General features: G+C 45.0%; 1 protein-coding gene across 2 annotated transcripts; it reads right to left on the bottom strand.

Annotated features, from left to right (window-relative positions):
- Positions 1 to 10813: 10813 nt before the first annotated feature.
- On the bottom strand, positions 10814 to 113072 carry syt9b (synaptotagmin IXb). Of its 2 annotated transcripts, XM_078220920.1 has the most exons (7): positions 113058 to 113072; positions 110327 to 110456; positions 65422 to 65773; positions 62528 to 63071; positions 15587 to 15707; positions 14286 to 14457; positions 10814 to 10958 (listed from the first exon to the last, which is right to left on the bottom strand). In XM_078220920.1, exons 1-7 carry the CDS (start codon positions 113070 to 113072, stop codon positions 10814 to 10816), a joined length of 1479 nt encoding a protein of 492 aa, XP_078077046.1. The 2 variants fall into 2 exon arrangements, with proteins under 2 accessions (XP_078077046.1, XP_078077045.1); XM_078220919.1 differs by lacking the exon at positions 113058 to 113072 and having other exon boundaries at positions 110327 to 110474.
- Positions 113073 to 144179: the final 31107 nt, after the last annotated feature.

The raw sequence follows: 144179 nt of genomic DNA on the forward strand, positions 1-144179 counted from the left end.
TAGTCTCAAACTTGGTGAACTCTGTCCTTTCTGTCTATATTTGCCGATATTGAAATCCATTTGCCAGAGTTTTGTCCATTCACTTAATCTATCAATTTTCCTTTGTAATTTTACATTTCCCTCTTCTCTGTCGACAATGCTACCTACTGTTGTGTTGTCAGCTAATTTGAATAAGTGGCTTTTGTCTAGGTCATTAACAAACACAATGAATGGTTGAGGCCCCAACTATAGTACCCTTAGCCATATCCTGCCAATTAGAATACCTGTCCATTATCACCATTCTCTGTCATAGAATCCCTACAGTACAGAAGGAGGCCATTTGGCCCATTGAGTCTGTACCAATCATAATCCCACCCAGGCCCTATTCCTGTAATACTCATTTACCCTGCTAATCCCCCTGACACTAGGGTCAATTTAGCATGGCCAATCAACCTAACCCACACATCTTTGGACTGTGGGAGGAAACCGGAGCACCCGGAGGAAACCCACACAGACATGGGGAGAATGTGCAAACTCCACACAGACAGTGACCTGAGGCTGGGATTGAACCCAGTTCCTGGCGCTGTGAGGCAGCAGTGCTCACCACTGTGCCACCGTGCCACCCCAGCGACTTCTGTCTTCTGCCATTCAGCCAATTTCCTAACCAGGTTGAAGATTTCACTTCAATTCCATCGGTTTCATCTTTAGCTAACAGTCACTTATGAGGGACTTGGTCAATGTGTGTAACGTCCAATCTAAATCGGAAAGAACAGAAACAAGAAACACAAATCCTTCAAAAGTTACAAATGGCCTCATTTCTGGAGAAATAGGTCAGTGCTAAACAGACAACTACAAGTCAAATCAGATTCATTGCCAATACATTAAATTAAATTAAAGAGTTGACAAATGAATAAATTCCTGGCTGTTATGCATTCCTTTTTACACATCAGGAGTCTGTGAAGTGGAAGCGTAAAACTTCTGTCACGTAATTCCCAATAGGACACCACATATTCACAGGGAGAAGAACTGAGGAGGAGGAAGAGGAAACGGGAAAAAAAAAGTGTCCCATTACTCATTTGCGACACTTTCTGTATGTGGAACATGGAAAAGAGAGGTTATGTGGAATTACAGAGAGTTTACTGCATAGTGTCAGGCCATTCAGCCCATCCAGTTTATGTTGGTGCTCATGCATCACACAATCAGCCAATCATTCTATTCCCTTTGCTCTTGGGCGTTTATTTTGTTTCTCTTAAAGGCATCTATTCCATTTGCCTCAACTACTCCCTGTCATAACAAATTCTACATCCTTCCGCTGATATGTACATGATGCATCAACACATCTCTGTGCCGAGTAAGTTGTTGAATCTGTTATTCTATTGATAGTAGATGGTATCACCTGGGTTTGTTCAAGAGCAGCAACCAGTTGTATTTGTAAAGCGCCTTTACCACAGTAAGAGGATTCAAAGGAGCAGTATCAGCAGCCACATCAGAAATATTCAAACTGTAAGGGATTGGTTAGCTCAGTTGCCTGGCTGGCTGGTTTGTGGTGCTGAGTGATGCCAACAGTGCGGGTTCAATTCCTGTACCAGCCAAGGTTGTTCATGATGGCTTGTCCTCTCAACCTTGCCCCTCGCTGGAGGAGTGTGATCCTCAAGTTAAATCACCACCAGTCAGCTCCCCCCCTCAAAGGTGAGAACAGCCTTTGGCCATCTGGGGCTAGGCAACTTTACCTTTGTTAGAGCAGATGACCAAAATCTTGGTCAAAGATATAATTTTCAAGGAATGTCTTATATGAGGTGGGACAATGAGAGGCCAATAATGTGACGAGCTGCATTTTCTGAGAGGCCTGTGGCCAATTTGCCTAGTTCTGTTGACACTGAGCAGATTTCATGAAGCCAAAGACATGGGAGGCACCTGACTGAACACATTACACATTCGAACCTTCACAGCTACCAATATATTCATGCCATCTGGGTTGGATCTGACCCCAGACTCAATGAGCGTTGTTTACTCACTGAGGAATCAATCAGCTTTACTGAAAATCATTTGTAATTGTCATCATTATTGAAGTAATTGAAAATATGTTTATATTTTATGACATTCATCAGTGCTTAATATTCAAATTTTACACTATTCAAGTTTCCACTGTAGCGCACAAATAACCAAAGGACGCAGAACAACATAATTGCCTAATGAATCAGATGCAAGGTAAGGAGATTTTGTTTATACCGTGAGTTGTTATGATCTGGAATGCACTGTCTGAAAGGGTGGTATGGAAGCAAAATCATTAACAGCTTTCAAAAACAAATTGGATAAGTCCTTGAAAAGTAAAAAACTTGCAGGACTATGGAAAAAGCGCAGGGCAATGGGACTAATTGGACAGTTCCTAAGGAACTGTCCAATTAGTCCCATTGCCCTGTGCTGTAAGGTGCTATGATTCTAAACTGGTCGCCATATAACACATCACAATTTGTGGAGAGCATTATTTGGCACCCAGTAAAATGATCAGAGGAGTTACCTCTTAGTCCTTCAATCCTTTGATTAGGATTGACCAACCTGGTGGAGATGGGGCTCGACAGGAATATGGAGATCAAATTATTTTGTTCAATACTTGAACTCCTGACAGACTGGACTGTCTTTGCCCAGTTGTTCGTTAAATTTAGGTGCTCAGAAAGTAGGCACACAGATGGTCAAAAACACAGGAACACAACAGGGGACTCCTAATGGATAATCAATGTTCAACACATGTGCCTGATGTTTGTCTGTCTGCCATTTTAAAGCAGCTGTCAACTTGGTAATTGGTTGACACTTCCATTAAAACAGGAGGAATCATAGAAATTATAGCACAGGAGGAGGCCATGCTGTCCATCATCTCTGTGCTGCTACTAGCCCCTCGGATTGAATTATCTACTCCAATCCTACTTAGAATCATAGAATCGCTGCAGTGCAGAAGGAGGCCACTTGGCCCATTGAGCCTGCACCAACAACAACCTGGTCCTATCCTTGTAACCCCACATAGCACCCCCCCCCTCCTAATCCTTTGACACTAAGGGATAATTTAGCATGGCCAATCAACCTAATCCGCACATCTTAGGACTGTGGGAGGAAACTGGAGCACCCAGAGGAAACCCACGCAGACACGGGGAGAATGTGCAGACTCCACACAGACAGTCACTCGGGGCCAGAATTGAACCCGGGCCCCTTGCGCTTTGAGGCAGCAGTACTAACCACATTGTCACCGTGCCGCTCCAGTCAGTGTAAGTCTTTACCAGTCTTTTCCCAGTCACCTTTTATATTCCTTTTCAAATATTATACAATTCCTTTTTAATTTAGTTAATGGCATGAAATTTGTTATTGTGGGGCATCTCGCAGCGTTCCCAGTCAGTTAGACATTTTCAGCTCAAAATTCCTTTGCCCTGTAACATGCTGAGAGTGTGAGCTGACAGAGCAGTGAGTGCAACGGGGAATTCGAGACCTCAGTGAGTGACAGGACCAGACGTCTATCCTCTTAACAAATAAGATTTAAAGACTGAGAAAGGAATTGAGCAATGAAATCATAGAAACCCTACAGTACAGAAAGAGGCCATTCGGCCCATCGAGTCTGCACCGGCCACAATCCCACCCAGGCCCTACCCCCATATCCACCCACTAATCCCTCCAACCTATGCATCTCAGGACACTAAGGGCAATTTTTTAGCATGGCTAATCAACCTAACCCGCACATCTTTGGACTGTGGGAGGAAACCGGAGCACCCGGAGGAAACCCACGCAGACACGAGGAGAATGTGCAAACTCCACACAGACAGTGACCCAAGCCGGGAATCGAACCCAGGTCCCTGGAGCTGTGAAGCAGCAGTGCTAACCACTGTGCTACCGTGCCGATACAGAAAGAAATAGACAAATGCATGAATAGGATGAGAATGGAAGGATACGGACTCTGTAAGTGTATATGGTTTTAGTTAAGTCAGGCAACATAGTTGGTGCAGGTTTGGAGGGCCGAAGGGCCTGTCCCTGTGCTGTACATTTCTTTGTTCTTTGAAATGGACGAATTAGAATCAAATCCTTTCCAGAAGGAGTATTAAAGAGAGGGCAAAAAAAGAGAGGGAGGGAGAAAAAAAAGAAACAGATAGGAAAAAAGAAGAAAATCATTTAATAAATGTGAGTTTTAAATTTTAAAAACGCCAACAATTCATTACCTGTGGGAAAAACTCCACAGTTTACACTGTCCTGTTACTACACTAGGGAACATAAATCTCCTCATTAAAAGGGTCTTTACACTGTGAAGTGCCAACCTTAACTCTCTGTGGTGAGTTCAATGAACAAGGACAAATGCATCCATTTTTTGAAATTGGTAGGGAGGTTGAGGGAGGGTGGTTGTTTCTGCAAGGGTAATGGCAGAGTCACACACATTGTAGCTTGGTGGTTCGCAATGCAGGGTCTATTCCTTCTCCTTACAAACTGCTGGACAATTCACCCATTAATAACACCAAATGTCTTTAAACACCGTTATTTTCCCAGCTAATTCAGGCCTGTTAACTCTTCCTTAACTGGCACCAGCAGTAAAGCATTCCATGTGAAACAAAGAGTATTCTAACTTCTTTCTTTATTATACAAGTGATATTAGTAAATCTTAGTCCCATCTCCTTCCATTTTTTAAAATTAGTTGTTTGAATGTGGGCATTATTGGCAAGGCTAGTGCCCAGGTCTAATTACCCCGAGAAGGTGGTGGTGAGCCACTTCCTTGAACTGCTATGGTCCATGTGGTATAGGTACATCCACAGTGCTGTTAGGGAGAGAGTTCCAGGATTCTGACCCAGGGACAGTGAATCGTAGAATCCCTACAGTGCAGAAGGAGGCCATTCGGCCCAGCAAGTCCGCACTGACTCCCCCCCCCCCCCACGCTATCCATGTAACCCTACGTATTTGCCCCACTAATGCCCCTAACTTACATGTTTTGCGACACTAAGGGACAATTTAGCATGGCCAATCCACAGAATCTGCACATCTTTGGACTGTGGGAGGAAACCGGAGCACCCAGAGGAAACACACGCAGACACGGGGAGAATGTGCAAACACCACACAGACAGTCACCCAAGGCTGGAATCGAACCCGGGTCCTTGGTGCTGTGAGGCAGCAGTGCTGACCCCTGTGCCACTGTGTCGCCCAGGTGAAGGAATGACGATATAATTCCAAGTTAGGATGGTGAGTGGCTTGGAGGACAACTTGCAGATGGTGCTATTCCCATGTATCTTCTCTCCTTTTTCCTCCAGTTAGTAGAGTTTACAGACTTGGAAGGCGTTGCTGAAGGAGTCTTAGCGAGATGCTGTTACTACATCGTCCAAACTATTACTAATCCAACAAACAACGAGACTAATAATTGACCAGTTACCCTCTCAAAACCGTCATAACTTCTCCATTAAAAGAAAAACAAAGAAAGGCTTGTATTCGTACAGCACTTTCAATGACAATTGGACATCTTAAAACATTTTACAGTCAGTTAATTATTTTTAAAGGGTAGTTACTATTGTAATGTCGGAAACACGGCATCCAATTTGCACTTAACAAACTCCACAAGCAGGAGTGAGATTATGGCCAGATCTGTTTTAGTCATGTTGACTGAAGGACAAATATTGGCCAGGAGACATGGGAAAACCCCCATGCTATTATTCAAAATAGATCTCTGGAATCTTTTACACCCATCTGAGAGGATGCCTCAGTTGAATGGCTCATTTAAAACAGCGCCTCCAATTGTGCAGCACTCCCTCAGTACTGCACTGGAGTGTCAGAGTTGATTTTTGTGCTCAAGTCCTGGAGTAGGACTTGAATCCACAACTTGTAACTCAGAGGGGAGAGTAACTGAGCCATGGTTCACACATTAGATCACTACTGAATGAAGCGACAACATCCACCCTTCTCTTCACAAGTTCTCAATTGTGCTGACATCCTAGTGACTTATTACTGTCCCCCTGACCATAGCCCAAATATCCATCTTGGAATTAGATGCCCAGAGCCATTCACATTATTCTGTCACCTAATCAAAGTCTGATACAAGTTCAACATCACTTCTCATTTCATATTCAATACATTTGGGGATCTTCAGCCCACGCTCCCTTTTTATGGTGGGGCCCAATATCTGGCAAAACCTGGAAGTCGCAAATCTTGCTGGCCAGATCATGACTTCACCATGATTTGCATGCATTACCATATGATTAACATACATTAGCATATGATTAAAGATCCTACCCGCCAGATATTGAGCCCCTGCCATACTTTCAACATGATGTCATGTTGATGCAGTTTACTGGGGATCCCCCGTGGGACGAAGGTGAGTATAGTTCCCGGGGGAGAGGGACATGGTCAGCAATTGGCCTGGCAATGCCTCTGGCACTGCTTGGCACCATGCCACCCCAGCAGTGCCAACCTGGCAGTGCCAACATGACAGTGCCAACCTATAGCAGGGGCAATGCCAGGGGCAGACCCCAGTTGGACCCTCGAGGGGCGGGCGGGATTCATTTATATGTGGTGGCGGTCAGGAGCGGGCGTGGGTGCAGGTAATGCTGGTGATGGCTGTGTGGATGGGGGTTTGGGGGGAAGAGGTCCGATGTTCGTGGGGAAGGGAGGAGGGAAGTGCCGGCATTGGCTGCCGGAGGTGGGGGGGGGGGGTGGGGGTGGGGGGAGGATTGGCGGGGGAAGAAGTGCCGGGTCTGATTGGTGGGGGGAGGTGAATGTCGCCTCCGATTGGGGGAAGGGGATGAATGTCGACTCTGATTGGGGGGTTGGATGGGGGAGGGAGGAGGGAGGGGGGGGGTGACTGCTGGCTCCGATCACAAGGTTGGGGGTAGGTGGGAGCCCCTGAGACCTCTGTGGTGGGGTTGGGGGGGGTTACTCTTTGCTTGGATTAGGGCACCCTTTAAACATAGCGCTTTGATCTCAGTGCTGCTGGGCTCTGCCAGCATGTTGAGGCCCCACCCCCTCTACATGACAGCGTGAAACACACCCAGCTGTTTTTCTGTGACAGTGTGTGGTAAGATTTGGAGAGAAACACACCATCTTCTCGCCATAACTAACACTCTGCCATTTGGTAAGATTCTCCTCATTGTTCTGCCTTCCAATGACCTCTTCTACATATCAAAGATTTAACTTTCACAATCCATGGATCTCTCTGCAAACTCACAAAAACACATCCCATCTTCATTTCTGTTGCCTGCAATAATTTAGTTGCCCGTATAAGAAAAGCTGCATGAGAGAACAACTAACAGTTGCAAATATTAGCAAGTCAGACAGAACATTTTACAACACAGAAATGGACCATTCAGACCACTGGTCCGTTCTGATGTTTATGCTCCACATAAGTCTCCTTCCACCCCTCTTCCTCTCACCCCATCAACATAAGCCTCTATCCATTTTCCTCCTCATGTCAATATCCAGCTTCCTCTTAAATTCATCCGTGGCGATCGTTGGCTGTAACTGCTCGCAAGTTCCACATTCTCCCCAATCTCTGTGTAAAGAAGTTTCTCCTGAATTCTCTATTGGATTTAGTAATGACGCTCTTCTGCATGTTGCTACTTGTTTTTTTGTCTCCCTACAAGTGGAAGCATATTCTCGATATCTACCCTGTCAAAGCCTTTCATAAAACTCTATCAGGTCACCCTCTTGATAAAGCTCTCAGGTGCAGAGGGATCTGGGTGTCCTAGTTCATGAACCACAAAAGACTAGTATGCAGCATGTAATTAGGACAGTTAATAGAATGTTATTGTTTATTGTGAGGAGTATTTATTACAAAAGTAGGGAGGTTATGCTTGAACTGTGCAGTGCATTGGTGAGACCTCATCTCCTTATCTATGGAAATATGTAAATGTGATGGAAATAGTTCAAAGAAGGTTTACTAGACTAGTACCAAGAATGAACGGTGCTTTATGAGGAAACATTGGCGAGGTTAGGTTTACTTGGTGAGATCAAGTAAGAAGTGACTTGATCAAAATCTTTAAGATCCTGAGGGGTATCGACAATGTGGATGTGGAGCAGATGTTTTTTCTTGTCAGAGAATCTAGAATGAGGGATCATTGTTTAAAAGTAAGGGACTTAAGGAAAACAATTTTCTCTCAAAGGGTCATGGGTTTCTGAAACTCTCTTCCTCCAAAGGCAGTGGAAGCAGCGTCTTTGAACATTTTTAAGGCAAAGCTAGATAGATTCTTGATTAACAAGGGAGTGAAAGGTTATCGGGGGTAGACAGGAACGTGCGGTTGAGGTTACAATCAGATCAGCTATGATCTTAATGAATGGCAGAGCAGGCTTGAGGGGCCGAGTGGCCTATTCCTGTTCCTAATTCGTATGTTCATATGTCCAGTCTTCTCTTTTCTGGAGAAAAGAGCTCCAACCTGATCAATCTTTCCTTATAGATTCTGGTATCTTCCTTGTAAATCTCTTACGCACCTTCTTCAGTATCTCCATATTCTTTTCATAACATGGAGACCAGAACTGTGCAGTAGAACTCTAGTTATTTGCTTATCTTACAACAAGTTCCATAACAAGTTGAGTGTCAGTGACGAATTGTCAATGATGTGAACTTGCTCATGCCCCTGAAGGATTGATGGGCATTTAAAACAAGTTAAAGTCACTTCGGGAAAGCTATTTGCAGTGAAAATGTAGAAAATATAAAAGCTATGGCCTGCCACCTGAAACAGAAAGCATGCGATTATTCAATCTCAATAACTTGCTAATTCCCACACAATAAAGTCGCGATCAACGTTATTACATCTCTTATTTCAATAATGCATGGGATTTGGTCTTCTGGAATAAAATTAATTTAGCTCAAATTACTTCAGTTATTGCTTCATTAGATATTGCCTGGCTAATTCGCTACTTTACAAACCAGTTAGGGTGGTTTAATATAGGTGTGAATAATGCATTCCTTTTGTTCAAAGTGATCACTCATCAGCACACTAAAATTAGGAAGTAAAGACGATAATCATGGAGCATGAAATTGATGCAAAGGCTCAAATTAATGCAGAAATGTAGCACAGCAAGATTCCATCATAACCAGGGAAGATCCCATTCCTCTTTATTCTGGTTTCAGTTAGGTGCTGACTCCAGATTCAAGACAAGGTTTATAACGGCACGGTGGCATAGCAGTTAGCACTGCTGCCTCACAGCGCCAGGGACCCGGGTTCAATTCCCAGCTTGGGTCACTGTCTGTGTGGGGTTTTCACATTCTCCCCGTGTCTGCGTGGGTTTCCTCTGAGTGCTCCGGTTTCCTCCCACAGTCCAAAGATTAGGTGGGTTAGGTGGATTGGCCAAGCTCAATTGCCCCTGAGTGTCAGAGGGACTAGCTGGGGTAAATGCATGGGGGTTATGGGGATAGGGCCTGGGGGGATTGTGGTCAGTGCAGACTCGATGGGCTGAATGGCCTCCTTCTGCCCTGTTGGATTCAATGACTCTAACTGCAGCATCACTGGGAAATTAAGAGATTAAGATACAAAAGGTAGAGAAGGAGGAAAGGCCAGCTCCATTCTACTTAGCAGAAGTTTAAGAATCATCCCAAATCAATTGCATTGAATTGAAATTCACAGAAGAAAAGTCTCATAGAATCCCTACAGTGCAGAAGAGGCCATTTGGCCCATCGAGTCTGATGGAGCATCCTACCGAGGCCATCTCCCCCATCCTGTCCTTGTAACCCCACACGTTTGCCATGGCTAATCCACCTAACCTGCACATCTAAAGGAACATAGAATCCCTACAGTACAGAAGGAGGCCATTTGGCCCATCAAGTCTGTACCGACCACAATCCCATCCAGGCCCTATTCCCCAAACAATTAACCCTGTTAAACCCCCCATAACACGAAGGTCAATTTAGCATGACCAATCAACCTAGCCCTCACGCACATCTTTGGACTGTGGGAGGAAACCAGAGCACCCAGAGGAAATTCACGCAGACTTGGGGAGAATGTGCAAACTCCACACAGACAGTGACCCGAGGCCAGAATTGAAACCAGGGTCCCTGGAGCTGTGAGGCAGCAGTGCTAACCACGGTGCCAAACTCCTGGTTTCCTATCTCTAAATTCAAGCTGGACGTGAGGGAATGAGCAAAGTGACTCTCAAATATTCCCCTATTTTTTGGAGAGGGTGCAGAGGGCAGTTACATGGATGGTGCTGGGAATGAGGGACTTCAGTTATGTGGAGAGACTGAAGGTGTTGGAATTGTTTTCAAGAGGAGAGAAGGTGAAGAGGAGATTTAATGGAGCTGATTTTGGGCAGGCACCTGAAAAATAGCCTGACTCAACTTTGGGTGAGATATTTATTAGGTGTGGCACGGTGGCACAGTGGTTAGCACTGCTGCCTCACAGCGCCAGGGACCGGGGTTCGATTCCCGGCTTGGGTCTCTGTGGAGTTTGCATGTTCTGTGTGGGTTCCCTCCGGGGCACCAGTTTCCTCCAAAAATGTGCAGATTAGGTGGATTGGCCATGTTAAATTGTCCCTAGTGTGTAGGTTAGGTGGATTAGCTGTGGTGGATGTGCTGGGTTGTGGGATGGAGCACAGGGAGCAGGCCTTGGAGGGATATTCTCCGAGGGTGGGTGTAGACTTGATGGGCTGAATGGTCTCCTTCTGCACTACAGAGATTCTATGATTCTAGGTGTGATTGGGGTGCAGAGCGGAGTTCCCCTTAGATTGTACCCATTTTTATAACCAAACAAGTGCAATGAAGTCTAATTTACACCCTAATCCATCTCAGCCCTGGAAGCTGTGCAGAACAATCCAGTCTGTCCCACATATGCGGATAGTTGCCTTGAACGATTCTGTCACATCAATATAAACTCTTTTCAGGTTAGTGAATGCATCAGGACTTGCTTACCTCTGCCAGCTGATGCCAATGTGCGATCGGCTTGCGTGGATAGCTGAGCATCTCATTCCAATGATCACGCCCCAGCCTCTCTGCATCATTCCCCACACGACACACACCGATGACCTCGTTGTGACCTACACTGTGAAAAATTTGCCATAATAATTTTCCTTAAAAAAGTTAAAACAACGATCACATCTCGAACGAACAGATCAGAATGACTGGGAGACATGAGGAACTGGAGAGGTCACTAAAGTTACATTTACACACCAGTATGAAGATGAAATGTTTTCTGATTTACACCAACAGGAAACTTGCTCTTTCTTCCTATTTTGTCCGGAGAGGTAGGGATGAGCTCATCATTGGGAGGCCCAAGATGATTGAGAGTCCAATGACACATTCAAACTTCATAGAATCATCATAGAAGCCCTGCAATGCGGAAGGAGGCCATTCAGCCCATCGAGTCTGCACTGACAACAATCCCACCCAGGCCCTATCCCCGTAACCCCATGTATTTACCCAGCTACTTCCCCTGACACTAAGGGGCAATTTAGCATGGCCAATCAACTTAACCTGCACATCTTTGGCGTGTGGGAGGAAACCGGAGCACCTGGAGGAAACCCACGCAGATACAAGGAGAATGTGCAAACTCCACACAGACAGTCACCCGAGGCTGGAATTGAACCCAGGTCCCTGGCACTGTGAGGCAGCAGTGCTAACCACTTGTTTCAGAAACATTTTGGCTCTCTCAGCTCTCTGTGAATCTATTGCTCAGGAGACCTCACTGGCACTATAGTTATTCTATGGAATATATACATCCTCAAAAGCTAGAAAATACTTCTAGGCTTATACCAGAAGGTTGAAAGTGGCAAGCAGGGCTTATAGTTTGGACTTGCACCATTCTTCAGTGACATTCCGTGTGAAGGTAAAAACTCAGGGTCCCACCCACAGGTTTGCTACCCATTGGTGGTATAATATGTGCCTGAATTTCTATTAAATGATTGACATTTGTCTTTTGTAGCAGGATCTGGACTGCATTCAGGTTTGGGCTGGTAAGTGGCAAGTAATATGCTAGGTAGTGACCATCTTCAACAGGAGAGAATCTAACCATCTCCCCTTGACATTCGATGGCATTCTCATCCATGAATCCCCTACTATCAACATCCAAGGGGTTATAGAGGATAGGTGCAAGCGTAGGCCATTTGGCCCTTTGAGGCTGTACCACCATTCAATATGATCAAGGCTGATCATGCACTTTCAGTATCCCACTCCTGCTTTCTCTCCATACCCCTTGATCCCTTTAGTCACAAGGGCCACATCCAGTTTCCTCTTGAACATATCTAACGAACTGGCCCCAACGGCTTTCTGTGGTAGAGAATTCCACAGGTTCACATGAGGAAGTTCTTCCTCATCTCAGTCCTGAATGGCTTACACCTTATTCCTAGACTGTGACCCCTAGTTCTACATTTCCCCAACATTGGGAACATTTTTCCCACATCTAGCCTGTCCCATCAGGATCTCATATGTTTCTGTGAGATTCCTTCCCATTCTTCTAAATTCCAGGTTACCATTGACTAGAAACTGAACTGGACCAGGAATATAAAAACTGTAGCTACATGAACAGGTCAGAAGCTCGCAGTCTTGCAGAGAGTAACTCACCTCCAGTCGCCTCAAAGCCTCCCAACATCTACAAGAACAAGTAGGGAGTGTGATAGAACACTCATCATTTGCCTGGATGAGTGCAACTAGAATCCCTACATTGCAGAAGGAGGGCATTCGACCCATGGAGCCTGCACCGACAACAATCCCTCCCAGGCTCTATCCCCGTAATCCCACATATTTATCCTGCTAATCCCCCTGATTCTGAGGGCAATTTACCATGGCCAATCAACCTAACCTGCACATCTTTGGAGTGTGGGAGGAAACCGGAACACCCGGAGGAAACCCACGCAGATACAGGAGAACATGCAAACTCCACACAGTCACCCAAGGCCGGAATTGAACTTGAGTCCTTAGTGCTGTGAGGCAGCAGTGCTAACCACTGTGCCACCAAGAACATTCAAGAATCTTGATACTACCCAGGACAAAGCAGCCCGCTTGATTGGCACCCAACCTACCACCTCAAACATTCACCCTCTCCACCACTGATGCACACTGGCTGTTGTGTTTACCACCTACAAGATGCACTGCATCAACTCACCAAGATGCCTTCGATAGCACCTTTTAAACTTGTAACTTCTACTAGAAGAACAAGGGCAGTAGATGCATGTGAACACCACCATGTGCAAGTTCCCCTCCAAGCCACACATTGTCCTTGTCAAATTGTTAAGGTTCAATGATAATTACACTATTAAACAGGTGACGTGTACCTCTAAATGGGGATAGCTGGGACACTGGAGTAGTGTTGGAGTAGTGTCGACTGTGAACTAAATCAATAAACTCTCTCCAGCAAAGAAAGCTGCTGTGCCATAATTTTAACTTCATCAACTGGCATTAACACTCCTGACTTGGAACTATATCGCCATTCCTGCACCGTTACTGGTTCAAAATCCTGCCACTCCCTTTCTAGCAGCACCGTGGATGCACCACACCACATGGACAGCAAGGGTCCAAGAATGAGGCTCATTACTACATTTTCAAGGGCAAATATGGGCAATCAAAACTCGCCTGGCCAGTGACGTCCACATCCCATGAAAGAATAAAAATTAAAGCTTTTAGCTTTTAGGGAAATTGTAAGAACATCAGAAATAAGTGCAGGAGGAAATCATACAGCCCTTTGAACCCATTCTTCCATTCCATAAGATCATGGTCAATCCAACTCACCTGATCCCCATATCTCTCAATTTCCTTAAGAGTCCAAATATCTATTAGTTTCATTCTTGAATATATTCGATGACTAACCATCTACAGCTGTCTGAGGTAAAGAATTCCAAAGACTCACAACCATCTGGTGAAGAAATCTATCCTCACCTCAGTCCTAAATGGCCAACCTTTATCCAGGTTTCCGGTTGGATTGGGTGGTTAAGAATGGACCACTTGGGGGATACTCTAACAGAAGAAGAATCTGTATGCAGAATGGATAGGCCTAACTTCTTTTATTTTTTAAATTTTCTGATCCTTCATTGATTCCCCAAATGTAGATTTGTTCCTTTCTTATTTGCATGATTGGACAAGAAGAAAACATGAAATCTTATGTCTTTCTTTGTTGATTTGCATCCGTAATTAATTGACAATAAAACATGCTGGAAATAATGAGAAAGAAGTGGAGGTTCTTCATCAGAATGAAGAACTGGAAAACAAAATATTATTTTGTGTACAGCTTTGCTTTTCAGTTCTGACAAAGGATTCACATCCTGGACCTTATCCTGTTTGTTTTCTCCTTTCAGACGCTGACTGACCTTGTGCATTTTCTATTTGGTAGTTTGTAATAATCAGCTATTGATACAATATTTTTAAACAGGTATCTCACCGATCGTAATCCATGACAGCTATTAACAAGCTCACTTGGTCAATATTTTCAGGGGGAACATCAAAGACTATGGCTTCATTGTACACAGGGTTTAATGTGTTTCTTTTTGTTGATGTTTTCCTCTTCTTCAACCTCCTTCCATCACACATCAGAGAGATCTTCACATATGGATCTGTTGGAGCAACAAGATAGTCAAACAGCATTGTCCATCTCTACCTTAGCTCATCAGCTGCTAAACTTCTCATTCATGTCTTTGTTACCTCTGCACTTGACTACTCCAATGCACGTGGTTGGCCCCCCATCTACCATCCACCATAAACATGGGGAGGATTCTTTGGCCTCCCTGCCAAGTGTTGCCCGCGGCGTTGGCGGGACCAGAAGATCCTGCCAGTGTGAGCAGCTGGAGAATTCCAGCCATACACTCACCCAAAACTTTGCTGCCAATGGTCTGAACTGGCCCAAGTCCCACATGCCCATCACATTTAGGTTTGCTGGCTGGCTTTGGCTAACAGTCCAGTTCACCTCAATTTTAAAGTGTTCACCAATGCTTTCAAATGCCTCCATGGCCTTGCTCCTCCCTATCTCCTCCAGCTCTTTTAAATTTTTTAGTTCATTCATGGGACATGGGCGTCGCTGGCTGGCCAGCATTTATTGCCCATCCATTGTTGCCCTTGGAGGACAGTTGAGAGTCAACCACATTGCTGTGGGTCCGGAGTCACATGTAGGCCAGACCACGTAAGAAGGGCAGATTTCCTTCCCTAAAGGACATTAGTGGACCAGATGGGTTTTTCTGACAATCGACAATGGTTTCATGGGTCATCAGTAGATTCTTAATTCCAGACTTTCTTTTTATTGAATTCAAATTTCACCATCTGCCATGGTGGGATTTGAACCCTGGTCCCCAGAACATTAGCTGAGTTTCTGGGCTAATAGTCTAGTGATAAAACCACTAGGCCATCACCTCCCCTACAACCCTCTGATATCCCTGGATCTCCTCAAAGCATCCCCAATTTGAATTGCTCCACCAGTGGGCGACCAAGCCTTCAGCTGTCTGGATCCCAAGCTGCAGAATTCTCCCCATAAACCTCAATGGCTCTCCGTTATCCTTTCAGGCACTATTTAAAATCTACCTTCTTTATCTCCTTGTATGGCACAAAGTCAACTTTTTCCTGATAATTCTCCTGCGTGGAGCGCCCTAGGACCATTTTATAATGTTAAAGGTGCTGTTAAAGACAAGCTGCTGTGTTAATGGCCTGTCGCTCTTTTCAACATTCACCGCTCTGCAATGGTGGTATTCTTACCCGAAGCTCCGGTTATATCCATGGCCTTAAGATTGCGAGCCTTGATGACAGTGATAGTGAGCCGGCCAGCAGTGGGGAGATAACACAGTGAAAACATCAGGTCTCCGAGGTCCACGTTATCCTAAAATATTAAAAACAAAATTGAACAGAGCTGGATTGCATTTACTGGATAATTAGAAATGCACATCTAACTCCTGTGAAGTACACAGTTTTTTTTGCATCACGTCGCCACACATTTTTATCTGATCTCAGGAATCACATCTTCCTCTATTTACATGCATTTTCATTGGTCTTTATCTAATCATTGACAGGAAAGTATATAAATGGGCCACAGGAATCACATCAATCAAGTTACAGTGGAAGCAATAAGCTACAATATGGCAGGCAGAAAATTGAAGCAGTCTATCTACCTCATACAATTATCTGCCTAGGACCTCTAATGAAAACAATCTTGCCTCATTCACGACATTTTGAACTGATGCTGTGGCATCTGATGTTATTTCTCCCAAACTGATTATATTTCAGCACACGCTGAATTTTATTTTTGACTTGGGAAGGTTACAAACTCTCCTGATTCTTCGTACATTATAGCTTTGTCCTTCTTCCCCCACCATACCATTGACAGCTTTTTAGCTGAAGTTGTAGGAGGCCAGAAAAGTTGAATTGCAGTTGGACTAATTATTTCCTTGTGATTCTCAATGAACACTATGGAAATTAGATTGACAGTTCATTGCAAAAGACAAATATTTCCTGCCATTTATGGACAATAAAATAGGGTGGAGTGTGAAACTGTATCAATTTGCGATTGTCCATTTTGCATTACCACCCAAGTTAAAATTCAGTCTCGCGTCTCGGATAAGGCATTGAATTGAGCCCACGTCTGCCTTTTCGGTGGATGTCAAAGATCCCAAAGCACTATTGCCAAGAATAGCAGGAGGGTCCTGGTATCCTGGCCAATATCTTTCATTCATTTAACATCACAAAGCATGCTAATCTGGTCATTTTTCCTCACTGCAGTTTGTGGGACCTTGCTGTGCGTAAATCAGCAGCTGTGTTTTCCTTACGTTACAACAAAGTAAATCTCAAAACAACAGCAATTAACATCCCATTACTTCAGAAAATGTTGCATTATACGAGCATTGTTTAATGACATTTGATACTAGACCACATAATTGATATCAAGCAAAGTGATCAAAAGCTTGGTCAAGGAGATAATTTTTAAGGAGCATTTGAAAGGAAGAGAAAGGGGATTAGGGGGGGAATTCCAGAGCTTAGTGTCTGGACAGTTGAAGGCATAGTCGCCAATGGTGGGGTGATGAGAATCCGGGATGAATAAGAGGCCAGAATTCAAAGAGTGCAGAGATCTTAGTAGGTTGTGGTGCTGGAGAACATTAGAGAGATAGGAAGGCATGAGGTGTGGAGGGATTTGAAAACAAGAGTGAGAATTGTATAATTAAAACATTGCTTGACTGAGGGCCAGTGTAGATCAGTGAGTACAGGGGAAAGGAGTGAACAGGACTTGGTGTGAGTTAAAATATAGAAACATCCAAGTTTGAAGAGCGTAATCAGCAAGAGTGCATTGGAACTGTCAAGTGTAGAGGTAACAAAGAGCAAACCATTGGCTAAACGGTGGCACATAGTGGTTAGCACTGCTGCCTCACAGGGCCAGGGACCCAGGTTCGATTCTCAGCTTGGGTCACTGTCTGTGCGGAGTCTGCACATTCTCCCCGTGTCTGCGTGGATTTCCTTTGGGTGCTCCAGTTTCCTCCCACAGCCCGAGAGATGTGCTGGTTAGGTGCACTGGCCATGCTAAATTCTCCCTCAGTGTACCTGAACAGGCGCTGAGTGTGTCGACTAGGGGATTTTTACAGTAATTTCATTGCAGTGTTAATGTAAGCCTACTTATGACACTAATGAATAAACTTCAAAAGCTTTAAAACAATAGCAATGCAAGTTCTTTATTTTACATCCTTTAAAAACAATTTATTATCCATAAGAGATGGTTGATCATTTATTCAGTTCATTTCTGGGCTCTCCTTATCCCAAAGCAGTAAGCCCATCTCGGGAGGTGAATACTATGATTTTATTGATGTTTTAAAAAAATGGTTATTCATTCATTGTTGGATGTGGGCATTGCTGGTAAGGCCAGCATTTACTGCCCATCTTTAACTGTCCTTGGGAAAGTGGTCATGTTGAAATGCTTGGACCTTCTTGCACTGCTGAAATAGGTACCCCCACAGTGCTGTTAGGTAGGCGGTTCCAGAATTTTGACCCAGTCCTCAAGAAGGAGCAGCAATTTAATTCTAAATTGGGATGGCATGGGCCACAAATTCGAGAGCTCACATTTGTTTTAGCTTTTCTAATTCCTGGACCAATCTGTATGAAAGCACATGAACTCAATACTGCTATCGACTACCCTGAGTAAATAAGCTGTGAAAGATTCTCATACCTACATCATTTCAACACATTTCCTCTCGCAAACTGACTGCTCAATTAAACTCCCAGGATAGAATCTTACCTAAACTGATCTAATTATGTGGAACATCTGGTTTGATACCTTTTCATTACTAAGTTTGATGGAATGCAGATTACAAGTGAGTAAAATAAAATTAGTTTGCTGAGACAAAGATGGTAACGGCAGGTCACATGATACAAATTCAGAGATGTCACATAATTAGATTGGTTTGGAAGAGGGAAAGGTTGCATGGCGCATGAGCATGTTCTCTGCACAAACTTTAAACGCTCTACCTGTTACAAATATAATTCACCCATTTAATCTCCGAATGTGGGCAAGGTATAATTGGTGAGGTATAATTGCTTCCTGATCCACAAAAGCAACCAAACAAATGCCAGAACATTCATCCCTCTTTTAAAAATGTATTCATGGAATGTGGGCATCACTGCTTGGGCCAGTATTTATTGTCCTTGAACTGAGTGGCCTGCAAGGCCATTTCAGTTTAAGTTTAAGTTTATTTATTAGTGTCACAAGTAGCTTACATTAACACCGCAATGAAGTTATTGTGCAAATTCCCTGGTCGCCACACTCCAGCTCCTGTTCGGGTACGCTGAGGGAGAATCTAGCATGGCCAATGCATCTAATCAGCACGTCTTTCAGACTCAGGGGGCATTTAAGAGTCAATCACATTGCTTTGGATCTAGGGACACATGTAGGCCACACCCAAAAAAACCCAACAAATAACAGTACAGCATAGGAACAGGCCCTTCGGCCCTCCAAGCCTGTGCCAATCATGTTGTCCTACCTAGACCAACCACTTGTATCCCTCTATTCCCCATCTGTTCATGTGTCTATCCAGGTAAGTCTTAAATGTCACGAACGTATTTGCCTCAACCACCTCATTTGGCAGTGCATTCCAGGCCACCACCACCCTCTGTGTAAAAAACTTCCCCGCACATCTCCACTGAACCTTTCCCCCATTACGTTGAACTTTTGCCCTCTTGTAATTGTCATTTCTGCCCTGGGAAAAAACTTCCAGCTGTTCACCTTATCTGTACCCCTCATAATTTTATCAACTTCTATCAGGTCTCCTCTCAGCCTCCGTCTTTCCAGGGAAAACAATCCCAGTTTATTCAATCTCCAGATAAGACAAGATAAGGATGGCAGATTCCTTCCTTAAGGGACAATAGTGTACCAGATGGATTTTTGTGACAATTGACAGCAGTTCAAGGTCACCTTTAATTTCAGGTTTTTAATTGAATTTAAATATCACCATCGGCTGTGATGGGATTTGAATCCAGGTCCTCAGAGCATTACGTTGGGTCTCTGGATTACTAGTCCAGTGACAATACCACTAAGTCACTGCCTTCTCTTACATCACGTTACACCACTGCTACTTAGCGGAGACTTACTGCCACCCACAGCATTTTTCCAATGGTCTCAGTAATAGGGAATTGCAACCACCTGTCGGGCTGTCGACCATCACATCCTATCCCTGTTACCATGCTGTGGGACGAAGCCACATAGCCTTTTCAAAGAGCGTGATGGGCTGAATAGCCTTCCTCTGTGCTGCAAGATTGCGCGATTCTAAGATCTCTGACCCCTCCCAAGCATTCCCTGCATGACTCAGTTAATTGATTCAATCACTGTAATTAGTGCAAATCCAAGGCCCATAACATGGGGCAACATCAAGACTGAAAAGATTCAACAAGCAAATGAGAAATGAACAGTCTGGGCATCCAAACTTTGGTTCCAAAAGCAAGAAGCAGGCAAAAATTGGCAAGGAATGGGTTACACTTTTTTTCATATATTGAAAATGAATGAGTTACAGTGCAAACCATTGAGGGAAATCTTAACTTTGCCCGATGAGGCATGTAAGGGGAAGCTGAATAAGCTTGAGGGAGAAATAAATAGAAGATAGGGTGAGAAAAGAGGTTCATCCGAAGCATCAACACCAGCGCGGACCAACTGCTCCAAATGGCCAGTTCTGTACATTTTATGTAAAAATTGGTGTTGTTGGCCAGATTGTTCCAGCTGTTTACACTTGTGGGATCTTCTGGTCCCTCCACTAGTGCACCCCTGGCCCAAGTTTCCTGGCAGCGTGAGGTGCAGTGAATGGGAAATTCCATTGAAAGGGAGAGGGGGAGGGAGGGAAAAAGAGGGGGGGAGAGGGAAAGAATGAGGGAGAGAGGGAAAGTGAGAGGGTGAGAGGGCAAGTGAGAGGGAGAAAGAGGGAGGGAAAGTGAGAGGGAGGGAGGGAGGGAGGCAAAGTGAGAGGGAGGGAGGCAAAATGAGAGGGAGGGAGGGAATGTGAGGTGGGAGGGAAAGTCAGGGGGGAAGGGAAAGTGAGCGGGAGGGAGGGAAAGTGAGGGGGAGGGAGGGAAAGTGAGGGGGAGGGAGGGAAAGTGAGGGGGGAAGGGAAAGTGAGGGGAGGGAGGGAAAGTCAGGGGGAGGGAGGGAAAGTGAGGGGAGGGAAAGTGAGAGGGAGGGAAAGTGGGAGGAAGGGAAAGTGAGAGGGAGGGATGGAAAGTGAGAAGGAGGGATGGAAAGTGAGAGAGAGGAAAATTGAGAGGGAGGGAGGGAAAGTGAAGGGAGGGAGAGGGAGGGAGGGAAAGTGAGAAGGAGGGAGGGAGGGAAAGTGAAAGGGAGGGAGGGAAAGTGAGCGAGGGAGGGAAAGTGAGAGAGAGAGAAGGAGAAAGGGAGCGACATGCGTAAGAAAGAGGAAGGGAAAGAAAATTAGAAAATATCTCAACTGATGCCAAACTTTTTTCTGCATCCTGTCCAGATCTTTGAAGGAAGTGCCAGAAGATTCTGCCCAGAGTCTTGGATTCAGTGTTCAAGTCTTGGATAGACCTGGAACTTTACAGTGTCTCGGCAGTTGTTGAAGGGGAAAAGAAATGTTTGATATGTAGTACTGCCTGACATGATTTCCATGCTGGATGAATTATTTCTGGGAATATTGGAGCAGATGGTGCACAGAATGCAAAGGATCATCTGCATTCATTAAATAGCCAAACGTTAGTGATTATGTTTTTAAGCAGCTGGGTGATTCAGTGGATTTCTTGTGCCTGGGACCAGGGGTTCAGTACATTGAAAGGGGAATAGTTTCCAGGGCCATGCCAGTGCTGTGGAAGCTTATCAGTCATCAACATTCTGTGTATGGAAGACTGAAGTCTCCAGGCCCGCTAGCATCTCCACCCCCCCCCCCCCCCCCCCCCGCCCCCCTCCCCCCACACCAGAGTGGTTCACTACAGCGGTGTTTAGAATAGCTGCCCACTAATAGGGAACTAGCGGCCCAACCCCGCTGGAGTAAAGGGGCCTCTCAGAGGGATGGGCATTGGCACCCTGGCAGTGCCAGCCTGTGCCCCCTGATGCTGCCCAAGGGGCAAAGTGCCAATGCCGAGAGGGCACCGTGGCACTGCCCATCGGGCATGGGGCAGTGCCAAGGGGGCAGTGCATATGGTGGGGTGGGGCCTGATAGGGGCGGGGACTAGGGGGCAATCGGTGGAGGTGGGAGTTCCTGCTGACACTCTGCATAGGGATCGGTAGGGGGAGGAGGGAGGGCAGCAACCAGGATGCGCTGCGGGCGTGGGGTGGGGGGTGGGGGGGGGGGGGGGGGTGGGGGGGGGGTGGTGTCAGCCCGTTGGTGGAATCGGCACTGCGGGGTGAGTGGGGGTCAGGACTATGGGGGGCGGTAACTGTCGGGGATGGATTGGTGGGAGGAGGGTGGAGATCAGGCAGGCAGGGAGGGTGAGGGTCAGGACAGGAATGGCCGGGGGCCAGTGATCAGGTTGCGGGGGGGTGGGGGGGAATGGAGAGCCAGCACTGCGGGGGTCGTGTGGCTGGCCAATGATCGAGCTGGTCAGCAAATGGGAGACCTTCAGTGCAGGGCTATGGCACATGTACCGCTGATCTCGGCACTGAAAGATTGGCGCATGCGCAGTGATCCGCTCAGAGCATGCGCAGTGATCCGCACAGAGCATGCGCAGTGATCCATTCAGCGCATGCGCAGTGATCCATTCAGCGCATGCGCAGTGATCCGCTCAGAGCATGCGCAGTGATCCGCTCAGCCCATGCGCAGTGATCCGCTCAGAGCATGCGCAGTGATCCGCTCAGCCCATGCGCAGTGATCCGCTCAGAGCATGCGCAGTGATCCGCTCAGCCCATGCGCAGTGATCCGCTCAGCCCATGCGCAGTCATCCGCTCAGCCCATGCGCAGTGATTCGCTCAGCCCATGCGCAGTGATCCGCTCAGCCCATGCGCAGTGATCCGCTCAGCCCATGCGCAGTGATCCGCTCAGCCCATGCGCAGTGATCCGCTCAGCCCATGCGCAGTGATCCGCTCAGCCCATGCGCAGTGATCCGCTCAGCCCATGTGCAGTGATCCGCTCAGCCCATGCGCAGTGATCCGCTCAGCCCATGCGCAGTGATCCGCTCAGAGCATGCACAGTGATCCGCTCAGCCCATGCGCAGTGATCCGCTCAGAGCATGCACAGTGATCCGCTCAGCCCATGCGCAGTGATCCGCTCAGAGCATGCGCAGTGATCCGCTCAGCGCATGCGCAGTGATCCGCTCAGAGCATGCGCAGTGATCCGGTCAGCCCATGCGCAGTGATCCGCTCAGAGCATGCACAGTGATCCGCTCAGCCCATGCGCAGTGATCCGCTCAGAGCATGCGCAGTGATCCGCTCAGCGCATGCGCAGTGATCCGCTTAGCCCATGCGCAGTGATCCGCTCAGAGCATGCGCAGTGATCCACTCAGCCCATGCGCAGTGATCCGCTCAGTGCGCTGATTTCAGCCTCTCCAGCAGGAATCGGCCTCACCCCCTGAAATTTAATGATATTCACACTGGTGGCCTCTGAACAAAGAACAAAGAACAAAGAACAGTACAGCACAGGAAACAGGCCCTTCGGCCCTCCAAACCTGTGCCGCTCCTTGGTCCAACTAGACCAATCGTTTGTATCCCTCCATTCCCAGGCTGCTCATGTGACTATCCAGGTAAGTCTTAAACGATGTCAGCGTGCCTGCCTCCACCACCCTACTTGGCAGCACATTCCAGGCCCCCACCACCCTCTGTGTAAAAAACGTCCCTCTGATGTCTGAGTTATACTTCGCCCCTCTCAGCTTGAGCCCGTGACCCCTCGTGATCGTCACCTCCGACCTGGGAAAAAGCTTCCCACTGTTCACCCTATCTATCCCCTTCATAATCTTGTATACCTCTATTAGATCTCCCCTCATTCTCCGTCTTTCCAAGGAGAACAACCCCAGTCTACCCAATCTCTCCTCATAGCTAAGACCCTCCATACCAGGCAACATCCTGGTAAACCTTCTCTGCACTCTCTCCAATGCCTCCACGTCCTTCTGGTAGTGCGGCGACCAGAACTGGACGCAGTACTCCAAATGCGGCCTAACCAGCGTTCTATACAGCTGCATCATCAGACTCCAGCTTTTATACTCTATACCCCGTCCTATAAAGGCAAGCATACCATATGCCTTCTTCACCACCTTCTCCACCTGTGTTGCCACCTTCAAGGATTTGTGGACTTGCACACCTAGGTCCTTCTGTGTTTCTATACTCCTGATGACTCTGCCATTTATTGCATAACTCCTCCCTACATTATTTCTTCCAAAATGCATCACTTCGCATTTATCCGGATTAAATTCCATCTGCCACCTCTCCGCCCAATTTTCCAGCCTATCTATATCCTGCTGTATTGCCCGACAATGCTCTTCGCTATCCGCAATTCCAGCCATCTTTGTGTCATCCGCAAACTTGCTGATTACACCAGTTACACCTTCTTCCAAATCATTTATATATATCACAAATAGCAGAGGTCCCAGTACAGAGCCCTGCGGAACACCACTGGTCACAGACCTCCAGCCGGAAAAAGACCCTTCGACCACTACCCTCTGTCTCCTATGGCCAAGCCAGTTCTCCACCCATCGAGCCACTTCTCCTTGTATCCCATGAGCCTTAACCTTCTTAACCAACCTGCCATGTGGGACTTTGTCAAATGTCTTACTGAAATCCATATAGACGACATCCACGGCCCTTCCTTCATCAACCGTTTTTGTCACTTCCTCAAAAAACTCCACCAAATTTGTAAGGCACGACCTCCCTCTTACAAAACCATGCTGTCTGTCACTAATGAGATTGTTCCGTTCTAAATGCACATACATCCTGTCTCTAAGAATCCTCTCCAACAACTTCCCTACCACGGACGTCAAGCTCACCGGCCTATAATTTCCTGGGTTATCCCTGCTACCCTTCTTAAACAACGGGACCACATTCGCTATCCTCCAATCCTCAGGGACCTCACCCGTGTCCAAAGAAGCGACAAAGATTTCCGTCAGAGGCCCAGCAATTTCCTCTCTCGTCTCCCTGAGCAGTCGAGGATAGATGCCATCAGGCCCTGGGGCTTTGTCAGTTTTAATGTTCCCTAAAAAACCTAACACTTCCTCTCTCGTAATGGAGATTTTCTCTAACGGGTCAACACCTCCCTCCGAGACACTCCCGGTTAACACGCCCCTCTCCTTCGTGAATACCGATGCAAAGTATTCATTTAGGATCTCCCCTATTCCCTTGGGTTCTAAGCATAATTCCCCTCCTTTGTCCCTGAGAGGTCCGATTTTCTCCCTGACAACTCTTTTGTTCCTAACGTATGAATAGAATGCCTTAGGATTCTCCTTAATCCTGCCTGCCAAGAACATCTCGTGCCCTCTTTTTGCCCTTCTAACTCCCCGTTTGAGATCTTTCCTACTCTCTCTGTATTCCTCCAGAGCTCCATCTGTTTTCAGTTGCCTGGACTTAACGTACGCCTCCCTTTTCATTTTAATCAGATCCTCAATTTCCCTGGTTATCCACGGCTCTCGAATCCTACCTTTCCTATCTTTCCTTTTTACAGGCACATGCCTATCCTGCAGCCTTATCAATAGTTCCTTAAAAGACTCCCACATGCCAGACGCGGACTTACCCTCGAACATCCTCTCCCAATCAACATCAACCAATTCCTGCCTAATCCGGCTATAGTCAGCCTTCCCCCAATTTAGCACCCTGCCCGTAGGACAGCACTCATCCTTGTCCATTACTATCCTAAAGTTAACAGAGTTGTGGTCACTATTTGCCACATGTTCCCCTACCGAAACTTTGACGACCTGACCGGGCTCATTTCCCAGAACTAGGTCCAGTATAGCCCCCTCTCTAGTCGGGCTATCTACATACTGTTCCAAAGAACCTTCCAGTACGCATTTTACAAATTCCTCCCCGTCCGGTCCCCCAGCTCTAAGCACTTTCCAGTCTGTGCCAGGGAAATTAAAGTCCCCCACTACAACAACCCTATTTTTTCTGCACCTATCCAGAATCTCCTGACATATCCTTTCCTCCACTTCCCGTGGGCTGTTGGGTGGTCTGTAGTACACCCCCAGCATAGTGACTGCACCCTTCCTGTTTCTGAGTTCCACCCACAGCGACTCAGTACATGACCCCTCTAAGTTGTCTACCCTCTGCACCGCGGTAATATGCTCCTTAACTAATATCGCTACTCCCCCACCTTTTTTAGCCCCTCCTCTGTCTCGCCTAAAACACTGATACCCCGGAATATTCAGCTGCCAGTCCTGTCCTTCTTTTAACCAAGTTTCCGTCACCGCAACCACATCCAAATTCCGCACAAGCATTAAGGCCCTAAGTTCGTCTGTTTTACCCGTTACGCTCCTCGCATTGAAGCAGATGCACTCCAGACCTCCAGGCCCAGTCAGCTCCTCCTCCTCCAGAGTGCTCCTCTTCTTAGCTAGCCTTGCCCTGGCCCCCAGCTCGACCCCAGCCTCAGTATTTACTGACCTCTTGTTTTGTTCCCCACTCTGCAGAGCACAGAGTGTGGGAGATTCTTCTCTGAACTCCCATTGAAAAAAGCAGCATGAATTACTCTAGTTTTCAAGCAAAATCGACACTGAATTCCGGCCCACTTGGTGAAAATTCTATGCTGGCAATAACTGAGAGATTTTAACTGCCCTCTTCCCCTGGAAAACATACTTGCAGAAAGAGCTAAGATTGCCAAACGTCTGCCAACTCTTTATGCTCACCCGTCTTTAGGAATGGGAATGTCACCTGCTTCAGGAGGCAAGGAGGCCTCATTTATATAAGGCAGTCTCACATCCCGACAACATCACACCCCCACTGACCCCCAACGGTGATATAAATCCCATCAGTTTATTGAAAGAATTAGAATCATAGACTCCCTACAGTGCAGGAGGAGGCCATTCCGCTGATCCAGCCTGCACTAATAACAATTCCGCCCAGACCTTATCCCCACGTACTTACCCTTCTAATCCCCCGACACTAAGGAGCAATTTAGCATGGCCAATCAACCTAACCCACATGTCTTTGGACTGTGGGAGGAAACCGGAGCACCGGGAGGAAACCCACACAGATATGGGGAGAATGTGCAAATTCCACACAGATAGTCACCCGAGGTTGGAATTGAACCTGGTTCCCTGGCTCTGTGATGCAGCATTGGTTACCACTGTGCCGCCCTATGCAAATGAGGTGCTGGTGGTAACCTCCCCCTCGCTCCCTGGCCTCAGGCTACCAGGGGGTCCAGACGGTTCACTTTGGTTCCCCCCTCCCACCTCCAATTCTAATCCAACGCCTTCACAATAGTTTACCCATCTGGGCAGCTGCTGCAGAGAGAAAGGGAAATGTCTGGGGTTGGATGTGCAACTTTGGAAACAGGAACTCACTGGGGACTGGGTTAAGTAGGGCAGCGTTGAATGCAGACTGATCTTTGATAATGGATCTTTCTATTTCTGTAAAAGGAAAAGAACAAAGGCAGACAAGTATGTCTCCAACATCGTGAGCAACCTCAGGATGTCTCAAAGCACCATACAGCCAATGAAGTACTTTTGAAGTCTAATCGTTATTGTAATGTAGGAAATGTGATGGCTAATTCCTTGATCATATTTAACCATTTACTGATCAAATCGTTATTGCAATAATCTCTAAAGCCTTCAATAGCACAGTTTAGCTTTTTGCTAATAGAGGAATCATGTTTCACGACAATTTTATAATATGGTTTGGCTGTTACACCCTCTTTGCACAGATCTCCAAGACCTAGTTTATACAAACTGTCAGCGATTTACACGATTGAAAAGGTTCAATTTGTATTAGACTCTCTGGGACCTCCCTTGAAGACAGTGAACAGTGCTCAAGCAAACCCATACGGAGCAGGCATGATGCATCCAACCGTTCCACAAGTGGAATAAGAAGTACGCCTCATAATATGAATGTGGTTCTCGGTCCCAGACCATGGAACCCATCCCATCAACCTGCCTACTTGTGGGAGGTGCTTAATTTCTCTACAACAATCTCAGGAGACTATCACATGATTGCCAATTTGTGGCGGCATGGCGGCACAATGGTTAGCATAGCTGCCTCACAGCGCCAGGGACTCCGGTTTGATTCCTGGCTTGGGTCACTGTGTGGATTTTGCACATTCTCCCCATGTCTGCGTGGGTTTCCTCCGGGCGCACCGGTTTCCTCCCACAGTCCAAAGATGTGCAGGTTGGATGGATTGGCCATGCTAAAATTGTCTCTTAGCGTCAGGGGGACTAGCTAGGGTAAACGCATGGGATAATGGGGATAGGGCCTGGGTGGGATTGCGGTCGGTGCAGACTCGATGGGCCGAATGGCCTCCTTCTGCACTGTAAGATTCTATGACACCAATTCTCTGCACTTCTTCAAGCTAACGCCATGGGATTGTTGACAACACAATTGTCTCTCACCATTGCATTGGGAGCGTTGGCCTGGATTATATGCTTGTCTCTTTGGAGTGGGACTGATGGAGGAAATCTACTTATATTACTGCTTCGGCGAGTGGTGGGTTATGAACACAGACTAACGTAACGAAGACTATTTTCCTTTGCAATATGAAAGGGAGATATAATTTAGCTCTTTCTCAGAAATGAGTCAGGACCGTGTCAGAAGAGGAATATGTTTTCTAAGCGAGGCAGTCAGTAACAGGAGACCAGTTGGTTTGTAAGCAAGGGGTGATTCAATTTTGCTGGCAACGGCCTCGTCAGTACCGGAATGAGAGGCCTGAATTCAGCTTCGCACATTCACCCAGTCCCACACTCCCTCGAAACTGCACTAGAGTGTCAAACCACAATTTGTGCTCAAGGATTTTGTTCTCACGACCTTCTGACTCACAAGGTGAGAGCGTCACCCACTGAGCCACAGCTGACACAGTGATCTCAATGTTAATAAGCAAGAGGGAAAACTGAAATTCTCTCACATTCAGCTGTCCTTTGAACTAAAAGCAGCAAGTATTTGAAATACATCGCGAATCAGTCAGAATTTGGTGGGGTGAAAAATGGTAAGTGTTTCAGTAGAGCTGGTGTCAGAAGTGACTTATTCTGCAACCAAAGCATTCTCTTTCCAGATTGAGCTTCTGTGTAATTCTCAAATTTTCTGTTTCCATTTCACATTTAAAACATTTTCAGCTTTTTTCCATCTTATATTAATCGGCATTTGACAAGATGCTTTTTAAAAAACAAGAATCCCACCAATTGCACAGAGCCTTATTCAAATGCCACCTGGTGAACCAGTTCTGTGCACTTCCCCTTGGGTAGGAAAGCCTGGTCTTGGAGGGAGGGTAATGCAGATTCATTAAAATGACGCCGGGATTTAATGGGTTAAGCTATGAGGACAGGTTTCCTAAACTTGACTTTCATTCCTTTGAGTTTAGAGCAGTGATGGACAACTTAGGCTGGTGAGTGGGCTGCTTGAGTGGCCCTCCTTCAACTCATTGGGCCGCAAGATCGAAATCAGGCCTGTTCACTAACCATGACCTCATGAATAAAATTAAATACATTGAGTGCATGTCAAATATTTCATAGCTACCACAGTGGTTAGCACTGCTGCCTCACAGCAGCAAGGACCCGGGTTCAATTCCTGGCTTGGGTCACTGTCTCTGTGGAGTTTGTGTGGGTTTCCTCTGGGTGCTCCAGTTTCCTCCAAAAGACGTGCTGGTTAGGTGCGTTGGCCATGCTAAATTCTCCCTCAGTGTACCCGAACAGGCACCAGAGGGTGGCGACTAGGGGATTTTCACAGGAACTTCATTGCCGTGTTAATTTAAGCCTACTTGCGGCACTAATAAATAAACTTAAAAACTTTAGCTAGTTACATCTTTTTCTCAGTAAAAAACCCATTTATCCACACTCTGCTTTCTGTTGGTTAACCAATCCTCCATCCAAGCTAATATCTTTCCCCAAAACCTGTGGGATCTTACCTTGTCTTTTAACCTTTTGTGCGACACCATGTCCTGGTGATTGGGTGGGCTCAGGCTGGGGGCAAGGGATTAACCTCACCACTCTCTCCCAGGATGGGGGTGTTGTGGCTGAACTGTCGCTTCTACCCCTGGCAGACCTGAAGATCGCCCCCAGCATGGTGATTTCATGCAGCCGTGATCAATATCTGCATTGCTGCCTGTCAGCTGTGAGCATTTTGAAGTGGCCAAGTCATTAAAACCTCCATGCCCCCCGGTCACCTGGCGGGGTTGTAAATCATTGCATCTCTCAATTCTGCAGCAGAGATTTTCCCTTCTCCCTGTCAAAAGCTGCAGGTGAGAGCAGACCCCTTTGAAGTCCCCTGACAGTAAGGAGGTGTCACTTTCACCTGAGGAGGGGGTTGGGGGGGGCGGGGGTTGGGGAGGGTGGTTCCAGTCTCCCCAGCTGTGCACTCAGCCCTACTGTATGCACACAGCTTTGATTTGAAGATTCTGAAACTTCTTACCAGTTGAATTGTTTGAAACCTTCTGCATTCCAATGCAACCCTTTGATCTCTAACACATTCAACGTGCAATGCCTTGAAAATTACTTCCATTAACAACTCAATGGCTTTCTATCATCCTCCAGCCACCTGTGTTTATTGTAATTTCCCATCACAGTTGAATGCACCTCATGTACCCCATTGATCCTAACCGCAAAGCCTGATGGATAGCCTGTGATTTCACTTTCTCACTTGCAAACCACAATCCTTTTGACAAAATGAGTTGGGGGGGTGGGGAGGGGGGAGGGTGGGGTAGAGTGGGTGGGTTTGGGTCACCTTCATGCCTGCCTGCTCTGTGGGGGAGGGGCTCACACTATTTGTGGATGGGGTGATGTCCCTCTTTGGTGAGGGATTGGTGGTGCTCCCCTGGTCAGTGGTGGGGTGGGGTGGAGGGGTGGTGGGGGCACCATTTCATTTTTTGTTGGGGGGAGCCTGTCTCTCAACGTGGAGATCAGACAGACATTGCCCCACCCCCACAAAATTACTGACCCCCTTATCCCTCACCTCACCCGCCACCCAGACCGATTGTGGGGCCCCCCCCTCCCCCTTCCCTCCCCCTCCCCCCCCTCCCCCTTCCCTCCCCCCCCCTCCCCCCCCCCCCCCCCCCACTGATCTCAGGCAGAGTGGCAGCGGACCCCCCCTTTCCCCCCCCACCGATCTCAGGCAGAGTGGCAGCGGACCCCCTTCCCACTCACTGATCACAGGCAGAGTGGCAGTGGACCCCCCCTCCCCTCCTCCCCACTGATGTCAAGCAGAGAGCCGTCGGACCCACCTCCCCCCCTACCGATCTCAAGCAGAGAGCCGTCAGATGCTTGGCACCTACCTCCTCTCTAACCGGAGCGCCCAAGTCGGACTTTTGTGGAGCATGTCTGTTTCGCGCCGATTCCGGATGGGCGAACGTGGTGGTAAAGGGGGAAGTGTCGCTAAGGTTGGGCATGCAGCCCATAAGTCAATTTAAATGCATTTTAATGGACGTCGCACCCGTTTCGGGCGCCGTCCTGATCGTGGCCATTTGCGGGCCTTGGTAAAGGGGGAACCGGCGCAGAGGCAGGCATGGATTGTGCTACCCGTCTCACACCCGATTTTACCAAGTTTTCACGCCCGAAAACGGGCGCAATTTGATGGCAAAATCGGGCCCATAGACTATAAATAGATCATTGGTCATTGATATAGAATATAAATAGTTGTGGCAGCAGCACTGATCCCTGTGGTACTTCACTAGTTACAGCTTGTAAACCTCGAAAAATGTCATTTTACCTCCACTCTGCTTCCTGCTAGCTAACCAAGCTTTTATCCAATATGTTACCCCCTACACCAGTGATGGGTAACCTGGGCTGCGTGAGTGACCCTCCTTCATCACAGAGGGCTGTAAGATTGAAATTGGTTTTGTTCACTAATCATTACCCCATTAGTAAGATTAACTATATTTAATAAATGCTCAATATTTCACAATGAGTTAGAAAAAATGCATAATCATTTATATATTAGTAGGATTATCAACTTCAAATAGTGAAAGCAAAATAAATACTTACATTTGGACACAGAGGGAGCACGTGGCTCTCACCATCAATATTGTGTGCAATCAGCATGCGACTCACAAGTTTTCAAAGTCAGACACAGTGAAGAGGGCAAAGCATTTGTTCAATGCCTCTGCCATTTCCTTGCTTCCCATTACCAATTCCCCAGATCCATTCTCTAGTGGACAAACACTAGCTATAGTTACTTTTTTTCCTATTTAAATACCCGCAGCAACCCTTACCATCTGTTTTATTTTAGGTAAAGACCATCGCAATGGTACAGTTCCCACTTTCTGTACTGGGACTAGTGACGCACAAATTGAACTCCATCCTCCTGCACCAGTCTTTCAGCAATGCATTAATTCCTCTAATCTTATTTACCCTATGCCAATTCTCTCATGGCTCAGGTAATAATCCAAAGTTTATTACCTCTGAGGATCTTTTTAATTTCACTGCTCACACTGCCTATGCAGAATCTCTTTCCTAGTCCTATCTTTGCCACTGGTACCCACATGGACAATGAGAGTTGAAACATTCCCTCTCCCACTTTAAGCTCATTTCCAGCTCTGAGCAGATGTTATGATCCCTGGCAACATAGCCTCCTGGACTTCCATCCTTGGCTGCAGAGAACCGTGTCTATCCCCCCGATTATATTCTCTCCTACTCCCATTATGCTCATATTTACTCCATCCACATGAATGGCTTCCTATAGCACAGTGCTCTGGTTAGTTTGCTCACCTGCATTGTAACCCTTATTCTTATACATACAGGCTACGAGAACCTCCAACAAGTTGGACAATTGCGAGGGCTGAGATCCTGCACTTCTACCTTCTTGATCCACCTGCCTGCCTCACTCTGCCACACCCAGCTGACCCTGAGCATGGACCAGATTAGGTGGTCCTATCCTCAGGGGTGTGACTGCCTTCTGGAACAAAGTGTCCAGGTAAGTTTCTCCTTCCCTGATGCATCATTGTGGCTGTAGCTCAGCACCAGTTCATTGGTTCCGAGCCCACTCTCCTCAAATTGCAGACACTTACTGCAGATGTGGTTGATCTGGACCATGCACGTGTCCACACTACCTACATACTACAGCCGTGACACATCACCCTTCCAGCATTTGGCATTGTGCTTTGATTAACTAATTAATTATATACTGAATTAATTTTTAATTAATGCCTCACAGCACCACACAGTATACTAATTTAAACCCCAATAATACAATGAACTCTCACACTTGAATAAAACAGTAGACGCACCAGCTTCCTACTTCCCTTTTGCTCATGTCTCTTAATTTTAAGATAGCTACTCAAGAGTTACTTAAAAATTTAAGATTTTCTAATTCCTCATTTAACACATACATTAAGTGAGAACTTGAGATCACCATCCACCAGATACACGGTACATACTCTTGCGACTCGGTCAACATTGTCTACCCGATACGCTGCAGGAAAGGATGTCCCGAGGCATGGTACATTGGTGAGACCATTCAGACGCTATGACAATGGATGAATGGACATTGCTCGACAATCACCAGGCAGGAGTGTTCCCTTCCTGTCGGGGAACACGTCAGCAGTCAAGGACATTCTTCGAGTAAGCGTTCTCCAAGGCGGGCTTCACAACACACGACAACGCAGAATCGCCGAGCAAAAACTGATAGCCAAGTTTCGCACACATGAGGACGGCCTCAACCGGGATCTTAGGTTCATGTCACATTATCTGTAACCCCCACAACATGCCTGGGCTTGCAAAATCTCACTAACTGTCCTGGCTTGAGACAATTTACACCTCTTTAACTTGTGCTTAACCCTCTCTCCACATGCATTATCTGTACCTGTAAAGACCTGATTACCAGTTAAGGCTCACATTCCAGCCATTATCTTGTAAATTGAGTTTGTGTCTATATATGCCCTGTTTGTGAACCCAACTCTTCACTCACCTGATGAAGGAACAGCGCTGCGAAAGCTTGTGCTACCAAATAAACCTGTTGGACTTTAACCTGGTGTGGTGAGATTTCTTACTGTCCATATGTTAAGGGTAGTTACTTACCAACCAATCAACCTTACAGTTTTCCTGTGATTTATTGTTCACATTTTTTCCAATCTCAGGGTGTACCTGAATTCCTTTCTGTTCCTCTTCCTGAAGGTTCTGCTCATGGAATTGTATTTACTTGCTCCCTGGTCAATGTTGCTCACGCTTGTTCACTTCTCTCTGTCTTTCTTTCCCTAAAGGCAAGCCCACTTTCTTAGGAGTGGTTAAAAGCTATCAAGATTCCCATCGACATTACGGATCCCAATGTACATTCACCTGTAAGGTCCATGCTGCAGTATACTGGGAGTCCCATATAACCCCTAAATCAGAGAATCCTTACAGTGCAGAATGAGGCCATTCGGTGCATTAGGTCTGCACTGGCCACAGTGCCACCCAGGCCCTATCCCACAAATTTTCCCTAGCTACTCCCCCTGACACTAAGGGGAAATTTAGCACGACCAATCAGCCTCACCCATACATCTTTTGACTGTGGGAGGAAACCGGAGCATTCAGAGGAAATAAACATAGATATGGGGAGAATGTGCAAACTCTGCATCTTATGAATGATGTAACCTTAATCAATAACTGTGAGTGGATAGAGAAAACTCCTATACTTTGATTGGTATATGCTAATTACTTGTAATCGAATCGATGTGGAGATACTGGCGTTGGACTGGGGTAGGCACAGTAAGAAGTCTCACAACACCAGGTTAAAGTCCAACAGATTTATTTGGTAGCACGAGCTTTCGGAGCGTTGCTCCTTCATCAGGTGAGTCAAATATGTCATCAAATTTGAACTATAATTACTTGTGTATTTTTGAATTCTGCACACTGACTGGTCTTAAAGAGTGGATCAGGATCCTGTAGCTGCAGTTATCAATGAATCATCTTAAACCACTCTGCGACTTTGTCTGGCTACTTGAGGGGAACGATAGTTTGAACTACAACGACAAGAAAAACTTTGTACGAGTCCATTCATCACTGACTTCATCTCACAATGCCTGTCTTAGACCTCTGTCCTGAAACTATTTGCTGTGGGGTTGAATGGCTGGTACCAGCTGTTATTGGTGTTGTCAACATTAGATTATGCCAATTATGTTGGAACACTAGCTGACCAAACCCTGGCACTGGTACCAGCATCATTGTACTGGCATCAGATCAAAGTCAGGATGTTGGCATCAATTTGTAACAACTGTGTAATTAGATTGTAACACCTACAGGAAGCCAGTATTTGATCATTGTATTACATTGGCATCAGTTATACAAGAGAGAATGTCCAACAGGGCCCTCCTCAAACAAGTCAAGAAATGCATAGGAGCAGGAATAGTTCATTCAGCCTCTTGAGCCTGTTTCACCATTCAGTTAAATCTTGACTGATATATAAACACCATCTACCCACTTTGGTTCTGTAATCCTTAACACATTTGCCTGGCAAAAATCTGTTTTGACCCAAACCCACGACAGCTTTTTGGGGGAGAGGGTTTCAGATTTCTGTGTGAAGGAGTATTTTCAGATACTAGCCCCGACTGACTTGGCTCTGATTGTAATGTTACGCTCGCTTGTTCTGGGATCTCCCAATGTTATTAGGAACAGAAATTGGACAGGAGGATACTAACTATGCAACCAAAACATGCCAGTTAAGAATTCAAGCAGAAAATTATATTTTATGGGGATTTTGCAGCCACAGGTGAGAAATTCTGCTACATGTTCATTTAGTTCATTTGTCATAGCACCACACCAAGGGAAGCCATTCAGCCCATTGAACCTGTGCCAGCTCTTTGAAAGAGCTATTCAATCAGTCCCACTCCCCTTGCTCTCTGCCAACACCACTGTAATCTTTTCCCTTTCAAGTTGTTTTCAATGTTCCAGAATCCTGTCAGGAAGTGCATTCCAGATCACAACAATTCGCAGAGTTAAAAATGTTTCTCATATTTTCTCTCTGACTCTTTTGCCAATTGTTTTAAATACGCGAACCTTGGTTACTAACCCTTCTGCCATTGGAAACAGATTCTCCTTATTTACTCCATCAAAACCCTTCATAATTTTGAACACAGTATTTGAGCTTATGCACCTCAAAAAATAAAAAAATACGGAATTATACATTGACAAAGTAATTATGCATTGAAAAAAATAGATTATCTGGTCATTATAAGACCAGAGGATGTAGGAGCAGGATTAGACAATTTGGCCCCGCCATTCGATCATGGATGATATGTTTCTCAACCCCATTCTCCTGCCTTTTCCCCATAACCTTTGATCCCCTTACCATTCATTCAAGAACCTATCTATCTCTGTCTTAAATGCACTGAATGACTTGGCCTCCACAGCCTTCTGTGGCAATGAATTCCATAGGTTCACATTGCTGTTTGTAGCTTGTCTGCTGTGTTTCTTGCATTACAACAGTAACTGCTCTCCAAAGGCACTTAATTGGCTGTAAAGCACTTTGGAAGATCCTAAGGTTATGAAAGGCACTATAGAAATGCAAGTCTTTCAATTGACAGGATAGCAGATGGTAGGGCAGCATGGTGAAACAGTGGTTAGCACCACTGTCTCACAGTGCCAAGGACTTGGGTTTGATTCCCGGCTTAGTTCACATGTTCTTCCTGTGTCTGTGTAGATTTGATCCAGGTGCCATGGTTTCCACCCAGAGTCTGAAAAGATCATAGAACCATAGAAACCCTAGAGTGCAGAAGGAGGCCATTCGGCCCATTGGGTCTGCACTGACAACAATCCCACCTCACCCCACATATTTACCCCACTAATCCCTTTAATTTATGCATCCCGGGGCAATTTAACATGGCTAATCAACCTAACCCGCACATCTTTGGAGTGTGGGAGTAAACCTGAGCACACAAAGGAAACACACGCAGATATGGGGAGAATGTGCAAATTCCACACAAACAGTGACCCAAGCTGGGAATCGAACCCAGGTCCCTAGAGCTGTGATGCAGCAGTGCTAATAACCACTGTGCCAGCATGACGTCCCAAGGTGTGCTGGTTAGGTGCATTGGCCATGCTAAATTCTCCCTCCGTGTACCCAAACAGGCGCCGGAGTGTGGTGACTAGGGGATTTTCACAGTGACGTCACTTCAGTGTTAACGTAAGACTACTTGTGACACTAATAAAATAAACTTTAGAAAGATTGGATTCCAATTATATTCAAAATTATCATGCTTAATTTATTGCTGAGCTTGTGGAGTGAGTTCACCGGGGAGAAGTTTGAAATGTTCCTCAGAGCTCGGAATTTTGAAAAGGGCAGTGATGAAATATGATGAGCGCTGTTGTATGCATTATTAAAATTCAGGAAAGGACTTTAATTACTTTAAACATTACTTAAACCCTTCATTAAATATTGGATGTGGTATGGGGCCCCTCTCTGAAGTTCAGGGATTATAAAATAGAACAGGAAAAGTTGGAAATACTCATTAGGTCAGACAATACGTTTGGAGGCAAGGAAAACAGTCACAACGCCATGGCCAAAATGTTAATCCAAGTTTCTCTCCACAGATGCAACTTGACCTGCTTGAGTGTTTGCAGTGTCTTTTGCCTTTGTTTAAGATTTCCTGGTGAGGGCAGAGATTGCGGAGGATAAGTGTCTTCATTGATAATACTTGGCCTCTGATCTTCCGAACCGTGTCAATTGATTGAAGGGGTCGGAGTGGAATCCTCCAGAACTTATTCCCCTTTCACTTCTCAGCTGCTGGGCACAGTGGCACAGTGGTTAGCACTGCTGCCTCACAGCGCCAGGGACCCGGGTTCAATTCCGGCCTCGTGTCACTATCTGTGTGGAGTTTGCACTTTCTCCCCGTGTCTGTGTGGGTTTCCTCCAGCTGCTCCGGTTTCCTCCCAAGCTCCAAAGATGTGCGGGTAAGGTTAATTGGTCATGCTAAATTGCCCCTTGGCGTCCCAGGATGCGTAGGTTAGAAGGATTAGGGGATGTCAGGGGGATTAGCAGGGTAAATATGAGAGGTTATGGGAATAGGGCCTGGGTGTGATTGTGGTCATTGCAGACTCGATGGGCTGAATGGCCTTCTTCTGTTCTGTAGGGATTCTATGATGATATGAAGTTCCTGGTGTTCCCTCTCATAACCTATTCACCACCTCTCCTCCTTTAAGATGCTCCTCAAAATACCTCTCTCACCAAGCTTCTGATCACATGTCATAGCATCCCCTAATGTGACTCAGTATCAAATAAGATATGATTATACTCAATACTTGTTTATTTATTAGTCACAAATAGGCTTACATTAACACTGCAATGAAGTTACTGTGAAAATCCCCTAGTCGCCACACTCGCCTGTTCAGGTACACCGAGGAGGAATTTAACATGGCCAATGCACATCTTTGGACTGTGGGAGGAAACCCACGCAGACACAAGGAGAATGTGCAAACTCCACATAGACAGTGACCCAAGCTGGGAATCGAACCCGGGTCCCTGGTGCTGTGAGGCAGCAGTGCTAACCACTGTGCCACCGTGCCGCACCTGTGGCATGGTTGACACAGAGGTTGTTTTTCCCAACTGGGCAATCTAGAACCCAAGGTTCTTAGGATAAAGGGCTGATCAAATTAGGACTGAGGTGAGGAGATGTTTCTTCAGAGGGTTGAGAAGCTTTGAATTCTCTACTCCAGGGGATTGGGGGGTGCAGCACCTTTGAGTATACTTAAGGTTGAGAAAAGCAGGTGTTTTGTCTCTCAGAGAAACAAGGGACATAGGGGGTGGGTAGGAAAGTGGAGCTGAGGCAGAAGATCAGCCATGTTTGTATTAAATGGCAGAGCAGGCTCAAAGGGCTGAAAGGACTACTCCTGCTCCTTTTTCATATCTTCTTATGTGAAGCACCTTGAGAAAATTTACTGTTAGTAAAGGTCCTGGATAAATACAAGTTATTGTTGATGAAGATGTGTTGGTCGGAATCTTACCAACAAATGGCAAAGTGTCAGGCTCTCTGACTGAAAACCGGTGTGCTTCTCTCCAGAGAAACTGGCCAGTTTTCTAGCCAGGTCGCACAGCACTTAGTCAAAACAAAACAGGCGGCGTATTTCACACCATCACATTGAGGTGTGGGGCCTAAAAACACCAGGAAAGCTGGTTCCGCTAAGATCAGGGTGTTGTCTTTAAAGGACGCCCCAATCAGAGCAAAAGATAACCTTCCACTGGTGGTCTTAGGGGCTCTCTCTCCTCCCTCCGAACATCGCCGGCATCGGACCCCTTTGCCCTCCCCCACTAAACAGCCAATGTCAGCACCCCTGCCATCACCGCCCCCCCCACCCCGTACATTGGCAGCATTCCAACCTCCCAACGGCAGCGATTGCTGGCATCCTCAGCTCCCATGTCCACCACGGCACTGGCCAGTTAAGTGCCTGACCGACACTTTATTCCATCAGACTTTCCCCAATGGAGGCAACACCGGATTTTCCAACTAATGAATAAGCCCCTTGTCGCCAAGACTGAATTCCCTCTCTGGTGTCAGCTGTTCTTTGATTCCTTTCTCAATGTCCATTCATTCCCTGTTAACCTCAGGGGGACTGACGCTTGTAAGAGGAATGTCGTCACCCAATATTCAGGTGCGGGCTACATGACAGCTGGATGGAGATCAGGAACAGCCAGCTGTCCTCTCTACCTGAACCCAAAAATACTGATGCAAAATATCATGGTTCCCCACTGCTGCTCTTGATAATCAGCCAGCTCAACATTGTTTCAAAAGCTTAGTACCAGGCTGGCAGTCTGTTTACCAGCTTAAGGCAAGCCCTTTCAGGTGAGCCTTTAACATGTGGTTAATTGGCCATGCTAAGTTGACCCTTGGTGTCCCGGGATGCGGAGGTTAATATGTGGGCTTACGGGGATAGGACCTGTTGTTGGTGCAGACTCGATGGGCCAAATGGCCTCCTTCTGTACTGTAGGGATTCTATGATTTATGATGCTTCTATGTGATTGAAAGTTCTTTTCTCACCTATACACTAAGCATCTTTCCCCCTCTCTCTCTCTCTCCCCTCTCCTTTCATACTTCAGCAGATGATCTGCTCATTAATTTTGCAGTTTGTGAGATCATACTGTGCAGAGATTGACTGATACATTTCCCAATTCATCATAGTGACTACCGTATGCTTCTAAACTGGTTGCGATATAATCTGGGACACTCCAAGGGTGCAAAAGATGTTAGGTAAGTGCAAGGCGTTTCATTAAGAATCCCAGTTTCCAGTGATTAGTCCACAGCTGCAACTTCTGAAGCAGACAGGCCACGGTACTGTTCTTTCATTAAATGTGCTATGTAAATGCAGGTTGTTGTTGGTGTTGCTGCCTGGTTCAGTTGCTGCCTTAGTGAGTCTGCCATGATTCCATCAGCAGGCACGTCTTAGTGCTGCCTCAATTCCAAGAAAAACCCCCCACCTTCCTCCGCTCACAGCCTCCCGCGTCCATCTGCCTCCCCTCATCCTCCCAACCGTTCACCCCTCTACCCTCTACATTCTCACTCTCCTCCCCCTTCTCCCATCTCCGTACTCTCACCCCCTCCACCCGGCTTCTACTTCCCTCTTTACCGACCCCCTTTCTCCCTCTTAGACAACCTACCGACTTCCCTTCTCTCTCCCTACTCACCCAGCCAACCAATTGTGAGTTAGCAGAAACGCGGTGGCACAGTGGTTAGCATTGCTGCCTCACAGAGCCAGGGACCCGGGTTCACTTCTGGCCTCGGGTTGCCGTCTGCATGGAGTTTGCACATTTGCCCCATGTCTGCATGAGTTTCCTCCGGGTGCTCAGGTTTCCTCCCACAGCCCAGAGATGTGCAGGTTAAGTTGATTGGCCTCCAAAAGAGAAAATGCTGGAAAGCTTTGACAAACGATCATCTGGACTCGAAATGTCAGCTCCTTTCTCTCACTACAGATGCTGCCAGACCTGCTGAGATTTTCCAGCATTTTCTCTTTTGGATTCAGATTCCAGCATCCGCAGTAATTTGCTTTTATTAAGTTGATTGGCCATGCTTATTTGCCCCTTAGTGTCAGGGGGACCAGCACGGTAAATACATGGTGTGAAGGGGACAGGGCCTGGGTGGGATTGTTGTCATTGTAGGCTTGATGGACTGAATAGCCTCCTTCTGCACTGTAGGGATTCTAAAATAATCGACACACAACAGTACTGGCTAGAGTGTCACACATTTGTAGAAAACACAGAAGAAACACATTATAACAGGCAGCAGCTCCCTCAGATAAATAGCAGGCCATGCAGAGATAAATATCAAGAGTTACCAACAGGCTGCACATAAAAGCAAACTGATAGATCATCAGTCGCAGGCAGAATAAACATTGATTGTAACAGGTAAAGTTGAATAAAATGGGAGATTAATGATGAGGATGCAATAAAATGATCTTGAATTGATTGTTGTGGGACTAAAGCTCATAACATTCTCTGCTATGTGAATAGATGCTTTTACTGAGGAAGCTGACAATAAATGCAATGGTGAATCGAGCTGAATCCAAAGTGCGGAAAAACGATCAAGCAGGGAAAAGGGAAAAGGTTAGCAGGTAGCATTAAAGGGGGCATTAATGTCTCTTGTAAACATACAAGGAGTAAAAAGGTAGTCAAAGGAAATGTAGAAATGTGGAAATGTGTTTTGACAAGGGAACATCTGGACTCGAAACGTCAGGTCTTTTCTCTCCTTACAGATGCTGCCAGACCTGCCGAGATTTTCCAGCGTTTTCTCTTTTGGTTTCAGACTCCAGCATTCGCAGTAACTTACTTTTATAAAGGAAATGTAGAGTTGATTAAAAACCCAATGAAAATATTCAATGGAGGGTGAGGTACATAATGAAGACTTGCAGTCATCTTCACTAAAGACAACTTTGTTGTTAATGTTTAATCGGCAGCACAGTAGCACGGTGGTTAGCACAGCTGCCTCATAGCTCCAGGGACACATGTTCGATTCCTGGCTTGGGTCACTCTCTGTGCGGAGTCTGCACATTCTCCCCGTATCTACGAGGGTTTCCTCCAGGTGCGCCGGTTTCCTCCCACAGTCCAAAGACATGCAGGTTAGGTGCACGTTGAATTCTCCCTCAGTGTACCCGAACAGGTGCCGGAGTGTGGTGACTAGGGGATTTTCACAGTAACTTCATTGCAATGTTAATGTAAGCTTACTTAAGACTAATGAATAAAACCTTAAACTTACAATGAAGGGGAAAGCGGAATTGCAAAGGATAAAAATATATAATGAAGAGGAAATTAAAATATTGGCAGAACTCAAAGCAAAAATATCATCTGCCCCAGATAGGATACATCTTTGGTCACTAGGGAAAATAAAGGTAGAAATTGCAGAATATTTGATCACAATCTTGAAATCCTCATTGGATATGGAAATGGTGAGAGAAGACTGGAGAATAGCAAATCTTGTTCAAGGAGATAAAGGGCAATTATTGGATAGTCAACCTAACATCAGTGGTGGTGAAACTTCGAGACTCCATTCCATGAGAAAATTAAGTGTCACTTAGAAGAATATGAGTAAATTTATGGCCAAAGTAGATTTGTTGAAGGCAACTTGTGCCTGATTAAACTGAATGAATTCATTGATAAAGTAACCGAGAGGATTGATAAGGGTAGTGCAGTTGATGTTGTGTATGTAGATGTTCAAAATTACCACATAATAGATTTAATAGCAAAATTGAAGCCCATGGGATTTAAGGAACAGTGGCAGCATAGATACAATATTGGCTAAGGGAAAGAAAGCAAAGAGTAATAATAAATCGTTGTTTTTCAGGCTGAAGTAGAAGGGGGCAGCAGTGGTGTGCAGTATAAAGTTGGGCTCCCCTAGGTCATGTGGCACCTTCAGGATCCTTGGTTTTAGCAATAGAGTACAAGAGCAAGGAAATAATTTTAGCATGGTACCAGGAAAGATTAGGTAATCTGGCAATGTTCTTCTTAGAGAAAAGAAAGTTAAAGGGAGATGTTATAGAGATGTTGTAATTATGAAGGGTTTTGATGGAGTAGATAGGGTGGAAACATTTTGGGCTGGATTATTGTGGAGTTGGAGAGGCTTTGAGAAGGTATGAAAATGGCAGCTGAGACACAATTCTAAGATACCTGAGCCCATAGGGTTTCCAATTTTTACCAGTGGGGGTTAAGAGTGTGAGTATAAGCCTGCACTCTGACCTGTTTAGTTACATTGTGGGGTTAGGGACGTCCTAGTCCTCCACACTTTTCATGGAATTGGGCCAATTTACAAAGGTCTTGTGTACCATGGCACCCCACAAGTGTAATGAACCATTGTCTGGGTGAGGAATGTTTTCGAAAGGTAAGTTTAGAAGGTGCTCTGCACACCATCCATGCCAAGTTATGCCCTCCACTCAACATGCCATGGCACTTCATACCCCCCTCCCAGCCCCCATGGCTCCTCATACACCCATACCAAGCCATGGCAATTCCATGTTCATTCATCTGCTTTACACTCGATACAGAACCACCTCTATGACAATAGGATATGTTTTTAAAAAGTTTTTTAAAAATCATTCCTTCATAACGTCCCAATTTCTTAAATAAAACTCCTCTCACTACAGTCCAAAATAAGTGTCAATCATCCAGACCCTTTAAAGTATCAATAGCTGAAACTGCAAGCACTTGAAATTGCTGCATCTTGTTTAAATAAACATTGTACCATTTACTGAAGAGGTCAGAGAGCAAAGGCTATCAGGTGCAGCTGATTCCATGCTCTGATGGAATTTTGACCTCTCAACCAAGCATCATTATGAATTCTTGGCTAAGAGCCCAGAAATTCTATACACTGAGGGACCATGGGGTCTGTGTAGACAGGTGTCTGTGTGAGGTATGAGGGGCCTGGAGGTGAGTGTGGGGAGGGGTTGGGGGTGGGGCACAAGCATGAAATAGCATTGATGGGGCATAGAGAGTGTGTGGGTATTTGATGATGGAGGGCTGAGGATTAAAGGAGTTTTTTGTTTTATTGTTTTTATTGTAACTGGAACAAAGCCCCAGAGGTGCTGCCTCCAAACTCTTTCCTGATGCAGCAGGCCCTCACACCCCCCACCCCGCTGAAATTAAAATCCTGTCCTTGCTGGCACTTACTCATAGAATCCCTACAGTGCAGAAGGAAGCCATTTGCACCATCAAGCCTGCACCGACAACAATCCCAACCAGGTCCTATCTCTGTATTTACCCCTCATATTTACCCTGCTAATCCTACCGACACTAAGGGGCAATTTATCATGAGGCAATCAACCTAATCTGCATATCCATGGACTGTGGGAGGAAACCGGAGCTCCCAGAGGGAGCCCACGCAGACATGGGGAGAATGTGCAAATTCCACACAGGCAGTCACCCGAGGACGGAATCGAACCCGGGTCTCTGGCGCTGTGAGGCAGCAGTGCTAATCACTGTGCCACCGTGCTGCTCCTGAGGTGTGTGTGGGTCCAGCTTTGTAATTTCCCAAATCTTGCTGCCCATCTCAAAGATGTAAATCTAGCCCTTCTCGACTGGCAAGGGAAACGGTAAGTCCAGGACATAGCCTTGAAATAGTCCACCAAAACAGGAGGTGATGAATGTGTGGAGAAATTGTTTTACACAGCGGGTGGTTGCAATCTTAAATAAACTGCCTGAAAGAGTGGTGGAAACATATTCAATAATAATTTCAAAAAAAGAATTGGATCGATAACTTGAAAATAGAAAAATTTGCATTGCTGTGGCGAAAGAGCGAGGGAGTGGCTTTGTCCCAAAGTCTATACCAATGAAGCAATGTGACGGGAGTAGAAAGGTCATTTGTGTCATTGTCAAGCGGCAGATGAGAAAAGTCTATGTTCACCCATCTAAATGGCTGAATGAAACACTGCTGACAGGTTCTCAATTGCAATCACCTTCCAGCAGCTGATAGGCCAATCTTCCCTTTTGAAAAAGTAGCAGCTAAAAAAAAAGTCCAATCACGTCAGAGATTAAAATACAAAAGCTGCGTTGATGCAACAACATCAGTAGCTCACAGCAACACTCTTAACCAGGTAGTGGCCTAGCGGTATTATTGCTAGACTACTAATCCAGAAACTCAACTAATGTTCTGGGGACCTGGATTCGAATCCTGCCACGGCAGATGGCGGAATTTGAATTTAATGAAGAAAAATCTGGAATTAAGAATCTACTAATGACTGTGAAACCACTGTCGATTATTGGAAAAACCCCTCTGTTTCACTACTGTCCTTCAGGGGAGGAAATCTGCCGCCTTTACCTGGTCTGGCCTACATGTGACTCCAGAGCCACAGCAATGTGGTTGACTCTCAACTGCCCTCCAAAGGCAATTAGGGATGGGCAATAAATACTGGCCAGCCAGCGACGCCCATGTCCCACAAATGAATTTTAAAACAACATTCAAATGCTTTGGAAATACAACCATTTTATGCAAAGTAAGCTCCCACAAACAGGTTGAGTGATGACTAGCTATCTGATTTTGGGGGCGTGTTGGTTGAGGGAGGAATACTTGCTGAGACATGAGGTGAATCCTTCATTTTCTCTTTCAGTGGTAGGTTTTACACCCACCTATTGATTTAATAGCCCAGTTGAAGAATGATTCCTCCAGAAATGAACTGTTCCCTCAGCATTGTCTTGAGAGTGGCAGATTAATTCATGTGCTCATGTCCCTGGAGTGGCGTTTCAGTTCTACACTCTCGTCAGCAGGAGTACCACATGCTGACCAATGGTCATTAATTAGCCACATAAGGGCTTCAATAGGGCACACAGGCCACCCATTGCCTCTCCTGCCCCTGTAAAATCTCAGCCAGATCATGGGCAGGTGGATGGCGATGGGCAGGCAACCCGCTGGATTTTATGAGCCTCCCCATCTTCAAATGCATCAATGGAGTGCTCATTCCAGTGTCGTACCCCCACCTCCAATTCATGGCCCCTTTGCATCCGAGTCGGTTGCATGGAGTTTGCACATTCTCCTTGTGCCTGCGTGGGTGTCCTCCCACAGTCGAAAAGATGTGAAGATTAGGTGGATTGACCATGCTAAATTGTCCCTTAATGGCAGGGGTCTAGCTAGGGTAAATGCATGGGGTATGAGGATAGGGCCTGGGTGGGATTGTGGTCGGTGCATCCTCGATGGGCCGAATGGCCTCCTTCTGCACTGTAGGATTCTACGATTCTATGCATTTTATGAAGTCATTCCTTGTTGGTCTATTAATGCTTTCCTGAGGTTATACTGAGATTGGATGACGTAGCTCGCAGACTGGCCCGCAGGCTGAGCAATCCAGCGAACAGGGATACAAAGTCAGAGTTGAGGGGAACTTTCTTGATTTAGCGGGCTGTGAATCTTTGGCATTATCTGGCCTCTGAAGGTCCCGGATGCTACATCACTGAATATGGTCAAGGCTGGGATAGATAAATGTCTGATTGCTGCAGGAATCAAGCGATATGGGGAGTGGGCGAGTAAATGGAGTTGACGCAGAAGATCAGCCATGATCATATGGTTTTATGACTTAATGAGATGAGGCTGTTTGCTTATGATTACTGACAGATAATTACACGCCAATTCTGGACAACATCAAATTCCGAATCCAAGTTCCAAGATATTTTGTGGCTACCTCATAATTAAGAACCAGCCTGTCACAAAATAAAGGACAAAGAACAAAGAACAGTACAGCACAGGAACAGGCTCTTTGGCCTTCCAAGCCTGCGCCTATCATGATGTCTGTCTAAACTAAAACCATATGCATTTACGGAGTCCATACCCTTCCATTCCCATCCTATTCATATGTTCGTCTCGGTGTCCCTTAAATGCCGTTATCATACCTGCTCCCACCACCTCCCCGTGGAGTGCGTTCCAGACATTCACCGCCCTCTGTGTGAAAAACGTGCCTCGTACACCTCCTCTAAACTTTTCCCCACGCACCTTAAACCTATGTCCCCTCGTACTTGACTTTTCTACTCTGGGAAAGAGTATCTGACAACCCACCTTGTCCATGCCACTCATAACGTTAAAAGTAATAGTTGGCGACAGCAAGATCGTTCTGTTTATTTGGCATTCTTCTCTATCTTAATTTTATGAAAATGCCAGCCATCTTGTGTTAAATGTGTTAGCACCTCCACTGAAGTAAGAACTGAGGAAATTCATACAATACAACGCTATTGGCAACAACTTCAGACATTGTTCATTGATTTCTATTCAAATTAAGTTATGTTGAGCTCCCCTAATGGGACTAAATAGCAGCTCCATTACCGCCTGCATCTAAATAATTCATCAGTTCCTCAAGATGGAACAAATGCATCTTATTTTGCTCTTCCACTTCTCCTCCAGGACCCACCAGGAACATTTAGGCTGCTGTCACCTGGGACATTCCTCCCTGAAGGGCCTTGCCGCCATCACCCCACCAAATACTTACTTTCATGTCGGGAGACTGTTCTTATGGGCTGTTGACTGATTCTTGGGTGAAATTGTGGATGGGAGATGCTGGTAGACTTTAGATGGGATTTAGGGACAGATAGCTTATAGCATAGTCAGGAGTCTTGTGTGCAAACCCCAATGTTGTTTCCATTTTCGGATGTCAGAAGTTGATGTCTTTCTCTGATCCCAGTGCAGCTGCATTGATAGTAAAGGAATATAATTTATGGGTTATAGCTGAGAAATCTGTATGCGAAACTGAGACTTTCAGTTGGCTTTTATAGTCAAATGGTTGCTGAAAGCAAGAAATTTGCATCTTAATGACTATAGTTTTTCCTTCTCCAACTTGTCTGATATTCCATTTGCCTTTGGTGAGGAGCAGTGAACTGAGCAGGCAAATGGACCCCTAAATAAGGGACCAAAAGAGAAAATGCTTGAAAATCTCAGCAGGTCTGGCAGCATCTGTAAGGAGAGAAAAGAGCTGATGTTTCGAGTCCAGATGACCTTTTGTCAGAGCTCATAAGGGTGTGTGGCTTCTGTTGCATTTCTGTCATTGGCTGCGTGCTCCTGCTGTCATTTTAAGGGCACAGGGTGATTCACTTGCCCATAGCCCAATTGAAGTGGTTAACACTGCTGCCTCACAGCGCCAGGGACTCAGGTTCGATTCTGGCCTTGGGTGACTGTCTGTGTGCATCTTTCCCCGTGTCTGCATGGGTTTCCTCTGGGTGTTCCGGTTTCCTCCCACAGTCCAAGGATGAACAGGTTAGGTGGATTGACCATGCTAAGTTGCCCCTTCGTGTCACAAGATGTGTAGGGAGATGGGTTAGCATAATAAGATGGAGACCAGAATGAAGCGAGTATGAATCTTTTGGGCAGGGAGGGGTCAAGCACCCTCAGGAAGACAGTGTGGGCTTGGGTTTTGGAGGCTGGGGGGAGGGCGAAGGTACAAAGTGGGGGCTACCACCTTAGTTGGGGGGGGGGGGTTGTGGATGCTCCGGGATTCGCACAGGGAACCCCTTGAAGTAGATACCCCCATCACCTCATGGTGAAAACTAGGCTTTCTACTCCTTAAGTATTTTATGTACCTGCAGCTTGCATCAAAAATATACACAGCTGGGAGAGGGGTAAGATTCACCCCTTTGTGTGTTTTCAACATTAATTGGAATCATTGGACATGAAAATAGGAAAATGTATTGCAGGCCAATGATACAATATTGCTTGTTGCCCAAACTGAAAATGACTCCATTAGCCACTATTAAGTATTCAGGGAGGTTAATTGCTCATGCATCAAATTTTGATAACCTTGGTTAGACTATGTTTTAAGAGTGTTGTGGATAGTTCAGATCTCGCAAACAGGAAAAGGAAACATTGGGGAAAGGGCAAAACATCTTACAAGGATGATGCCAGAAATGAGAGGGTATAACTATCAGGACAAATTGAACAGATCGGAGATCTTTTCTGTAGAAAGGAGGGGTGGGATTTTCCAGCCCTTCCCACCGGCGGGATCTTCCAGCCCCGCTGACGTTAACCCTAGTAGTGGATTCCTCAGCGGTGAAGGGGAGAGGCCAACAAAGCAAATGGCCATTGACTTAAGAGGGACCAGTGGATTCCATCGGTGGCTAGTGGCAGGGGCCTAGAAAATTCTGGCTGGGGAGATTAAGGAATGTCCTGAAAGAGACTTTTAAAATTATAAAAGGGTTTGATTAAATAGGCATGAAGAAGATATTCCCACTTGTGGGAGAGTACAAACCAATTTCTTCTTTAGTTCTCTGCACAAAGGCAGGTTCAACCCACAGCCCCACAGGCAGGGTAAGGAGACTGGTCCTGGATCCATCCCCATTGGAACGGGCATCAAATCCCTTGTTGTTGGCACCCATTTGATCCAAACCAGCAATCCAGCCAAGTGAGCCAATCAGATCAATACAAAACGAATGGCTATAAGTGTAAAATAGTCACTATTAAACCCCCCAACAGATTAAGGATTAATCCAGAGAAATAATGTGGGACTAGAATCATGGATGCCCTACAGTGCAGAAGAAGGCCATTTGGCCCATCCAGCCTACATTGACAACAATAACACCCAGACCCTATCCCCATTACCTCACGTAATTACCCTGCTAGTCCCCCGACACTAAGGGGCAATTTAGCATGGCCAATCAACCTAACCCACACATCTTTAGACTGTGGGAGAAAACCAGAGCACCCGGAAGAAACCCACGCAGACACAGGAAGAACGTACAAACTCCACGCATATAGTCACCCGAGGCCGTAATTGAATAAGGAATGCGCCTGGCTCTGTGAGACAACAGTGCTAACCACTGTGCCAACCTAGTATAGATGCATTAAAGGAGAAGAAACACATGAGGGAAAAAGGATTTAAAGTACATGTTGATAATGGGGGATGAAGAGGGACAGGAGGAGGCTTGTGTGGACATAAACATCAATATGGAGCAGTTGGGCCGAACAGCCTATTCCGTACACTGGAATTCTACGCACACTTTCCTTTCAATGTAATTCAAAGAAAGGAAGTTAATTTTCGACTCTTGTTCAAATTAAAATCAAATTTATTGGGGAAATATTGACTAATAATGCATGATGCCTCAAACCTGCGGAACTATTTTCTTTCAGAACTTTGACAGTGACATTCTGCTACATTTGGGGGCAGATTTTAAACTTGTAGCTGATTGTCAGTGAGTAATTGTGAATTATTATCCAGCCCACCAGAGCTAGTGGGATGTCACAGCAATTTTAACCGGAGGAAAGGGGAACAGAAAATATTGGAAAAACTCAGCTGGTCTTGGCAGCATCCGTGAAGAGAGAAATGGAGTTAACATTAACCAGCCTCCCATCCATTGGTTCTGTCTACACTTCCCGCTGCCTCGGCAAAGGAGCCGGCATAATTAAGGACCCCACGCACCCCGGACATTCTCTCTTCCATCTTCTTCCTTCGGGAAAAAGATCCAAAAGTCTGAGGTCACGTACCAACCGACTCAAGAACAGCTTCTTCCCTGCTGCTGTCAGACTTTTGAATGGATTTACCTTGCATTAAGTTGATCTTTCTCTACACCCTAGCTATGACTGTAACACTACATTCTGCACTCTCTCTATGAATGGTATGTTTTGTCCGTATAGTGCGCAAGAAACAATACTTTTCACGGTATGTTAACACGTGACAATAATAAATCAAATCAAATTAAATCATTTTGAATCCAATATGACTTTCCTTCTCCTTTAGAACCTTTGCTCTTAGTTAACTGAAGGCTGTCATTTAAATCAGAGTCTGGGAGAAACTTCTTTACTCGTTGTGAATGAGTAAGAAATCATAGAATAGAAATCATAGAAATCATAGAAACCCTACAGTGCGGAAGGAGGCCATTCGGCCCATCGAGTCTGCACCGACCACAATCCCACCCAGGCCCTACCCCCACATATTTTACCCGCTAATCCCTCTAACCTACGCATCTCAGGACTCTAAGGGGCAATTTTTAACCTGGCCAATCAACCTAACCCACACATCTTCGGACTCACTGTTACAGGGGGTGGATGAGGTGAATAGGACGGATGAATTTAAGGTGAAGTTAGATAAGAACATGAAGGAGAAAGGAATGGAAGGATATGCTCCAAGGTTTAAATGAGGAAAGGGAAGGTGGTGGCCTAGTGGTATTATTGCTGGGCAATTGATCCAGAAATTCAGCTAATGTTTTGGGGACCCGGGTTTGAATCTCACCATGGCAGATGGTGGAATTTGAATTCAATAAAAATCTGGAATTAAGAATCTACTGATGACCATGAAACCATCGTTGATTGCTGGAAAAACCCATCTGGTTCACTAATGTCCTTCAGGGAAGGAAATCTGCCAGCCTTATCTGGTCTGGCCTACATGAGTCTCCAGAGCCACAGCAATGTGGTTGACTCTCACCTGCCCCCTGAAGGGCGGCACAGTGGCACAGTGGTTAGCACTGCTGCCTCACAGCGCCAGGGACCTGGGTTCAATTTCCGGCTTGGGTGGAATTTGCACGTTTTCCCCGTGGCTGCATGGGTTTCCTCTGGGTGCTTTGGTTTCCTCCCACAGTCCAAAAGACGTGTATTGGCCATGCTAAATTCGCCCTCAGTGTACCCAAACAGGAGCCAGAATGTGGCAACTAGGGGATTTTCACAGTAATTTCATTGTAAGCCTACTGGTGACTAATAAATAAACTTTACTTTACTTAAATGGCGTAGAAAACCACTCAGTTTCAAGGTCAACTAGGGATGGGCAATAAATGCTGGCCAGCCAGTGAAGCCCATATCCCACGAATTAATAAACAAAATATAGGAGGAGGCTCAAGTTGGGCAATATGATCTGTTCCTTTTAGGTAATTTGACGCAAATGACACCCACAATATGGAGCAGAGAGGCTCTGGGTAAAAGACGAACATCTCGCCAAGGCAATCCCCACACCCCCACTTCTTGCCTTCAAACAACCACGCAACCTCAAACAGACCATTGTCCGCAGCAAACTACCCATCTACCAGGTACACGGTACCTACTCTTGCAACTCGGCTAACATTGTCTACCTGATACGCTGCAGGAAAGGATGTCCCGAGGCATGGTACATTGGGGAAACCATGCAGACGCTACGACAACGGATGAATGAACACCGCTCAACAATCACCAGGCAAGACTGTTCTCTTCCTGTGGGGGAGCACTTCAGCAGTCATGGGTATTCAGCCTTGGATCTTCAGGTAAGCGTTCTCCAAGGCGGCCTTCACGACACACGACAGCGCAGAGTCGCTGAGCAGAAACTGATAGCCAAGTTCCACACACATGAGGACGGCCTCAACCGGGATGTTGGATTCATGTCACATTATCAGTAACCCCCACAACTTGCCTCCTGGACTCGCAGAATCTCACTAGCTGTTCTGTCTGGAGACAATACACATCTCTTTAACCTGTGTTTAATGCTCCCTCCACCCACATTGTCTGTACCTTTAAGACCTGGCTGGTTGTAGGGATTCGCATTCTAATCAGTATTCTGTAACTTGATTTTGCGTCTCTGTGCACTGTTTGAGAGCACATTTCCGCTCCATCTGATGAAGGAGCAGCGCTCCGAAAGCTTATGGTATTTGCTACCAAATAAACCTGTTGGACTTTAACCTGGTGTTGTGAGACTTCTTAAAAGAGGATCATCAGGTGGCTATCTGATGTCAGCCATGGTTTAGAAAATAATCTTCATGCCTCGTAATCAGCAGTTTAAATTGAATTCACACTCCAGAGAAATAAGCACAAAATCTAGGGAATGCCTCTCTGTAGGAGATGCTGTCTTTCTGCTGAAACATTAAACTGAAACACTTGCCCGCTCTCTAAAGTGGATGTTGAAGGTTTTGTGCCATTATTTCAAAGAAGAATGGGGAAGAGCCATCTTGCATCCTGGCCTATATTTATGCCTCAACTCACATCACCAAAACAGATTATTGGTCATTTATCTGACTGCTGTCTGTGGAGGTTGCTGTGTACAAGTTGGATGTCATGGTTCCCGCATTACAAAAGTAACTTCAAAAGTACATCATTGGCGACAAAGTGCATTGGGACACCCCGTACTCAGGAAAGGCATTGCAGTAATACAAAACTTTTCTATTTCTCTTTGACCTTCCACACTGGTGGGGATTTCTGGTGTAACGTCCGTAATGACCTCACCATTGGGATAATTCCCCAACTCTGCTTTTCCACAGCCAGACACCCGGCCATGAGCGCCTAGCCCTTCCTGAACACCCAGTTTTCCGAGACTGCCCTTCAGAACATGCAGGAGAATGATGGAGGGGTATGTCAATATTTACAGGGGACACACATACACACACACACAGACACACACACACCAAAAGTAGCGCAACCCTATTATTCACTTGAACTAACCTGAAAGTTAATGTTTAAAGTTTTGTCACAGTAACTTCATTGCAGTGTTAATATTGATTTGATTTGATTTATTATTGTCACACGCATTAGTATATCATGAAAAATATTGTTTCTTGCGTACTAAACAGACAAAGCATACCTTTCATAGAGAAGGAAATGAGAGAGTGCATAATGTAGTCTTACAGTCATACTTAGGGTGCAGAGAAAGATCAACTTAATGCAAAGTAGGTGCATTCAAATATAAGCCTACGGGTGGCACTAATAAATAGACTTTAAAACTTTTAAACCTATTGTTCGCTTGAAGTCATTGCTTTGCGAGATATTTATGCAGATATTCAGTCAAGTGTGCAAGATGTACCACAGCAACAATGTCCGCAAGGGCTACACTTGCTCATCCCACTGATCCAATTCACACACAACTGATTTAAATAGATGGCAAAAATGCGTGACATTTTATGTGTTTATGCACAAGGTATCTATCACTATTGAGGAGTTTCATTGTCACTTTGAGACTTGTCATTTAAAACACAAGGATTTGATTTTTTGACAACCTACAACAACAACCTCTAATAATTTAATAACACGCTCTATCCTTTATGCATGAAGAGAGCCACAGGGAACTCTACTTCAACAACAACCTGCATTTTTATAGCACCTTGAACACAGTAAAACTTTTCCCTGGAGTGATTATAAAATAAAATTTCACACTGAGCAACTTCACGAAATATTAGAGCTGATGACCAAAAGCTTGGTCAAACAGATAGGTTTTAAGGACCGTCTTAAAGGAGGGGAGAGTGACAGAGAAGTGGAGAGGTCTGGGAGGGGTGTTCCAGAGCTTGGGGCCAAGGCATGACTGCCATTGTTGAGACTATGGGAATCGGGGATGCACAAGAGGCCAGGGCTGTGTAGAACAGAAATCCCCGGAGGACGGTGAGGCTACAGCGGGAGAGGACAATGAATACATATAATGCTGATGGTGAGACAAACAATCTTGTGTTTGTTCAGCTGTAGCTCAGCAAGCTGCAACTGCCCCTTCAGGCAAGCTGACCCCATTTTCTAAAGGAGGCTGATTATTTGAAGACAGGTGTGCTGATCTTACAGCTGGACTTGTCTCTATTCCCCACAACTCCTGGGAGCCAGAAACCTCTCACAAGCAGCAACACTGATGGGCTGGTGCTGCACAGTGCAGACTTTAAATTACAGCCTTTTTCTCTTTTGCAAATTAAATACTGGATTGATTGTTAAGAAATATAGGTCTTTGGTCTCCACTGTTAATGGGTATTCAAACAGTAAATATTCCAACTGAAACAGGGCTGCCACAACAAGACTTGTGTTTATATAGCACCTTTCTCGACCTGAGGATGTTACAAAGTACTTTACAGCAAATGAAACACTTCTTCTTTTCAAGTATAATCTGTGTTGCAATAAAGAAAATGCAGCTTTAGATAAATGAGCAAATCATGGCTGGGATTTTACCGCCCCGCCCGCCACGAGAATCGGAGAGGACGAGGGGCGGACAGTGACAAGGTCCATTGACCTCGGGCGAGATTTTATGGTTTCATGAAGCCATAAAATCCCGCCCCATCTGTCTTATTGACGTTGATCAAGGAATAAGTACTTGGCCCCCAAATACAGGGGAGAACGCCCCCTGCTCCTCCTCCAAATAGTGATCTTTTACCTTTGACTGAGAAGTGCTAAAGTTTCATCTGAAAGACGGCACCTCTGACAGTGCAGCATTCCCTCATGACTGTGTTGGGAGCGTCAGCCTGAAGAATACCATCTAATATTAGCAGGGTTAGATTTGCTGAGCTTGAGCTGAACACGGCTGGTTTCAGTAATGACCTCAACGCGGTCCATGGGATTGGCCTCTTGGAGTATGAGCTCCCTGATTGGGGTTGGCTGCCCAATGAGGGAGCCTCACCTGTATGTAAATATGGAAGTGTCAGTTCTACTGGCACTCCTGATTCTGACTTTGTATCTGAAGCACTCTAGAAGTGGAATTATAAATAAAGGGAATCTGGTGAAGAGACACCGGCCTCTGAGGAGATATTTCAGTTTCAGTGGTCAACGCCACAATCAATGGGCTACTTTGAAAATGAGGTTGCCACTGTTGTTATATAGGAAAATGCCAAATTCCTCTGAGAGGATTTTCATCGTCTACTGAACCACTGCGACGGGGAGATAGCATTGGCCAAGACCAGCATCTCTGACAATGCTGCACCCTCTCAGCCCTGCGGAGTCAGCCTAACGTACGTGTTCAGGTTCTTGCGCAGGGTTTGAACCTTCAGCTCAAGAAGCGACAGAATGGCCCACCCAAACCACACATAAAATGGCACTCTTTAATGCACATCTCAAAATGGAAACCGCTCTCAGTTGTAAGTGGCTGATGGGCCTTTTTCATAGTCTATACACTCAGTATATAAAATCACAAAGCTCGGGCAGTTTACAGGAAATGCATCATTCCCACGATAGCCCATTGATTGAAAGTTTTTGTAATTTTACTGTGTTTTTTTTTAAGGCAGCAACCTTCTGCAACAGCCACCTCACACACACGCTGCAGAATCTTCTCACAGACAGTGGATGCGAGCCAGTAATTGAGCTGCTTATAACCAGGGGATGTAAGTAAGAGTCTGCAAAATGGGTCAGGCCTGTACTGGTGGGATCCGAGTGCCAGTTTCACATATTTCAGTGCTGACATCTGCAAGGTTTGAACATCCGACATGAAGTTAACAGGCGAAAGCTGAAGGTGCTATTTTTAAGTGCGGTTTATTTTTAAACAGGCTCACACTTCTCTGGAAAGAATGTAGTGTGAGTGTCTGATAACGGTAAGCTTCAGCCATCAAAATGGGCACACTGGGTAGATTCTCTACTTTAACCCGTTCCTGGGTTGTGGTCGCTCCCACTGAGGTTGGCAGTTACTATGCTGCCAATTGCCTTGAGAAAGGTGGCAGGGGTTTTTATTCTTAAGCCACTGGAGTGCAATATTTTAGAATAAAGAACAAAGAAAATTACAGCACAGGAACAGGCCCTTCGGCCCTCCAAGCCTGCACCGACCAACATGCCTGACTGAACTAAAGCTCCCTACCCTTCCGGGGACCCTCTCCCTCTATTCCCATCCTATTCATGTATTTGTCCAGACGCCCCTTAAAACTTACGATCGTATCTGCTTCCACTATCTCCCCCGGCAGCGAGTTCCAGGCACCCACCACCTCCTGTGTAAAAAACTTGCCTCGTACATCTCCTTTAAACCTTGCCCCTCGCACCTTAAACCTGTGCTCCCTAAAAAAATTGACTCTTCCACCCTGGGAAAAAGCTTCTGACTATCCACTCTGTCCATGCCCCTCATAATCTTGTTTTGACTTTTTTTGATGGGCCATTTCAGAGCGCAGTTAGTGGGAAGGACATTTAAAAAAAATAAAATAAAGACAAACCGGGAGATATGGTAATTACCAAAAGTAAAATCCATTCAGAAACAGCCCTTTCTTCATCTGTTTAAGCAGCAGAATTGGTCTCGGTTCCTATTTTCTTGGCAATCAGTTTTTTTTAATGAATATGACAGGAATAGGTGTGAAACAACAGCAGAAAAGGCTAGAAAAACTCAGCAGTTCTGGTAGCTTCCATGGAGAGAGAAACAGGGTGAAAGGCTGGAATTTCTCAACACCTCCCCTACACCCAGCACCCCCCCCCCTCCCATAGCACTGCTGCCTCACAGCGCCAGGGACCCCAGTTCGATTCCCGGCTTGGGTCACTGTCTGTATGGAGTTTGCATGTGTTCCCCGTGTCTGTGTGGGTTTCCTCCGGGTGCTCCAGTTTCCTCCCACAGTCAAAAAGATGTGCAGGTTAAGTGGATTGGCCGTGCTAAATTCTCCCTCAATGCACCCGAACAGGCGCCGGAGTGTGGCAACTAGGAGATTTTCACAGTAACTTCATTGCAGTGTTAATGAAAGCCTACTTGCGACTAATAAAATAAACTTTAATTTATATCCACCCCGCCCGCCCCTCTGTTGGGTTTTCCTAAAGCAGAGGTGGCTCACTATTGCAGCTGGCAGGGTTACCCAGCTCTGCCAAAGTCTAAGGCATTTTGCAATGCCAATGTCACCAATGCCAAGGTACCCATGGCGGGGCTTGGCTCTGGCGGGTCTGGAAGATCCTGCCAGTGGGAAGCGCCGAAAAGTCCCGTCCAACAGTTTGAGTCCGTGTGACTCTTCTTCAGAGCTGAAGCTGATGAGTCTCTGATGAAAAGTCATGTGGGCTCAAAGCATTAACTCTTATTTCTCCCTCCACAGATGTTGCCAGACTTGATGAGTTTTCTCAGCATTTTCTGTTTTGATTTCAGATTGCAAGCATTGGTTTTTATTTTGTGGGTGGGTTTGAACCCACTTCGCTTTCCTTCCTATTGCAGCACGGGCTACTGGCGGGCTGGTGTGATGGGTGCTGACCTTCAGTATTGTCTGCAATAGAGACTCATACCAGTTTCTGACTGGGAGATCTGGAGTACAATCTTGGTCTCCATATATACTTGCACTGGAGATAGCATCATAGAATCCCTGCAGTGCAGAAGGAGGCCATTTAGCCCATCGGGTCTGCACCGACCACAATCCCACCCAGGCCCTATTCCCGTAGCCCCACATATTTACCCTGCTAATCCCCCTGAAACTAGGGTCAATTTAGCATGGCCAATCAACTTAACCCGCACATCTTTGGGCTGTGGGAGGAAACTGGAGCACCCGGAGGAAACCCACGCGGACAGAGGGAGAATGTGCAAACTCACACAGAGAGTGACCCGAGGCCGGAATTGAACCCGGGTCCCTCGCGCTGTGAGGCAGCAGTGCTAACCACTGTGCCACCGTGCCGCCCCACAGTGTACAGCAAAGGTTCACTAAATTGGTCCCCGAGTGGAGGGGGGAGATCCTACAATGAAAGGTTGAGCAAACTGGGTCTATTTTCTCCAGAGCTTAGAAGGATGAGAGGCAATCTCACTGAAATGTACAAGATTCTGAAGGGATTTGATAGAGCAGACACTGAGAGATCGTTTCTGCTGGTCAGGGAATCAAAAATGTGGGGGCTCTGTCTCCGGATAAGGGGACAATCGTTTAGGGTGGAGATGAGGTGTAATTAAAGTGTTGTGAATTATTGGCATTCTCTGCCCCAGAGGGTTCTGGATTGTCCATCGTTGAAGACCTTTAAGGCTGGGATAGACAGATCTTTGTTCTCTCATGGAACCATGGAGTATGAGGAACAAGCAAGAAAATGGAGTTGATGCCCAAGTCAGCCATGACCATAATGAATGACAGGGCAGGTGTGACAGGCCATATGGTCCTGCTCCTATTTCTTGCATTCTTGGGGACAGAGAGGGGAGAGAGATCACCTCATATAGAAGGCCAGTGATGTGTAACATGTGATCTAGTGGGCTGCTTTCAATCACCTGAAGGTATTGGAGAGGAATTTCCCATAGATGTTTTCTTTTCCTAATTGGCCTAGATTTTGTTCCCTTTCCTTTGCCTTTCCCTTTCAGAAACTGAGCTCCGGATCACTGACCACTCGTGCTCTGAAGCATTTGAGAAAATGGGCCTTTCAGTAAACACCCAGAAAACTAAGGTCCTCTGTCATAGTGTTGTGCTGCTCCTGATGTGCTGTTCAATGAGGCAGACCAGTTCCTGCCCTTCACTTCCATGCCAAGCTGATCTTCTTGGACCGCACATTCCTACTGAACCCTCCTGTGTCATTGATTCAGACCTGCACCTGGGGTTGGGGAATGGTGGGGGGATCTCCTTCCCCATGGAGCCACACAGCAGTCTCTGGCTGGACAGCACCGTGTTGCAGGACTCCTGCAACCACCGCAACAAAGGTCACAATTCCAGCTGGTGGTGGAGAGCAACGTGAGGCTGAGGAAGGGGGTGGTCTGTTGAAGTCAAGAGGACAATGTGGAAGGAGGGTTGTGCAAGGAGGGAGGAAGGATGAGGGCTCATGATAGCATGCAGAGGGGCAAGGAGCTGGATGAAGAAGACAAACAATGTAAGGCAGATGGAAGACTGAGGAGAGGCAAGCTAGCTGCATTAAAAGATCACAAAAAAGGGTTAAGGAGATACTGCATCGTTTACTGGAAGGCGATGCATGAAGATATGGTGGCACAGCTCCAAATGGGGGAATGTCAGTATATTTAGCGCTCTGACTAAGCTAGTCTCAACAAATAATAATGATGCACACATAAATAAAGTGAAAGCAATGTAATGTGACAGAGTTACAAGGGACATTTAAATTTGAAGCAACACCCATGTCACCCTAACTGTCATCTACTTTAGCTATCTTCTCCCAGTACAAACCACATGAGGTCCAAACTGCAACTAACTCTCAGTAAAAATGCCAAGATAAATTGAATCGAGAAAACCTCCCCATGCTCATTCTGTCTCCATGATGGCGTGGCATGCTTTGGGGTGTCCTCAAAATGACCTTTGGCTAATCATTCCTCATTTACAATTTATTATTTGATTGGCTGAAGTAAATACATTTTACAACCTTTCAAATGCTTTTGAATTAATTTAAATTCAGAGAATCTAATGGGAGCCAAAAAGGCGGAAATGCACCAACATAAAATCAAGTTGCAATTCTCCCAATGGCAGTTAGCCTCCCTTGAGGTCTTATGCTAATAGCAATGGAGTTGGGCAGGAAAGTTCTAGCCATGTTCCAGAACCTTCCTGTTTGAGCAGAGGCTCTTTAATAGATTCACCAAATAGCTGCAGCATTGTCAGCTGACGGTGGGTTACACCACCGACCAGCTTCCCCCGCCATGGAATCTTAACTGTTTGCCATGCACACCGCCAGTACTTTAAATTTTAACTGTAATCACGTGGAAATCAGTGAAAAACAAGAGTGAGGAACTGGTGCACACATCCAGACCTGCTGTTGGGAATGATACAGATTCTGCTTCCCGGTTTCTTCAGAATTCTCCACTGGCTTTCTAGGTGACTATCTGATATCGATGGCCTCCAATTATGCTCCTCCTTGTGAAAGGAAACATTCCCTTGGTATTCACTCTATCCAAACCTTTCATGATTTCAGACGGGGTCAACGTCAGGAGAAATTCTACCCCCAAGTTCAAATCTCACCCCCTACCCCTGGGGGAATTTAAATTCAGTTTATTAAATGAACCTGGAATGAAAGGCTTGTGCCAGTGATGGTGACCTTGAAACTGCAGGATTGTTATTTTTAAAAACCCATCTGGTTCACTAATGTCCTTCAGGGAAGGAAATCTGCCATCCTTACCTGGTCTGACCTACATGTGATTCTAAGGGCTCGATTTTACCATCAAGTTGCGCCCGTTTTCGGGCACGAAAACTTGGTAAAGTTGGGCATGAGGCGAGTAATGCAGTCCATGACTGCCTCCACGGCCGCTCCCCCTTTACTAATGGTTGAAAATAGCGGCGATTGGGACCGCGCCCGAAATGGGTACGACGGCAATTTAAATGCATTTGAAAGCATTTAAATTGAATTAATGGGCTAGGCGCCCAACTTTACCAGCACTTCCCCCTTTACCATTGCGTTTGCCCATCCAGATTTGGCGCAAAACCGACATGGTCCGCAAAGGTCCAATTCGGGCGCTCCAGCTTCTGAGGAGGTACGGTCAGAGCTTCCAGCGGCTCTCTGACTCAGAGCGGTTGTTGGGGGTGGGGGGGGAGGGAGGCAGGTCAGATGGCTCTCTGGTGGGGGAGGAGGAGGCGGGTCAGATGGCTCTCTGGTGGGTGGGGGGGGGAGGAGGTGGGTGAGATGTCACTCTGGTGGAGGGGCGGAGGGATGGGGGGGTCTGCTGCCACTCTGCATGTGATTGGTGGGGGAAAGGGGGGTCCACTGCCACTCTGTGTGTGATTGGTAGGGAGGAAGGGGGCAGGGGGCTGCGATCGGTCTGGGTAATGGGGGGTGTGGGGGGATAAGGGGGACAGTAATGTTGTGGGGGTGGAGCAATGTCTGTGGGGGCCAGGGGGGAGACATTATCCGGCCCGGGAGCAATGTGGCAAGGGAGCATTTTTCTATTTTTTTTACTGCGCATGCACAGTTGAATGCTCCAATCAGAGCTGCAGTGTTTTGGGCATGATAAGCTCCGCCCACAGGCCTCTGCAGCACGATTCGGAATCATGGATATTTTTTCAGGCAGAGTGCTTATGGGGGCGTCGGAGAACGGGTCTAAAAGTCCGATCTGAAACACTCTCAGTTTCAAGTCCGCCCAGCACTTCGAATCAAAATGGCAAAATATGGCCCTAAATCTACTGCACATCGCTCAGTTAAGGGGCTGGAATTTTCTCTTGGGAGCAGGCTTTGTAAGTCAGGCCATTTCACAGCTCACAGACTGCATTCCTGACCGATGTGCAACTTTTCCCAGGATTTTTGTTTCTTCCCACAGAATTTAGGTTTGCGGTGCAGCTTGAGAACCATGAACCATTGCAGTGGGAGTACGGGTGCACAGGTGGGCTGGTGAGAAGGTTTGCCTCAATTCCTGGCAAGAGCAGCATAGCTTCTCATTGTTTAAAGGCCCCTAAACCTCACACTCCGCCCCCATCACCCCACGCACCCTCCATGAAGTCCCATGCATCCTCCACAGCAATTCACCCAGTAACAACTATGCACAGTCAAGATTCCATGCAGTATCAATGGAAAATATCTTATATTCATTGGGTGATAAAGTAATGCTCTCACCATCTAATAACAACCTCCATTAGACACACTATCATTGATCTTGAGAAAAAATGCATTCTGCTGTGTGAAAGCAAACTTTGTAATACTTGTAATCCTGTTAAATTGTGCCAACAAACCATTAAACTGCATCAAAGGCTGAATCTGTTATTACAACCTCTTAAAATTGTCATTTATTCTCACACAAATGAAACATCTACCCATGAGCACGTAAAGCTCAGTAAAGCATTCATAATGGCCACAGCTGTGCAAACAATAGAGTTAGTCACTAAGATGGAAAGAGCACTTCAATTTCAAAGTTGGGTGCCCTTCAATCAATGGACGAGAGCAAGTGCTTAGATTTTTTTTCAACTGACAAAAGATGTTTTTCTAATCAGCCAGAGCTGTCACTCTTTAAAGCACAGTTCAAAAAATGACAGCACAGGGCTGACAGAACATTTTGTAATATTTTTCACTGTACTATGATATTCACTCCATTTGTAATGAGTCTATTAGCATTAAAAGACAGATGAATGAATCATTGTATTACAGCACATCTGCATCACAATACAGCACCAATTAGTGACCTCTGAAGATGTGGAAATATCTAACACCTACCTTTCAGAATGTCCCTGATACCTTAACAGTCTTTCCATTTTCTCCACAAACTTCCAGACATTGTACACTTTTAATGGGCTTGCGAAATCCCGCATTGGGCAGGATTTAATGGCCTCGCTCGATCTGAGACTGGAAAATCCCGCCCGAGGTCAGTGAACCTTCCCATTGTCCGCCCCTCGCCCGCTCCGATTCCTGCGGCAGGCAGGGCGGTAGGATTCCGGCGCGTGCGTGGCAGCTGATTCTTATACTCCATTTAGAATTGGGAACCCACCCTCAGTGGGGGCAGGTACGTGTTTTGCACATTAGGCATTCCCAACCTATAAAAAGGCCAAAGGAAAATGGAGTCGAGGATGTGGAGGAAGAATAGATTTCCTCAGATGGCCATTTACTCACAGCACAGGCCTTCGCACAGAGATGAAAATTCAGAGGCGTTTGGGGATTAGCGATGGACAGTAAATATTGGTCTTGCCGCTGATGCCCACATCCTCTGAATGAATGAATGTAAAACCCTTGTGTTTTTTTAAAAAAAGCATAACTTGTGTATTCGGGAGGTGTTTTTCAATCGCAAACCCAGGAGGCAGGACGCACTTACCGAAGTGACGTGTTGAATATCCTTCCACAGCATTGTCTCCCGGGGAAATTCAGACAAGTCGAGGAAATTGTCAACGGCCACTTGGCCAATCACGTCGTGGCGGGAAAACCTGTCAAAGTCGTACACGCTGAAGTGAAGCTTCCGATTGGCCAGCTCGTTGTAGGGCACAGAAAAGAGGAAGGCTTCGTCGAAGATGGGGTTGAGGGTTTTGCGGTGGACTTTAGTCTGGTGTTTGGTTTTACGGTCCGGCAGCAAGTATATCTTCACGTACGGGTCAGATGTTCCCGAAAAGTCCTTGGCCGGCAGGTTGACCGCCTTGTGGATTTTGACAATCAGCTGCTCCAAGTCGCAGTCGTACTTCAGCACAAAGTTAAGTTTGCCACACGTGCGGTTGTTCCTCCTTCCGTCATCAGTGTCCACCGACCTCTGTTTGTACAACTCGGGTTTAATCCGTCCAATGTCCATTGGCTTTTCTTGCCTTTGGTACTGTTGGATGTCAAAGTCCGGGTTGGAAAGATTTAACTGCCTTCTAATGGAATTGTGCCTGCAACCAAAAGCCATTATTATTTAGTAAAAGGCTGCAAAACATGTAGTGTCATAGGCATCGAGTCTTAATGGCACAGAAAGAGGCCATTCAGCCCATCAACCTCACAGCTATCTAAGAAAACATTGATTGGCAAATATTTGCTCTTATGACCATGAAATCATTTTTATTTTGCCATTTTCTCCACAAACCCCTAAACGTTGCATACTTTAAACAGGCTTGTGAAACCCCACCAGCAAACCAAAAGAGTATGTTGGTGGAATTCTGAATTTTATGCTCCATTTAGAATTGGGAACCCACTCTCAGTTGGGGCAAGTGTGTCTTTTGCACATTAGGCATTTCCAACCTATAAAAAGGCCATTATTTCCATTCTAGACAAGGAATGTTTCCTTAATTGAGTTTAAAGTTCATTTATTAGTCACAAGTTGGCTTACATTAACACTGCAATGAAGTTACTGTGAAAAATCCCCTAGTCGCCACAGTCAGGCGCCTGTTCGGGCCAATGCACCTAACCAGCACGTCTTTCAGACTGTGGGAGGCAACTGGAGCACCTGGAGGAAACCTACGCAGACACGGGGAGAGTGTGCAAACTCCACACAGACAGTGACCCAAGCTAGGAATCGAACCCGGGTCCCTGACGCTGTGAAGCAGCAATGCTAGCCACTGTGCCACCATGCTGCCCTACTAAAGTCTATTGGGTCTAACCTTACAGCACTGGTGAACATTTTGGCCCACAGTGCCCGTGCCAGCTCTTTGAAAGAGCTACGCCACTTCAGAGGTCAGTCAAGATAACATTCTCCAAGGCAGGAAGATTTGGCTCTCGAATGAACTTCTCTTCCAAAGAGCAGGACACCTGACGAAACCGCACTACCTCTCAGGGCAGCACTGAGATTGGCGATCTCTTTTCTACATTCAATTTCCCCCGGCCAATACAATTGCAACTCCCTTCATTTCACCGGTTTCTCCTGACTGCCTTTCCATGTCTCTGCCAACTGCCCTGTGCTCTGTGTTAAAATCTCTTTTTCATTTATTCATGGAATGCGAGCTTCGCTGGTGAAGCCAGCATTTGTTGTCCATTCCTAATTACCCTTGAGAGGAACCTACTGCATCATTGCCATTGAATAACAACAACTTGCTTTTATATAGCACCTTCAACATTACCAAACACCCACAGGAACTTCACATCAGTGAACATTAGCTAATCATAGAATTCCTACAGTGCAGAAAGAGGCCATTTGGCCCATCGAGTCTGCACTGACCTTTTGAAACAGCATCCCATCCAGGCCCTATCCCCATAACCCCACATGTTTTACCCCACTAATCCCCCTAACTGATACATCTTGAGACACTAAGGGGCAATTTTACATGGCCAATCCACTCAAATTTTGACTCTGAGCCAGATATGAGGATGTTGAGGCAGATATAAAAGGTAAGTTAACATGGATCTCAAAGAGAGGAGAGGAAGGTAATGGTAGAGAAAAGCAAATCGAGAAAGCTCAGAGGTAATCATGAGAGGAATGCAGGTACCTTGAACTTTTGTGGCGCTGGAGGAGGTTAGAGTGAGAGGGAAGAGGCAAGAGCAGGGCAGACTTGAGAAAAATAGTGAGGATTTTAAAATTAAGGCATTGCTTAATGGAGATCCAATGTAGGTCCGTGAGCACTAGTGTGATGGATGAACAGGACTTTGTGTGAGTTAGGACGTAGGCAGAAATTAAGGCAGGTTTTTAAATGGTGGCCGGAAATTTACTGGAATGCCCGCCCGATTCCGGGGGCGGGTGAGGCTCGGAGAACGGCATTCTCCATTGGCCCTCGGGCGGGATTGTGGGAACCTCATTTCAATTAACTTAGAGGTTACCTCATTTTCTGCTTCTAACTGCACCCACACCCATCCTCACCCTCTACCCCCAACCTTCTCATCATTGGCTGCCCAACATGACTATCCTCAGGGAACGAATCAGGAAGTGACAAATCCTTCTTGATCAATTCATTGACTTTGGATTGGACAAGAGTCTATTTTCTACCCACCAACATATCCAATATTTTTAAAGCTCGGAAAAAAAAGTCAAAGAAACTATTTCAAAAATTCTATGTTTAATTGCTTGCTATAATCTGTTCCCCTCCCAAACCCCCCAACCTCTAGAATTCTTGCAACAGTGTTCAGAAGGTCAATTAATTCCTGGAGATTCCAGGGGAATCTTGGAGCAGCTGGCAATGCCAACTGGAACCATGGTTTCTAATTAACAAGTTAATGGGCCTCTTGTCAGATCTTTGGCTTCAACAATCTGGGAATCCAGTCAGAGGGAGTGCCTTAACCTGTGAGTATCTCCCGCGGACTGCACAAGCCACTGACCTGGAGGATGACGTGGGTTCCGTGACTTGCCGTTGCATCCGTACGTTATGGGCGCAGTTCTCCTTATTCTTGGATTGGACATCCACGGGAATGTCGGGGGAAGTGTGGCTGATCTTCATCGCTGACTCTGGGTAGGAGGCAGGTTCGGTCATGAACTCCTCGCTATACTCGTGCCCATCAGTCTCGTTATCCGTGTAGTGCTGCTGCTCCTGTTGGCTCTCCTTGTTGTTGGACGATTCGCTGCGTTCCCGCCACGGGATCCAACACAACTTCCAGGAGACGAACAGCGAGACTCCAAAAAGTGCCAGGCCACAGGCAGTAACCACCAGCGACAATAGACTAATTGAAATATCTGAGGAAACAAGGAACGCCTCATGATTAGAACCATCTTTTCATTGGAAACTAGCCACATTTTATTCATTAATGGGATGTGCGCATCACTGGTCTGGCTAACATTTATTGCTCATTCCTAATTGCTCTTGAGAAGGTGACACTGATCAATTTGAACGATTGTAGTTCATGTGATGTAAGTACACCTACAGTGCTGTCAGAAAAGGAGTTCCATGTTTTTGACTCAACAGTCATGAAGGAAAAGTGAAATGGTTCAAAATCAGGATGGTGTGTGACTTGGAGGGGAATATATAGTTGATGGTGTTCCCATACATCTGCTGCCTTTATTCATATAGGTTAAAGTAAAGTTTATTTATTAGTCACAAGTTGGCTTACATTCACACTGCAATGAAGTTACTGTGAAAATCTTCTTTGTCCATTATTTTTAAAGCTCGGTTGTAGCAGTGGTGGGTTTGGAAGGTTCTGTCGAAGGAGCCTTACTACAGTGCATCTTGCAGATGGTACACACTGCTGCCACTGTGCGACAGTGGCGGGGAGAGTGAATGTTTCAGGTAGTGGATCGAGCAATCTTTGTCCTGGATTGTGTCAAACTTCAAAAATATTTTTGGAGCTACACTCAACAAGGCAAGCAAAGTGTATTCCATCACACTCCTGATTTGTGTCTTGTAGATGGCGTTTGGAGAGTGAGGAGGTGAGTTACTCGCAGCAAAATTCCCAGCATACGAGACCTGTTCCAGTAGCCACAGTATTTAGGTGGCCAGTCCAATTAATTTTCTGGTTAAAATCTGGGCGTACATTCTGATATAGATGCCATTTTAGCCTATTATGCCTGTGCTGGCTCTGTGAATGAGCTAGCCAATTAAGCCCAACTACCCAGCTCTTTCCTCCTCAGATGTTTAATTTTCAATTCTACTGCACAAAGTCTCCGCTCAGTCGCATTTAAAAAAAAACATTATTTCCTCAAATTGGCCAAAACTGTCATAAAAGGCGGTGGAATTTCTAATGCAGATTTGTATATAATGCAACTCGAGCTTTTCGGACACATTGCATGAGTTTAATAAATAATCCTGGCAGAAGTCAAAAGTGGCTGCACCCTCAAAACTGGCCACTCCTGAATGGCTATGATGAGCTGTCGCTGACTGGAGCTGTCTGTGGGGCTTTGAGGAGGCTCTTGAAACTAACCTCTTCATTTTAGATAGAAGGGCATCAATTTATACGATCCATAACTTTGAAAATATTAAAATATTTATTAAGTTGCAAAGATACAGTGACTGCTGTACACAAAAGCTATAAATGGTTGCTTCGTTTTCATTCACTTAAAAATTGGATTACGTACAATTGGTGAACTCAAACACTTATTTTTGCTCATCTTTGGTGATAAACCCACATTAATAAAACTGAAGTAGGCGACGACTCTCAATTACACTAAAGCCAGGATTTTTTAGGATGGTGGATTTTCCCACCTGGCCACCCAAAGAGGCAGTGGGGATTGCATCACCGCTGATACTGGCTTACCTGCAGCCGCTTCCTGCTTCACTGAGCGCTAAATGGCTGGAGGTGGGCCTTCTGCCCCTGAAAAAGCCCTCGATCTGATCAACTGGCTGCTCTCTAGTCGCAGCAGGGCCAGAAGCTGCAGGGGAGAGGACGGGAACTGCAATCTGATAATGTTCCACAGCAAAGGTTATTGTGGAAAATAAAACTCATGGCGTAGGGGGTAACATATCTGGAATTAAGAATCTACTGGTGACCATGAAACCATGGTCGATTGTCGGAAAACCCAACACTAATTACCTTTAGGGAAGGAAATCTGCTGTCCTTATCTGGTCTGGCCTACGTGTGAATCCAGAGCCACAGCAATGTGCTTTACTTTCAACTGCCCTTGGGCAACTAGGGATGTGAAATAAGTGCTGGCCAGCCAGCGACGCCCATGTCCCAGAAATGAATAAAATAGAATTGGCATGGATTGAGTATTGGCTGGCAGAAAACAGAGTATGCATAAATGGGTCATTTTCTGATTTGACAAGTGGAACCCCGCAGGGGTTTTTACTATTTACATAAATTACTTCGATGAGAGGAGTGAAGGCACGGTAGCTAAATTTGTAGATGACACAAAAATAGGTGGGAAAGCGTGCAAAGAAGACATAGGCAGTTTGCAGATGGCTTTAAATAGGTTGTGAGAGTGGGCAAAAATCTGACAGATGGAGTATAATGTGGGAAAATGTGAAGTTGTTGACCTTAACAGGAAGAATGAATAATGCAGAGTATTACTTAAATGGCGGTTGACTGCAGAATGCTGAGGTGCAGAGGGATCTAGGTGATAGAGCGCATGATTCACAAAAGGCTTATATGCAGGTACAGCACATAATCAAGAAGACTAATGGAATGCTATCCTTTAGGAGGATAGGAGAGGAATCAAACTTAAAAGTAAGGGTAAAAGCAAATTACTGCGGATGCTGGAATCTGAAACCAAAGGAAAAAATGCTGGAAGATCTCAGCAGGTCTGGCAGTATCTGTAAGGAGAGAAAAGAGCTGATGTTCTGAGTCCAGATGACCCTTTGTTAAAGCTATTAAAAGTAAGGGTGTTATGCTTCAGTTATAGAGGGCATTGGTGAGGCCACATCTCAAATACTGTGTGCAGTTTTGGTCTCCTTATTTAAGGAAGGATGTGAATAAGTTGGAAGCAATTCAGAGGAGAATTACTAGAATGATACCTGGAATGAGCAGGTTGGCTTGTGAGGAAATGTTGGACAGACTGAGCTTGTTTCCACTGGATTTTGGAAGAGTGAGGGGTGATGTGATTGAAGTAGATAAGACCCTGAATAGCCCTGACAAGGTGGACATGGAATGAATGTTTTCTCTGATGGGTGAGTCCAGAACTGGAGCAGGGTTTTAAAATTTTAGGACAGAGATGAAGAGAATGTTTTTCTCGAAGAGGGTTATGTGACTTTGAAACTCTGCCTCAGAAGATGGTGGTGACGAGGTTATTGAATATTATTAAAGCAGAGGTAGAAAGATCATTGTTAAGCAAGGGAATTAAAGGTTATCAGGGCTCGAACATGGAATTTGAAACACAAACAGAGAAACATGATCATATTGAATGGCAGAGGAGGCTCGAGGGGCGAATTGTCTACTTCAGCTCCCATTTCTAATGTTCGAATGCAAGCAGTTCCCAGAGTCTAAGTTTCAGGTTTCCGGGAGTAAGTAAGTGCAAGGAGTCTAAGGGCTGGGAGGGGAGGTGAGGACTGAGGGTGTGAGCAGAGGGACAGGAAGGTGGTGGAAAGGCTGAGGGGGGAGCAGCACCTATGGCAGACATTGGCATGAGTGGTGGGTGCCCGATGTTGACAGGCGATTGATGATGCAGGCGCATCAACAGCCTTCCTGCCAGAGGCCTGAGCAGGGTCAGCTTCCAGGCTTCTCTGCCAACCTCAAAATTAAGGCCAGGATGGCGGGGGAGAGGGAGGGTGGGTGCGGGGGTTGTTTGAGGGGGAAATAGCCCTTAAGTGGCCATTAATTGGTTATTTGAGGGCATTAATTGGGGCAAGGGTGGGTGCTCATTATATTGCAGAGAGGTCAGGATAAACAGGGGCCTAGTGGGAAGGCCACTAGGAACTAGGTTACAGGACCCCCAGCTCCCCCCACCCCCTGCCTGCTCCCCCAAACTCCCACTCCCAGCCTGCAAACCCACCACTGGGGGAGCATAAAATGGCAAGAGGAAAAAATACTTACATTTCAAAATGTTGTTGATTGAGCTGGTTGTGGGAGATTTGGGATATGCTAATGGATTTGAGCAGAAATTTCAATCGGTGCAATTTTGAACACAGGTTGCACCCAGAGTGGAAGGTCCACCCTGACATGTACGATTCTCTTTTTGAAATTTACCATTGAATCTGTTTCCATCTTCCTTTGGGGCTGCACATTCCAGATCACAACCCTCGCACTGTGGAAAAAATATTCTCACTGCTCACCCTGGGTTGATTTACCAATTTTTTAAGATCTGTTTTTTCCCTGGTTACCAATGCTCCTGCCAAGAGTAACAGTTTCTCAATTAAAACACCTAATGATTCCAAACTCTGTTCTAAGTCTCAAAACAAATGATGAAAACAGAAAAAAATGATTCTGAGAAACATCCAGCTTCATAACCCAGTTACTATTGACCCAGAGCAAGCCTGCAGCCTGAGAGTTTAGTGCCAGTAATACTCATGACTGGACACTCAGTTCATTTCTCTGACATTCTCCTGCTAGTTAACACAAGGGTTTGGAGTTGGTTAATGGCACCGCAAAAATAGCAAGATATAATAGTGGCTGCTAATATTTATATTTTTACAGATTTGTATAACTTGTATTTGCATTTTATATTTACATTTTACATTATTTACATTAAATTTACATTTATATTTTTACAGATTTTTACAACTTTTACAGATGCATCAGAGAAAGCATTCTTTCTGGTTGTATCACAGCTTGGTATGGCTCCTGCTCTACCCAAGACCACAGGAAACTACAAAAGATCGTGAATGTAGCCCAATCCATCACGCAAACCAGCCTCCCATCCATTGACTCTGTCTACACTTCCCGCTGCCTCAGCAAAGCAGCCAGCATAATTAAGGACCCCACGCACCCTGGACATTCTCTCTTCTACCTTCTTCCATCGGGAAAAAGATACAAAAGTCTGAGGTCTTGTACCAACCGACTCAAGAACAGCTTCTTCCCTGCTGCCCATCAGACATTTGAATGGACCTACCTCGCACTAAGTTGATCTTTCTCTATACCCTAGCTATGACTGTTACACTACATTCTGCACTCTCTCGTTTCCTTCTCTATGAAAGGTATGCTTTGACTTCATAGCACGCAAGAAACAATACTTTTCACTATACACTAATACATGTGACAATAATAAATCAAATCAAAAAATATAGTGCCTTACACGTACTGATTTCCTGATTTTAATCATTCCACCATTGACAGTCTTGCCTTCAGCTGTCTGGGTTGTAAGCGCTGGAGTTCTCTCCATAAACCTTTCTGTGTCATTATCTTCCTTTCCTTGAGGACACTCCTTAAAACATTCCTCCCTGAATAGCCTTTGGCCATCCATCCTAATGTATTCGTACATGGCTCTGTGTCAAATTATGCTTCATACCACATCTGCAAAGTGCCTTTGGAATGCTATGTTACGTTAAAGGCATTGTGTGAATGAAAGTTGTTGTTGAATTTCAAGGGGGATCAACTTTCTTTGAATCTCAGACAGTATGGTATTCTGTCAATAGGGGAATTTCTGCTGACCAGTTTGGCAATGTTTGTTCCTTTTAATTTTATTCAACTTTCAGTTTGCCGTCACACTCTCTGTAGAACTAAGCCTCAAATAAAATCTTGTACAAGTGTATCAGAGGTGTCATAAAACCTCCCCTCTCCCACATGTCACTTGCCACTTTGGGACCATGAGTACCTGAGTACATCACCTCCAACTGTTGCAATGGGGGAAGAATGAAATTCCTCAACCTGCCCCAAGTTCTCCAGCCAAGTTGCTATTCTTTCCCGAGTGTTGCCATTGTTCCCTTGATTCACAAGCCGCTCCTGCTAACTCTCCTCTGACAATCTGTCGAGCGGTATTGCCCCCAGAGGGTGCCAATAAAAGAATTTCCAATTCCCCCATTACAGGTTACTTTAAATTAGACAATAAAAGCCAACCGGGAACACAGAGATTGCTTCACAGAAAGTCCAGCTAAGCATTGGGTTCGGGGATTAAAAGAGCAATTGAACAAGCAATGCAGCTCACTGAAATACAGGGTGCAGCGAAGTTACTGGTTAGGAGCGAAGAGTCTGAGGCTGGAATTGTGCCGTAGCAGATCCACACCAATACTGGTGTGAGAAGCTCTTGCATCCCTTGGCTTCTGGCTTCACTATGTACTTGAATGTTAGAAACATACACACAAGCATGCTCACACTATGATGCCCACATGTTATTCTATCACTTTTCTATGATGAAGATTCAAAGAACAAAGAACAAAAGAACAAAGAACAGTACAGCAAAGGAAACAGGCCCTTCGGCCCTCCAAGCCTGTGCCGCTCATTGGTCCAACTAGACCAATCGTTTGTATCCCTCCATTCCCAGGCTGCTCATGTGACTATCCAGGTAAGTCTTAAACGATGTCAGCGTGCCTGCCTCCACCACCCTACTTGGCAGCGCATTCCAGGCCCCCACCACCCTCTGTGTAAAAAACGTCCCTCTGATGTCTGAGTTATACTTCGCCCCTCTCAGCTTGAGCCCGTGACCCCTCGTGATCGTCACCTCCGACCTGGGAAAAAGCTTCCCACTGTTCACCCTATCTATACCCTTCATAATCTTGTATACCTCTATTAGATCTCCCCTCATTCTCCGTCTTTCCAAGGAGAACAACCCCAGTCTACCCAATCTCTCCTCATAGCTAAGACCCTCCATACCAGGCAACATCCTGGTAAACCTTCTCTGCACTCTCTCCAATGCCTCCACGTCCTTCTGGTGGTGCGGCGACCAGAACTGGACGCAGTACTCCAAATGTGGCCTAACCAGCGTTCTATACAGCTGCATCATCAGACTCCAGCTTTTATACTCTATACCCCGTCCTATAAAGGCAAGCATACCATATGCCTTCTTCACCACCTTCTCCACCTGTGTTGCCACCTTCAAGGATTTGTGGACTTGCACACCTAGGTCCCTCTGTGTTTCTATACTCCTGATGACTCTGCCATTTATTGTATAACTCCTCCCTACATTATTTCTTCCAAAATGCATCACTTCGCATTTATCCGGATTAAATTCCATCTGCCACCTCTCCGCCCAATTTTCCAGCCTATCTATATCCTGCTGTATTGCCCGACAATGCCCTTCGCTATCCGCAATTCCAGCCATCTTCGTGTCATCCGCAAACTTGCTGATTACACCAGTTACACCTTCTTCCAAATCATTTATATATATCACAAATAGCAGAGGTCCTAGTACAGAGCCCTGCGGAACACCACTGGTCACAGACCTCCAGCCGGAAAAAGACCCTTCGACCACTACCCTCTGTCTCCTATGGCCAAGCCAGTTCTCCACCCATCGAGCCACTTCTCCTTGTATCCCATGAGCCTTAACCTTCTTAACCAACCTGCCATGTGGGACTTTGTCAAATGCCTTACTGAAATCCATATAGACGACATCCACGGCCCTTCCTTCATCAACCGTTTTTGTCACTTCCTCAAAAAACTCCACCAAATTTGTAAGGCACGACCTCCCTCTTACAAAACCATGCTGTCTGTCACTAATGAGATTGTTCCGTTCTAAATGCACATACATCCTGTCTCTAAGAATCCTCTCCAACAACTTCCCTACCACGGACGTCAAGCTCACCGGCCTATAATTTCCTGGGTTATCCCTGCTACCCTTCTTAAACAATGGGACCACATTCGCTATCCTCCAATCCTCAGGGACCTCACCCGTGTCCAAAGTTTAAAGTTTAAAGTTTATTGCAAAAAAATAAAAGCTCATGGTGCTTTTCCGGCTATTAGCCCGGATTGAAGATCAACTGGCTGGATGGCAGAAAGCAGAGAGTACGCATAAATGGGTCTTTGTCTGATTGGCAGGATGTGATGAGTGGAGTCCTGCAGGGGTCTGTGCTGGGACCTCACCCTTTTACAATTTATATCAGTGACTTAGATGAGGGGAGCAAATGCATGGTAACAAAATTTGTAGATGAGACGGATAGGTAGGAGAGTACATGGTGAAGATGACATATGAGTTTGAAATGGATGTAGATAGAATCATAGAAACCCTACAGTACAGAAAGAGGCCATTCAGCCCATCGAGTCTGCACCGACCACAATCCCTCCCAGGCCCTACCCCCATATCCCTACATATTTTACCCACTAATCCCTCTAATCTACGCATCCCAGGACACTAAGGGGCAATTTTACCATGGCCAATCAACCTAACCCACACATCTTTGGACTGTGGGAGGAAACCGGAGCACCCGGAGGAAACCCACGCAGACACGAGGAGAATGTGCAAACTCCACACAGACAGTGACCCAAGCCGGGAATCGAACGCAGGTCCCTGGAGCTGCGAAGCAGCAGTGCTAACCACTGTGCTACCGTGCCGCCCTATAGATTGAGAGAAAAACATCTGACAGGTGGAGTATAATGTGGGAAAATGTGAAGTTGTTCAGTTCGTCAGGAAGAATAAAAAAGCAGAATATTTTGTATACTTTTATGTGACATTTGTAAAACATTGGTTTGGCTGCAGCTGGGAATCCTGCGAGTCATTCTGAACACTACACTTTCAGAAGAATGTGAAGGCTTTAGAAAGGAGTTCAGACAATATTTATGAGAACGGTTTCAGGGATGAGGAATTCCAGTTATATGGTTAGATTTGAGAGGCTGGGGTTGCTCTTGGGGCAGAGAAAATGGAGAGGAAATTTGATAGAAATCATGAACGGGCCAGACAAAGTAGACGGGGAAAAGGTATTTCCACTCTCGGTAGTGTTGAGAAACCAGAGGACATTGACTTGGGCAAAAATAATTTCACACAGTAAATGGTTAGGATCTTGAATGTACTGAACGAGGGTGTGGAGTGGGGGAGGCAGATTCAATCGTAGCTTCGACAAGGGACTTGGATAGGAAACTGAAGGGGAATATTTGCAAAGTTTGGGGAAAGGGTGGGAAAGTGAGACTAGCTAAATGGTTCTTACAGGGAGTCAACGAGGGTTTGACAGGCCGAATGGCCTCCTTCTGTGCTGTTTTATGATTCTACATACATCTCAAAAGTTGCACAGTGCTAATGTGTAATTGGCAGTTTAACTGTCACCTTAAATCTACCCTTACAGGACAACAGAGGCGGTCTAAATAAGCTCCATGCTGATGTGACACATAGGATAGACTGAAAGTACTATCATGAGAATTCCAGCTTGCATGTAAGTGATTAGGACAGATTAATTATAGAACTGTACCTTTAGTTAGATGAATTATAATATAATTAATTAGAGTTTCTCTCAGTGCTTGTACCAATAAACTCACTGCGCTGACTCCTTCCATTATTTGTTGGTTATCACATTGACAATACATAATTTCTAATGTCTTGTCAGGATAAGTCAGTGCTGCAATGCTGAGCACAGCAAAGTGTCAATCATAACATGAGGTTACCAGAAAGATTAATTCAAGAGAAATAAAAACAAACAGGCCCAGATTTTGGAATGATGAGACAATCAGAGCTCACCATTATTGTGGAGGAAATCAGACACAAATACCTGGAATCTGCATTTACGTAGCTAACACAGAAATCACTGTTCCATTAGCTATGTTCCTCCACAAGCTTCACTACATTGGCACCTCACTCATAGATTCAGCATTCAAACACATGGAATGGTGTGAAGTTGGGGCACTTACCAACTAAACATATCAATAAACATTGAGCTGGGGTATTCAAGACGAAATGAGATTTTAAATGATGTGATACATCTTAATTACAGTGGTTAGCACTGCTGCCTCACAGCGTCAGGGATCCGGGTTTGATTCCCGGCTTGGGTCATTGCCTGTGTGGAGTTTGCACATTCTCCCCGTGTCTGCGTGGGTTTCCTCCGGGTGCTCCGGTTTCCTCCCACAGTCCAAAAGGGCGTGCTGGTTAGGTGCATTGGCCATGATAAATCCTCCCTCAGTGTTACCCGAACAGACGCTGGAGTGTGGCAACTATGGGATTTTCACAGTAACTTCATTGCAGTGTTAATGTAAGACTACTTGTGACACTAATAAATAAATTTAAACGAGACAACTCTAAAATGAATTGGAGAATTGTAAAATAATTTAAAATGTCTTAAGAGTTTCTCTTTCTGCCTATTTTTATCTCTCTCTCAATGCCATCTTTCTTTGCTTCTCTTTAATCTGCTTTATCGGGTTTTACACTGAGTTAAATATTCCTGGTTTATACTCTGCGAGTCTCACTGAAGATTTTTCAATCTGATTGGTTAAAGTGGTACACTATTTCTTATCCTGTTCATACATAAGACAGATGTCCCGTGGTTGATGGCACGCTGCATCGGATACCCGGCGACAGCATGGTGCCACCCAAATGCCTGAAACATATTCCGTAAATGTGATGTTTGGTTAGGGTTATTCTTTCACTGCAGAGGGCTAACATTCAAATCTAAAAATGAGGTCACACAATGTCTCTGCAGCAGTTCAAATCAAACAGCATGAAAGATTTCTCCCCACACTCCAAAGATGTGCAGGTTAGGGTGAATTGGCCATGATAAATTGCCCTTTAGTGTCAGGGGGGCTAGGAGGGAAAATATGTGGAGTTACGGGGATAGGACCTGGGTGGAATTGTTGTCAGTGCAGGCTCAATGGGCTAAATGGCCTCCTTCTACACTGTAGTTTCTATGATTCTATAAGTTGAAGGGTTACTCTGAAAATCCCCTAGTCGCCACACTCCGGCGCCTGTTTGGGTACATTAGGCACATGGCCAATGCGCCTAACCAGCGCGTCTTTTGGGCTGTGGGAAGAAACCGGAGCACCCGGAGGAAACCCATGCAGACATGGGGAGAACGTGCAGACTCCACACTGACAGTGACCCAAGCCGGGAATTGAACCTGGATCCTTGGCGCTGTGAGGCAGCAGTGCTAAACACTGTGCCACCGTGCGAATTAGTAATCCAGACAATGTGAGTTCAAATCCCACTGTGGTAGCCTGACATCCATTACCTTGTGATTTGATTGCAGCGCTGTTGGAATGTTAATTAGATTGTCGGTACATGGTGCATAATAAAATTTTCCATGGTTAAATATTGATTTTGAATGAGTTTTCAAAAAGGAAAAATATTAGTTTCAGCAGTTAGAATATAATTTTGTAGCATCTCCATGGAAGTGAACATATTTAAATTGAGGTTGTATCATTACAAATTAAACCCCACGCTTTTCTATTTGAAAGTTAAAGTTAAACATGCGTGAAGAGCTGTGCATTGATGGGGAAAAGTAGCAATAGATCATTATCGCAGATTTGAGTCTCTGTGTTAGAACTGCATATGAACTATTGGAAAAAGAGGCCAATAGAATGTGTTGCGGGCATGTTAAGTTTCATGAATGAATTGCTGGTGTTGCATTCTGCAGTTACAGAGATAAGTCAATAAGATTTTACTCATAAATCATTCAGGTCTGTTCAAAGAGAGAAACAAGTGCCTGAAGAAGTCATAGAATCCCTACAGTGCAGAAGGAGGCCATTCGGCCCATCGAGTCTGCACCAACCACAATCCCACCAGGCTCTATCTCCATAACCCCATGCTAGTCCCCCTGACACTAAAGGGCAATTTAGCATGGCCAATCCACCTAACCCGCACATCTTTGGACTATGGGGGGGAAACTGAAGCACTTGGAGGAAACCCATGCAGACACGGGGAGAACGTGCAAACTCCACACAGACAGTGACCCAGGCCGGGAATCGAAGCTGGGTCCCTGGCACTGTGAGGCAGCAGTGCTAACCACTGTGCCACTGTGCTGCTGTGTTGGGAGCAGTAAGACTTTGGCCCATAACTTTGGCCTATAACTTCCGAGATCCAGGGCAGTGTAATTGGGGGGTCCCCCAAAGATGAGCTGGGAACCTCCTCTGGATGACCCCGTGTAGAGATGGCACAGCAATTGCCCAGAAATTTCAAACTGCCATTGGGCAATTGCCCTGTAATGGGAACCATCCAATACTGCAATTCAAATTGCAAACTTCGGATGGTTCTAACTGTCTGGCAGCGGTATTAGTTACCCAGAAAATGTTAGAAGAATTAAAACCACTTTTAACTTCTGGGTAACTATAGTGCTGACTTGCTGCACCCACCCCCACCAACTACCCCCTTCACCTTCCATCCAGTTACCCTCCTGACCCCCCTCCCATGTATTTCCCCACTAACTGCCCTCTCCACTCTTCCACTACATCCCCAACTGCACTCTCCAAAACCCCCTGACTGCACACCCACTTTCCTGACTGCAACTCCGACAATTGCTCCCACCCCTGACTGTCCCCCACTATCGCCCTACTGATGTAACATAGCCCACGAAGCACTCCCTCCACTGAACTCCCCCATACAGACCACCCGACCACTATAATACGCCTATCATCCCCTTCACCCCATCAAAGTGGCTGAGACTTTTAAACTTACTTGCTTTATGGCAGTTAGTGCCATAAGAAAATGGGCGTGTCCTCCTTGCCTCCAAGTCTGTTGCCCTTGACACAAGGCCTCGAGATCTTTCTCACCTGGTCTGAGGCGGAAGATCAGGTGAGAAATGTGTGGCTTTAATTTTAGGTAAGTAACTAGAAGCGGAGCGGCAATCTGACCCTAATTGCCACACCAAGGAAGTTATGGCCCAAATAACCTAAATTATATTGTTACTTCTGGACTTGACTATTCCGAGCTAGCCTTCCATCCTCCATAAAGTTGAGCACAACCAAACAGTTAATCAGTTTTTGATTTAGAACCTGCCATCCTTGTTTTCAAAACCCTCTTTAAGCCCCATCCCTCCCTATTTCTGTAATCTTCTCCAACCCCACATCCAAGACCTCTGTGCTCCTCCAATTTGGCCTCTTGAGTATCTGCGGTTTTAATAATTTCACCACCATTGGCTGTGTCTGAAACTGCTGAGACCCAAAGCTCTGGAATTCCCTCCCTAAGCCACTCTGCCTCACCATCTCTGTCCCTACTACTTGATACCAGCCTCTTTGACCAAACGTTCAACTATCTCCTCATGTGGTTCAATGTCAGAATTTGTTTGACGATGCCCCTGTGAAGCCCTTTGGAATGTCTTATTATGTAACGGTGCTATATAAATGGAAGATTGTTGTAATTGTTGTTCACAACTTCAGGATGTCCCAGGATTGGCACAGTGGTGTTGTCACTGGATCAGTAATCCAGAGTCCCAAGGTAATGCTTTGGGGACCGGGATGGTGAAATTCGAATTCAATAAAAATCTGGAATTAAAAGTCTAATGATGATTATGAAACAATTGTTGATTGTCTTAAAAACCCATCTGATTCACTAATTAAAGTTTATTTGTGTCACAAGTAAGCTTACATTAACACTGCAATGAAATCACTGTGAAAATCCCCTAGTCGTCACACTCCGGCGCCTGTTTAGGTACATTGAGGGAGAATTTAGCACAGCCAATGCACCTACCCAGCACGTCTTTCAAACTGTGGGAGGAAACTGGAGCACCCGGAGGAAGCCGATGCAGACACGGGGATAAAGTGCAAACTCCATACAGACAGTGACTCAAGCCGGGAATTGAACCTGGGTCCCTGGCACTGTGAGGCAGCAATGTTAACTACTGTGCCACCATGCCGCCCTGTGTCCTTAAGCGAAGGAAATCGGTCATCTTTACCTGGTCTGGGCTACATGTGACTCCAGACCCACAGCAATGTGATTGACACTTAACTGCCCTCAGGGATGGGCAATAAATGCTGGACCAGCCAGTGATGCCCACATCCCATGAACAAATAGACAACAAATACTTTTGAAGCGTAGTCACTGTTGTAATGCAGGAAACGCAACAGTCAGTTTGCACACAGCCAGCTCCCACAAACATCATTGTGATGTTGACCAGGTCATCTGGTTTGTTTGGTCTTTGTTGAGGGAATCACTCCTCTGCTCTTCCTTGAAATAGTGCCATGCCATTTTTCCTATGTACCTGAGAGAGGAGAGATAATGCCTCATCTGAAATACAACACCTCTGACAAGCACAGCACTCCCTCAGTACTCCACGGCCAGGGTCAACATGGATTGTGTGCTCAACTCCTCAGAGTGGGACTTCAATCCAAAACCTTCCATAAATTTGCGACATCAATAATCTAGCGCTATCTTTGCAATCAGTAACCCCTGGAAGCGACGAGCTGTTTCATCCTTCAAGTTTCCAATGTCACCTCCAAGTTGGGCAATGGCGTCTGGGCATTATTTTGCCTCCAAAATATAACGTCCTTGCATTTCTTGAATTGGGCATTCAAAGGCGATTTATTCATTTCCTTCAGTGTGTTGATATTGTGTCTGGATTTGTCTGCAGTCGTCACTGTGCGGAAGGCAATGATGAGGCACAGGGAGGTGCCGATGCACATGAGAGCCGAGTCAGACAACAAACTACCAGATTTGGGGTGGGGGAGGAGAGGGGACTAAGTGTGTGTGCCTGTGTGTGTGCGTGTGGAGGGATAGATGGGGAAGGAGGACTGTAGCGCGACAGCAAATTACATAGATAGGGAGGGGTGAGGTCATCAAGGGAACTGAAGCACAATGATGATTCATTTTAAGTTTGACAGATTGAGTAAGCAATGTAGGTCAACAATAAAGTGGTGCTGGTGGAGTCAGACTTGGTGAAGCACTGTGGGATATTTTATTATGTTAAAGGTACTACATAAATGCAAGTTGTTCTTGTAGGTGGGGTTACAAAATGGGAGGCAGCATTTTGGACTCTCGTCGCACAAGCTTGGCTATAGTTCTCCTCAAGGGCAATTAAGGATGGGCAACAAGTTCTGGCTTTGCCAGGAACATTCACATCCTATACCATTACCGAATTTATCGTAGATACAGAGGCAATAAAGGTGAAGGCATCATAAAGGCTCCTGGATTGCAGGCTAGAAAGGAAACAAGGCAACTGCAATATAATCAGCTACCTCGGCATATTGATGTAACCAGATCTGAGGATACTAGCTGCCCACCATTTGCAGTTTAGTGGCAACTGGTGCCAGAAATGGTTAAGCCACGTGAGGTTTCCAGGTACCTGCACTCAACCCGACTTCGCTGCACACTACTGCAATGAAGTGAAACCGTAGATCTACAATGGATAGAACTGAGGAAAAGCAGCCACTGTAGGCAGGGGCACAGGTGCATGAAGGAATGATTGCCCAGTCAACTCTGTGATTGCTATAGAACAAGGCTTCCTGGTCCAAGCACTGAGCTGCTGCATAAATTGGCAAACAGCACAGGAGGCAGGTACTGCCAAGTAAGGTTTATCTAATGACATGGAACACTGCAACATCAGAACAAACAGCCCTTTGGACATATTGTCAATCATTAACCTGCTGATTGCTGGCTCTCTCTCTATATATATGTATCTATATATTTGCTGCTATATATTTTGTACAGTGTTTGGACAATCAACTGTAATCTTTCTGCATTGAGAATGGGTGTATGCAAAGGTGCAGCAAAGGCACAGTGAATTCAATTTATTTTGTCACGGACAGTGGGTGGGATTTTCCAGACATGCTCACCCCAAATGGAAAACCTCGCCCGAAGTCAACGTACCTTTGAATGGTCTGCCCCCCTCCCCCCCCCCCCCCACCCCCCCGGCCGCCCACTACAATTCCCGTGGTGGGTGGGATGGGAAAATTCCCCCCAGAATGTATCTGCTCTCTTATAGCCCATAATCGGTATGTTTTTGCGTGGAAAGAGATGTCTCTTTCCTTACCCTTGGAGTGTGTATTCCAATTAAATAATTCAGCAGCAAGCTTTTGTGAGTTTAAAATAAAGTTATTTACTCCCACACACCCCAAATTAATGCAACATTGAACACTTGTTCTCTCAAGCACACACACAAAATGTATGCTGTATCTATTTGTATCCAATCTTTGTGTATAAACAAAGATTGGATACAAAAAATATAGCAAACTTTTACAGCTTACAGTTAATTCTGTCTCTGATTTATGTTTTCCAGTTTCCTAAATGGCAGGCATATGGTTTCTTGAATGAATTCAATGATTTAAAGTCGAAGTAAGGATCTTGTGAAGCAAAGGTTTCACAGCAGCATGTGAGATTTCTTAGAGTCGAATATCCAGGTGGTTTCCTCTCAGAATAACTTTGAAACTGGAAGACTAAGTACTTTGGCTGCTTGATGACTCGTAGCTAGTTATCGAGGGTGATTCTCAGACTGGTTGACAACTGATGGTTTTGATAGATCTATTGGGCCCTGGGGTATTAAGCTGAAACCAGCTTTGATTTCATGACTGTCTGATTACCACTTCCGAGGCCCATTCCATCAAATTTGGATGGGGAAAGCCACCATGATACAATGGGAAGTTGATAGTGGCTATTGAGATTTTCCCTTTTGCCCAGTGTGAAACATGAGGACAGGCGGTGAAACACCATAGTCTTCAGGAACTGGCCCATCCTTAAATACTGAGATATGTGGATTCCACAAATGGCTGTGAGCTATCCTCATTTATGTCCATAATTAATTAGGTATTCGCCAGAGACCTGTCTGTAGCGCAAATGCCAAAAATCACACGATTGGTGGCAGTCATCTTCACAACTTGTTTGTGTCCCATTTTTAGCAACATCGACTGAAAATTCATAAAATGACTTGCCTTTTCTGGACATGACAATTAACACTACAGTGTGTTCTGCTGCTGTATTTGCTTCTTAATACCTCTCAGTGATTTTTTTTTGATGTATGATTTTATTCAGTAAACCTCTTAGTTAAAAAAGAGAAACATTATAACAGAGCAAAGTGCAGAACTTCTTCGTTAACAATAACTTACACCACTATTGCACCTTTAACATAATAAAATATCGTAACCAAAAGGGAAAATGCTGGAAAATCTCAGCAGGTCTGGCAGTATCTGTAAGGAGAGAAAAGAGCTGACGCTTTGACTCCAGATGACCCTTTTTTAGTTTCAGATTCCAGCACCTGCAGTCATTTGCTTTTATAAAATATCATAAGGTGCTTCACAAGAGTGCCAACAGGAAAATGGTGACACTGAGCCACAGTAGGGGATATTAGGGAAGATGATCCAAATGTTTTTAGGAGTGTCTTAAAGGAGGAAAGAGAGGTAGAAAGCAGGAAAGTGGAGCAATTAAAATCGGAGATGTGAAAGGGACCAGAGTTGAGGGAGCTTAGAGATCTTGGAGGGTTAGAAACATAGAAAACAGAAGCAGTAATAGGCCATTCGGCCCTTCAAGCCTGCTGCCCCATTCATTTTGATCATGGCTGATCGTCAAATCAATATCCTGATCCTGCCTTCATCGAAACAAGGGGTTAAAGGGCTGGAGGAGATTATAGAATTAGGAAGGGGCAAGACCATAGAGGAATTTGAAATCAAGGTTGAGAATTTTCAAATTGTGGCTTTTGAGGCACTGTTTACAAGCTAGCTCTTCATCAAGCGTTTGGTCACCTGGCCTAATGTCTCCTTCCTTGGAAGGATTTGAACACCTGGATTTTAAATTTTACATTTGACATATTGCCAGATTGGGGGTCAATATAGGTTAGTGAGCACAGGGGCCATGAGTGAACGGGACTCGATGAATGTTCGGATAAGCACACAGACATTTGGATGGACTCATATTCACAGAGGTTGGAGAGTTGGAAGCTGCCTGGGGAGCATTGGATTGGTTGAGTTGGGAGCGCTTGATGCCCGTCATCCAGTGGTTAATTGGGGACACTGACAGGCCCACTTCCACTTCACGCTCTATTGAGTGTTGATTGGCACCAGCCGGGGCATCCATCCTCACTTGGACAGCAATCCTGCCTTGAAGAGCAATCTGACTAGAGTTCTCCCACCTCCAGACATAGCACTGCAGTGACCAAAAGGGGTACTGCAGCACTGTGCCTGAGCCTAAATCCCAGCACTGCAATTCGGGCAAGTACTGGGGTTCTGGGGTTGGGGAGAGGGTAAGGGGATTTGGGAAAGGTGCAATATTGGTGTAGGGTGGGTAGCCCTGAGGGAGGTGGGTACAGAGGGTCCGAGCTCCCGGGTCTCTAAGAGGAGAGCATCCACTCTGAAGAACCTTTTCAATTTCCCACCAGGTGGCATCGGGTGCCCGGTGGTCACTTAGGGGCCTAAACTGGGGCACAGTTGGGCTCCCCATCCGAGGTCCTGCCCAGCCTACCGCAAAAGCAAATCTGGGTCGAAGTGGGCAGGATCCCGGAGGGAATCCCATCCATGCTATTTATGCTCACCACCCCCGCCCCCCCATACAACCAAACGGCGAGAGTTTTCAGCCTCCCAGGCCCCAAGACCCTTGTTCAGCCACTTTGGAGAGTACTCAAGTCAGAGAGCACGGGTGGGAATGGAGCTATATGTGAGGCCGACCGGTTCCCTTCCCCCAAAGAGCATTCGTAACCAGTTTGAATCATAGAAGCCCTACCGTGCAAAAGGAGGCCATTCTGCCTATACCAACAACAATCCTACCCAAGCCCTATCTCTGTAACCCAACATATTTACCCTAGCTAGTCCCCCTGACACTAAGGAGCAATTTAGCATGGCCAATCAACCTAACCAGCACGTCTTTCGGACTGTGGGAGGAAACCCACACAGACACAGGAAGAATGTGTAAACTCCACACAGACAGTGACCCAAGCCAGGAATTAAACCCAGATCCTGGCGCTGTGAAGCAGCAGTGCTAAACACCATGGCAGTGTGCTGTGTGGGATTTTATGAAACTCCAGCACTGCTTAAAAGAAGGAATGTGAGGCTTCCATTTCAGCAGCTTTGTTACGTCCCCAAGGTTCAGTTCTTTGCCGGAACTGAAATATTTTAAAAATGCAGTCATCATGATGCAGATGACACCATAGCGATTTTACATTCCGCAGCATTCCTTGATTGAGATGAATCAGCAGTTGACTAGTTTTGCCCTAGTGACGTTAGTTGAAAGGAAATGTTTTGACAGATAAACCGCCTCCTGTTCTTTGAATGGTATTGCATGTACCAGCTGATCAGATAGACCGACATGACATCTGATGGACAACATCTCTGATAATGCAGCACTTCCTCAAGATTGAACCCAATGGTCAGTCAAGATAGAATCATAGAATCCCTACAGTGCAGAAGGAGGCCATTTGGCCCATTGAGTCTGCACCAACCACAATCCCACCCAGGCCTTATTCCCGTCACCCTGCTAATCCCCTGACACTAGGGTCAATTTAGCATGGTTAATCAACTTAACCCACACATCTTTGGACACTGAAGGGTAATTTAGCATGGCCAATCAATCAAACCTGCACATCTTTGGACTGTGGGAGGAAACCGGAGCACCCGGAGGAAACCCACGCAGACACAGGGAAAACGTGCAAACTCCACACAGACAGTGACCTGAGGCCGGAATTGAACCCGGGTCCCTGGCACTATGAGGCAGTAGTGCTAACCACTGTGCCACCGTGTCGCCCCCCAAAAGATCATGTGCTCGAGTCTCTGGAGTGGGGCGAGAACCACAATCTGCTGACTCAAAAAGAAGAAGTGTCACCCACTGACCCAGGCTGGCACAATGGGCAGACTTTTACTGGCATGTCCGCCTGAGGTTCGTACGATCCCGCCCAAAGCCAACGGAGAATGCCGAGCCTCGTCCGCCCCCAGAATCGGGGCAGGAATGCTGGTAAAATTCCATAAGAAGTCTCACAACACCAGGTAAAGTCCAACAGGTTTATTTGGTAGCAAATACCATAAGCTTTCTGAGCGCTGCTCCTTCATCAGATGGAGTGGAAATGTGCTCTCAAACAGTGCACAGAGACACAAAATCAAGTCACAGAATACTGATTAGATGATACTGATTAGTCTGATTGAATGAACACCGCTCGACAATCACCAGGCAAGACTGTTCTCTTCCTGTGGGGGAGCACTTCAGCAGTTCAGCCTTGGATCTTCAGGTAAGCGTTCTCCAAGGCGGCCTTCACAACACACGACAGCGCAGAGTCGCTGAGCAGAAACCGATAGCCAAGTTCCGCACACATGAGGACGGCCCAAACCGGGATGTTGGATTTATGTCACATTATCAGTAACCCCCACAGCTTGCCTCCTGGACTTGCAGGCTGTCCTGTCTGGAGACAATACACATCTCTTTAACCTGTGCTTAATGCTCCCTCCACCCACATTGTCTGTATCTTTAAGACCTGGCTGGCTGTAGAGATTCGCATTCTAATCAGTATTCTGTAACTTGATGTTGTGTCTCTGTTCACTGTTTGAGAGCACATTTCCACCCCATCTAACGAAGGAGCAGCGCTCCAAAAGCTTATGGTATTTGCTACCAAATAAACCTGTTGGACTTTAACCTGGTGTTGTGAGACTTCTTACTGTGTTCACCCCAGTCCAACGCCAGCATCTCCACATCGGTAAAATTCCGGCCAATGCCTCATTGAACCAAGCTCTCTTGCCTGCTGATATTATTAACATTGCCTTCTAATTTTAATAATTTTATGGCTACAATAGAAGACTGCATTTCAGAGGGTTATCATGATCAGACTATGCACTGTGCTACACAGATCACACTGCTATAATTCAGAACCGGAGATGCTAGGAGATAGTCAAATACTGCAGGGAAGGTTCATAACATTAATTGCTAGCATTACGGTATGAGGAATGTGGAGTACTCCATAATTATGTTCCTTTTCAGTGCTGAAAAGTGAGATCTAAATTGTATTTCTGTAGATGTATGCCACAAAGAAAGGTTAAGGCGGGAAAAAAACCTCAAACCATACTGGAAACATAGGAGAAAGTACAAACTAACAAAAAGCAAATTTCAGACTGATAAAATTCATCCTCAAAGTTGATTAATACTTAAATAGGAGGAGCACTAGATGGAGAAATCTTGGAATCATTTAAGGGAACTGGAGGGGATGCAGAGGAGATTCATCAGAATGCTGTCTGGGATGGAACTTTTGAGTTATAGGCTTACCTGAAGAAGGGGCTTGGGCGAAAGCTTGTGTGGCTTTTGCTACCAAATAAACCTGTTGACTTTAACCTGGTGTTGTTAAACTTCTTACATTGTTTTTATTGGAGCAGAGAAGACTGAGGGGTGACCTGATCGAGGTGTGTAAGATTATGACGGACATGGTCAGAGTGGATAAGGAGCAGCTGACCTCCCTCCTTAGTTGAAGGGTCAGTCACAAGGGGGCATAGGTTAAAGATGAGGGGCAGGAGGTTTCGGGAGGAATGTGAGGAAAATCTTTTTTACCCAGAGGGTGGTGACAGTCTGGAATGCACTGCCTGGGAGGGTGGTGGAGGCGGATTGCCTCACATCCTTTGAAATGTACCTGGGTGAGCACTTGGCACGTCATTCATTCAAAGCTATGGGCTAAATGCTGGCAGATGGGATTAGGTGGGAGTTCAGGTGCTTCTAATGTGTCGGTACAGACTCGATGGGCTGAGGGGCCTCTTCTGCACTGTCTGATTCTATGATTCTAAGAAAAGTGGCAAGGATGTGCCGAATCATTTCCTCATTAACATCTATCATATGACCTTGTGCTGAAATGCATCACCATTCTGATTAAAACAAAAGCAGCAGTGTTGGTGAGACACTTCGAACAACACTTTCTTTAAACAATTCCTTATTTATCACACTGAATCTCATCACCGCAATCTTACTCTGCAGAGATACATCTTCTAAAAAATAGTAAAATAGACATAACCTAAAGTGCTGACAGAATATTAAATATGTAGACGCTTTGCATTAATTTGGCTGAATGAGATGATGCTGCGGGATCCTTTACATCCACATGAAAGGACAGATGGGGCTTTTGTCTTATCCAAAGGGCAGCACCTCAGAACGGTCAGGGATTCTGTTTCTCGTCCACATTAGGTTGAATTGCTCCTTAATTTCAATCCATGTAACATTAATCATTTATGGTGATGCAATATTAAAATGTAAAACCCCTTGAGATATGTTTGATTTTTGCAGTGGCTCAAATGAATATTACATCATGCTATAGAGGAGACTGCAAAACTATGAAAGAGCGGAAGGAAGGAAAGACTTGATTACGACCTCTGGATGCTGCAAAGTGTTTTACAGACAATTAAGTGTTGTTGAACTGTGGTCACTGTTCTCGGAAAGAAACGCGACTGGCGATTTGTATGCAATCAGCTATTTGATCACGGCCATATGTTCTGTTTCAGTTCTGCTGGTCAAGGGATAACAGTTAGCCAGGATGTCAGGGAGAGTTCCCCTTATTCTTATTCACAATAATGACCCTGGAATATTTCACATCCATCTGAGGTTGCAGATGGGGCATCAGGTGACACAAAACTAGGTGGGCATGTGAGTTGTGAGGAGGATGCAAAAATGCCTGAAGGTGATTTGGAGAGGACAAGCAAGTGGAAAACAATTTGGCAGACGGAATACCATGTGGAGAAATGTGACATTATCTGTTTTAGTGGGAGAAACAGAGATATAGAGGGTGGGATGGGATTTCCCAGCCCTACCTGCGATGGAACCTTTTGGTGCCTGCCGCCCGCACCCGCGCCCCCCCCACCCCCCCCTCCCTTGGCAGGTTCTCCGACAGTGGGATGGACAAGCCACGAAAAACGCTGTAGTCATCAGTGAATCCAGAAGATCTCACCAGCAACCAACGGTGATCTGCCTCCGCCGCCGGAAAACTCGCTGCGAGTGGGCTGGAAAATCCCACCCAGACTATTGCTTAAACGGGGAGGCAATGGCCTCGTGGTATTATCACAAGATTATTAATCCAGAAACTTAGCTAATGTTCTGGGGCCCGGGTTCGAATCCTGCCATGGCAGGTGGTAGTATTTGAATTCCATGAAAAATATCTGGAATTAAGAATTAAGAATCTACTGATCACCATGAAACCATTGTCAATTGTTGGAAAAGCCCATCTGGTTCACTAATGTCATCTGGGGAAAGAAATCTGCCGTCCTTACCTGGTCTGGCCTACATGTGACTCCAGAGCCACAGCAATGTGGTTGACTCTCAACTGCCCTCTGAAATGGCCTAATAAGCCACTCAGTTCAAGGGCGACTATGGATGGGCAATAAATGCTGCCCAGCCAGAGATGCCCATGTCCTACAAATGAATTTTTAAAAAATGGTGAGAGGCTGGGAAGAATTGAACTTCAAAGGGTGTCCTTGTTCGTGAGGCACGAAAGCGCGTTGAGAAGACAAATGGTATGTTGGCCCTTATTACAAGAGGATTTGAGTATGAGTAAAAATGTCTTATTGCAATTATATAGCGTTTTGGTGAACAAAGAACAATACAGCACAGGAACAGGCCCTTCAGCCCTCCAAGCCTGCGCCACTCATGTGCCCACTAGACCATTCTTTTGTATCCCTCTATTCCCAGTCTGCCCATGTGGCTATCTAGATAAGTCTTAAACGATCCCAGCGTGTCCGCCTCAATCACCTTGCTTGGCAGTGCATTCCAGGCCCCCACCACCCTCTGTGTAAAATACGTCCCCCTGACATCTGTGTTGAACCTTGCCCCCCTCACCTTGAACCCGTGACCCCTTGGGTTCGTCACCTCCGACCTTGGAAAAAGCTTCCCACTGTTCACTCTATCTATGCCCTTCATAATTTTATACACTTCTATTAGGTCGCCCCTCATCCTCCGTCTTTCCAGGGAGAACATCCCCAGTTTACCTAATCTCTCTTCATAGCTAAGGCCCTCCATACCAGGCAACATCCTGGTAAACCTTCTCTGTACTCTCTCCAAAGCCTCCACGTCCTTCTGGTAGTGTGGCAACCAGAACTGGATGCAGTATTCCAGATGTGGCCTAACCATCGTTCTATACAGCTGCAACATCATATGCCAACTTTTAAATGTTATGCCCCATCCAATAAAGGCAAGCATGCCATATGCCTTCTTGACCACCCTCTCCACCTGTGCTGCCACCTTTTAAGGATCTGTGGACTTGTACACCCAGGTCCCTCTGTGTGTCTATACTCCTGATGGTTCTGCCATTTATTGTATTGCTCCCCCTTACATTAGATCTACCAAAATGCATCACTTCGCATTTAATTGGATTAAATTCCATCTGCCATTTCTCCGCCAATGTTCCAGCCTATCTATATCCTGCTGTATTCTCTGACAATGTTCATCACTATCCGCAACTTACTGATCACACCAGTTACATCTTCCTCCAAATCATTTATATATATCACAAACAGCAGAGGTCCCAGTACAGAGCCCTGTGGAACACCACTAGTCACAGACCTCCAACTGGAAAAAGACCCCTCCACTGCTACCCTCTGTCTTCTATGGCTAAGCCAGTTCTCCACCCATCTAGCTAGCTCACCTTTTATCCCGTGAGATTTAACCTTTTGCACCAGCCTGCCATGAGGGACCTTGTCAAACGCTTTACTAAAATCCATATAGACGACATCCACGGCCCTTCCCTCGTCAATCGTTTTTGTCACCTCCTCAAAACACTCAACCAAATTTGTGAGGCATGACCTCCCTCATACAAAACCATGCTGTCTATCGCTAATGAGATTATTCAGTTCGAAATGCGCATATATCTTATCTCTAAGAATCTTCTCCAACAACTTCCCTACCACGTACGTCAAGCTCACCGGCCTATAATTACCCGGGTTATCCTTGCTACCCTTCTTAAATAACGGGACCACATTTGCTGTCCTCCAATCCTCTGGGACCTCACCTGTGTCCAGTGAAGAGACAAATATTTCTGTTAGAGGCCCAGCAATTGCATCTCTCGCCTCCCTGAGGAGTCTAGAATAGATGCCATCCGGCCCTGAGACCACACCTGGAGTATTGAGTGATGTTTTGGTCTCCTTACCAAAGGAACAATATACTTACCATAGAGGGAGTGCAATAAAGGTTCTCCAAATTAATTCCTGGGATGGAGGGATTGTCCGATGAGGAAAGATTAAATAGACTGTGCCTTTAGTCTCTGGAGTTTCGAAGAATGAGGTGATCTCATTCAAACAGAAATAAATTCCTACAGGGCTCGAGTGGCTGGAAGAGTGTTTACCTTGGCTGGGGGGTATAGAATCAGGGGACACAGTCTCAGAATAAAGGGCAGACCATTTAGGACTTAGATGAATAGGAATTTCTTCACTCAGCGAGTGTGAATCTTTGGAATTATCTGCCCCAGGGGACTGTGAAGTCTCAGTCGCTGAATAAGTTCAAGGCTGAGATCGATAGATTTCTACACATTAAAAACATTAAGAGATAATGGATGCTGAAGGAAAATACTGTTGAAGTAAAAGACCAACTGTGATCTTATTGAATCGTGGAGTAGGATTGAAGGGCTGAATGCCATACTCATGCTCCTATTTCTTATGTCCTTAGAGGATAGCACCTCCAAAAGTGCTCAATACCGGATTATGTGCTCAAGTGCCTGAAGTGCAATTTGAACCCGTAGAGTTAGAGGCAAAAAGATGTGGGATTTATGAGGCTTCAAAGAGCAGGGAGGCTGAAAAATTGGGAAGAAAACCAGGGGGTTGACGCTTTCTGCCACCATGTCATTTTGCCAGTGGCGGGAATGATGATAGATGGCCCTCGCACTCAGAGGCGGATTGAAGTCTTTAAGGGGCTCATTAAGGGTCCCTTCCTCCAGCCACTGGTATTTTACCAATGGCAAGGAGGCCATTCTCCACATGGCGAGATCACCTAGATGGGTTGGTGGCTGGTGAGACAACATGGGGCAGCCATTGCCACTGGAGGCACCCATTATGGGGCAAAGTGCATGATCAGATGGATCTCCCACCTTGCAGCTTCTCTGTGGACTTAGTGGGGAGGTCCATCTGATCATGCGCTTTGCCCATAGCGGGTGCCCTCAGTGGCAATGGCAGCTCCCTGTGATGTCCTGCCTTCACCAATCACCAACCCATCCAGCCCCACCCTCGCTGTGAGCTACTTGACTGGCTCTGGAAACACTGAGTCACTCACCTTGGTCTGAGTTCAGTCTTCATGTTGCAATCCCAGCAGTGCGCACTGCTCCTGATGGCACTGTTGCGACTGAAGAATTGTCACCCCTCCGACTGGCCAGAAGCTCTTGAAAGCACTCATATTTGTCAGTAGCCATGATTGAGATGTTTAGAAATGAATGGGAAATGGTATGAAGCTTTATGATGGATAGGTTATATGAAACGGAGAACTTTATTTACATCTCCTTGCACAATTATTTTCCTATTGTATAACCACACATCACATGAAGTCTACAATGATGCACTGTCAGAGCAGCTGCTTTCAGATGAGATATTAAATCATGGTCCTGTCTGCTCTATGAAGTGGACATAAAAGATCCCATGGCAAGACTGAGAAGGGCACTTTCTTCAGGTAATGTCCACCATTCTTTTAGATTTTCTCTCATCGCCTCCCTTCTTACAAAAAAATTTAGAATCATAGGGCCCGATTTTACCAGACTTTCGCGCCCTCGTGGTAAAGTTGGGCGTCGGGCCTAAAACGCGGTCCAGACCCCACCCAAGGCCAATCGTGCCTTTACCAACGGCCGATCCGGGCGCCAATCCGGCACGCGCCCGAATCGGCCAGCGGGCCGATGTAAATGCATTTGCATGCATTTAAAGCATCATAATGAAGCCCGCGCCCAACTTTACCATCAATTCCCCCTTTACCAGCGTTCGGCCCAATTCGCGTCCACGCCTTTACCAACTTGATAAATAAAAGTCCAACTTGTACTTTTATTCGGCAGGGGAATCGCCGAGGCCCACCCTTCGTGGACACCCCCTCTAACCACCCCGGCAGACCACCCCCCCCACCCCCCCCACCCCCCCGCCCGGGATTGGGCCCCTCTGGGAGGCAGGCCTCCCCCCCTGGGATCGGACCCCTCTGGGAGGTAGCCCTCCCCCTGGGATCGGACTCCTCTGGGAGGTAGCTCCCCCAGGGATCGGACCCCTCTGGGAGGCAGGCCCCCCCCCCCCGGCAGAGCACACCCCTAACCTACCTCGATCGTGGTCTCCCTCCACCATCCTTCCCGCTCACCTTCGACAGCCTGCAGCACGTTCCTGGACACTGACTTCGAGCCAAGGCTGGAGTGACCGGGCTTCACACAGGTCCGCTGGCGTCTGCCGGAGGAGGGGGGTGTGATGGATCATTGACTGCTACACTACCAGCCACAGCCATCTCTCCTGCTCACTCACACCTGCAGGGAAGAGTAATCTGTGGCTGGTAGTGAACCAGTGATGGTGCCAGGAGGGATCGGCCACAGACAGGCAGCGGAACTCCCCCGACCAGAGGATGAGACGTCACACCCCCCCCCCCCAGGGAATGAGACGTCACACACCCTCTCCCCCCTGTCCCAGGGAATGAGACGTCACACACCCTCTCCCCCCTGCCCCAGGGAATGAGACGTCCGACGCCCTCTCCACCCCTCCCCCCAGGGAATAAGACGTCACACCCCCTCTCCAACCCCCTGGGGAATGAGACGTCACACCCCCTCTCCACCCCCCCAGGGAATGAGACGTCACACCCCCTCTCCACCCCTCCCCCCAGGGAATGAGACGTCACACCCCCTCTCCCCCCCCGCAGGGAATGAGACGTCACACCCCATCTCCCCCCCCCCCCTCCCAGGGAATGAGATGTCACACCCCCTCTCCACCCCTCCCCCAGGGAATGAGACGTCACACCCCCTCTCCTCCCCCCCCAGGGAATGAGACGTCACATCCCCTCTCCTCCTCCCCCCCCCCGGCCAGGGAATGAGACGTCACACCCCCTCTCCTACCCCCCCAGGGAATGAGACGTCACACCCCCTCTCCTACCCCCCCAGGGAATGAGACGTCACACCCCCTCTCCGCGCCCCCCCCCCCGCCCCCCAGGGAATGATAAGTCACACACCCTCCCCCCCTCCCACCCCCCCTCGACCAGAGGATGAACGGCAGAGAGGCTATCTCCGCTCTCTGCTTTTTGTTTTGCGCCCGGACACATTCTGTCAGATTCTTCCCGAACTGCGCATGTGCAGTTCGGCGCTCCGACAGATGCAAATGCGCTAGGCCCCGCCCACTAGACCCGCACCGAAAAAAGGCGTATGGGGGTGCTGGAGCGCGGCTGCTGGGCGCGGGTCTGATTTATGGCCGCACCCAGCACTTAGTCCCAATTTGGTAAAATCGGCCCCATAGAATCGCTACTGTGCGGAAGGAGCCTGCACCGACAACAATCCCACCCAGGCCCTATCCCCATAACCCCACATATTTACCTTGTTAGTCCCCCTGACACTAACGGTCAATTTATCATGGCCAATCAACCTAACCTGCACATCTTTAGACTGTGGGAGGAAACCGGAGCACCCGGAGGAAACCCACGTAGACTCGGGGAGAATGTGCAGACCCCTTCAGCCTCGCAGACTATTGCCCCATCTCTAACCTCCTGTGTCTCTCCAAAATACTTGAACGCGTTGTCGCCTCCAAAATCCATACCCATCTTTGCTGGCATTCCATGCTTGAATCATTCCAGTCAGGTTTCCATCCCTCTTACAGTACCAAACTGTAAAAACAGATTTTATCGTAGTCAAAAATGTCATCCTTTGTCCCTGTAACAAAGGTAAACTTTGCCTTCATATCCATCTCGATCTGCCTGCAGCCTCTTTCGAAGCTTCTCCATCAATTTCCAGCTAGGTATGGCTGCACTCACTTGGTCGCATTCTCAACCATCCAGTCATAGCCAGAGAAATCAACTGCAATAGTTTCTCTTCCTGCTCCATGCTGTTAGTTCTCGTCTTCCCAAAGGATTAATTCTTGGTCCCCCGACCATCTATCATCCACATGCTGCCCCTTGGTAATATCAGTTGAAAACACAGGGCCAGGTTCCGCATGAATCTGACGACGCCCAGTTCTACCTCGCTACAACCTCTCTTGGTTCCTCCAAATCCTGACCTCATTCTCTCTAGCCCGATGCCCAAATCACTGATGCACACAATGAACAGAAGCGACATCAGGCCTGAGCTCCAAGGAATACCAACATCCGCTCTGATAGATTGTTCTTAACTCTTAAACTGGTTAGAAGTGAGAAAATGAAGTTGGTAGTCTGCTTTCCCCCCTAATTTCATCATCCTTAATCTTCTCTTGTAGCCTCCCATGCCAATGACTTTCCTTAAATCTACGTACAACGCGCCCATTGCATTTTCCCCCATTTAGCAAGTTTGTTATCGGTTCAAAGAATTTTTAGGTTTTGCTAAGCATTTTCATTTCTTTACAAATCCCTGCTGGCTTTGTCTATTTTATCTTCTCGGTAAATACGATTTTATCCTTCATCAAAGACACTTGAAATGTTTGCTACCACAGGTTGCTGCCATAACAGATTTTTAATACCTCAAGTAGTTCAGTTTCGCCTTTACAAAAAGAGTTTTATCTTGCCAATTCTCCAGCGTGCCGGCACACATATCAACAATCAACCCTAAGCTTCAGCAATCTCCTTCCCGCTCTCTCAGGAGGTTCAAGGATGTATCTCCTCAGGGCCTGATTGCTTTGACTGTCTTTAGCCTAACTAACTAATGTGAAGTTTCCCGTTTATCCGTTGCTTATTTTTCTTTCGACCACTTCAGGATTCATCTCTTCTCTAATAACATTCTCACCAGTAAAGGCGGCACGGTGGCACAATTGGTTAGCACTGCTGCCTCACAGCTCCAGGAGCCTGGGTTCGATTCCTGGCTTGAGTCACTGTCTGTGTGGAGTTTGCATGTTCTCTCTGTGTGTGCGTGGGTTTCCTCCGGGTCTTCCGGTTTCCTCCCACAGTCTAAAGATGTGCGGGTTGGGTGCATTGGCCATGCTAAATTGTCCCTTAGTGTCCCAGAATGCATAGGTTAGAGGGATTAGCGGGGTAAATGTGTGGGATTGAGGAGAGGGGAGGGGGCCTGGGTAGGATTGCTGTCGGTGCAGACTCGATGGGCTGAATGGCCTCCTTCTGCACTGTAGAGATTCTATATCTAAGGCCAAAGTGAACCACTTATTCAAAAGCTCTGCCATTTTCTGGTCTTCCTGGATGGTATGATGGCCATGTGGGATGGTCAATAGAACTCCCTCGTACTGCCGGGTAGAATATGAGCTCCCCTATTAGGCAAGTGGAGGCTCGCCCAATAGGGAAGGAGTAATGGGGGGGGGGGGTTTAAAACCAGCTGGCTCCATTCAGGCCGGCAGCCGAAAGACTCAGGGCTGACCTGTATCCTCTGGCTGCTGAACTGCACCTAAACACGTTGTAAATAAAAGGTGATGGTGACAGAAAACTGGCCTCGGTAAGATTATTACACTGTACAAATTGACAATCTTCTCTCTCAGAGACCAACCGTACCTTTAAACACTTTCTTTTTACTGTTCCTTGAAACTTATTTCCTTCATACCCCCTCTAGCTGAATAAAAAGAAATCCTGCTCTTCTCACAATCTCATTTCGCTCCTCATCATTTATACCATACATCTTATTCTATTTTAATTGGTTTCTAATCTTTTTAAACTGCAGCTTCCTAACATAACATCCATCAAAAAATGAAAACATTTATTCTTTTGCAAACTATTTTGAAAAATGTTTCTGAAAAACGATATTGGAGATTTTCCCTACAATATCCATAATCTTTCTATCGCAACTCACCCATCTTACTAAACAACTGCCCTTATCTGATCTGGTAATTTAGTCTGCGTATTGACATTTTCCTCTTTCTAATTCTTAGAATCATAGAATCCCTACAGTGCAGAAGGAGGCCATTCAGTCCATCAAGTCTGCACCGGCAACAATCTCACCTAGTCCCTATCCCCATAACCCCACATATTTGCTCCACTAATCCCTCTGACCAGCACATCCTGGGACACTAAGGGGCAATTTAGCATGGCCAATGCACCTAACCCGCACAGCTTTGGACTGCGGGAGGAAACCGGTGCAACAGGAGGAAACCCACTCAGTCACGGGGAGAACGTATAGACACCCAAGCCGGGAATCAAATCCCTGGAGCTGTTAGGCAGCAGTGCTAACCACTGTGCCACTCTAGGTCCCAGACCAGGTAAGGATGGCAGATTTCTTTCCCTAAAGGACATTAATGAACCAGCTGGTCTTTACCGACAATCGACAATGGCATCATGGTCATCAGTAAATTCTTAATTCCAGATTTTTAAAAATTGAAGTCAGATTCCACCATCTGCCGAGGCGGGATTCAAACCCGGGTCCCCAGAACATTAGCTGAGTTTCTGGATTAATAGTCTAGCGATAATACCACTAGGCCATTGCCTCCCCATTTAGTTAATCATATTTTAGTTTAATTAGATGTGAGGAAGTGATCTACAAACCATTTGTACATTGCAGTTATGTTGACTCATAATTGCGACTCAAGGTTAGCATTCTCTCAAGCAGTTTAACACGATTAAAGGATTTTAAAAATTCATTCCTTATGTTATGAGCATCACTGGCAAGACCAACATTTTTTTTCCCATCCCTAATTGCCCTTAAGAAGCCTAATAGGGTTAAGGAAGAAAAGCTATTTCTCCTGGTGGGGATGCAACTTTAAGATTACAGCTCGGCCTTTTCGGGGTGATGTTAAGAAGTATGTCTTCATGCAAAGGGTAGTGGAATTTTGGAACCAAAGATGTGCAGGTTAGGTGGATTGGCCATGCTAAATTGCCCCTTAGTATCAGGGGGACTAGCTGGGATAAATGTATGGGGTTATGGAGATAGGGCCTGGGTGGGATTATGGTCAGTGCAGACTCGATAGGCCAAATGGTCTCCTTCTGCACTGTAGGATTCTATGAACTCTCTCCCCCAGAAAGCTGTTGAAGCTCTTAAGAATTCAATTGAAAATTTCAAGATCAGAAATTGATAGATTTTTTTTATTACTAAAGGATTTATTCGCTCTGGAACCAAAGTGGACAGATGGAATTAAGACGGTGATCAGGCATGATCAACTTAATTGGTGGAACATTTGGATCTGCATCCTTAGACTTCATCAAATTAGTTGGCACAACCCTTTGTAGCGTCTTGCTGGTCTACTGGATACAAATCATCCTCAGAAAAGATTATCCTTTCCCAATTTTGCATCTTTGTCCAAACTAGAAACAGGAGAAGGCATTCATCCCTTCAAACTTTCTCTACCATTCAATTAGATCAAGGCTGATCTGTACCTTAACAATATTTACCCACATTAGCTCCACATCCCTTGTTACCCGTCAACCAACAAAAATCTATTGATGTCAGTCTTGAAAGCTCCAATTCTTTCCCAGCATTCATTGACTTTTTGTGGGGAAGAAAGTTCCAGATTTCTCTAACAATTCGGATGATATGTCCCTGATTTCCCTCCTAAGTACCTTAGTTCTGATTTTAAGGTCATGTCGTCTCGTTATTGATTCTCCCATCAGAGGGAATAGTTTTCCCAAGTTTCAGCTGGCAACCAGAAACCCTTATTGATTTATAAAAATCCAAACTGGTGGTAATCCTGGTTCGATTATAGGCCTCCGTCACGATGTTTAACAAAGTGTTTAATAGTCTACCATGATTAAACGGTTTCTAGATTGCAAGCACAGTTGTGCGGATTTAATTGCCTATAAGGTTCCTGCATCATAGAATTCATTCATCTGAGTGTTATCCATGACCTTCATCAGATTGGAGTGAACAAAGCTGCAGAAACTCTCATTTATCTGTTTTGACATTTTGTGTGTGCGTTTCAGAGGATTCTAAGTCAGTTTCTTGCTGACTGACAGATGAAGATGTTAACCTATCTTCATCAGGAAAAGAAAATCCAGTAATTTGATCCAAATTTCTGTCAATTCTCTCACCCAACACAGGGATGTATTGCAACAAAATGTCATTCCTAAAAATCTGGAAAATGGAACTTGGTGAATAACTAAATATAAAGCAGATTGTTGATACTTCTTACGGCCAATGTTAGGTTCAGTGCACTCTTTCATTAATTAGATTATTGCAAATGGATACTGGAACTTTAGTGCCTCTTGATATCAATGGACAAATGTTTAACATGTCCATGGGCATGGGGCGGCACGGTAGCACAGTGGTTAGCACTGCTGCTTCACAGCTCCAGGGACCTGGGTTCGAATCCCGGCTCGGGTCACTGTCTGTGTGGAGTTTGCACATTCTCCCTGTGTGGGTTTTCTCCGGGTGCTCTGGTTTCCTCCCACAGTCCAAAGATGTGCGGGCTAGGTTAATTGGCCATTCTAAATTGCCCCTTAGTGTCCTGGGATGCATAGGTTAGAGGGATTAGTGGGTAAATATGTAGGGATATGGGGATAGGGCCTGGGTGGGATCATGGTCGGTGCAGACTCGATGGGCCGAATGACCTCTTTCTGCACTGTATGATTCTATATGATACTTGCCCACTGTATGATTCTATATAATACTTGCCCATCTGCTAGTTTAATGCTGGTGGCAAGTGGTTTTATTATGTTGTTCCCACTAAACCTGCAGAATAGAGGAATGCCATATCCTTTGCTGATATTACATTGATTTATATATAGGGAATTCACATCGAACATCATGATTATTTAGAAGGTGTTCAGTTTAGAAAGAACTAATGCCAGCTTTGATGGGAACATGTGTTAACTAGTTCTTCAAGTGCACAGTGTGCTATGTTAATTCTGACGTGGGTGCCCCTTTTGGCCATCATGAGAGTGTGCCAAGGTTGGCAGAGGAAGAATGTTATTAACATTGAGGAACTGCATCTGCTGTAAGAGGAAAGAATTATTCCACTATAAAAAGGAACAAACCAATTTATATTAACATAGAACTTTATGTTCTCAGTACATTGCCATGTTCTCTGCAAAGTCCTTGGTCAGAGCTAAAATATAGGTGACACTGTGCAAAAAGGATTATACTAGAGTGGTTATAGCTATCAGAAAAAACTGAACAGGCCGGTGTTCTTTTCTCTGCCAAAGAAAGTCTAATAGATATATTTTAGATAATGAAGGGAATTGATGGGGTAGATGAAGAGAAGATGTTTCCACCAAGTAGAAGTCCAAAACTAGCAACCATAAAGATTAGACATAAAAAAATCCAACAGGGAATTCAGAAGAAAATTCTTTGCTCAGAGAATGGTGAGAATGTAGAACCCGCTATCAGAGGGAGTAGTTGAGGCAAATGGTATTGATGCATGTAAAGGGAAGCTGGATAGGTATATGAGGGAGAAAGGAATGGAAGGATACATTGATCATCATAAACACTGGCAAGCACCAGGTGAGCCGAATGTTTTGTTTCTGCACTGTAAACTGTCTGTAATTTATATACTTCTTATTTGTTCATGGGATGTGGGTGTCATTGACTGGGCCAACATTTATTGCCCATCCCTGAGGGTATTTAAGAGTCAACCACAACACAACAGTCAGAAAAACTCATCTTTTTTAAATTCATTCATGGGACATGGGCGTCGCTGGCTGACCAGCATTTATTGCCCATCCCTAATTGCCCTTGAAATGAGGGCAGTTGAGAGTCATGCACATTGTTGTGGTTCTGGAGTCACATGTAGGCCAGGCCGGGAAAGGATGGCAGATTTCCTTCTCTAAAGGGCATTAGTGAACCAGATGGGTTTTTAGGACAATCGCCAATGGATTCATGGTCATCAGTAGACTGTTAATTCCAGATTTTTATTGAATTTAAATTTCACCATCTGCCATGGTGGGATTCAAACCCGGGTCCCCAGAGAATTACCCTGGGTTTCTGGATCACTAGTCCAGTGACAATACCACTATGCCACTGCCTCAGCAAAAGTGGCATGAGGAAATGAGTATGTTTGGCTGCAGTAAATGGTAAGTGTGACTTCAATCAAAAAGAGTTCAAGAAATTAACTAAGGAATTTCAGTTTGGTTTTAACGGTTCTTAATGACTTCGCTCCTCAGTGTCAGTTTGATATGTTCATGTCAATATTAACTCTGTTAGATGGTGGTCTGTTCATAAGCTACTCCAGGATTGGCACAGATAATCTCGGCTAACACTTGGATGCAGAACTGAGGAAGTTTGGTGTCATTAGGCATGCTGTCCTTCTGTTTAGATATAAAGAACAGCAGAGCATTATCTAAGGGAATAGGGATTTATCCTATCTTCATAGAATGATACAACACAGGAGGCCATTCAGCCCACTGTGTCATCTCTTTGAAAGAACATTTCAATTAACCCCTGTTCTTTCCCCAAAGCCCTAAGAATGTTGTCTTTTCAAGTATTTTCCAAGTCCCTTTAATGATACTGGTGAAGCTGCTTCAAACCATCCTATCAAGCAATGCATTCCAGATTAAGTAAGCTAGCTATATAAAAACAATACTCCTCATCTACCCTCTGGTTCTCTTGCTAATTATCTTAACTCTGTGTCCTTTGGTTATTGACCCTCCTATCACTGGAGACAGTTCTTCTTAATTAAGTCTACTGAGGCCTCTCAATTTGCAACCAGTTCAATAAATCTCCCTTTAACTTTCTCTGCCCTAAGGAGGACAATATCAGTTTCTCAAGGTTTTACACATAAGTGAAGTCTGTCATCCTTTACCATCATCCTTCCAGCAACTGACCACATCAAAAAATAGATTAACTGGTTATTTGTACCATTCACATCGAACATACAACACAGAAACAGGCCATTTGGACCATCAAGTCTTTGTCAATGTTTATGTGCCACACTAGCCTCCTAGAAGATATCAGCATAACCTTCTATTCCTTTCCTTTATTATTGCAGCTTCCCTTTAAATGCATCTTTGCTATTTGCCTCAACCATTTTTTGTGAAAGTAATTTCGACATTCTCATCACTCTGTGGGTAAAGAAATCTCTCCTGAATTCCTCATTGAATTTATTAGTGACTATTTTATATTTATGGCCCCAATATCTCATCGTGCTTGCATCTTCCTCACATCTATCTATCAAACTCTTTAATGATTGTACAAAACTCTATAAGGTCACCCCTCAGCTTTCTTCTACAGAAAAGGTCTTCAGCAGCATATTCAATCTTCCCTAATAGCTATAACCCATGGGGCAAACCTTTGTTTGTTAGAATTTGCCATTCACAAAAGCATTGGCGAAATAAAAGAATGACTGCACTTCCAAAGTAATTCATTGGTGGTGAAATACTTGCAGACAATCTGGGGGCACTTTACCGATTCAACTTCTTTCTTCTTGATCATTTTCCCTTTGCAAAAATGCAGCTGATTACTAAATGACTGACGGTTGGTTGGGAATGTGGTCTGTGGGGCACTCTGGCTATATTATGAACCCTCTTAAAAGATACCGCGGAAAATAAGCAAGCAAGATCACGAGGCCACATTCAACAAACAATATACAATTCAACCTTTTAAAAAGAAATCAATTCTTAATATTACAATTGTTATTCTGAAGTGTGTGCCAGTGTAGCCTGGTAAACTGAAACACAATTTTAAGTATTTATTTAAATGCATTGAGAGTCACTGCCTCTATCAGCCTTCCGGACAGGGAGTTCCAGATTCCCTCACATTCGGGGTGAACAAAACTGTTCCTCAACTTCTCCCCCCTCTTTTACCAACCACTTTAAATCTATGTCCCTGATTATTGACCTCTCTGCTGAGGGAAATAGACTCTTTCTCTCCACTCTAACTAGATCCCATAATTCCATTGACCTCAATTAAATGTCCCCTCAGCCCCCTCTGTTCCAATGAAAACAACCCAAAGTTATTCAATCCTTCTTCATATCTAAAATTCCCTTTTCCTGGAAATAGCCTTGTAAATTTTCATTTGTACCCTCCCCAGCATGATCACATCCTTCCTGTAATGCATTAACAAAAGCTACCCAGTGCATATAGTTCTGAGTCAGGATGGCGTGTGACTTGCAGCGGTGGTGTTCCAGTATGTCTGTTGCCCTTATTCTTCTAGATAGTAGACGTTGATGGCTTCGAAGTTCCTGTCAAAGAAACCATGGTCAGTTGTTGCTATGCGTTGTTGCATGCATCGTTGATGTGGCCTAACTAGTGCTCTATATAATTCCAGCATAACCGCCCTGATCCTAATCTCTAGGTTTCAGCCAATAAAGGAAGGCAAACCCATATGCCTTCATGACCACCTTATCTATCTGTCCAATCACCTTCAGGGATTTGTGGACATAAACTTCAAGGTCCCTCTGCTCCTCTACACTTCTCAGAACCTTGCCATTTGTTGTGTATTCCTTTGTCTTGTTTGTCCTCCTTAAATACATTACCTCACACTTCTCTGGATTAAATTCAATTTGCTATTTTCTTATACCAGCAGAAACAATGTACCTAGTACTGAACACTGCAAAATCCCACTGGAAACAACATTCTCCTCAAAAAACATCTGTCAACCATCCTGCATCCTTTGGCCACTTCCTGATCAAGGTAAAAATGAAGAGCTTAGTGTCTGGAACTCACCTGTCTAGAGGAGAATAATAGTTAACTCAACACTGACCACGTCCAGGCATTGTAAAGCAACAATCAATAAAGCAAATGGAATGCTGAACAATATTGTCAAGACAGACTATAACACCAAAGCACCTTATCATTACACTGAGGCCTTGTTTGCAAGATCCCCATGCACTCCGGACATACTCTCTTCCACCTTCTTCCATCAGGAAAAAGATACAGAAGACTGAGGTCACGTACCAACTGACTCAAGAACAGCTTCTTCCCTGACTTTTGAATGGACCTACCTCACACTGTGTTGATCTTTCTCTACACCCTGGCTATGACTGTAACACTACATTCTGCGCTCTCTCCCTTCCTTCTCTATGTACAGTATGTCTGTATAGCACGAGAGAAACAATACTTTTCATTGTACATTAATCATGTGACAATGATAAATCAAATCAAAGTCAAATCAAGGTGAAGCACAACACTTCTGAAATCATTTTCAATATTGTATTCATATAAATTGACCATGGTAAAACTTGAACTCTTCCACATTGAAAGAAAGTGACTGAGGTGGCCTTTCAGGAGGCGTAGACAATATGAAGAAAAACCAAAATGGACAATGCAGCACAGCAATGGTAGAATGAGAATTTTGTTTTCATGTTGTGAGTGGTTAGGATCTGGAATGCACTGCCTGAGGATATGGTGGAGGCAGGGCCAATGGAGCTTTCAATAAAGAATTGGATCATTATCTGAAAGGGAAACATTCGTAGGGTGCCGGGGAAAAAGACAGAGTAGAGGCACTAGGTGAATTGTTCCTTCAGAGGCCTAGCACAGACATAACCAGTCAGTTGGCCTCCTTCTGCGCTGTAACCATTCTTTGATTCTATGACTCCATGTTACGAGACTCATAATCTAGAGGCCTGGAAAAAGGATATTGAGACAAGAGTTCAAATTCCATCATGCAACCTCTGGTATTTGAATTGAGTTTTTAACATTGATCAGTGACCATGTAACTCTTGATCATTGTAAAAACCCATCTGGTTCACTAATGCCCTTCAGGGAAGGAGATCTGCTGTCCTGACCTTGTCTGACTTCTATGTGACTCCAGACTTAGAGCAATGTGGTTGCCTCTGGAATAGTCTAGCAAGGTGCTCAATTGTAGATCACGCTGTGAGCAGCAAAGCTGTGACATATGCTGCATTTAAAATTGCATTCTTACTCTAAGGAACATTAACATACAGAGGGATTTAGGCGTGCAGGTCAGCAATTCCTTAAAAGTGGCAACACAGGTGCCAAGGCGATTTAGAAGGCACATGGCATGCTTGCCTTCATTAGCCAGGGCTTTGAGTACAGAAGTTGGGAAATCATGTTGCAGCTATATAAAATCTTGGTTAGGCCGCATTTGGAGTATTGCGTGCAGTTCTGGTCACTACATTATCAGAAGGACGTGGAAGCTTTGGAGAGAGTGTAAAGAAAGTTCACCAGGATGTTGTCTGGTCTCGACGGTGTTGGCGATGAGGAGAGGTAGAATAAACTAGGATTGTTTTTGCTAGAAAGACACAGGCTGAGGGGAGACCTGATTATGAGAGGCATAGACAGGGTGGATAGTCAGAAGCTTTTTCCAAGGGTGGAAGTGTCAATTGCAAGGGGGCACAGGTTCAAGGCGAGAGGGGGAAATTTTAAGGGAGATGTTCGGGGGAGGTTTTTCAAGCAGAGAGTGGTGGGTGCTTGGAACGCACTGCCAGAGGCAGGGGTGGAACATTAGCAACATTTAAGAGGCATCTGGATGGGTACATGAACAGGGAGTAAATGGAGGAAGACGGACTGAGTAAGGGCAGAAGGTTTCTTTTAGCTAGGGCATCATGATCGGCACAGGCTTGGAGGGCCGAAGGGCCTGTTCCTGAGCTGTACTTTTCTTTGTTAGGTGTGCAAGTCCACAAATCCTTGAAGGTGGCAACACAGGTGGAGAAGGTGGTGAAGAAGGCATTTGGTATGCTTGCCTTAATAGGACGGGGTATAGAGTATAAAAGCTGGAGTCTGATGTTGCAGCTGTATAGAACGCTGGTTAGGCCACATTTGGAGTACTGTGTCCAGTTCTGGTCGCCGCACTACCAGAAGGACGTGGAGGCTTTAGAGAGAGTGCACAGAAGGTTTACCAGGATGTTGCCTGATATGGAGGGCCTTAGCTATGAGGAGAGATTGGGTAAACTGGGCTTGTTCTCCCTGGAAAGACGGAGAATGAGGGGAGACCTAATAGAGGTGTACAAAATTATGAAGGGTATAGATAGGGTGAACAGTGGGAAGCTTTTTCCCAGGTCGCAGGTGATGATCACGAGGGGTCACGGGGTCAAGGTGAGAGGGGCGAGGTATAACTCAGATATCAGAGGGATGTTTTTTACACAGAGAGTGGTGGGGACCTGGAATACGCTGCCAAGTAGGGTGGTGGAGGCAGGCACGCTGGCATCGTTTAAGACTTACCTGGATAGTCACATGAACAGCCTGGGAATGGAGGGATACAAACGAATGGTCTAGTTGGACCAATGAGCGGCACAGGCTTGGAGGGCCAAAGGGCCTGTTTCCTGTGCTGTACTGTTCTTTGTTTGTTCTTATTCCCATTGGCTGTGGTGGGAACTTCCTCTCCTGGCTGCAGCGTGGATCAATTGTCAATGAGAAATGCAAGACCTAGTCACGAAGCTTAGCTGAAGCAAAACCACGTTCACTTTGTTGTCATGGACTGAAAGCACTCCTCTTGAAAACTACCTTCAATTCAGCATTTGTCAAGCATTTCAAAGGTAATTTCTAATCAGGTTTTCATTCTAACTTCTCCTAATGCCACGCCTTTTTGCCATTCAGCCAGCACACATTTGCCTTCAATACCAATTTCCACCTCCCCCCTCCCCACAAATGACATTGTTGGGACTAAGGAGTTGTGGAATCGGGGGTGGGTGTGGGGTGCGGGAGGTTGAGTGAGCAGCACTGTGCTCCTGGAAGAACAGCTCTAACTAAATCAGGAAAAATATGAGGTAATTCCTGGGCAACAGCCCAGGTTTATTGCTGATAGATCCCGAGAGTACCATCAGCAGGGGCTCCCATGAAGCCATTTATGGTGAATCAGAAGATTGCAATTGCAGCATATGTCCCAAAAACTTCCAATTCTGTCATTTCTGACAAATCTTTCGGTGTTCACTGCTATTGGGAGCGGAAGATTGAATCAATGTTTGAATGGAATGGTGGCACAGTGGTTAGCACTGCTGCCTCACAGCGCCAAGGACAAAGGTTCGATTCTGGCCTTGGGTGACTGTCTGTGCGGAGTTTGCACATTCTCCCCATGTCTCTGTGGGTTTCCTCCAGGTGTTCGGGTTTCCTCCCACAATCCAAAGATGTACAAGTTAAATAGATAGGCCATGATCAATGCATGGAGTTACAGGGTTAGGGTGGAGGATTGGGCCGAAGTAGGGTGCTCTTTTGGAGATTCGGTGCAGACTCAATGGGCTGAATGGCCTCTTCTGCACTGTAGGGATTCAATCAATGTTTCAGATTGATGAATTTTCATCAGAACTGAAAAAGAATCAAGTTTGACACTCCATTTTAGTACTGAGGGATTGCTGCACTGTTGGACATGTCCTTTTTGAATATCATGTTAAACTAAAGCCCCATCTGCACCTCTTAGGTAGACATAAAAACCTCTCATGATATCAGTTTGAAGAATGAGCAGACCAATATACCAATGACCAATATTTGTCCTCCAACCCAACATCACTAAAATCAGATCACAGGGGGAATTCTCCCGTCTTACCCACCACGGGAAGCATAGCGGGCGAGGGATGGACCACACAAAGGTCCATTGATCTCGGGCGGGATTCTCTGGATTTGGAATGAGTGCGACCGGAGAATCCCACCCCACATTATTATCCCATTGCTGGGAGTTTGCTGTGCACAAAATGCAGCCATGTTCCCTATATACCAATTGTAACTACATTTCAACAGTACTTCATTGGTTGCAAAGTGTTTGGGAACATAGTTGAAGTTGTGAAAGGTGCTTTGTGCATGTAAGAGTTTCATTTTTCTTTTGACACACCATAGGATCTTTTACATTCACCTGAACATACTTAACATCTCATTGAAAGAACTTCTGACAATGCAGAACTCCCTCTAAGCTGCATTGGAGTCTCAGCTGGCATCAGATCAGAAAATCATAGAGTTGTTGCATTTTGCAGAACAGGTATTTTCATAAACTTTCCTCCATGTCTTCTTCTCAATAATTGTAGAGAAAGCCAACTCAAAGCAAGAATGAATGAAATTGCAGAAGCAGGAAGATGAGATTTTTGCAGGAGGGAGAGAGCGATAGAACAGATAGCATGGTATTTTCCCTTATTTTTGTAGATTAAGTATCATAGAATCCTATATGCAGAAGGAGGCCATTCAGCCCATCAAGTCTGCACCGACCACAATCCCACTGACCCTACCCCATAACCCCATGCATTTACCCTAGCTAGTCCCCCTGACACGAATGGACAATTTAGCATGGCCAATCCACCTAAACCTATCTTTGGAGTGTGGAAGGAAACCAGAGCACCCGGAGGAAACCCACGCAGACATGGGGGGAATGTGCAAACTCCACACAGACAGTGACCCAAGCCAGGAATCGAACCCAGGTCCCTGGCACTGTGAGGCAGCAGTGCTAGCCACTGTGCCACTGTGCCGCCCTGTAAGTAATTGGAGTTCATTAATGGCCATGCTGGTAAAAGCTCTACATGAATATTTCTTAATGTGGCAGAAATTCTCCAAAAAGGTGGGTATTACCTCTGCTGAATAGATCAAATTAAAGAAACATATAATGTTATCAGGAGACAAATCATATTATTCAACACAAACTCTTTATTTCAACCATTAACATAACTTTTGTTAAAGGCCGCCAAGTTGGTTTCTGGCATTCTGCTCTCTAAGTATTTCTGTTGTCAAATTTGGTTTCAGTAAATTGGCAGTAGGTTAAACTGGGCTATACATGTCTGCGATTTCACTACAGAAAACATCTTTACAGCCAGATACAATTCAGGAAGCAGCCCATTTGGCCCATTGTATCTTTTTTTGAAAGAGCTGGCCAATTAATCCCATGGTCCTGCTTGTCCCCCATAATCCTGCAACATTGTTCATAGAAAGCCTACAGTACAGAAAGGGGCCATTCGGTCCATCGAGTCTGCACCGACCACAATCCCACCCAGGCCCTACCCCCATATTCCTACATATTTTACCCGCTAATCCCTCTAATCTACACATCCCAGGACACTAAGGGCAATTTTAGCATGGCCAATCAACCTAACCCGCACATCTTTGGACTGTGGGAGGAAACCGGAGCACCCAAAGGAAATCCACGCAGACACGAGGAGAATGTGCAAACTCCACACAGACAGTGACCCAAGCCGGGAATCGAACCCAGGTCTCTGGAGCTGTGAAGCAGCAGTGCTAACCACTGTGCTACCATTTGAAGTATTCAAATAAGTATCTAATTCAGCTGTTCAGGCCAGAAGTTCTGGAATACCCTCCCCACACCTTTCTGTCTCTCAACCTTACTTTCCACCTTTAGGATACTAATTAATTACCTCTCTGACTTTGCTTTTGGTTACCTGGCCTCATATCCCTTTATGCGACTCTGTCATATTTTGTTTCATAACTCTGCGTGAAGTACGTCTTATTATGTTAGGGTATGATATAAATACAAGTTGTTATGGATGCTTTTGAAAATTACTATTGAATCTGCTTCCACTACCCTTTCAGACAGTGCATTCCAAAGCACCCAAATATGACTTGAAAGATCAAAATAACAGACTTCATATTTCTCCCTGCAAAATGTCAAAGCCATTATTATTTGCGACACAAATAATATTTTTCTTTCATTCCATAAGATAGCTATCCTAAAACCTCCTGATACCTGTGTGGCAAATTAATGCCAGTATATACTGACTCACAAGCAATTAAGTACTGTTCACCAGCATCTACCAGGAAGTGGATTACCAGTAACACAAATTAATTAATGGAGTCGAAGCTGGATCCCAGAGGTGAAAGTACAGCACTGAAAGCTTTCCCTATCCAATTCCCCTCTCCAAAGCTGATATATTTACCATTACTATAATGATAGCATCGCTGTCTGCTTAATTTATCAAAAAGAAAATACAACGTTTAAAAAAATAGCAACTACACTCAGAAAGTATAGACCGTTTAACTTTAAGAAACGGTTGACTCCATTTACGGAACGCATCTAATATAGTCCGTGCCAATATAAGGAGGGGTCATTATATGTACATCATATATATAGGGTTACAAACCTCCAGATCCCAGTGCAACAAACAACAGAAAACTCCAATAAATGAATGAGCTGGATGAACAAGTAATAATTATGATGTTGATTTCCCTATCACTTCAAGAAAACGTGACTTTTTCTGTGACATGCACAGTAGGGGAATCAGAATGGCAAGTAATAGGGCGTGGCCACCGTGTCTGAAGCTGTAGTTAAATTAATATGAAGCCTGGTATTTAACACTGTCGCATAAATCAAGGCTGGCTTAATATAGAATGTGGCTGTACACCGTGCAATGAATGCAAACATTGAATAGTTTTGCCTCCAACTTTGCGGCTGAAATTTCTTGCTTCTCCCCCCACCCCCCGCCCCCAGCTGACTCTCTCCCTTGTCGGGGTGAGCATTCCCGCCACTCATCCCGTTTGTAAAAATTGCACGATGTCTGATGGAATTTTTTTAATTTAAACTATTCGCTTATCGATTGTGTCTGGAGACTCGGCAGCGGCCTGCGAGTCTGACGGTGGAAGATTGCAGAAAGAAAGCGACAGAAGGTATGTCAAACCCCGATTAAATGGTCGCAGTTTAACGGGTTTATGACAGCAGCGCTGTATCATTGTCAAGCCAGCCCATCCCAACTCAGTTCTTAATAAAAACACAACTTATGCCTCCTCCTCCTCTCTCCCAACACAGTCCAGAGAGGCGAGGGCTCATTTTAAAGCCATTAGTAACTGGAGGGATATATTGGTGAATGACCTACATTTTGGTACCATTGCCACAGTGTATCAAATATTTTTCCCCAGTGAATTTTGGACAGGTTTAAGAGACTGATTTTATTATTACATTAACTTCTAAGACTGGCTTCCATTCGGTGATGAAGACCAACTTCAGATAGTTATATATTTAGTTCAAATGTAGCATAAGTTGCCGATAACAGTCCTGGAGCTCACCACTACATAAACTTTATTAAGCAACACTTGGGTGTAGTCACTTTTGATTAACTGGAGAACCAACTCAAATGGGAACGGCAGTTTAACCCTTTAGGTGCCGCGGTTCTCAGTGCCTAGATCCAGGAGACCAACTCAACACATCATTGTAGACATGACAATCACCAAGAATTCGCTTCAGGTAAGATACCTTTGGATAGGAGAGAAGTCAATACTGGTTGGTACGGAGGACATGTTGAGCAGTTTAATACGATTCAAAATTAAGGATTAATCTATTCATCCCCACAAGTAGCAAGGGAAGAATTGTACTTTTAACACAAGTCGGAAAGGAGCAAACTGTAGCCCAAATGTTGTACCTGAATCTGTATGGCGTGGTCGGCCTCGATCCCGGAGGTAGTAAGAAAAATCCAGACAGCTCTCGTGTTCCACCAGCCCTTTAAAGCAGAGTTCGGTCACTATATTGAGCGCTTTCTGACAAAGCTCGTCCTCCCTGTCTCCAGTCATTTCCCATCAACATCCTTCTGAATGGGGCTCAACGGCCGCTCCACAGGACATGGGAAGAGGAGTTGCTGCTCATCCGCGCCTCTGTAGCCCCATCATCAAAAGCTTCAGCCCCGTGGACAGCACCATTGCGTTCCTACCCTGTCTCGGTAAACTGGGCGCTCCCAGCCGCACCCCTGCCAGGCTGAGTGTGTGTGTGTGTGTGTGTGTGTGCAAGCTGCTGTTGGCGTCTTGTCTCTCAAAGCTGCACCCCCCTTCCCCAGTTCCCCCCTCCAACACCAAACCTCTCTGTCGGCCGGAGGCAGCTTTTTCTGTTGCTGCTGCTGCTGATATGATCAATGCTGCAAGGGAGGTCCCAGCCGCTCCATGCTCTGAGTCCCAGTCAGCGCTCCCCTGTCCAACAGCAACGGCTGTGACCTGCTCGCGTACATCAGAGATAAATGGCTTCCAGAGCTCGGCTGCTTAGCTATCACTTAGCAGATGTAATCGCTGGGGATTTACAAAGCTGCCCGCCTTAAATAAATAAATAAATAAATATATATATATATATATATGTAAACCCGGCGTGCTAATTACTCAGTGCGGTTCCTCTTCAACTCCCTCCTCCGGAGGATCCCAGAGGAATTTCGGTTCCTTTCGAAATAAAGTTTTACTTGGAAGCCAAGAAAAGTGGTGGAGGGAAAGGGGATTGGGGATGGAGGGGTGGGGCTTATGTTCCCTGTTTAATCCACCATACCTATTTCAGTGCATCCCCCCAACTCTCCTGTTTAAGCATTTCTCTACCCCACCCATCTGAGAAATTAGAATGAATGAGTTACTACATCCTCCCTCCCCCCTCCCCCACCAACCCCCCCCCCCCCCCCAGGCTTTGGCGCCAGTGTGCATGATGTCGGTTTGAAGGGAGCAGCAATGCGTAACAAGGAATTTGGCTTGAATCAGATCTGATGCCATTTAAGAGGAGCAAGTTAGTATTTCACAAATCAGGAAGGCGATGTTGTGGAGATTCAGACGCTCCCAGTAGTCTGACACCCTTCCTCTCTCCCCCTCCACCCTTCCAACCCTAGAGGGTCTTACGAAAGGTTATAGAAAATGTGGAAATTCAGGAGGTAATAAGATTTGGGAAGATAAAGTGAGGGATAGACATCAGAAGGATGATCTACCTGTTGCCAAGTGTTTGGACGCTTGATATGTAGTATTAGAATGTATTTAAGGGGTTGGCAGATTTAAGAGACCGACGGTAATGCTGAGCAAATTGAAGATGATTCGGCCCCTTGTCTCCTGTTAGCCCCCTGTCTCAGCCTGAAGATTGGCGTTTCAGAACTGCTACTGACCAAAGGGCATGGACCTGAAAACATTAAGCCTGTCTAACTCCACTCAGCCAGACCTGCTGACCATTTTCTGTTTCACATTTCCAAGGTGCAGCATCTGCAGTACTTGGCTTTTGTGTCAGTTTATTTCAGCACCGTCTCGGTGGACAGCAACCCGCAGAAAGTAACTTAGTCAATTGGAGCAAAAGGTTGTTACTCAACACGGGGAGGGTGGAGGTGGGGTCGAACTTTAAGTTAATATAGAAACATAGAAAATAGAAGCAGGACTAGACCATTCGGCCCTTTGAGTCTGCTCCGCCATTCATTTTGATCATGACTGATCTACAAATTCAATATCCTGATCCCGCCTTCCCGCCATATCCTTTGATCCCTTTAGCCCCAAGAGCTATATTGAATTTCTTCTTGAAATCACACGATGTTTTGGCCTCAACTACTTTCTGTGGTAGTGAATTCCACACATTCAACACTCTCTGGGCAAAGAACATTTTTCTCACCTCAGTCCTAAAAGGTTTACCAACCCCTTACCAACCGACTCAAGGCTTCTTCCCTGCTGCCATCAGGCTTTTGAATGGACCTAGCATATATTAAGCTGATCTTTCTCTATATCCTAGCTATGACTGTAACACTCTCTTCTGCACCCTCTCCTTTCCTTCTTCCCTATGTACTTTCACAGTAACTTCATTGCAGTGTTAATGTAAGCCTACTTGTGACACTAATAAATAAATGTACTCTATGAACGGTATGTTTTTGTCTGTATAGCATGCAAGAAAGAATACTATATACTTGAGATATTTTCACTATATCCCAATACATGTGAGAATAATAAAATCAAATCAAATTATTCTCAAACTATGACCCCTAGTTCTAGACTTCCCCACCATTGGAAACATTTTTTCTGAATCCACCCTGTCTAATATCAACTGGATTTCACCCCTACCCTCCTTCAGACAGACAGGTGCACATTGTCCAGGATAAATTAAAGCCAGTATGAATCATAGAATCTACAGTGCAGAAGGAGGCCGTTTGACTCAAGAAGTTTGCATTGACCACAATCCCACCCAGGCTCTATTCCCATAACCCCATGCATCTACCCTAGCTAACCCCTCTGACACTAAAGGGTAATTTAGCATGGCCAATCCACCTAACCCACACATCTCTGGACTGTGGGAGGAAAGTGGAGCACCCGGAAGAAACCCACACAGACATGGGGAACTCGTGCAAACTCCATACAGACAGTGACCCAAGCTGAGAATCAAACCCGGGTCCCTGGCATTGTAAGGCAGCAGTGCCACCATGCCGCCCTAAAATGAAATGGACCAAAACCTCATCTTCTGACTGATGAACCCCATCTTCGCATAAAATAAAGATATTTTCCCCAACAACTGTCACATTTGATCCCATGACAATTATTTTCAAATTGACACAGACCTGTAAAAGACATGCAATCCTGAAACATACGGATCATTGCAAGTTATATATATTACTGAACAGTGGCTGTCAATTTAGTTGCAACATCTCTCAACTCTAGGGTTAAGCTGCTAGACCAGGAAGAACTGAAAAGGGGATTGGGAAGGCAATTGAGGGGAGGTGGGTGGGCGAGAGCGGGGCAGGGCTGGGGTTTGATAATTTAATTTGGAAGATTAGCACTTCTTCCCTCTTCCCTCAGAAAGATGATATGAACTATTCGGCTAAACTAGCTAACTTGAGCTATCAGTCAATCTCACTGCAAATGAAACTTTAGCGAGAGAATCATCCTAAAATGCATCGAAAGTCTATTCTTGTATTAAAAATTAAGTTGCCATTCTCCCCAATACGGAGAGGTTAGTTAGGTACCTTACCAGATGCGCTTTGCCACATAATTCTGGTTGGTTGCGACATGAGACAGGGTGATTCCAGCAACACTTCAGGAGCAGCGTTTTTGTTAAATTGTCGATCAAGGCAATTCAAGTTTTAAGGAATAATCCTGCCACTTTTTTTTAAAGAAACTGAACTCTTCGCTGACTGCCCCCCTCACGCTCCAATCTGAATGTACAGAAACGGGGAGGCTGCATCAATCCGATAAGATACTCTCCCCAGAGTTAGCACGTCTTAAAACGACACAGGACCAGAAAGCAAATCATCATAAACTTACACTTCAAAACAATAAAAAACATATGATTCTACCAGTAAGGAGACACGTTGCCGAGGGTAGTACTAGCCACCTCTCAACTTTGAAGTCAACTGGACCTTTATTTTTGTTGTCATCACACAACCGGTCTTTTAAGGCACAATCGTGCATTAATAATTTATAAAGTGCTAGGCTAAAGCAACAGGCGACTCCCCCAACAGTACAAAAACATGGAACTCTGCACAAACATGACTCTACCATTTGGCCAGAAGACTAGTGATGGATGTTTTAATCAGAAGCAAGCCCACAGAAAGACATTATGAACTCCCTGGCTGCTTCCACGAAGTTATTGGCAGTAACAATGCGATGGAGTTTACAGGCCTGGTTTCAATCTATTCCAACGCTCCGAATAATTGGGCGGCTGGACACATTACTCTGACAGCAGGGTGGCAATACTCACTGAGCACACACAGCAGCCTATTCCAATTGAATGCTGTTGACTTGAAAGTAGCAAGCGCCGATCTCGAAGGGATTATTTTGAAGTGTAGGTGGGGTAGGCTACATTATCACTGCTACACCTTATCTGCAGGGCAGGGACTCTGGATTTTATTCTGGATTCCGGGAGGTTAGAGAGAGAAATCTCAATCACTTTGGTCCAGGGGACCTCAAATAATGTTGTGCTTGGGGTCTGATTTGATTTATTATTGTCATATGTATTGGGATACAGTGAAAAGTATTGTTTCTTGCACATTATACAGACAAAACATACAATTCAGTTTATTTATTAAGTTTATTTATTAGTCACAAGTAGGCTTACATTAACATTGCAATGAAGTTACTGTGAAAATCCCCTAGTCACCACACTCCTGCGCCTGTTCGGGTACACTGGGGGAGAATTTAGCATGACCAATGCACCTAACCAGCATGTCTTTCAGATTGTGGGAGGAAACTGGACCACCTGAAGGAAACCCACGCAGACGCGGGGAGAACATGCAGACTTCACACAGATAGTGACCCAAGCTGGGAATCAAATCCAAACCCCTGGCACTGTGAGGCAGCAGAGCTAACCATTGTACCACCATGCCACCCAGTTCATAGAGTACATAGGGGAGAAGGAAAGGCAGGGGTGCAGAATATAGGGCAGGATTTTACGTCCTTGCTCGTCCCGAAACCATAAAATCCCTCCCGAGGTCAACGGACCTTTCCATGGTCCGTCCCTCACCCGCTCCAATTCCAGTTGCGAGCGGGACGGTAAAATTCCAGCCATAGTGTTTCAAATCTTTAAGAGATTTAAGAAGAGCATTATGAGAGTGTTTAAAAGAGTTAGACTTCAGGTGTAAGAGCATAGAATGAGAATAAAAGGTAGATTTGGAGAGTATGTTGGGGACAGCTTGCAAGAAGTCACCCCCTTCTGGCACCATCATGTTTACTGTATAAATGAGCCCAAGATTTGGAATCAATACTTTACAAGGCAATTCTTCAGGGGGGTTATTTAAGCGAAGTTTCGCCATGGCCAACCACATGTAATGGCAGATTTTTGGGGGTCATGCTGAACAATTAAAGGACACATCAGCCATTACTTAATTGAATGGCAGAACAGGTTAAAGGGACTGAATGGCCTACCATCTATCCACATGTCAGCGTGTGTTGTATCATTAAAGATAAGAGATAGGATTATTTTCAGTGGTGTATTAGTTTGGAGGTCGGTCACGTGGAATTGAGTTTTTTCCGGGTTTTATTTCAATCTCTCTATAGCAAAATCGAAGTGTGGGCGGGGTGAGACTGGATAGACAATAGTAAGACATCGATCAAACTGAACCAGAGGTTCCCTATTGGATTTCCAACAGTCTGGTTAGAAATGAAGGCTCGTTTATTATTGATAAGCCATAACCTCATTACTTGAGGGAGGGGGAGGGTTCTCAGAACTATTTTCAGCTGTTCTTTCTGCATCAGGAGTTAGTATTCAGCAGCTTTAAAGACTAACTAGGGAATTGGTTTAGCAGGGTAGTGAGGGGGACCCCTCTCAGTCATTTACTAATGCCACAGCCAAGCAGGGGTCTCCCATAGCACTTTGAGTGCTGGCTCGGGCCATAACTCAATCGTTTGAGTCTTAAGGTCATGGGTCCATGTCCCACTCCGGAGACTGAACACCTAACTAAGCTGCTACTTGAGTGCGGTCGTGCTTCATTGGCGGAGGTGCTCCCTCTTGGGTCTGAGATTAAACTGAAGCCTGTCTTCGGCTGACACTAAAAGGTCCCACAGCACTGTTGGATGAAGGGCAGGGGAGCTCTTCCCTTTTGAGTCTTGGTCAACAGTTGCCCTTTGACCAACATAACTGTAACTGGTCATTATCACACCGGGGGAGCTTACTGTCTGCAAATTTGTGAAGGTGGTTCCTATATTGCAACAGTGACTACCTTTCAAAACACACTTCATCAGCTGTAAAGCTCGGGATTCTCGAGATCCTGAGAAGTGTTATAACAATCTGAGTTTATCTTTCTTTATTCATGAATACATTCTGATAGCTAAGAGCTCATAATTCAAGATCCATTTAAAATTGGCTTGACATTATATGGATCCGGCAGTCAACATTAGCTTCACTAGAATGGAGGCAATCAAATTCATCTTAAAAATACCATAAACAATAATGTGATAAGAGAATCATAGAACCATAGAATCCCTATAGTGCAGAAGGAGGCCATTCACCCCATCAAGTCTGCACAGACAACAATCCCATCCAAGCCCTACCCCCTTAATCCCATGTATTTCCCCTGCTAATCCCCTGACATTAAGGGATAATTTAGCATGGCCAATCCACCTAACCCGTACATCTTTGGAATGTGGGAGGAAACCGAAGTACCCGGAGGAAACCCATGCAGACACGGGGAGAATGTGCGAACTCCACACAGACAGTGACCCAAGCCGGGACTTGAACCTGGGCCCCTGACGCTGTGAGGCAGCAGCGAGTGAATGAGTGGAAGCTGACTGAAGGTCTCCCCTCATGTGATTCTGATTAGGAAGGGATAAACTGAACTTTTACTCAATGCAGGCCTCATCAATCCATGCCAGGAGTTGCAAACATACAATTAAGATCACCATTTAAACTGCAAAAGAGAGAAGGAAACAAATGATTAATATGCTCAAACTTTTGATAGAATAATAGAAATGTGTTAACTCAGAAAATATATATCAAACAAAGGGGGGAAAACTACAATTTTCAGTTGCTTTCTCAATTGTGATAAAGTGACATTGGTATATTAGTATTGTGTCGGGTAATGTAATTTTATCCTCGCTCTCCACCTACTTTTCCCCCCCAAGGCTGCTAGACAATTAGAACTTGATCTGCTTAGTCAGTTTTTTTTCCCTCTTCTATTTGCACCTGTCCTCCAGCACAAGCACCACATTCTAACCACCCCCCCCTCCCCCTAACCCAGGTTATTCACAGATCCTATGTGTCTCACGCATATCATTAATTTCTTTCATGATGCCTCCATCATGTTGATCTCAAATTATTTAAGCAAATAAATGAACTGCACGAAGGAGCTTTACTACAACAAGAACCAATTACATTTATACAGCACCTTTAATGAGATAAACCACCCCAGGCGCATCACAAGAGCAGCATCAGGCAATAATAGTCACTGATCCAAATAAGGAAACATCAGGAGAGGTGACCAAAAGCTTGGTTAAAGAGGAAAGCTTTAAAGAAGAAGACTTCATAAAATTGAGGGGTTTGAGGTATAAACCTCTGTTTTTTAAAAACAAACTCTAAGGTCTGAATCTTTTTTATTGCCCTCAGTTGTGCTTGACTTGTAAGGTATGAATAATTTGTATCTATGAATCAAGTAGAATTTACTGAGCAAAACTTCACATATAATTAACAAGAAATAGTGAGGTTTTTCATCTCTCAATATCCCAGGAACTCTTGGTATTGTTAGGACAGAATGTCTCTCCTTTGTCTTTGAAGTGATGATGAACTATGTCGAATATGGTCATACCCCCAGAAGCCATAGTATCACAGTGCCAACAAAGATTATGATTTCTCTACTTTTAGTCTCCCATTCCTCGTTCAATTTTTGGAGAAGGTCCAAATTCACTCTCCTTGTTGTTCATAGGACACTATTCATCAGCGCAATATATCTTAACCTAAGCCCACACTAAAGCTATTAAAATCAACAGTTGAGATTACTTACTATCATATCATCAGAGAATAAAGGTTTCCTCTCTGGTACAGATCATAGAATCATAGAATCCTGCAGGTGCAGAAGGAGGCTATTTGGCCCATCAAGTCTGCACTGACCACCCAGGCCCTATCCCCATAACCTCATGCATTTACTCTAGCTAGTCCCCCTGACACTATGGGGCAATTTAGCACGGCCAATCCACCTAATCCGCACATCTTTGGAGAGTGGAAGGAAACAGGAGCACCCAGAGCAAACCCACGCAGACGTGAGAAGAATGTGCAAACTCCACACAGACATGACCCAAGCTGGGAATCGAACCTGTGTCCCTGGTGCTGTGAGGCAGCAGTGCTAACTATTGTGCCACCGTGCTGCCCTAATCAATTAAAGCACTGCATTATTTTTTTAAACATAGGATCATCTTAAGTTCAGCTAATTTTAGATATTCCTTCAAATTGATTTAAAAAGACCCAATCATATTTGGCTATTAAGGTAGTCTCCACTCAAGACAAAGGAATTCCATCATAAAACAATGAAAAAAAATGTTTCTTTGCAAACAACTGCTTTCCTGTTCCCCAACTACCTTGGTTAATTGGCCAACAAAAATTCCGTCTGACCATTTTAAAAGTGGCTAAATTAAAAGTTCATAAATATTAGTTTGTCCTATACAAAATTATTATACTATTATCAAATCTTACAACTTGCATTTACTGTAATGTCTTCACTGACATCAGGACATTCCAAGACACTTGAAGCCAATTTGAATCATGATCATCCAGGAATTTAGGAAATGCACATAGCAAGTTCCCATGCATCACAATATGATAACAATCAGATGATCTGGGTTGTGTGATGTTGGTTGAGGGACAAATATTAGCCAGGACAAAGTGAATAACTCCCCTGCTCTACACAAGGAAATATAAAATAGGAGCAGAAATAGTCCATTTGGCCCCGCCTGCTTCAACATTCGCTAAGTCCGTATTCCTACTTGCATAGTCCCCAATTCCCTTGTAAATCAAAATTTGTCCAACTAAGCCTTCAATATGTTCAACGACCCAGCCTGAAATGCTCTCTGGAGTAGATAATTCCAGAGATTAGTGACACATGAGAGAAGAAATTCCTCCTCATCTCCATCTTAAATGAGAGACCCGTTATTTTTGAACTGTGCTTCCTGGTCCTAGTTTCCCTCTCAAAGTGGAAACATCCTCTCAGCACACACCCTGTCAAGCCCCCTCAGAACCTTGCACATTTCAATAAGATCACCTCTCATTCATCTAAACTCCAATGAGGATCGGCCTAGCCTACTGAACCTTTACTCATAAGACAATCCCTTCATCCCAGAAATCAACTGAGTGAACGTTCTCTGAGCTGCCTCTAATGTAATTGTTTATTGTGGGGGGAATTGATTACAAAAGTAGGGAGGTTCTGTTTCAGTTGTACAGGGCATTGGTGAGACCATACCTGGAGTACTGTATACAGTCCTGGTCTCCTCTAAATGATAGATAGATAGATAGATAGATAGATAGATAGATAGATAGATAGATAGATACATAGATACATAGATACATAGATAGAGTGAACGTTCAAAGACTATTTCCTCGGGTGGATGCAGCTATTACAAGGGGGCATAACTATAGGGTTCATGGTGGGAGATATAGGAAGGATGTTCGAGGTAGGTTCTTTACTCAGAGAGTGGTTGGGGTGTGGAATGGACTGCCTGCTGTGATAGTGGAGTCAGACACTTTAGGAACATTTAAGCAGTTATTGGATAGGCACATGGAGCACACCAGGATGATAGGGAGTGGGATAGCTTGATCTTGGTTTCACATAAAGCTCGGCACAACATCGTGGGCCAAAGGGCCTGTTCTGTGCTGTGCTGTACTGTTTTATGTTCTACGCAAATATGTTTGAAGCAATTCAGAGATTTATCAGACTAATAAAAAGAATACGCTGGTTGCCTTTTGAGAAAAGGTTGGAGAGGTTAGGTTTATATCTACTCGAATTTACAATAGTAAGAGATGACTTGATCAAAACCTTTAAGATCCTGAGGGGTGTTGACAGAGTGGATGTGGAGAGGATGTTCCCTCTTGTCAGAGAGTTTAGAATGAGGGGTCACTGTTTAAAAACAAGGGGTTGCTTATTTGAGACAGAGATGAGGTGACATTTTTTTCTCTCTGATGGTCATGAAGGTCTGGAACTCTCTTTCTCAAAAAGCAGTGGAAGCAATGTCTTTGGATATTTTTAAGACAGAGCTAGATGGATTCTTGATTAACAATGAGGTGAAAGGTTTTTGGTAGGCAGGAAATGGGATTGAAGTTACAATCAGATCAACCATGATCTAATTGAATGATGGAGCAGGCTCAAGGGGCTGAGTGCCCTACTCCTGTTTCTAATTTATAAGCATGTCTCTTCTTAAATAAAGTGAACACGTCTGTATGCAATCCTGAATGTGTGATCTCATAATTATCTATACTGTTCATAGAATCATGGAATCATAGAATTCTACAGTGCAGAAGGAGGCCATTTGGCCCATCAAGTCTGCACCAACCACAGTCCCACCTAGGTCCTACCCTCATAACCCCATTCATTTACCCGAGCTGGTTCCCTGACACTAAGGGGCAATTTAGCATGGCCAATCCACTTAACCTGCACATCTTTGGACTGTGGGAGGAAACCAGAGCACCCGGAGGAAACCCACGGGGAAAATGTGCAAACTCCACACAGACAGTGACCCAGGCCGGGAGTTGAACCTGTGTTGTAACAAGAATTATAAAATTTTAAATTCCATTCCCCTTACAATAAAGGTGAGCATCCCATTTGTCTTCCTAACAACTTACTGCACCTGAATGCTACCCTTTTGCGATTCATTTCTGAGGACATCCAGGTTCCTCCATACTGTTTCATTTTGCAGTCTTTCTCCATTTAGATAGTATTTTACTTTTCTGTTCTTCCACTCTAGACGACCTCACATTTTCCCACATTGTATTTCATCTGTCAAATTTTTGCCCACTCGCTTAACATATTGAAAACTCTTTGTCATCTCTTTGTGCCGTCCTCACAATTGTTTTCCCACACATCTTTTTAATATCATCAAATTTGGCTGCAATGAACTTGGTCTCTTCATCCAAGTAAGTAATATAGATTGTAAATAGTTGAGGCTCCAGCATTAATCCCTGTGACACTCCAGTAGTTACAATTCGCCAATCTGAAACAAACCCATCTATCCTGTTTGCTTTTATTTAGCCAACCCTCTACCCATGCTAATATATCATCCACAACACCATGAGCCCTTATCTTCTGTAGTGGAAACTTTTTATGCAGCACCTTATCAAATGTGTTTTGGAAATCCAAATACACTATCTCAACTGGTTTCCCTCTATCGACCCTGCTTGTTACAGCCTCAAAGAATGCTAATAAATTGGTTAAACATAATTTTCCTTCCATAAAACCTCTGCATGATTGGATTATAATTTTCTAAATCACTTGCTGCTACTTCCTTAATAATGGATTCCAACGTTTTCCCAATGACAAATGTTATGCTAACTGGCCGATAGTTTCCTGCTTTCTGTTTCCCACCTTTCTTGAATAGTGGTGCTACATTGACGATTTTCCAATTCACTGGGTCTTTTCCAGAATCTAAACCAAGGCATCCATTATATCTGCGGCAACTTTCTTTAAGAACTTAGAATGGTCCAGGAGACTTGTCAGCTTTTAGTCCCATTAGTATTCCTGGTATTTTTTTCTCTACTTTGAAATAGTCCCATTACTCTTTCTTTGTCCACGTAAGGAACTTCATCCAAAAAACATCACCTCTGACAGTGCAGCACTCCTTCAACGCCGAACGTTAGCCTAGATTTTTGTACTCATCTCCTGGAACAGGGCTTGAACTGACAATCATTCACAGTTTAGAGATAAGAGTGCTACCCACTGAGCCATAGTCAACATATTGTGTTGTAAGAAGAAGGCAGAGGGGTGAGGCTGGAAGGTTCAATATATGTTGATCATGAATGTTGAATTGATTCAAATTCTAAAGACAAGTTATTGTTGTAAGACTAAAGTGTATGTTCTTCCGAAATCCTTTTGTCCCACATAGTTCCATTGTTCCATGGAGGTTGATATTATTCAAGTTGGATTTCACTCAACCTTGCAACAATAATTTTTATCTTGGCGGGTAACTCTGTCTTTTATACAATGCTAAATAGAACTGTTTCCAGAAGAAACACTCAATTGTTTATTGTCTCGCTTCAAAACATAACTAAAGTTCAATGTTTGAAGTTGCCTCACATCTATTCTAATCCTATTCAACTGATTTCTATGGCCCCTGATTGAAAACAAATTAAAAAATACATGAACACGGAGATGAATCAAAGCAATGGAAACATTTGGAGAATGTTTGAGAGCGGAGTATATTGAATATGTATAATGGGAAAATCAAGGTCAGACGAAGAAGTATTTGAATCTCTATAGTACATTGTAGCATGAAAGTAAAGAAGTTATGGTGAACCTTTATATAACGTTGGATGGAGTTTGTGTCCTATTCTGTGCATGACACTTTAGGAAGAATGTGAAGGCCTTGGAGAAGGCACAAAAGATTTGTGAGAATGGTTCCAGAGATAGGGGACTTCACATTATGTGGATAGATTGGCAAAGCTGGGGCTGTTCTCTTTGAAGAAGAGAACACTGAGAGGAGAGGAGAATAAATCACAAAAAGCTAGCATTCAAGTACAGCTAATGAAATGTTGGCCTATATTTCAAAGGAAATAGAGTATAAAATAGGGAACAAAAACAGAAAATGCTGGAAAATCTCAACAGATCTGACAGCATCTACAAGGAGAGAATAGAGCCAATGTTTCAAGTCAGGATGACCCTTCGTTCGCGCTCTATTGTTTCTAAAATAGGGAAGTCTTGCTAAAACTATGCAAGGCACTAGTTAGGTGGGCGGCACTAGGTGGGCGGCATGGTAGCGCAGTGGTTAACACTGCTGCTTCACAGCGCCAGGGACCCGGTTTTGATTCCCGGCTTGGCTCACTGTCTGTGTGGAGTTTGCACGTTCTCCCCGTATCTGCGTGGGTTTCCTCCAGGTGCTCCGGTTTCCTCCCACATTCTGAAAGACGTGCCGAACTGTGGCGACTAGGGGAGCTTCACAGTAACTTCATTGCAATGTTAGTATAAGATTCACACGGATGATCCCAGGAATGGTAGGCCTGACATACGATGAACGTCTGAGGATCGTGGGATTATATTCATTGGAGTTTAGGAGGTTGAGGGGAGATCTGATAGAAACTTACAAGATAATGAACGGCTTAGATAGGATGGACGTAGGGAAGTTGTTTCCATTAACAGGGGAGACTAGGACGCGGGGGCACAGCCTTAGAATAAAAGGGAGTCACTTTAGAACAGAGATGAGGAGAAATTTCTTCAGCCAGAGAGTGGTGGGTCTGTGGAATTCATTGCCACAGAGGGCTGTGGAGGCCGAGACGTTGAGCGTCTTCAAGACAGAAATTGATAAATTCTTGATTTCTCGAGGAATTAAGGGCTATGGGGAGAGAGCGGGTAAATGGAGTTGAAATCAACCATGATTGAATGGTGGAGTGGACTCGATGGGCCGAATGGCCTTACTTCCGCTCCTATGTCTTATGGTCTTATAAGCCTTACTTGTGACTAATAAATAAACTTTAACTTTAGACCACACCTGAAATACTCTGAACAATTCTGATCTCCCTATCTAAGAAAAGATATACTGGCATTGGAGACAGTCCAGAGAAGGTTCACTAGGTTGATCCCAGGATGGAGAGATTTTCTAAAGAGGAGAGGTTGAGTAGGTTGGACCTGTATCATTGGAGTTTAGAAGAATGTTATTGAGACGTACATGATTGTTTGGCAGGATAGATGCTGAGATGTTGTGGGAGAGTCCTGGACCAGACGGCATAATCTCAGAGTAAGGGGTCACATATTTAAGACAGAGGTGAGGAGGAATTTCCTCTCTCAGAGGGTAGTGATTCTGTGGAATTCTTTACTGCAGGGAGCTGTGGAGGCTGGGTCATTAAGTATGATCAAGACTTAGATAGACAGATTCTTAATCAGTAAGGGAATTAAGGGTTATGGGGATAAGGTGGGCAAGTGAAGTTGAGGATTATCAAATGTGACATTAGTGTGCCTTTAAGAAATTTTTTAAGAATCATGTTCTCTGCAGATTGTAAGCAGCTTTTTCATTGTGGCATTGGTTGCCTGTTTAGCAGTCTTTTATTGCTGCTTTACTGGTTTAAATGGAGTTTTGTTTATTTTTGCTGTGGACCTCAGGTACTTTTGGGTTTTTTTATGACTCTGAATTGTTGGAGGAAGAACAATTGACAATTCAGGTGACAAAAGTTCTTGCTTTCAGTTTTGGGCTGCTGGCTGCTGTGTTTTTAGTTAGAAGCTGTCTGGCTTTCAAGTTGCAAGCAGGTTTTCTCTCTCTTTCTCTCTTCCTGGTGTTATAGATTCTGTTGGCTAGCTGGAAACAGGTCTTCTTGCCTTCCTGGAGTGAGAATTCTGTCTCTTGCAGTGGTTTGCTGGCCAAAAGCTAGAGGCTAGCAGTGGCATCATCTCTACCTCGAGATCTGCCTGAAGTTACAAGGCTGGGAAGTCAGAGTTTCAATTCTCCAACCAAAGGACTAAGTTCCAGCATTACATGAGCATTCGTATTTTCTGTGCTAAACCTGTGTGCTTTAAGGAGGTTTGTTTGGTTGGAACATTTCATGCAGTTGTTAAGGTTTATACAATATCATGGTTGCTTTTTCTCTTGTTTGTAATTGGTAAAAGTTATTGCCAAATGTTAGCTGTATTCTTAAATAAACTTCACCTGACTCACTCACCTGAGGAAGGAGCAGCGCTCCGAAAGCTTGTGATTCCAAATAAACCTGTTAGACTTTAATCTAGTGTTGTGAGACTTCTTACTGTGTCCACCCCAGTCCAACGCCGGCATCTCCATATCATAAATAAACTTTGTTTGATAAAAGCTCCCTAGTGGGTCATTTGAATCATACCTGAAGTAAAATGCTTCATGCTTACCCTAGCCAAATATTGCAGGCAATCTTCATAAAACACTTTGAAGTTTCTGACCTGAATTATAACACAAATCAGATCAATCATGATCTTATTGAATGGCGGAGCAGACTCAATGGGCTGAATGGCCTACTTCTGTTCCTACATCTTATGATCTCCTGGAGATTTGATAGAGATGTTTAAATCAGGAGGGTTCTGAGAAAAGGTAGACAGGGAGAAACTGTTCCCATATTTGGAAGGGTTAAAAACCAGAGGACACTGTATTGGAAGCAGTTCAATACCTGGAATGGGAAGGTTGTCTGATGTGGAAAGGTTGGACAGGCTAGGCTTGTATTCACTGGAGTTTAGAAGAGTAAGCGACAACCTGATTGAAATATGTAAGATCCTGAGGGGTCTTGACAGCCTGGATATGGAGAGGATGCTTCCTCTTCTGGGAGAATCTGGATCTAGGGGTCATTTTCTCTCAGAGGGTCATGAGTCTTTGGCTCTCTCTTCTTCAAAGGTGGAAGGAGAACCTTTGCATATTTTTGAGGCAGATGTCGATAGATTCTTGCTAAGCAAGGGGGTGAAATGTTATTGGGGATAGGAGGGAATGTGCAGTTGAGGTTACAGTCAGATGAGCCATGATATAATTGAATGATGGAGCAGGCTTGAGGGGCCAAGTGGCCTACTCCTGCTGCTAGTTCATCTGTTCATATGTTCATATATATTGAGGACGATGGGCAAAAGAACCAGCACAGACATGAGCAAAACCCTTTTTATGAAGTGAGTGTTTAGGATTTGGAATGAACTGTCTGAGAGTCTGGTAAGGGAAGACTCAACCATGGCTTTCTAAAGGGCATTGCATAATTATCAGGATTACAGGGAAAAGGCAGGAGACGGAACTAGCTGAGTAGCTCTTAGAGAGAGCTGACATGGGCATAATGGACCGAATGGCCTTGGTCTCTACTGTTAGAATTCTATGATTCTTTGAGTTTCTGTCCAGACGCAGGTCACAGACAATGAAATATTTTTGAAGTGTACTTAGAACATAGAACATTACAGCGCAGTACAGGCCCTTCGGCCCTCGATGTTGCACCGACCAGTGAAACCAATCTAAAGCCCCTCTAATCTACACTATTCCAATATCATCCATATGTTTATCCAATAACCATTTAAATGCTCTTAATGTTGACGAGTCCACTACTGGTGCAGGCAGGGCATTCCACGCCCTTACTACTCTCTGAGTAAAGAACCTACCTCTAACATCTGTCCTATATCTCTCACCCCTCAATTTAAAGCTATGTCCCCTCGTGTTAGCCATCACCATCCGAGTAACCATTACTTACCTTTGTATTGTAGAGAAATTCATGCAAAGCAAGATCCAGTAGAAAACAATGAGAGAGGTGAGCGGATATTCTGCTCAGATTTTGGTTGAGGAATAAATAGTTGCCAGGACAGCCAAGAAACTCCCCTGCTTTTCATTGAACAGAACAGAACATACAATCCCCACAGTGCAGAAGGAGGCCATTCGACCCATCACGTCTGCACCAACTCTCTGACAGAGCATCTTAACCAGGCCCTATTCCTGTAATCCCATATATTTTCCCCACTAATCTACACATCTTGGGACACCAAAAGGCAATTTAGCATGGCTAAACCACCTAATCTGCACATCTTTGGACTGTGGGAGGAAACCGGAGCATCCGGAGGAAACCCACGCAGACACAGGGAGAATGTGCAAGCTCCACACAGACAGTCACCCAAGACTGGAATCAAACTCGGGTCCCTCGTGCTGTGAGGCAGCGGTGTTAACCATTGTGCCGCCATGGAAAAGAGATGGACAAAAATGCAAATGAAGAAGATTTGATAATTTGACAGTCATAACCGTAAGTCATTAGGATCTTGTGTAGAGAACTTGAATTTGATTTTCAGCTGCCAATATACTCTGTTCAAGGACTTCCACAGAGTGCCATTTAGCTTGCTTAGTTCTGGCAGGTAAAAAAACTACTGGTGATGGAAAACACTTTTACTTAGCATTACTCTGCCGACACTTTCTGCTGCCTCGGAAAAGCAGCCAGCATAAGTAAGGACCCTGGACATTCCCACTTCCACCTTCTTCCGTCAGGAAAAAGGTACAAAAGTCTGAGCTCACGTACCAACCGACTCAAGAACAGCTTCTTCCCTGCTGCCTTCAGGCTTTTGAATGGACCTACCTCGCACTAAGTTGATCTTTCTCTACACCCTAGCTATGACTGTAACACTACATTCTGCACTCTCTCCTTTCCTTCTCTATGAACGGTATGCTTTGTCTGTACAGCATGCAAGAAACAATACTTTTCACAGTATACTAATACAGGTGACAATAATAAATCAGATCAAATCAAATCATTCCCAAAGGAGGGCAGTCCGGAGCACTGCATTGCTGGAAGTACAGTCCCAGATAAAATATTAAACTGAGGTCCCATTTTCCTGCTGAGGCTGATGTAACATGTCCCATTCAAAGAATATCCCTGACATCCAGGCCAATATGACTCAATCAATATCACAAGAAAAGCAGATTATCAGGTCATTATGATACTTCTGTTTGTGGGAGTTTGCTGTGTGCAAATTGGTTGCTACATTTCTTACCTTACAACGCTGATAACACTTCAATCGTCCTACATTGGCTGTGAAGCACTTTGAGACAGCTGGTAGTTGTGAAAAGTGCTGTATAAATGCAGATCCTCCTTTACAACTACTTATGAGCAGGATGCTCTCATGCTTTTAAAGAGGAAAATATACAAAAGAGGTGTGGGAGAGGGTCAACTGGGAAAGGGAAAAGAATAGATGGGAAAAGTAAGGTAATAGGTAAGGGTGGCACAGAAAACTGAAAGGGCAACGGGACACCACTTTATGATAATTGTCAAAAGTCCAAGGGGAAAATGAGGAGACTTTTTTAAAAAAACACAGCGCGGTGGTGGAAGCAGATGCAATGGTGATTTTCAGCATAGAATTTGAATTTGAAAAGGAAATTGCAGGACTTTGAGGAAAGAGCAGGATAACTGGATAGCTCTTTCAAAGATCCGGCATGGGCGCAATGGGCCCAATGGCCTCCTTATGTGCTGCAATATTCCACAAAAGCTGTATTGATGCACAATAAGGAAGCGTGTAAACTATTCACTTTGTGACGGGGATGGTTTCAAACACTTGGTTAATTGTTCTGGATCGTACGCAAATGCATATCGACATTGAGAATCATCAGACAGGTAAAAGGCTAGATAGTCTGTCCAGTCTGCCCATACAGCTGAGGAGGTGGGATGGAGGGGGCATTGGGGGTGGAGGGGGGAGGGGAGGATGGAATTAAGCAGATCAAATACCCAAGGCCAATTAGGAAGGAAAAAAATCTACAAATTAACTCTTCAATCTCTTCAGAGAATTGAAACACCCAAAGCAAAGATCCAAAGACTACAACTCTCCTTCGTAGAACTACATTTTAAGAATGAAGGTTGCAAAATTAGCAAGACGAATGATGAGAATGTGAAACTTACTATCAAATAAAGTGGTTGAGATGAATAGCATAGATACATTTCAGTGGAAACTGCATAAACTTTAATTGTTGTATTAGTAGCTTGGGAGAAGCCTTGCGCATAGTGTAAAAACCAGAATGACCAGTTGGGCTGAATGGCCTACTTTTGGCTGTAACTGTGAGGTGATGAGTGAGGCTATCTCATCTGCTCTAGATTTTGGATCAGGAGAATAACTTGTTTTACCTGAAGGCAGCACAGAGCAAGAGGGCCAAAGCGTCAGACCTGGAGAAGACGATGGAATCACAGGTGAATGAAAACATTGGCCCTTGGGGAGGAAGTGACCCTATCAAACCAGCCAGGCAATAACGGAAATGAAATAACTGAACTCAGATCTTAATTGAAAAATAAACGGTGACTGATGAGTTACACTGCGGCTATCAGCCTGACTGCAAATCAGATTCCACACAGCCAGTACATGCTCTGTTTATACCACTTGGCTGCTGACTGGCTGGAAATTTGTGAAGATTTTTGAGGAGAGAACTGTGCACATGACTACGTAAATACATACAGGTCCAGTGGAATCTCCTAACAATTTGATATTTACAGGGATAAAGGGGGCGATTATCCCAAAAATGTTCTAAGTGCTGAATTCATGGGAAAACTGGTATAAATCATGACTGTTTTTTCAGTGGGAGTTCAGACTCGAATCTCCCACACTCCGTTCACTGCAAAAGTCACAATCGTGGATATCATTAAAAGCTCGGGGGGGGGCCTATTTACGCCAGAGTCTGAGAGTTCCAGAACTTTGCGCATGTGCAGTGGCCCCGATCTGTCAGCCTGCAGTTTGCTGGCCAGCTCGATCATGCCCGGTGGGCAGCGCCAAGGTGCCCACTGGGTGTGGGCACTTTGCCCCTTAGGCAGTGCCAGGGAGCACAGGCTGTCACTGACACTGCCAGAGTCAGCCTGACACTATGAAAACCTAGTCCCAAGTCATACACCATCTTGACTTAGAGCTACATTGGCCATTCCTTCACTGTCGCAGGATCAACATACTGGAACCCCCTTACTAACAACATGGTGTGTATACCTACATTACACAGATTTTTCTTTTTATTCATTCATGGGATGTGAGTTTCACTGGCTGGCCAATGTTTATTGCCCATCCCTAGTTACCTGAGGGCAACTGAGAGTTGCTGTGGCTCAGGAGTCACACGTGGGCCAAACCAGGTAAAGACGGCAGATTTCCTTCCCTGAAGGACATTAGTGAACCAGATGGGTTTTTCTGACAAACGACAATGTTTTCACGGTCATCAGTAGATTCTTAATTCCAGGTATTTTTTTATTGAATTCAAATTCCATTACTGCCATGGTGGGATTCGAACCCGGGTCCGCAGAGCATTAGCTGAGTTTCTGGATTAATAGTCTAGTGATAATACTACGAGGCTAACACCTCCCCAGATTTGTACCAGTTTAAGAAGAAGGCTACATAACTGCAGTCTTAAAGTCAATTAAAGATGCAGAAAAAACAAGCTTTCAGAAGTCTTTCTTCATTAAAAGTCTAATCAAAGATTAATTATTCGATCAATTTAAGGTCAGTAGGGCTGACTGTGTAAGTTTTAAATATCTAATTTGGTAACAAATCTATAATAAATGAACGTCATTTAATTCTGACACTTGCAATCAATGTTTCCAATTAGATTTGCTGGAATAAAAATGGAGGGCAATTGATTTTTTTATCAAGATAAACTTATTTCATAGTGTGACATCTTTCATTAGAGTAACACAGGAGTGAACATACTCAAGGTTTAAACTTCCATTGATTAGAATGTTTACCTTTGCCCTTTAATTCCCCTCACATTAAGTCTGAGCAGTGGTACTATCCATTCTGTGATGTTAGTGTACCTTTAAGGAAGGTTTTATTTTTAAATTATGATTCCTGCAGCTCTCACAGCCTCAGTGTTTTCTTAGCTCACAGCTCGGGTCGATCTCAGTGCTGCTGGATTGACTACCAGGTGTCTTTTTATTATTCCTTCAGTGGCTTGGATGGGAGTTGTTTGTTTTTACTTTGAGGTTTTTTATAATTCTGCATTGTGAGGAGGGAACAAAAAACTGGTTGGCAGGTCAGGTGACAGAAGTTCTTTCATTTTCAGATCTGAGCTGCAGTTTAGTTTTTAGAAGGGGCAACCAGCTGAAAAGAAGTGTTTTTTTCTCTCCCTGTCTATTTTGGAAATTCTGCTGGTCATCTGAAAGCAAGGTCTTGCCTCTCTGAAGGGGGAAATCGGCCGTTGGTGGATTGCCTAAAGTCCCTGATCCAGGAAGCTGTTCTGACTTCAAACTCTTCTGAGAAAAGAAGCCATTGATCCAACAACAGATTGAGCAGATTTCAAAAAGTAAGTTGAGAGAATTGGTTGCTTTAAACATAAATCTTTGGATTGTTATGGTTCAGGTGAGAAACCCCAAAGTGTTGTAGAAAGACCGCCTGAATCATAAGTTCTGTATCTTGAATTTGGCTAGGATAAGCATGATAGGCTTCACTTTGGGCATGATTCAAATGACCCACAAGGGAGCTTTTGTCAAACAAAGTTTATTTAAGAATATAGTTAACATGTATAGTAAGAAAATTAGCAATAACTTTTATTAATTACAAACAGAGAACTGCAGACCTCATCCAAAGGACTCAATTTCCAGTGTCACATGAGTAGTAGTCTTTGCTGTGTTGAGCTTGTTTAAAGGGTGTTGTCCACAGAAAGTTTTGGTTTTGATTGGAACACAATATTTGTTAAGCATTATACATTATAGTGGTCATTTTGTTTGTTTGATTTTAAGTTGCTAGACTCAATTAATGTATAAAAATAGGAGTTTTTATACTTCAGAACCATGAAATAATCTTTATATGATAGACACAAACTTGACACAAGCTCTGTGCTGGGAACTGAATGTAGGCTCAACTGGTGGAACTTTCACCTAAATTAGAAGTTTTGGGATTTAAGTTCTGCTCCAGAGACTTGAGCAGATAATCTAAGCTGACACTGAATGCAGTACTGAGTGAATGTGGTGAATCCTCACTTTCTGAACATTGCGACTACAAGTGAAACAACTTTAAGTGAATTGTGGGTTCCCATAGGAATCAATGTTAAAACCAGGGTTAGGTTCCCACAGATGTCTCTTGCCCAGAGAAACCAATGCACAAGTTGAAATACTGGACTGTACATCTGCCGCAGTGTGCACCCGTAGCTGAAATAACTTGCAAATATAAAAGAAACACTATAAATTCAAATTAGATAACTCTTGCCAGTCTCTCTTCCTTCTCAGTCAGTCTCTTGCATTCAGGAATGATTTGCTTCCACTCCAGTTTGATGGGTTTTGAAATAGCTGATTAGCCCAATGAACCATCTGCAGACTCTGCCACATGCAGGGCAGGCATTGACTGGAGGATCAGTCAGATGAGCTGTTTGGAGGATTTTTTTACACTCTCCTTGACTTCACCCCTGTGTGTTCCTCACAAATTCTGTTTGAGTTCAGTGCCTTCACAAATGAACCTTCTCCTGTTTCATTCAGTCATCATGGGTCAGTTGAGATATTTTCACTCTTCAGTGATGCTTTGAGGACATCGCCAAAGCTTCTCCATGAAGATGTCTTTGATTGATTAGCTGCTTGACACTGGGCTCTCTCACTAGCAACACAGTCGGAGCTGGTAGTGCTATGTGGTGGGGGTTCTGAAATAATTTTGTGCTCACATCAATGAACCAGAGTTTGAATCCATGTTGTTTCCACCCCATAGCACGATGCCATCAGTGGAGCCAAGACTCATGCCTTGTATACCTGGAAGTTCTTATTATTGTAAGATCTATTTAATAAATGCACAAAAGTACATGGAATATTTACAGCACAGAAGGAAGCAATTCAGCCTGCAATGTCCATGCTAGTTTTCAGCAAGTACAACTCAGTTAGTGCCACTCCTCTACCCTTCCTTCACAGCCGCACAACTTTTTTCTATTCAGATAATTATCCAATTCCCTTTTGATAGCCACCTATCTCCTTCATGTAGTTTCAGGCTAGGCATTCCAGATCCAACCCATTCACTGCATAATAATATTTTTCCTCATGTTGTATTTGCGTGTTTTTCCATTTATCTTAAATTAGTGCCCTCTGGCTCTCTTCTACCAATCTTCCTCTCTATTCTGTCTATGCCCCTCATGGTTTTGAACACCTCTATCCTATCATGTCTTAATGTTCTCTTCTTTAAGGAGAATATTGGATATTTGAATGAAATAACAGGGAGGGTTCAGATGGTAATGCACTTTAAACATAGGTCTTTGGATTGTTATGGTTAATGTCAGAAACTCCAAAGGATTATATGGAGCCTACCTGAATCATAAGTTTTGCATCTTGAATTTGGCTAGGATAAGCATGATAGGTTTCACTTCAGGTATGATTCAAATGACCCACAAGGGAGCTTTTGTCAAACTAAGTTTATTTAAGAATATGGTTAACATGTATAGTAAGAAAATTAGCAAGAACTTTTATCAATTAGAAACAGAGAACTGTAGACTTCATGCAAAGGACTCAATTTCCAGTATCACATGAGTAGTAGTCTTTGCTGTGTTGAAATTGTTTAAAGGGTGTTGATCACAGAAGGTTTTGGTTTTGATTGGAACACATTAGATATATTTGTTAAGCATTATACATTGGTGTACATGGATATCCAAACGACATCCAATAAATTGCCATAGGAGAGCTTGTCAACAAAGAGGAAGTCCAGGAAATATAAAGGAACAGTGGCAGCATGAATACAAAGTTGGCTAAGTTATTTAAATATGATTTGCTTTTCACCCAGCAAAGCTGGCACCCCTTAATTAATCCATTTTGCCTAAGTGACTGTTAAATTTATCCCAGATTATAATTCCTAAGTACTTTCCTATCACTGAGGTTACATTTACAAACCTATATTCTGAAACTTCTTTTTGAACAGAAGTATAACATTTGGGGTGGCACGGTGGCACAGAGGTTAGCACTGCTGCCTCACAGTGCGAGGGACCTAGGTCGATTCCCAGCTTGGGTGACTGTCTGTGTGGTGTTTGCACATTCTCCCCATGTCTGCGTGGGTTTCCTCCAGGCGCTCCGGTTTCCTCCCACAGTCCAAAGATGTGTGGGTTATGTGGATTGGCCATGCTAAATTTCCCCCTTGTGTCAGGGGAACTAGCTAGAGTAAATGCATGGGGATAGGGCTTGGGTGGGATTTTGGTCGGTTCAAACTCAATGGGCCGAATGGCCTCCTTTTGCACTGTAGGATTCTGTGATTCTCCAGTTAGCTGGCACCAGCCCTGTGTCTAAAGATGATTGGAAGATTATGGCCAGTGCCTCTGCAATTTCCAACCTTTCTGATGTTAGTGTCCTCGGGTGTAATTCATCTGGTCCTGACAATTTATCAACTTTAAAGTACAGCCAGTGTAATGAATCGATGGTGACTCTATGAAGCTTCAGAACAAAAAGGCTTTATTACTAAAGCAACAAATAACTATATATATACAAATAGGGTCTGACAGAATTACCATGTGACTATACACTACTCCTCCATGGCTCCAACTGTCTATCTTTCCCGACCCGAGAAACGTGCTCTAGCACTAGTTTCCTGCCTCAACACTCCAGAGGATCCAGCCTGACCATGTGACTCTCATGAAATACCCTTTAAAGGGAAGGCTACCACACCCCTAATCCCCAACTCCCGAAGTCACCTAAAGAGAAAACAAAATAAAACATTGTTGCACAAACAATTTACAAAGCAAAAAGGGAAACCGCCATGACCAATTGTCATAAATTCAGTCGATCCAGCGAATTCCGGACTCTTGTAGAATGTCTCAGCTCCAAGTTAGGTTAGTTAGGATATGAAAAGTTAAGTTGCGCCGAGGCGAATGTCAAACTCATCAACCCAGCGTCTAAATCGTCATCAGTAGCTGCATCCTCTATTACTGCAAAAACTGGATATTCTGCTTCCACATCCATGGCTGGGATTCCCACTCTCAATCCAGGTGGATCTACATGTACTGCTGGAGTCACCTGTTGATCCCTTGTATCAGGTACTACTCTCCTCCTCAGATGATCCACATGCTTTTTGATGGGACATACTTGCAAATCTACAACATGGGAGACCGGCTGATCCAGCTGCAAAATTTCTGACTATGACTAAATCCTCATCTCTGAAGACTCTTTCATTCTTCATTGAGTTGAGATTCTCTTTCTGAGAGGCCCAGCCTCCACCCTCCCTGGAAAATTTGGAAATATCATATGCAACTGTGTCTTTATAGGCATGCCATTAGCAGCTCAGCTGTCATGACCCTTGTATTCACAGTTGGCTTCTACAACAACAAATAGCTAGCAACCCTTCACGGCAGAGGCCTATTTACTTGTTTCTTCATTGAGACGTTAAAAGTTTGCATGGCATGTTCCATTAACCCATTTGATGCTGGGTGGGAAGGTGCTGACCGAACATGATGAATGACATTAGATTTTACAAGTTTCAGAAATTCCTCTGCCATGAAAGATGCACCATTGTCCGAGACTAAGACTTCCGGGATCCCGTGAATGGCAAAGACTTTTTCTCAATTTATCAATGATGGCAACGGCTGTCATGGAATTCATCAGGTGGACATCCAACCGCTTCTAGTTCCTTCCTTGGTTCGTTTTACTGTTAATTTATTCATAGCTGTAAAATCTTTTCTATTCCTTTCACTGTATACTTTTGTGTGTGTGTGTGCATGTGTGTGTGTTTGTGTGTGTGTGTCTGTTTGTGTGTGTCTGTTTGTGTGTGTCTGTGTGTATCTGTATGTGTGTGTGTCTGTATGTACGTGTGTGTATATATCTGTGTGCATGTGTGTGTGTGTCTATTTGTGTGTGTATATCTGTGTGTGTGTATATCTGTGTGTGTGTGTGTATATCTGTGTGTGCGTGTGTCTGTGTCTGTTTGTGTGTGTCTATGTGTATCTGTATGTGTGTGTGTCTGTATGTGTGTGTGTATATATCTGTGTGCGTGTCTGTTTGTGTGTGTATATCTGTGTGTGTGTGTGTGTGTCTGCATGATGTTGCAATCATCCCACCAGTTTGAATGTGTGAATAAACTAAACTTTCAATTTTAATCCTAAGAGAGTTTTCTGCGAGTTTGTTTGGAATAAGTGCCACAGCCTTTTTTAAACATAAAACACCTTGCTCGTGGACACACACAGAGAGAACAAAGGAGTCCAGCTTTGCCCCTCTTTTCTGTCTATAACAATGGGGGGGAGGGGAAAGCGGGCTGCAGAGAAAACTTACAGACATCATTACCCTTTGAATCTAAGGATTGATGAGCTGTCTGATGTGGAACATTTAACTAAATTTTATTCTTCCCATGGCAGTGAATCAAATGCATTGGTATCCTTGGCAACATGAGGAGGGAACTGACTATCTGTAGCTGTTACTGACACTCTGGGTGTAAACGACTTATCAGAGGATTTAAGGTGTGATTGGGACTGAAGTATGCATCTCTCCGGCTGCCATAATTAAAAACAAGAAGGAAAAATTGCCGGCGACCCATCGATAAAAGACTTATTAATAAGTCAGGTGTAAAATAGGAAGCATTGTAAGATGTGCATGGAAGTTGTGTAAAATTAAAAGGCGACACTGATAGATTATGTAAATGGCCAAAACTGTGGCAACTGGATTTCAATGTAAGGAGATGTGAAATCATTCACTTTGGACATTAGAAAGATGGAACAAGTACTTTTTAAATAGCAAAAAGCTCGAACCAATGGAGGTCCATGTAAATAGATAATTAAATATCATGCATAGCTGCAGAAAATAATCAAAAACACTCATGGAATGATGGCTTTTATAACTAGAAGACTCAATACAAGAGGATAGAAGTCATGGTTCAGCTATACAAAGCCCTGGTTAGACCACAGCTGCTTCACAGCACCAGGGATCCGGGTTCGATTCCTGGCTTGGGTCACTGTCTGTATGGAGTTTGCACGTTCTCCCCGTGTCTGCATGGGTTTCCTCTGGGTGCTCCGGTTTCCTCCCACAGTCCAAAAGACTTGCTGATTAGGTGCGTTGGCCGCTCATGTGTCAGTGTACCCGAACAGGCACCGGAGTTTGGCGACTAGGGGATTTTCACAGTAACTTCATTGCAGTGCTAATGTAAGCTGACTTGTGACACTAATGAAATAAACTTTAAAAAGGGAATGGAAAGATATGATTCCATGCAAAAAATATGATAGAAAAGCAGAAAATGCAGGATAGTCTGCACCTGATTGACTCCCTGACCAGTAATACCCCGGCTTTAAAGGCCTCATCTCTGTTTCCAGAACTCTCTATGGTGTCACCCTCCCTCTCCAACCTCCTCCTGCTCTACAACCTTCCCAGATATCTGTGTTCCTCCAATTCTGCCCTCTTGTGTATATCCAGTTTTATTTGTGTACCACTGGTAACCATGCCATCTCCATCTCTTTTGCTTCCTGGAAGACACTCCTTTACACCTTCCTGTTTAACCAAGCTTTAGGTCAAGAACTTGCTCTTAATGTGGCTCAGTGTCAAATCTTGTTTGATAATCCTTCCTTTGAAACACCTTGGGACATTTCACTGCATTAAATGTGCAAAGCAAATGAAAATTGTTGTTACAGTGGTTTGCTTACTGTTGTTTAAAGGTACCAGTCATTAGGGATTGTGCAAACATGTTGTGGGTTCATTTATTAACTCTGGGCACATGTGAACAGATATATATGGTCAGAGAGCTTGAAGACGTCAGTAGCAGATGCGCATGCACTGTACTCTACTTGAAAGCGAGAATGAAACTAAAACTGGGTCGCATGACATATTTCCTTTCGACTGATGTCATGCTGAAATCCTCTAAAGATAAAATACAACAGTTTGTAGATTATCAATGCAGAGCCTTTAACCAATATTGCAGAGATTGCAAATTCAAATGCCACTGTGATTTGGTTGGATTTATTACTGTCACATGTATTGGGATACAGTGAGAAGTATTTTTCTTGCACGCTATACAAACAGAACATATTGCTCATAGAGTATATATGGGAGAAGGGAAAGAGAGGGTACAGAATATACTGTTGCAGTTACAGATAGGGTGAAGAGGAAGATGAGCTTAATCTGGCTGCTTTCCCGAGGCAGTGGGAATTTAGAACGGAGTCAGTGGATGGGAGGCTGGTTTGTGTGATGGACTGGGCTACATTCACAACCCTTTGTAGTTCCTTACAGTCTAAAAAATTGAATTCAATTAACAAAATCTTGGAAATAAAATGTTGGTATTAGTAAATGTGACAGTGAAACTCTCAGTTTGTCTTAAAAAACCCAACTTGCTCACTCACGTACTTTAGGTCTGAGCCTGAACATGATTCAAGATTCACCTCAAGGTGGCTGACTCTCAGAAAACCACTAAGTTGTATCAAACTGCATTCTGCAGTGGTTCAAAAGAAAAGCCCTTCACCACCCTACTTCTGAAGGACAACTCGGGATGGCTAATTAGTGCCAGCAACATCTAAATCCAATAATGATAAAAAAAAGACATACAATACATAAGATTACACAGCATGACAGAATACAGCACAGAAACTGGTGCACTGGCCCAAATTAAGCTCCATTAAGCTACCGGCACGGTAGCACAGTGGTTCGCACTGCCGCTTCACAGCACCATGGACCTGGGTTTGATTCCTGGCTTGGGTCACTGTCTGTGAGGAGTTTGCACATTCCAGCCTGTGTCTGCATGGGTTTCCTCCAGGTGCTGCGGTTTCCTCCCACATTCTGAAAGACATGCCGGTTAGGTGAATTGACCCGAACTGTGGCGACTAGGGGAATTTCACAGTAACTTCATTGTGGTGTAAGCCTTATCTGTGACTAATAAATAAGTAAACTTTAGGGCTCCCTCCTGCCTTTCCTTGTCCAAATTACCTGTTATTTTCTTCTCCCTTTAATGCTTGTCTAGCCTCCCCTTAAATGCATCTACACAATTCACTTCAACCACTCCCTGTGGTAGCAAGTTCCACATTCTCACCACGCTTTGGATAGGGAAGTTTCTTCTGACTATACTGGATTTCATGGTGAACTATGTTATAGTGATGGCCCCTAGTAATGTTCTTTCCTCCAAGTGGAAACATTTTCTCTCTTTCCAATTTGTCACAGCCTTTCGTCATTTTAACGACTTCCAATAGTTCACCCCCTCGGCCTTCTTTTATCAAGAGAAAAAGTAGGTACAAGAGAACCTAAATAGAGAAGGCACTTCCCGGCTACGGAGCATTCCCTCTGTCAAACAATGATCCAAATGCCAACTGACCTGCTGTGCCCCTTTTGGCAGATGATCCAGCTGATGTGCCCAGGAAAGTGGGAGATTGATTTGGAAAATCTCGGATCAGCATTCAACTCAGCCAGCCAGTAAGTCCCGAAACGAATTGGAGATTTGGAAAAGAAAATGCAGAGATTGTAACTGGCGTGGGAATAGACACTTTGGGCCTGATTTTACCATCAAGTTGCACCCGTTTTCAGGTAGCACGATCCGCGCCCAACTCCGCGCCTGTTCCTTCTTTACCAATGGTCGAAAATGGCTGTCATTTGAATGCATGTAAATTGATTTCATGGGCTGGATGCCCAACTTGACCAGCACTTCTCCCTTTACCACCGTGTTCGCCCGTCCAGATTCAGCGCAAAACAAACATGGTCCACAAAGATCCGATTTGGGCGCTCCATCCTCTGAGGAGGTAAGTTCACAGCTTCCGGCAGCTCTCTGGGGGTGGCGGGTTGGGGGGGGGGGAGGGAGGTGGGTCAGATGGCTCTCTGGTGGGGGGGGGGGTGGGAGGCGGGTCAGATGGCTCCTGGTGGGGGAGGCTGGGGGGTGGGGGGGCAGGGGTGGGGGGGGTCCGCTGCCACTCTGCGTGCGATCGGTGGGGGGGAATGGGGGGTCCATTGCCATTCTGCTTGCGATCGGTGTGGGGGGGAATGGAGGGTCCGCTGCCACTCTGTGTGCAATCAGTGGGGGGAAGGGGGGTCCGCTGTCACTCTGCGTGTGATTGGTGGGGGGGGGGGGAAGGGGGGCAGTGGGTCACAATTAGTCTGGGTAGCGGGGGGGGGGTTGGGGGATAAGGGGGTCAGTTATGTTGTGGGGGTGGAGCAATGTCTGTGGGGGCCAAGAGGAGGCATTATCCGACCTGGGTGCGATGTGGCAGGGGAGCGTTTTTCTATTTTTTTTACTGCGCGTGCACGGTTGAAGGCTCCGGTCAGAGCTGCAATGTTTCAGGTGTGCTAAGCCCCGCCCACAGGCTTCTGCAGTGCGATTCAGAATTGCTGATATTTTTTCAGACAGAGTGGGTATGGGGGCGCCTGAGAACGGGTATAAAAGTCAGATCTGAAACACTCCCAGTTTCAAGTCCGCCAACACTTAGAATTAAAATAGGACCCTTTGAGTTAAAGCGATAAACTTACTTAGTACTGTATAATGCATCAACCTAGCTTTTGCACGTAAGTCTCTGGAGTAGCACTTGAACCCACAACCTTATGGCACGGAGACAGCAGTGCTACCCACAGAGCCATGACTGATTTGTGAGACTCCGAATTGACTGAAGTGCTCTCTCCTTCCATCAAAAACTGACATGAAAGGTCTCCGCAAATCTTATTAATTTAAAGTCACTTTGATGGTCTGTGCAGGCAAGTCACACTTGGCAGCAGGAGAATGAGTAGTTTTTATCTGAGAAAAAGATACAACAGGGAGAAAAGACTTTGGATTGGTAACCATGGGGATAACGAGTGATGTGTTCAATGATACATTACACAGTGTTTAAATTGTAATGCCATTCTTCAATGGGTAGTGAGTAGCCTCTGAGTCAGGAAGCTGTGGGTTTGAGACCCGCTCCAGAAACTTCAGTACAAATTCCAGGCTGGCACTTTCACTGGTGGACCGGGGGAATGCTGCACTGTCGCCTTCAAGTGAGGCATTAACTAAGACCCCTGTAGTCCTTTCAGGTGAGTAAGTGTAGGGGAGGCGATGGTCCAGTGGTATTATCACCAGACTATTAACCTGGAAACTCAGCTAATGTTCCAGGGACCCGGGTTCAAATCCTGCCATGGCAGATGGTGGAATTTGAATTTAATAAAACATATCTGAAATTAAGATACTGATGACCGTGCAACTTTTATCGATTGCCGGAAAAACACATCTGGTTCACTAATGTCCTTCAGGGAGAGAAATCTGCTGCCCTTATCTGGTCAGGCCTACATTTGACTCCAAGAGCCACAGCAATGTGGTTGACTCTCAGCTGCCCTCAGAGATGGCCCAGCAAGCCACTCAGATTCAAGGGCAACTAGGGATGGGCAATAAGTGCTGGCCGGCCAGCGACGCCCATGTCCCACGAATTAATAAATAAAAAGATCCCATGACATTGTTTTGCTCAAGGTCAGCCATGATTGCATTAAATGGCAGAGGAGAACATAAGAAACTACAAAGTGTCGTGAACAAAGTCCAGTCCATCACTCAAACCAGCCTCCCATCCATTGACTCTGTCTATACTTCCCACTGCCTCGGAAAACCAGCCACCATAATGAAGGACCACACGCACCCCGGACATTCTCTCTTCTACCTCCTTCCGTCGGGAAAAAGATACAAAAGTCTGAGGTCACGTACCAACCGACTCAAGAACAACTTCTTCCCTGCTGCGATCAGACTTTTGAATGGACCTACCTTGTATTAAGTTGATCTTTCTCTACATCCTAGCTATGACTGTAACGCTACATTCTGCACTCTCTCCTTTCCTTCTCAATGAATGGTATGCTTTGTCTAAATAGCGTGCAAGAGACAATACTTTTCATTGTATCCCAATAATAAATCAAATCAAATCATCTCTGACTCGATGGGCCTTGTGGTCTACTTGTGCTTCTATTTCTTTGGTTTTTATGTTATTAACAGAGGGGGAGTTCTGCCTGGTGTTCAGTTCATTATTCATCCCTCAATCCCGATGCTTATAAACAGATGATTTTGTCACTATCATATTGCAGTTTGTGGGAGCTTGCTGTGCGTTAACTGGCTGTTAAACATTTCCGACATTACAACAATTGCGCTACAAAAATACTTTATTGGGTTGTAAGATACATTGTGACATCCTGAAGTCATAAAACGTACTATAAAAGTGAAAAGTCGTTCTTTATTCACGAAAACTATTCGTTGGCTGAAGATGGCTGATGTAAGTTATCAATTGGGAGCACACCCCTTAAACTGCACAAAGAAAACAGTAAAAGCAGGTAAATAAGAATAGTGGATAATAGCAAATTACTGTGGATCCTGGAATCTGAAAACAAAAGAGAAAATGCTGGAAAATCTCAGCAGGTCAGCCAGCACCTGTATGGAGAGAAAAGAGCTGATGTTTCGAGTCCAGATGATCCTTTGGAGCTTTGACAAAGGGTCATCTGGACTCGAAACGTCAGCTCTTTTCTCTCCTTACAGATGCTGCCAGAGATTATCCAGCATTTTCTCTTTTGGAAATAAGACTACTGTTTTGAATTGGTCTCATGTACCTTAAAATGGAACACTGGGAAATAAGAATACCAGTCCAAACTATGTTTTTCCTATCATGTGCACAAGAGGCCAGGCGGGGCCTCACCAACTGCTCAGAAAACAGCCTGGGTAAATTCTTTCAAAGCATTTTGTGGGAATTTGCTGGTTTTCCTGCACTCCACCCTGGCCATCAGGTCTCACCCTCCACCCCCAGTCCACTCTGACTAGCAGGCTGCCTGTGAGCATTGGTTTTCCAAAGGAAAAGGCCCCACTTTCTCGGGCATCAGGGCAAGACCTTTGATTCCTCCTTATTTTGCTCAGTCTGTGGGAAGGAAGCTAAAAGATTTAACAGTCAGAAAGAAAAAGACTGGCGTTTCTCCAGCCTCTTTCAGGACCTCAGGTTATCCCGAAGCACGTTACAGCCGATGAAGTGCCTTTGAAGTGTAGTCACCGTCAGAATTCTCCACAGGAAAGGTAGCTGCAAATTTACATGCAGCAAGGTCACACGAATAATTAAATAAATGAGAAGTTAATCTCTTTAAGAATGTTGGGATGAGGGATAAATACTGGCCAGGACACTGGGGAGAGAGCTTCTGCTCTTTTTCAAGATAGTGCCGCACGATCTCTTATGTTCACCTGAGAGGGCAGATTGGGCCTGGGTTTAGCATCTTACCTAAAAGATGACACTTCAACAGTGCAGCTGTCCCTCTGTTTAGGATTACAAGGTCTAAATGTGTCATTTAGCTGCTAATTCCTGCCAAAGGTGATTTTCAATTGGTGGTCAGCAGTTGCAGGTGACTGGCTTTTAATTATCTTTCTTTACACATTATTTTTATAACATTACATATGGTGAGTGTAGGCCATAAGGTATAGAAGCAGGATTAGGCCTTTCAACCCATCGAGTCTGATCCGCCATTAAAGCATGGCCGATCGGTTTCTCAACCTCATTCTCCCACCTTTTCCCTGTAACCTTTGATCCCCTTACTAATCAAGAACCTATCTATCTCTGCCTTAAATGCACTCAATGACCTGCCCTCCACAGCCTCCTGTGGCAGTGAAGATTCACTACCCTCTGGCTGAAGAAATTCCTCCTCAATTCGGTTCTAAAAAGTTGTCCCTTTACTCTGAGGCTATGCTCTCGGGTCCTAGTCTCTCCTACTAATGGAAACATCTTCCCCACGTCCACTCTGTCCAGGCCTTTCAGTATTCTGTAAGTTTCAATGAGATCATGTTTTGGAGGAACAGGTAACTTTGGCCCAGTTGTTCCCAAAGCGCTCCACCACTGGAGGTTTTCTTTACATCATGTCTGGGTTATTTTGTAGACTTATTGAGAGAGATTGAACACTGTGATTAGTCGACAACTCCATTATCATTGGATCATATGATTAGCAGCATGGTGGAAGGTAAAATGGATGGACCTTGGCCTTTTGTCATCTAACAATCCCTCTGTTTCTAGAACAGAATTTGCATGTGTCTAAGTGTGAGAGAGAATGCGAGATGCTCAAATAATTTCAGTTACAATGTGACAATTTTTCCTTTGCATTTGTACTTTTCCCTTGCCCTTGACTTTAGATCTCCAGTTATCATTCCTCATTCTCAGTGACAAAGGAATAGACAACCTCAGCCGTTGTCAATTCAGCTCAGTAACTGCCTACTGAGAAGTGTGCTGCTCATGAATATAGAAGATTGAAAAGTGATCTAATGGAGGTGTTGAAGATGATTGTAGGAGTAAAGTTTATTTATTAGTCACAAGTACGGCTTATATTAACAATGCAATGATGTTACTGTGAAAATCCCCCAGTCGCCACACTCTGGTGCCTGTTGGGGTCAATGCACTTAACCAGCACGTCTTTCAGACTGCGGGAGGAAACCAGAGCACCCGGAGGAAACCCGTGCAGACACGGGGAGAACGTGCAAACTCCACACAGACAGTGACCCAAGCCAGGAATCAAACCCGGGTCCCTGGCGCTGTGAGGCAGCAGTGCTAACCGCTGTGCCACTACACTGTCCCCAGTGGAATGGATAATATGGTGGGAGA

The sequence above is a fragment of the Mustelus asterias genome, chromosome 9, assembly GCF_964213995.1.
Source record: "Mustelus asterias chromosome 9, sMusAst1.hap1.1, whole genome shotgun sequence".
Classification (NCBI taxonomy): Eukaryota; Metazoa; Chordata; class Chondrichthyes; order Carcharhiniformes; family Triakidae; genus Mustelus; species Mustelus asterias.

Coding starts and splice junctions, on each gene's coding strand:
- syt9b (XM_078220919.1), bottom strand. CDS start 110,474: ATGACTGGAGACAGGGAGGACGAGCTTTGTCAGAAAGCGCTCAATATA. Junction 65,774..110,326: donor ACCACGCCATACAGATTCAG/GTACAACATTTG, acceptor TTGTTTCCTCAG/ATATTTCAATTAGTCTATTG. Junction 14,458..15,586: donor GGATATAACCGGAGCTTCGG/GTAAGAATACCA, acceptor TTGCTCCAACAG/ATCCATATGTGAAGATCTCT.